The 116,486-nt window shown below is 44.9% G+C and overlaps 3 protein-coding genes and 1 pseudogene across 4 annotated transcripts; all 4 read left to right on the top strand.

Moving 5' to 3' along the window:
• Positions 1 to 8,573: 8,573 nt before the first annotated feature.
• Positions 8,574 to 9,017, top strand: LOC101596269 (ornithine decarboxylase-like). Its single transcript, XM_045139811.1, has one exon. It carries the CDS (start codon positions 8,574 to 8,576, stop codon positions 9,015 to 9,017), a length of 444 nt encoding a protein of 147 aa, XP_044995746.1.
• Positions 9,018 to 9,226: 209 nt separating this feature from the next.
• LOC123453251 (ornithine decarboxylase-like) lies at positions 9,227 to 10,049 on the top strand. The gene has a single exon (XM_045139812.1). The coding sequence runs from the start codon at positions 9,232 to 9,234 to the stop codon at positions 9,658 to 9,660; it is 429 nt and encodes a 142-aa protein (XP_044995747.1). The 5' UTR covers positions 9,227 to 9,231; the 3' UTR covers positions 9,661 to 10,049.
• An 11,623-nt stretch (positions 10,050 to 21,672) lies between these two features.
• Positions 21,673 to 108,432, top strand: Slc2a3 (solute carrier family 2 member 3). Of its 2 annotated transcripts, XM_045139727.1 has the most exons (11): positions 21,673 to 21,687; positions 22,949 to 23,019; positions 90,893 to 90,985; positions 92,955 to 93,115; positions 96,366 to 96,606; positions 100,135 to 100,297; positions 100,798 to 100,985; positions 104,150 to 104,254; positions 104,583 to 104,684; positions 104,947 to 105,150; positions 106,148 to 108,432. In XM_045139727.1, the coding sequence occupies exons 2-11, from the start codon at positions 22,999 to 23,001 to the stop codon at positions 106,343 to 106,345; spliced, it is 1,476 nt and encodes a 491-aa protein (XP_044995662.1). In that variant the 5' UTR covers positions 21,673 to 21,687; positions 22,949 to 22,998; the 3' UTR covers positions 106,346 to 108,432. The 2 variants fall into 2 exon arrangements, with proteins under 2 accessions (XP_044995662.1, XP_012806652.2); XM_012951198.2 differs by lacking the exons at positions 21,673 to 21,687; positions 22,949 to 23,019 and adding an exon at positions 87,746 to 88,022.
• LOC123456462 lies at positions 57,263 to 57,575 on the top strand (annotated as a pseudogene).
• Positions 108,433 to 116,486: the final 8,054 nt, after the last annotated feature.

Genomic DNA, 116,486 nt, shown 5'->3' with positions numbered 1-116,486 from the left:
CCCCCGGGGGAGGGTGCTCCGGCGCCCCGCCCCGCCCCGGGGCGCCCCGGAGGGTGGGGCCCGTGCTCGCGCGCGCTCGCCGGCCGGCCTGGGCGGCGGGGTCCGGAGACCGCGGCCCCCGACTCCGTCCTCCGGCCGCCCGCCGGCGCGCGTGGGACTCGCTGCGCTGCCACCCCGGGCCGCGGCCGGCCGGGGCTCCCGGGACCCCGCGGGCGGGACGGACCGCGGCGGCGTCGGCGCTCGGCTGGGGCTCGGCTCGGCTGGGCCCCGACGCAGGCCCGGCTCCTCCCCGGCCGCCGCGCCCCTCCCCCGCCCCCGCCCGCCGGGCCGCCGCCGCCGCCGCCCGAGCGGGTTAAGGAGGCGCGGGCGAGCGGGCGGAAACGGCGCGGCCGCCCCGGGACAGCCTCCGCTCGAGTCGGGAGGGCGAGCCTCGCGCACGCCGTCGGCCACCCTCAGTTTGCGCCCGGATGCCGGTGCCCGGACCGCCGCTCGTTTCGCGGCGCTGTCTGCACGGATGACCGTCCCAGGTTTTCTCACAAATGCCCTCGATGCCCTGGAACCTTCCTCGCTAGCCCAGGCGGCCTACCGAACGTTTGTGGAGCTCAGCGGGAAGCTAGAGTTACTCTGCTACCATCCCCGGGGTCCGTGAATGCTCCCTGACCCAATGCAAACGGGAGAGGATACTTGAGGGCACCGGGGGAATCATCAGAGCTGTCTTGTGCTGGTTCCAGCTTTGCCAACTTGTGCAAGGACCTTTCTGGAATCTTGGTCCTTGAAGACGGGACCTGGCTACTCTGGCCTGTCTACTCAATGAAGTGTTGCAGTCAAATAAAACAATTTATGTGGAATGCTGTGTGTGTGTGTGGGGGGGTGTTTCAAAGTAGGGTCTTGCTCTAGGCCAGGGTGACCTAGAATTCACTATGTAGTCCCAATGTGGCCGCAAGCACACAGTGATCCTTCTACCTCCTCTTCCTGTACTGGGATTAAAGGCGTGCACCACCACGCCCTGCTGGAAATGATACTTTATTTTGGGAGAAAAAGAAAAGAACTCCAGATACATGCGCCACTTTGTGCAGCTGGTTTACATGGGGACTGAGGAATTGAACCCCGGTCCTTAAGCTCACACCACAGACAAACGCCTTAATCACTAACCCACTCTCCAACCCTGGAATGCTTTTTGGGTGTACAATATACAAAGGGTTCAAAATATGATTGTTGGGGCCTAGAGAGGGGACTCAGCAGCTAAGGCGCTTGCCTGCAAAGCCTATCAACTTGAGTTCAATACCTCACTTAAAGCCAGATGCAAAGTGGCGCATGAATCTGGAGTTTGTTCGTGTGTGTGTGTGTGTGTGTGTGTGTGTGTGTGTGTATCTACTTGCAAATAAATACTTTTTAAAAATATGTGATTGGGGATGGAGAGATGGCTTAGCCGTTAAGTGCTTGCCTGTGAAGCCTAAGGACCCCAGTTCGAGGCTCGATTCCCCAGGACCCACATTAGCCAGATGCACAAGGAGGCGCACGCGTCTGGAGTTCGTTTGCAGTGGTTTAGAGGCCCTGGCGCGCCCATTCTCTCTCTGTTGCTCTCAAATACATAAATAAAATAAAATAAATATGTGATTGGGGCTGGAGAGATGGCTCGACTGTTAAGGTGCTTGCCTGTAAAGCCTAAGGATCCAGGTTTGAGTCCCCAGTACCCATGTAAACCAGAGGAACAAGGTGGTGCATGTGCCTGGAATTCCTTTGCAGTGGCTCTATAGAGGCCCTAGCGCTCCCATTGTCTCCCTCTCTCTCATATAAATAAATAATTTTTTTTATATGTGAGGAGCTGGAGAGATGGATTAGTTAAAGCACTTGCCTGCAAAGCCTGATGACCCATGTTCAGTTCCCCAAAACCCACATAAAGCCAGATGCACAAGGTTGTATAATGCTTCTGGAGTTGGCAGTGTCTAGAGGCCCTGGCACGCCCATTTCTGACTCTGTCTCTGCTTGAAAATAAATAAAATTTTTAGCCCAGTGTGGTGTCGCATGCCTTTAATCCCCTTGGGAAGCTGAGATAGGAGGATCACTGTGAATCTGAGGTCACGCTGAGACTACAGAGTGCATTCAGGTCAACCTGGGCTAGAATGAGACCCTATCTTAAAACCTGCCCCACCAAAATAAATAAATATATATATATATATATATATATACACACATACATACATACATGCATGTGATTGTTGTTCATTCCACTTCCCATTCCTATAAAACATATTGCACAACCAATTGGCTAATGGATCAAGAGACATTACTAAAAACTACCTTATACTGTCATGAAGTTTTAAATGTTCTCTTCTTTAAAAAAAAAAGTTTTCTTTAATTTTTTAAAAAATGTTTATGTATGAGCGAGAGAATGGATGTGCCAGGGCCTCTAGCCACTGCAAACAACAGATGCATGTGCCACCATTTGTGGCTGGCTTATGTGGGTTCTGGGGAATGGAACCTGGGTCCTTAGGCTTTGAAAGCACGTGCCTTAACTACTAAGCCATTTCTCCAGTCCTGTTTTGGTTTTTTGAGGTAGGGTCTCCCTGTAGCCTAGGCTGATTTGGAATTCACTCTGTAGTCTCAGGTTAACTTCAAACTCTTGGTGATCCTCCTACCTATGCCACCTGAGTGTTGGATTCAAAGGTGTGTGCCACTACACCCTTCCTTAAATTTTGTTGTTTTTTCAAGGAAGGGTCTTGCTGTAGCCCAGGCTGACCTGGAACTCACTATGTAGTCTCAGTGTGGCCTTGAACTCTCAGTGATCCTGCCTCTGCCCCCAAGTCCTGGGATTAAAGGCGTGTGCCACCATGCACAGCTCATGTAATTTTTTTTTTTTTTTTGAGGTAGGGTCTCACTGTAGCTCAGGCTGACCTGGAATTTCACTCTGTAGTCTCAGGGTGGCCTCAAACTCATGGCGATCCTCCTACCTCTGCCTCCCAAGTGCTGGGATTGAAAGTGTGTGCCACCATGCCTGGCCCATCATGTAATTTTTTTAACATGGGTTTGGGGTATCAAGTTCATGTCCTTACACTTGCAAACTCTTTACCAACTAACCTATCTCTCCAGCCCCTCTTATGGAATTTTTAAAAATATTTTTACTTACTTACTGGCAAGCAGAGAGAGAGGAGTGAGAGAGAATGGGTGAGAACTCCAGACACATGTGCCACCTTGTGCATCGGGCTTTGCCAGGGTACTAGGAATCAAACCCATGTCATTAGGCTTTGTAGGAAAGCGCCTTATCCGCTGAGATGTCCCTTCAACCCCTCCCCCGCATTTTTTTTTTTTTTTTGAGGTAAGGTTTCCTTCCAGCCCAGGTTGACCTGGAGTTCACAAAGTACTCTCTCAGGCTGGCCTCCTGAGTGCTGGTACTAAGGGCATGTGCCACTATGCCCAGCCTCAGAATTTTGTAAAATTATTTGTTTTGGGCTGAAGAAATGGCTTAGCAGTTAAGGCATTTGTCTGCAAAGCCAAAAGACCTAGGTTTGATTCCCCAGCACCCACATAAACCAGGTGCACATCCATCTGTAGTTCCTTTACAGCAGCTTAAGACCCTGGTACGTCCAGTCTCTCCATCTACATCTTTTTGTCCCTCGCCCTCATTAAATAAGATACATTTTTTAAAAAATTAATTATTTATTTGCAAGGGGTACGCACGTCTGGAGTTCATTTGCAGTGGCTGGAGACGCTGGAGTGCCCATTCTCTCTCTCTCTTCCTCTTTCTCTGTCAAATAAATAAATAAAATATTTTTTAAAAATTGTTTATTTGCCAGGCATGGTGGCACACACCTTTAATCCCAGGACTCAGAAGGCAGAAGTAGGAGGATTGCTATGAGTTCGAGGCCAACCTGAGGCTACATAATGAATTTCATTCAGGTCAGCCTTAGCTAGAGTGAGACTATACCTGCAAAAAATAAAATTAATTAAAATTAATTTTTTTAAAAGACTCAACCAATTTAATGATATGGACCAAGAGACATCCATCAAATACAATATGTGAAGGAAGCCGGACGTGGTGGCAGCCACTTTTAATCCCAGTACTCAGGAGGCAGAGGTAGTAGGATCTCATGAGTTCAAGACCACCCTGAGACTACATAGTGAATTCCAGGTCAGCCTGAGCTAGAATGAGACCCTACCTCAAAAAACAAAACAACAATATGTGAAGGAATTATCATGGTTTATTGTCTATAACTATGTAAGTTGTCAGAAATGCACTATGTAGACCTCTGGGAGAAATCCTTATTAGAAAAAGACAACTAGGCCAGGCGTAGTGGTACAGACTCTTATTCTCAACATTCAGGCGGCTGATGGTGGTTCAGGAGAATCTCCATGAGTTTGAGACCAACCTGGGGTACAGAGTGAGTTCCAGATCAATCTGGGCTATAGAGAGACCCTCCTTCCAAAGCAAAAACAATTAATTAAGGCAGGACTGGAGAGATGGCTTAGGAGTTAAGGCGCTTGCCTGCAAACCAAAAGGACCTAGGTTTGATTGCCCAGGATCCAGATGTACAAGGTGGCACATGCATCTGGAGCTCCTTTGCAGTGGCTCGAGATCCTGGAGCGCCCATTCTCTCTCTTTCTGTCTGCCTCTTTCTCTCAAATACATTAAAAAATAAAACATATTGTTAAAAATTAATAAGGTATCTGGAAAAAATCTGAAATGAAACCAGGCATAGTGGTGCACACCTTTAATCCCAGCACTCGGGAGGCAGAGGTAGGAGATCACTGTGAGTTCAAGGCCACCCTGAGACTGGACTAGAGTGAGACCCTACCTTGAAAAACAAAACAAAACAAAAAAACAGGGTTAAGGTCACTTGCTTGCAAAGCCTGATGACTCAGGCTTCAATTCCCTAGCACTCACATGAAGCTAGATACAAAGGGGTGTGTACTTTGAAAATGTTCTTTGACCTCTACATATACACAAATTAATTTTAATGTTTTGATGAAACTTTTTGAGGTAGAGTCTCACTCTGGCCCAGGCTGACCTGGATCTCATTCTGTAGTCACAGGAAAGCCTCAAACTCACAGCAGTCCTCCTACCTCTGCCTCCCAAGTGCTGTGAATAAGGCATGTACCACCATACATAACCATTTTATGAAATTGTTCTTAAAGATATGTATAATGTACACTTAAGTACTTGGGCACGAAATGTTTGAAATTTGTCTCAAAGTAATCAAGCTGTGGAAAAGTATAGATAACAAATACATTTTTTCAAATTATTTTTTTGAGAGAGGGGAAGAGGCAGATAGAGAACATGTGTGCTAGGGCCTCCAGCCAATGCACACGAACTCCAGATGTATGTGCCACCATGTACATCTGGCTTATATGAGGAATCAAACCTAGGTCCTTAGGCTTTGAAGGCAAGCGCCCTAACCGCTCAGCCATCTCTCCAGCCCCAATAAGTACATTTTTTAGGGTTGGAGAGATGCTCAGTGGTAGAAAAAGAAAGCTATGCTAAGTAGTTAAAAGTAGTTAAAGACTTTGTTCACAAAATCTGATGATTTGGGTTAAATTTCCCAAATACACATAGAAAAGCAGAACACAAAGTGGCTCATGCATCTGGAGTTCATTGCAGTGGCAAGAAACTGGTGTGCCATACCCACACACGCAATAAATATTTTTGTTTGTTTGTTTGCTTTCGAGGTAGGGTCTCGCTGTAGCCCAGGCTGACCTGAAATTCACTGTGCAGTCTCAGGGTGGCCTCGAACTCACAGTGAGCGATCCTCCTACCTCTGCCTCCACAGTGCTGGGATTAAACGCGTGCGCCACCACGCCCGGCTAGGTTTATGCCTTTTTATAACCTCTTCTCAATCTGATTAACTTCCCCCAAAATAGGACTAGAATCAAGCTCGGAAGCCTCGTGGGAAGCGGGGTGGGAGGCGGCCCGCGGAGCGCTCACCCCCGGCAGGTCTGTTCCACCTTAAGAAGCTTCGGCTCGCGGCTCCGCCCACCCGGCTGGGCTCCGGCCGACCGCGGGGAGGCGCCGGCGGCCCGCGGCTTCCCGGGCTGCCCGCGGGGAGCGCGTGCGGAGCGCCGGCCGGAGGAGCGGACGAGGGCTACTCAAGGCGGGACGGATGTGAGCCCCGGGCCCGCTCGGGGGTGGTGGCAGAAAAGGAACAAAAAACCTGTGACCCCCACCGCACCCCAGAGACACAGGGGGCCAGCCACGCTGGGTGCCAGACAGTTGTCACCTCACAGGTGCCACACTCGCCTCTGCAGGTTCTTTCCAAGGGAGGGGGCGTGTCCCATGCTGCTCTTCGTCTTCATTGGTTGCGCTGAGGGTGGGCTGGGCCCGGCTGCTTGCTGATTGGCTGGGCGGGACGTCCATCAGCGGATGACGCAGGCTGCCGTGTGGAGCGGAAGGAGCGTCCCCTGAGGGCCGCCTGCGCGAGTGCCGATTGGCCGCGGCGTGCAGCTGGTCACCGGGACGTCGCAGGCCGCGGCCGGCTGCGGCCCAGGGACGCCTGCGGGGGTGGCCGTGGAAGCCCGGGATGCGCTCGCAGAGGGACGGGCCTAGGGGCTGGCACCCGGAAATGCGCGAGAGGGAAGCCGGGGACTCCGCCGCACCTTCTGCCCTCGCTCGAGGTCACTTCCTGCGTGGGACCGGTACTTTCCTGTTGACTCTCGCCGAGGCCGGTTGCTCACTGGCTTCCCGGACGTACGTGACGTCCTGTCAACTTGTGGCTCAGACTTGTCGGAATGACAGAGGGAGGAAAAAGCGGAAAGATAGGACAACTGAAGCAAAAGTGGACTCGGGTCGGACAAACCCACGTACTTAAGTGTACATTAAAAAAAATCTTTGCCGGGCGTGGTGGCGCACGCCTTTAATCCCAGCACTCGGGAGGCAGAAGTAGGAGGATTGCCATGAGTTCAAGGCCACCCTGAGATGACAGAGTTAATTCCAGGTTAGCCTGGACCAGAGTGAGACCCTACCTCGAAAAACCAAAAAAAAGAAGAAAAAAAAATCTTTAAGAACAGTTCATAAGCTGGTTACGTATGGCGGTACGTGCCTTATTCCCAGCACTTGCGAGGCAGAGGTGGGATTGCTGTGAGTTTAAGGCTTGCCTGGGACTACAGAATGCCGCAGGTACAGGGCGGGGAATGGCCCAGGACGCTTAGGCCTGTAATCCCAGCAAGCGCGAAGGAGGCTGAGGCAGGAGGATAGCCCTGAGTAGGAGACTAGCCTGGGCTGCAGAGTGAGAGGTGGTCTCCCAAGAACAAAACCAGGGGCGGGGAAGATGGCTTGGCTGTTACAGGCTTGCAAGGCCTCCTGACTGCTTGGGTCACATAAAGCACTTGTTTGCAGCCACAAAAGACCCTAGTGTGACCTTAACCCCCCCCCCCCCACAAGCCTTTCTGCACAAATATACAAACAACATTTGCGCCCTCGGCCAGCAGCTGGGCGCCACCAGCAGGCGGGAGCGATAGGACTGACGGGCACGGTGGCAGGCGGCCGGCTCTGGCTCCAGCACAGGCATGGATAGCATCTCCGTGGGGTGGGCCAGCGGCATGCCATCCTTCTGAGAACGCTTCCACCGCTGCTCCAAGGACACGAAGTTTGGAATTTCTGTATGATTGCCTTTGAGAAGCTAGAAATAATTTCCTTAATACCATCTCTTAGTTTCCCATAGGCACATTGAGAAACCATGAACAACTTTAATAAGGAAGAGATTGACTGCTTTATTGTCAAAGGACATTCTGGATTAAAAAATTAATGATGTTTCTTTTGATTATAAGGATTCTTTTTATTGGGCTGGAGAGATGGCTTAGCGGTTAAGCACTTGCCTGTGAAGCGTAAAGACCCCGGTTCGAGGCTCGATTCTCCAGGACCCACGTTAGCCAGATGCACAAGGGGGTGCACGCGTCTGGAGTTCGGTTTGCAGTGGCTGGAAGCCCTGGCGCGCCCATTCTCTCTCTCTCTCTCTGCCTATTTCTCTCTCAATCTCTGTTGCTCTCAAATAAGTAAAAATAAGCAAAAAAAAAAAAAAAAAAAAAAAAAAAGAAAGAAAGAAAAAGGATTCTTTTTATGTTGCAGGCCATGGAAACATTTTATTGATTGATTGATTTGAGAGTGAAAGAGGGCGGGGGGGAGGGAGGGAGGGCAAGAGAATAGGCGCACCAGGGCCTCCAGCCACTGCAAACGAACTCCAGACGTGTGCGCCCCCTTGTGCATCTGGCTAACGTGGGTCCTGGGGAATCGCACCTCGAACCAGGGTCCTTAGGCTTCCCAGGCAAGCGCTTAACCGCTAAGCCATCTTTCCAGTCCATGGAGACATTTTAAAGAAACATCTAAGGTGGTTAAGAGCTCTTGCTCGTGTCCATTTTATGCAGTCAAATGTAATGACAGCAAAACCACAGTGAACACCCTAGCTGCCAATGGGACAGGATTCAACTGTGCTAGCATAACTGAAATACAGTTGGTTCAGAGTCTTAGTGTACCTCCAGAGAGGATTATCTATGCAAATCCCTGTAAACAAATGTCTCAAATTAATTATGCTGCCAGTAATGGAGTCCAGATGATGGCTTGATAGTGGAGTTCATGAGTTGCCAGAATGCACCCAAAGGCAAAGTTGGTTTTGAGAATTGCCACTGGTTACAAAGCAGTCTGTTGTCTCAGTGTGAAATTTGCTGCCACACATAAAACCAGCAGACTTCTCTTGGAACACGCAAAAGAGCTAAATACAAATGTCATTGGTGTCAGCTTCCGTGTAGGGAATGACTGTATGGTCTTCTTCGTGCAAGCAGCATCTGATGCCTGCTGTGTCTTTGACACGGGAGCGGAGTTTGGTTTCCACATGTGTTTGCCTGACATTGGTGGATCTGAGGATGTGAAGCTTAAATTCGAAGAGATCACCAGTGCAATCAACCCAGCACTAGACAGGTACATTCCATCAGATTGTGGCGTGAGAATCACAGGGTTAGCTGAGCCAGGCAGATACTACATTGCATCAGCTTTCACAGTTGCAGTCAATATCATTGACAAAAAATTGTGCTGAAGGAGCAGACTGGCTGCAGTGATGAGGACGAATTGAATGGCTCAACCTCTGTGTATTACGTGAATGGGGGAGTACATGGATCATTCAGTTGCATCCTTTCTGATCATGCACATGCAGAGGCCCTGCTGCAGAGAAGACCCAAACCAGATGAAAGGTAACACTCCTCCAGCACTGGGGACCGAACTGAATGACCCAACCTCTGTGTATTACGTGAATGGTGGAGCACATGGATGGTTCAGTTGCATCCTTTATGATCACGCACATGCAGAGCACCTGCTGCAGAGGAGACCCAAACCAGACCAGAAGTAGCTCTCCTCCAGCACTGGGGACCTACAGTGATGGCCTTGATTGGATCTTTGAGCGCCGTAACCTGCCTGAAATGCATGTGGGAGATGGGATGCTCTTTGAACACCCGAGTGCCTACACTGCTTCTCCTCTCAGTGGATCTCAGAGACTATATCTATCACGTGATGTCACCACCAGCGTGGCAACTCAGGAAGCAAGTTCAGAAGCAGGCTTCCCGCCCGACGTGGAGGAGCAGGCTGGCAGCGCTCCGCTTGTGTCGTGTGCCCAGGAGAGGGGGACGGACGGTCACCTGGCAGCTGTGCTTCCACTCGCATCAGTGCGAAGATACTATTGCTGAGGCTGTCAACTACAAGTGTAGCTTGAGTTACGGGGCTTGGGGGCCGTTTAACTTAATGACTGCTGGTTGTGAAATGTCGTAAGAGCAGGGCTGGTATATGTGCAGCAGTGCCAAAGGCTAGGCGATAGGGTCACACGAAACTGTATTCAAATGGAAACTATTTGAATATTTGCTTTATATAGATTTTTATTCACTATTCAAACATACTAAAGTGTGCCCCTCAGCTGCTGAGCAAGCATTTGTAGCTTGTACAGTGGCAGAATGGACCTAAGGCTTAGTGTTGTAACCCATTTTGAAAATAAAGCATCTTAGCCGGGCGTGGTGGTGCACACCTTTAATCCCAGCACTCAGGAGGCAGAGGTAGAAGGATCACTGTGAGTTCAAGGCCACCCTGAGACTTCATAGTGAATTCCAGGTCAGCCGGGGCTAGAGTGAGACCCTACCTTGAAAAACGAAAAAAAAAAACCACCCAAAAAAGAAAATAAAGCATCTTGGAGCTGGAGAAATGGCTCAGTGGTTAAAGCACTTGCCTGCAAAGCCAAAGGACCAAAGGTTCAATTCCCCAGGACCCACATAGGCTAGATGCACAAGGTGGTGCATGCATGTGGAGTTACTTTGCAGTGGCTGGAGGCCCTGGTGCGCCCATTCTCTCCCTCTCTCTCATAAATAAAACTAAAATAAAATATTAAAGAAAATAAAGTATCTTGAAATAAATAAATTTTTTAAGAAAATAAAAAGAACATCCCCCTCCCTCACAGGGATAGACATGCATTCATAACCTGATGGTGAATATCAACAACTCATTGCGGAGGACCCTCAGTGGAATAGAGTCAGGGAGGGGGGGGGACATAGAATAACAGGAGGGGAACAGGACCAACACACAATTTGTTCATACTGTAAAGATCACTATTTGAAAAAAAAAAAAATTTTAAGGGCTGGAGAGATGGCTTAACAGTTAACATGCTTGCTTGCAAAGCCAAAGCACCCAGGTTTGATTCCTCAGGACCCATATAAGCCAGATGCACAAAATGGCACATGCATCTGCAGTTCGTTTGCAGTGGCTAGATGTCCTGGCGTGTCCTCTCTCTCTCTCTTTCTCTTCCTCTTTTTCTCTCAAGTAAAAAATAAAATATTTAAAACAAGAAAGAGAAAAATCTACTTTAATAAAAAATTTAGCTGGGTGTGGTGGCTCATGCCTTTAATCCCAACACTTGGGAGGCAGAAGTAGAACTGTCCTGAGTTCCAGGCCACCCTGAGGATACAGAGTGAATTCTAGGTCAGCCTGGGCTAGAGTGAGACACCTTCTCGAAAAAAAACAAGCAAAAAAAAAAAATATTTTAAAGAACAAAACCAAGAGCCAGGCGTGGTGCTGCACGCCTTTAATTCCAGCACTCAGGAGGCAGAGGTAGGTGGATCACTGTGAGTTTGAGGCACCCTGCAACTACAGAGTGAATTCCAGGTCAGCCTGGGCTAAAGTGAGACCCTACCTCGAAAAATAAAAAAACAAATTGGAGGTGAGGTTGGTATGAAGAATAAGTGTTACAGTTTTCCCGGGATAGGACTTCATTTTGCTATTCTTTATCAAGGCCACATAGTGGGATACAAAATAGGTGGAACTGCTGGACTGAACCAAACAAGAGTAAGGCAAATCCTAAATATGCCAGGCTTAGAATGTTAATTATTTATTTACAACTTCCATAATTGTAAACAATATCCCATGGTAATTCCCTCCCTCCTCCCACTTTCCCCTTTGAAATCCCACTCTTCATTATATTAGAATTTTTTTTAAGGTTCCTTTGCTGACTTAAAAAGCCTAAAAAAGGACAGGTGTGGTGGCGCACACCTTGAATCCCAGCACTTTGGAGGCAGAGGTAGGTGGATCAAGGCCACCCTGGGACTACATAGTGAATTCCAAGTCAGCCTGGACTAGAGTGAGACCCTACCTTGAAAAACAAAAACAAAAAGCCTAAAAAAGTATCACTTAAGTACTTGGGAGGAAAAATTTAAAAAAGCTGGGGAGATGGCTCAGCAATTAGGTTAAAGGCACTTGCTTAAACATTTGGATTAATTCAGCAGGAAATCAAAATGAATCTGCATCCCAAACTGGGAAGCTGTACACCTAGGAAAATGCTGGGGGGGGATTAATTTTAATTTTTTTAAAGATTTTAATTTATTTGAGAGTGACAGAGAGAGAAAGAGGCAGATAGAGAGGGAGAGAGAATGGGTGAGCCAGGGCTTCCAGCCACTGTAAATGAATTCCAGACGTGTGTGCTCCCTTGTGCATCTGGCTAGTGTGGGTCCTGGGTAATTGAGCCTCAAACCGGGGTTCTTAAGCTTCATAGGCAAGCACTTAACTGCTAAGCCATCTCTCCTGCCCTTATTTTGATTTTTCAATGTAGAGTCTCTATCCCAGGCTGACCTGGAACTCATTGTATAGTCTCAGGGTAGCCTCAAACTCATGGTGATCCTCCTACCCCCAAGTGCTGATATTAAAGGCCTGTGCCACCATGCCCAGCAATTTTTTTGTTTATTTTTATTTATTTATTTGACAGCGACAAACAGAGGAAGAGACAGCGAGAAAGAGAGGGGAAGAGAGAGAGGGAGAAAGAGAATGGGCATACCAGGGCCTCCAGCCACTGCAAACGAACTCCAGACGTGTGCGCCCCCTTGTGCATCTGGCTAATGTGGGTCCTGGGGAATTGAGCCTCAAACCAGGGTCCTTAGGCTTCACAGGCAAGTGCTTAACCGCTAAGCCATCTCTTCAGCCCTATTTTTATTTTTGAGATAGGGTCTCATGTAGTCCAAGCTGGTGTTGAGCTTGCTATGTAGTCAAGGATGATGGATTCTCATCCTCCTGCCTCTACTTGCCAAGTCCTTGGTTCACAGGCATGCACCACCATGCTAGGTTTATTCCATGCTGGGTACGAAACTCAAGACTTTTTATAAGCTAGGCAAGCACTGTACCAACTAAGTTACATCCCCAACCCCTACTTCTTTTTTTAATGATTGCAGGGTTCTTTTTAAAAAATATTTATTTATTTATTTATTTGAGAGAGATACAGAAATAGGTAGAGAGAATGGGTGTGCCAGGGCCTCCAGCCACTGCAAACCAACTCCTGATGCATGCACCCCCTTGTGCATCTGGCTTATGTGGGTTCTGGGGGGTCAAACCTGGGTCCTTTGGCTTCGCAGGCAAGTGCCTTAGTCCCTAAGCCATCTCTCCAGCCCCCTGCTTTTTTTTTTTTTTTTTTAAACACAGTAAGACTAAACAAAAAGCAAATTGCCCCTTGTGGTGGTTTGATTCAGGTGCCCCCCATAAACTTATGTGTTCTGAATGCTAGGTCCCCAGCAATTTGGGAATTGGATCCTCCTAGAGGCAGTGTATTGTGTGTGTGTGTGGGGGGGGGCTCATGGGTATTATAGCCAGATCCCCCTTGCCAGTGTTTGGCATACTCTCCCACTGCAATTGTCCACCCATTGCTTATTGCTTATGTCATCATTTTCCCATCATCAAGGAGCTTCCCCTTGACTGTAAGCCAAAATAAACCCTTCCCTACCACAAGCTGCTCTGCAAAGCTGACTGCAAAACCCTCAAAGTTACTTTCTTGGAATAATGGAAGTGACAGGGTGTGGTGGTTTGATTCAGGTGTCCCCCATAAAGTAAGGTTATCTGGATGTTAGGTTCCCCAGCTGATGGCCCCTGGAAATTAAAGCTTCCTGGAGGCGGTATGCTGTTGGGGGTAGGCTTGTGGGTATTATAGCCAGTTTCCCCATGCCAGTGTTTGGCACACTCTCCTGTTTCTGTTGTCCACCTGGTATTGGCCAGGAGGTGATGTCCACCCTCTGCTCATGCCATCATTTTCACCTGCTATCATGGAGCTTCCCCCTGAATCTCTAAACCAAAATAAATCTTTTTTCCCCAAAAGCTGCTCTTGGTGATTTATGCCGGCAATGTGAACCTGACTATAACAGTAATGTTGGTACCAGAGGAGTGGGATTGCTTCTAGACACCTGACTGTGTGGCTTTGGCCTTTTGGAGCTGATTTTCAAGAGGAATGTGGAAGGATTTGAAACCTTGGCCTAAGAGATACCTTGCAGTGCTGTAAGTACAGCTTGATGGACTATTCTGGTCAGAGTTGAAAGACCTTAATGCAGTAAGAACTATGGACTGTAAAGTTTGGCTTGTGAGGGTGAGAAAGAGCTTTGCCTGGACTGGGCTGGCAATTTGTGTGAGGCTTGCTGTTATGCCTGTGTCAGAACTTGTGCAGGGTTGCTTTGCGTAGAAATGGACTGCTGTGAGCAGAGGGATATGGCACAGAAAGAAATGAAATCTTTGTGCCTAAAATGCTGCCTGTTCACTTGCAGTTGTTTGAGAGATTACAGCCTTTGAGATTGGGGCAGCTGACCTGCACTGGGACAACAGGAGAATATAGACTCTTGATGGGGCCTGTCCTGTTTTTCAAAGTCTGCTTTATTCCCCCCACACCCCCCTGGATTAACAAATTGGCATCGTACCTGGTATTGTAGAGTTTAAGAAATGCAGGAAAGAGAGGGTCACTGAATTTGAAACAGTCTTGTGTTTTGGAAATAGCTATAGGCAGTGAGGCAGGTTTGCTGAATGCCTGCATGGAGACCCAGTGGGGATGCCAGGACCACGAGATGGCTGCTAAGGAAAGCTGCTGGACCCAGATGGAGTTTTCCAGGACTGTGAGTAGCCCAGCTGGAGGGGCAGAATTGGAATTCCAGAGACTTGCTGCTGGTTAGAATTATCGGACTTGGAGACTTGTCACTGACTAGTTGTTGGACTTGGAGCTACAGTTTGATGCTTACCCTACTTAAATCTTGAATTGGTTGAATATCCCTCTGCTATGCTCAGTGCAATCTTTTGCAATGAGTTTATTCTGTACCATCATGGTTTTGGGGGTGGGGATTTTTTGGTATTATGGCTCAGTTAAAATGTTTTCGACTATGGGGACTTTTAAAGTTGGATGCATGCATTGCATTTTGCATCATGTATATCTACCAGTTTATGGGGGCCAAGGGTGGAATGTGGTAGCTTGATTCAGGTGTCCCCCATAAACTTAGGTGTTCTGGTTCCCCATGTGGTGGCAATTGGAAATTAAAGCCTCCTGGAGGCAGTGTATTGTTGGGGTGGGTTTATGGATGTTATAGCCAGTTTCCCTATGACAGTGTTTGGCACACTTTCCTGTTCCTGTTGTTCACCTGATGGCCAGGCAGTGATGTCCACCCTCTGCTCATACCATCATTTTCTCCTGCCATCATGGAGCTTCCCCTTGAGTCTGTAAGCCAAAATAAATCCTTTTTACCCAAAAGCTGCTCTTGGTTGGGTGATTTATGCCAGCAATGTGAACCTGACTGCAATACAGGGCTAATTAAAAGAGGTCCTTGTATGGTGTGGTGGCATACATCTTTAATCCCAACACTACAGAGGCAGTGGTAGGTGGTTACACATGAGTGAGACTATACAGTGAATTCTAGGTTAGCCTGGGCTAAAATGAAACCCTACCTCGAACCAAAAAAGGGCTGGAGAGATGGGCTCAGCAGTTAAGACTCTTGCCAGCAAAGCCTAACAACCAAGGGTTGATTCCCCAGAATCCCCATAAAGCCAGATGCATAAAGTGGCACATGCTACTGGAGTTCATTCGCAGTGGTTAGAGGCTCTGGCATGCCTATGCTGTTTTCTTTCTCTGCCTGTAAATAAATAAATAAAAATTGAAAACAGAAGCCTTTAAAATTTTTAATTTTTTCTTATTTTAGAGTGAGTGAGTGAGAAAGAGAGAGAGAGAGAGAGAGAGAGAGAATTGGTATGCCAGGACCTCAGCCACTTCACTCAAACTCCAAGTGCTTGCACCATCTAGTGGGAATATGCAACCTTGCAATTGCCTCATGACTGTGGGTCTGGCTTACCTGGGATCTGGAGAGAACATGCATCCTTAGGCTTCCCAGGCAAGCGCCTTAACCACTAAACCATCTCTCCAGCCCTAAAAGTATTTTTAAAATATTTTATTTATTTGAAAGAGGAAGAGTAGGCACCCATCCACTGCAAACGAACTCCAGACGCATGTGCTGCCTTGTGCATCTGGCTTACGTGGGTCATGGGAATTAAACCTGGTCCTTTGGCTGTGTAGGCAAGTGCCCTAACTACTAAGTCATCTCTCCAGCCCTAAAAGAATTCTTTAAAAAAGAAAAAGAGAGGCCAGGTGTGGTGGTGCACACCTTTAATCTCAGCACTCTGGAGGCAGAGGTAGGATTGCAGCGAGTTCAAGACCTCCCTGAGACTACGTAGTGAATTCCAAGATAGCCTGGGCTAAAGCAAAACCCTACCTCAAAATACCAAAAAGAAAAAGAAAAAAATTAAAAAAAAAAAAGACAGCCTCAGGGCAGGAGAGATGCCTTAGTGGTTAAAGAACTTTCCTGAGAAGCCTAAGGACCCAGGTTCAATTCCCTAGGACCCATGTGAGCCAGATACACAAGGTGGCACATGTGTCTGAAGTTCGTTTGCAGTGGCTAGAGGTCCTGGCATGCCCATTCTCTCATCCTCTCTATCTGCCTCCCTCTGTCTCAAATGAAAAGTAAAAATAAAATAATAAATAAATAATAATAAAAAGATGGCCTCAGCTTGGTGTGGTGGCACATACCTTTAATTTGAGCACATGGGAAGCAGAGGTAGGAGCATCATCATGAGTTTGAGGCCATCCTGAGACTACACAGTGAATCCAGGTCAGCCTGGGCTATAGACTCTACCTTGAAAATAAAAAATGTATTCTACATCCAGTGAGTGAAAAATAAACCTGTCACACCTATGCCTGGTTATCCTAGGGAATGTGTTTTGTCGACACAATGGAGAAATCACCTATGCTGTGTTAATTATGAAATAATTGCTTCCCAGCATAAACACACACTTGGGCTCGAGATGAAGCTCAGTTGGTACAGAGCTTGCCTAGCATTCATGAAGCACTGCTTTTGTAGTTATCTTCTTGGTGCTACCTTAAACACCTGACCAAAAGCAGCATAGAGGAGGGATATAATTATTTTGGCTTACACTTTCAAGAGGCAGAGGTAGGAGGATCATCATGAGTTCAAGGCCACCCTGAGACTACATAGTGAATTTCAGGTCAGCGTGGACTACAGTGAGACCCTATTTGGAAAAACCAAGCCAAATAAATGAAGTATCCAGGGCTGGAGATATGGTGCAGCGGTTAAGGCACTGGCCTGAAAATCTGAACAACCAAAGGTCAATTCCCCTCTAGCTGTCTCCAGAACATATAAGCTTAAGGAGGACATCTGATTCAAACCACCATATCAGTAAAACTAGCTAGCCAGCAAATCCCGGAGATCCTCCTGTCTTGCCTTCCCAAAGCCTGACTGTTACGTGGGGACCTTTCCATGAGTGCCAAGGATCTGAACGCGGGTCCCCATGCTTACAGAGCAGGCATTTCATTAACTGAGCTATCTACCCAACCCAACACTCTTTTCCCTAACTCTCTTCCAAAGAAAGTACTTTGCATAAATTTTTTAAATATTTTATTTATTTCCAAGGAGATAGAGAGCAGAGAATAGGCATACCAGGGCATCTAGCCACTGAAAAAGAACTCCAGGTGAATGCACCACTTTGTGCATCTGGCTTTTACGTGCATACTGGGGAATCAAACCCAGGTTGCTAGGATTTACAGACAAATGCCCTACCTGCTGTGCTATCTCTCCAGCCCCTAATTTTTTTTTTTTTTTCCTTTGGTTTTTTTGAGGTAGGGTCTCCCTCTAACCCAGGCTCACTGCAATTCACTATGTAGCCTCAGAGTGGCCTTGAACTCATGGCAATACTCCTACCTCTGCTTCCCAAGTGCTGATATTAAAGGTTGGTGCCACTATGCCCAGCCTAAAAAAAATTATTATTAAAGAAACTACTTAGGGGCTGGAAAGGTGGCTTAACAATTAAGGCACTTGCCTGCAAAGCCTAAGGACCCAGGTTCGATTCCCCAGTACCCACATTAGCCAGATGCACAATATGGAACATGCATCTGGACTTCTTCTGCAGTGGCTAGATGCCCATTCTGTATCTCCCTTTTTGTTTGTTTGTTTGTTTTTCAAGGTAGGGTCTCATTCTAGGCCAGGCTGACCTGGAATTCACTATGTAGTCTCAGGGTGGCCTCCTACCTCTGCTGGGATTAAAGATGTGCGCCACCACACCCGGCCAAATAAAGTTTTTGTTTTTCAAGGTGGGGTCTCATTCTAGCTCAGGCTGACCTGAGTAGTAGTTTCACAGCGGCCCCGAACTCACAGCAATCCTACCTCTGCCTCCCTAATGCTGAGTTAAAAGTGTGTGCCACCAAGCCTAGCTCAAATAAAGTATTTTTTTTCCTGATTTTTTTCCAAGTTTATTTATTTATTTTATCTTTTCACAATTTTTATTAACATTTTCCATGATTATAAAAAATCATGGAAAATGTTAATAAAAACTAAAAAATAAAAAATAAATTTAGAAAAAGGGGGAAAAAAAGATTTTAAGAGAAAAAAAAATCCCATGGTAATACCCTCCCCATCCCTGCACTTTCCCCTTTGAAATTCCATTCTCCATCATATTACCTCCCCATCTCAATCATTCTACTTATATATATACAATACCAACCTATTAAGTTCCCTCCTCCCTTCCTTTATCTTCCCTTTATATTTCCTTTTTAACTTACTGGCCTCTGCTACTAAGTATTTTCCTTCTCACGCAGAAGCCCAATCATCTGTAGCTAGGATCCACATATGAGGGAGAACATTGGCGCCTGGCTTTCTGGGCCTGGGTTACCTCACTTAGTATAATCCTTTCCAGATCCATCCATTTTTCTGCAAATCTGAAAATTTAATTATTTATTAGAGACAGAGAAAAGGAGAGAGAGAGAGAGAATGGTATGCCAGGGCCTCTAGCCACTGCAAACGAACTCCAGACAGATGCGCCACCATATGCATCTGTCTTACTTGGGACCTGAAGAATCGAACCGAGGTCCTTAGGCTTCACAGGCATGTGCCTTAACTGCTAAGCCATCTCTCCAGCCCTAGAATGTAATTTTTTGATAGCATACATGTAATTTCTGTTGACTATATACTTAAGAGCAGAATTGTTGGGTAACATAGGGTAGGCCTGTGTTCTGTTTTGGTGCATACTGCCAGGTTTCCTAGTGTGTTGTTATTGAAACAGGGTCTCCTATAATCTAGGCTGTTTTCCAACTGGATTCATAGCCCAAGGATGGCCTTGAACTTCAGATGCTCCTCCCTCTAGCTCCTGAGTCCTAGGGTTATAGGCCTGTGGCATTACACTGGATTTATGCAGTGCTGGAGATGGAACCCAGGGCTTGGTGCATGCCATACAAGCACTGTACCAACTGAGCTACATCATCAGCCCTCCACAGGGGCTTTAACAGGTTGTCACTTTATACATCCATTAACAAATGTATGAACCTGGAACGACGTCTCATGCCTGTAATCCCAACATTTGGGAGGCTGAGGCAGCAGGACCACTGCAAGTTCTAGACCAGCCTAGGCTTCAGAGAAAGACACTGTTTCAAAAAGAAAACAAAAATGGGGGGGAGGGGTGAGCTGGAGAGATGGCTCAGCAGTTAACAGCACTTATTTGCAAAGCCTGACAACCTAGGTTAAATTTCCCAGTACCTATTTAAAGTGGTGCAGGCATCTGAAGTTCGATTGCAGTGGCAAGAAACCCTGGTGCACCCCTAGTCTCTCTCTGCCTGATTGTTCTCTTGTTCACTCTTAAAAAATCTTAAAAAGCCAAAAAACAAGCTGGGCATGGTGGCCCCTGCTTCTAATCCCAGCATCCAGGAGGCTGAAATAGGAGGATGGCTGTGAGTTCGAGACCAGCCAGGTACTACAGAATGGGTTCCAGGTCAGCCTGAGCTAGAGTGAGCCCCTCACTGAAAAACAAACCAACACCACCACCACCACCAGCAGCAGCAACAAACGACAAAAGACAATATATGAGGGTTCTTAGTATTTCCCCTTTCTTATTGTTTGACATTTCTTTTCCCTCCCTGACTCCCTCTTTCTTTTTCCAGCCATTCTGGTGGGTGGAGCCTACTAGTGTCTCATGAGGTTTTAATTTGAAGTTCTCTTGTGATTTGCTCTCAATTGCACACCTCTGTTTACTAGGACAGACTTTTGCGACATGTGATGCAGAGTTTTATTTAAAAAACAAAAAACGACCAGGGCGTGGTGGTGCACTCTTTAATCTCAGCACTCCATGAAGCAGAGGTCGGTGGATCACTGTGTGTTTGAGACCACCCTGAGACTACATAGTAAATTCCAGATCAGCCTGGGCTAGACAGGCCATACCTCAAAAAAACAAGCAAGCAAACAACAATACACACACATATACATATACACCAAAAAACGAAAATGGGGCTGGAGATGTGGCTTAGCGGGTAAGGCACTTCCCTGTGAAACCTAAGTACCCAGGTTCAGTTCACCAGGACCCACATAAGCCAGATGCACAAGGAGGTTTAGAGTTCGTTTGCAGTGGCTGGAGTGTTTGGTGCACCCATTCTCTCTATCTCAAGTTAAAAAAAAATTAAATTAAAAAAAAAAAAAGGAACAGGCTGGACAGATGGCTGTGCAGAGCCTAATGAGCAGAGACTGATTCCCCAGTAACCATGTAAACCCAGATGCACAAAGCGGCACATACATACGACGTCCTCTGCAGTGGCTGGAGGTCCTGGAGCGTCCATTCTCTCTGTCCATCTCTCTGCTTGCAATTAAATTAAATTTAAAAAAAAACCAAAACAACACCACCCTGCAAGCCTTTAATGCTAGCACTCAGGAGATAAGAGGTAGGGGCAACACCATGAGTTCGAGGCCAGCCTGACACTACATAGTGAATTACAGGTCAGCCTGGGCTAGAGTGAGACCCTACCTGAAAAAAAAAAAAAAAAAAAAAGGAAGCAGGAAAGGGGAAAGAGGAAAGGAAAGGAAAAAGGAAAAAGGAAAGGAAAGGAAGAGAGGGAAAGGGAGGGGAAGGGGAAGGGAGGAGAGGAGGAAAGAGGAGAGGAGAGGGACAGGAGAAGAGAAAAGAGGAGAGGAGAGGAGGGGAGAGGAGGAGAGGAGAGGAGAGGAGGGGAGGGGAGGGGAGGGGAAAGGAGAGGAGAGGAGGGGAGAGGAGGAGAGGAGAGAAGAGGGAGAGGAGAGGACAGGAGGAGAGGAGAGGAGAGGGGAGAGAGGAGAGGAGGAGAGGAGAGGGGAGGAGAGAGGAGAGGAGAGGAGAGGGAGAGGAGAAGAGAGGAGAGGGGGGGAGGGGAGGTGGAGAGGAGAGGGTGAGAAGAGGAAGGGAGAGGAGAGAAAAGGAGGAGAGGGGAGAGGAGAGGAGGAGAGCAAAGAGCAGAGATGCGAAGTGATGCGGTTCTAGCTATCAACTCCGGGCGGGCCGTGTTACCCCGCGGAGGCTCCCGGGCAGGCGTCCAGTGTCAGGTTTCGGTCAGACGCAGCCAGGAGGCGGCGGGCCTCGGTCAGGGCCGTGCGGGCGGCAGAGGCGGACCCGCGCCCTGCGCGCGAGGCACCTCGGGCGGCCCCGGCAGCGCTCGAGGCGGACGCGGGCGGCAGCGGCGGCGCGGCGCGGTGGTCGCGGGCGGCGGCCTGGGCGCCCGGAGGAGCGGCGGCCGGCGCGCAGGGCGAGGAGGCGGCCGCGCCGGGGCCACTCGCGACAGCGGCGGGGGCGTGCGTGGCTGCGTGCGGGGGCGTGCGTGGCTGTGTGCGGGGGCGTGCGTGGCTGCGTGCGGGGGCGTGCGAGGCTGCGTGCGTGGGCGTGCGTGGCTGCGTGCGGGGGCGTGCGGGCCGGCGGGGGGCGCCGCGGACGCCCGTCGCGTCCGGCCTGTCAACGGCCCCTTCGGAACGGCCCGCGGCGCCCAACGGCAGCGCTGCGGTCGCTGCGGCGCGGCGCGGCCCGGCGCACGGCGCGGGCGTGGGAGGTGGGCGGTTGGGCCGAGCGGGAGACGGCGGCCGCGGCCGGGACGCGCGGTGAGCGGCGCGGCGCGGCGGGGCGGACGGGCGCGGCGGGGCGGACGGGCGCGGCCGGACGTGCGCGCTGGGCACCGCGGCGGGCGCCCGGGGTCCCGCAGGGCGCCGGCCAGAGTCGGGCCCAGCCCTGGCCGGGTGCGAGGAGCATGCCCCGCCCCTCTGCACCTCAAGTTCCAGGGCCCAGGCGGACGGGGAAAAAGTAAATTTAAAATAGGGCGTGCACAGCAATCTTTCCGCAGTGGGAATGAGATCGTGCTAGACAGGAATGTCACAGCGCTGCATCCCCGGACCTTTTTTTTTTTGTCGTTGTGTTTTGTTTTTCCAGGTAGGGTCTCTCTCTAGCCCAGGCTGACCTGGAATTCACTGTGTAGTCTCAGGCTGGCATTGAACTTGCAGCAGTTCTCCTACCTCTGTCCCCCGAGTGCTGGAACTAAAGGCGTGTGCCACCATGCCAGGCTGAGTCACAATTTTGTGACAGCAAGTTCACTTAATTCAATCTGCTTATTTTGCAGATGAGAAGCTGCTAGTTGGTGACAAAGCAGTGACTGGATGCTATTCAACTGTCTCTCTTTTTTCTCCCCCAAATCCTTTATTTATTTATTTTTTTCCCCAAGATAGATTCTCACTGTAGCTCAGGCTGACCTGGAATTCACTATGTAGTCTCAGGGTAGCCTCGAACTCAGGGGGATTCTCCTACCTCTACCTCCCAAGTGCTGGGATTAAAGGCATGTGGCAACTTTTTTAATAATTAAGTATTTTTTTTTAATTTTTATTAACATTTTCCATGATTATAAAAATTATCCCATGGTAATCCTCTCCCTCCCCCCCACTTTCCCCTTTGAAATTCCATTCTCCATCATATTACCTCCCCATTTCAATCATTGTTAATTATTTGTTTGCAAGCACAGAGAGAATGGGTACACCGAGTCCTTTCGCCACTGCAAACAAATTCTAGATGCATATGTCTCTTTATGCATATGGCTTCATGTGGTTACTGGGGAATTGAACATGGACTATCAGGCTTTGCAAGCAAGTGTCTTTAACCACTGAGCCATCTCTTCCACCCAAAATTCTTAGCTTTAAAGTTCTTCTCCCAGCTGTTGATCAAGGATCCCAGAATTGAGTCAATGTAAGATACCATTAGAATTGTGTGAGTTCATCTTTCACTAGTAGAGTGGCCAAGTGGCTAAGTCACAGCCTCTTTTCCCAGGGAACTTACCTGAACAGAATGGATAACTAACACACTAATTACAACTTACAGGAAGCTGTCAATTGAATACTTGAAGAGTCATTTCTTAATACAATATAGAAATGGAGACCAGCAAGCAGAATGTGAGTACTAAGGATTGATGTAAGATTAATATCATATTGATTTGTCATTGTTATGTTGATAATCACAGTATTTAACATCTTTTCAAACTTTCTTGTCTAAGTAGTATAGGACAGATGTAAATAATAGTGGGAGAAGCTGTAACAGCCAATAAACTTAGTACATTTTCCCACATAAAGTAGTATGAAAGTACACAATAATTTTTTTCCTTTTTAAACACTTTTATTGACCATTCTTATACATTTACATAATGTACTTAGATCATAACCCCTTCAATTACTTTCTTTTGTCCCCTCCCCACCCTCTTCCACTGAACCTTTTTCTCCAACTAGAACTACTTCTATTTTGATGTTTTGTATTTTTTGTCCTTCTACATCAATGGTGACATGTTAATGGGCCCAGTGTTGTACAGGTATTAATGCTGTGAGGTTATAAACGTAACAGCCGTCTCCATCCAGAAGACAGCATTCCACAGCACTGTGTCCCATCCTTTGGCTCTTACATTCTTAACCCCCACCTCTTTTCCACTGTTCCCTAAACATTGGAGGGTATGATAAGAGATGTCTTATTTGGTGCTGAACATTCCTTGTCATATGGCAGCACATTGATCAGTTTTGAGTCTCCCGGGGAGTCCCCATCTGCAAAAAGAAGTTTCTTGATGTAAACTGACAGTGGCACTAGTCTGTGTGGATAAACATAGATATTTAGCAGGAAACGGATGGGTACAATGTCTCCATTTAGCCAAACAATAGGAGTAGCTTCCTCCCTAGGGCCCCTTGACCTGCCCAGTCATAAGCTTTTGACTAGGTTTTTGGTACCAGGCATGAATTCCCTCCCATAGAGGGGGACTCAAATTCAGAGACCAGTCACCCCCACCACAGTCATCCCATTATTGTACCAGGGGTCACATCTTGCCTCGCTGGTTCGCTGGGCAGCTCGCAGCATCCACAGCTGGTTAGGGCTTGTTGGTGACTTTTCCCCCTAGCAGCCTGTATAGCTCTTTCCAACACTGTAACAGCTAGTAAGTGGGAGAGGCTTAGTGCTAGCTTGATTTCTCAGTGTCCTACAGCAGAAGTATGTGGTGTCTTCAGCAATAGAGTTTTACCATTTAGTTTTGGTGGGCAACCAAGAACCTTGGCAATGTCCTTTATTGCTTTGGGAAGCTCAGGACCTCCTTGTGTAACCAGCGTTTTATGTGAGTGAGTCTAGGGATCTGAACTGGAGTACTTGGCAAGTGCTTCATTTCACTGTGCCACATCTCCAGCCCTCACAACAGTAATTTTTTATATTGTAGATCAGACTCTAGCGTGGAACTTGCAAAGCATTGTGGAAGAAAAGGTGCACAAAAGATAACTGAGTCATATTTAAGTCTTTAGTGGGGGTAGGATAGACACCCCCTAATGGTTAAATTACATGTTGCCACAAGTGAAGGGAATGATTTGAGTTTATATCTGCTCAGAATTTTCATATATTTCTTCTCTGGGAATTTACTGGTGTCTTGAGGGGCTTGCATCTTAGACTCTCAAATTTTTTCCTAAACATTTTAGCGGTCATGTTTAGGGAGGCAGTTCTAAAAGAAGAGTAACTGTTTTTACCACATTTTCTAAAAGATAGAACATTCATATGGAGATTGTTAGAGTGATTTTCCAGGGTTTCAAGATGTAGTTTATTTCATAGAGTGCTTGCATGAAGGCCTGGATTTTATCCTGAGCACTATAATCAGATGTGGTGGCACATTAGAGGCAAAAGGATCAGAAGTTGAAGGACATCTTGGGCTACATAGGGAGCTTGAATCCATCCTGGGTTACATGATGATGTTGGGGGCTGAGAAGATGGCTCAGCAATAAAGGTGCTTCCTTGCAAAGCCTCCTTATCCAGCTTGGATTTCGCGTGCCCATACACAAAAGTGCACATGTGTTTGGGGGTTGGAGAGATGGCTTAAAGGTTAAGTGCTTGCCTATGAAGCCTAAGGACCCTGGTTCAAGGCGCAATTCCCCAGGACTCACGTTTGCCAGATGCACAAGGGGGCGCATGCGTCTGGAGTTTGTTTACAGTGGCTGGAGGCTGTGGAGCACCATTCTCTCTCTGTTTTGCCCTCTCTCTCTGCCTCTTTCCCTCTCTCAATAAATAAATAAAAATAAAATATTTTTCTTAGCCAGGCGTGGTGGTGCATGTCTTTGATCCCAGGCAGAGGTAGGAGGATCGCCGTGAGTTCGAGGCCACCCTGAGACTCCATAGAGAATTCTAGGTCAGCCTGGGCCAGAGTGAGACCCTACCTCGAAAAACCAAAAAAAAAAAAGTGCACATGTGTCTGGAGTTCTTTTATAGTGGCAGATCCTGGTGTGCCCATCCTCTCTGTCTGACTCTCTCACAAGTAAATAAAAGAAAAAAATTTTCCCCCAGGCAGGGTCTCAGTCTAATATAGGCTGATCTTGAACTCATGACAATCTTCCTACCTCTGCCTCCCAAGTGTTGGGATTCAAGACATGCACCACCATGCCTGGCAATAAATAAATATATAATTTATATTGACAACTTCCATAATTGTGAACAATATCCCATGGTAATTTCCTCCCTCCCCTAAATAAATATATTTTTAAGGTGAGGCTGGATGTGGTGGTGCCCAGCACTGGGGAGGCAGAGGTAGGAGGGTCTCCTTGAATTTTAGGCTAGCCTGGGACTAAGTAGTGAGTTCCAGGTCAGTCTGGACTACAGTGACACCCTACCTTGAAACTCCCCCTCCCCCCAAAAAAAGAGCATTGGAAGGCTGGAGGATGGCTCAGTGGCTAAGGTGCTTGCCTGCAAAGCCAAAGGACCCAGGTTTGATTCCTCAAGACCCAGGTGCACAAGGGGGCGCACGCGCGGCTGGAATTCATTTGCAGTGGCTGGAGGCCCTGGCACGCCCATTCTCATTCATTTATTCTCTCTCTCACTCTCTCTCCCTCTTTCTCTGTCAAATAAATAAATAAATAAAAATAAAATATTTTTAAAAGGAAGAGCATTGGAGAGATGGCTCAGCAGTTAAGGCACTGGCCTGCAAAGCCTAAGGACCCAGGTTTGATTCCCCAGGACACACATAAAGCCAAATGCACAGTAGCATATCCATTTGAAGTTCTTTTGCACAGGCTGGAGCCCCAACACACTCATTTTCTCTTTCTCTCTTTGATATAAGACTGTCTCTCTCTCTCTCTCTCTCTCTCTACTTGCAAATAAATAAACAAAAAGAGAAAGAAAGCTGGGCATGGTGGCACATGCTGTTTATCCCAGCACTCAGGGGGCAGAGATAAGAGGCAGGAGGATTCCCCGCCCCCCCCATTTCAAATAAATAAAGTAAATCTTTTTTTTTTTTTTTTTTTAAAAAAAAAGAGGGTCTGGAGAGATGGCTTAGCAGTTAAGGCACTTGCCTGCAAAGCCTAAGGACCCAAGTTTGATTCTCTAGGTTCCATGTAAACCAGGTGCATATGGTGGCTCATGAGTCTGGAGTTAGTTTGCAATGGTGGCTAGAGCCCTAGCACACCCATTCTCTCTCTCCCCCCCCCCCGCTCCCTGCTGTCTGTAACAAATAAATATATAAAAATAAATAAATCTTTATCTTAAAAAAAAAAGAGCCCCATGAATTCAAGGCCACTCTGTGATTACGTAGCGAATTCCAGGTCAGCCTGGACTAGAATAAGACCTTACCTCAAAAAAAAAAAAAAAAAGAAAAAACGGAGTGACAGGCTAGATATGGTGGTGTCCACATTTAGTTACAATTCTCTGGAGGTTGAGGTACAAAGATCATTGTGAGTTCGAGGTTAGTCCAAGGCTAGAGTGAGTTCTAGGTCAGAACTGGACTTAGGGTGAGACTCAAAAAAAGAAAGAGACAGGAAGGGAGGGGAAAGGAAATGAGGGAGAGATATAGGTTTTGTAAGCCAGCATCTTTTAAAAAATATTTATTTGAGAGAAAGAGGAAGAGAGAGAGAGACAATGGGCACACTGTAAATGAACTCTAGATGCATGCACCACCTTGTGCATCTGGCTTACATGGGTCCTGGGGAATCAAACCAAGGTGCTTTGGCTTTGCATGCAAGTGCCTTAACCACTAAGCCAGCATCTTTAGCCTCTGAGCTGTCTCCCCAGCTTCAGATGGTGGGCATTAAAATATTTACTTTTTTTAAGTATTTATTTATTTATTGTGTGTGAGAGAGGGGGAGGAGGAGGGAATGTGGGCTAGAGGACAGTTTTTGGGTCAGTTTTGCCTTTCTACCTTGTTTGAAGAGAATCTCTGTTGTTCATTGCTCCCTTTATGAGCTTTGGGAAATTTTTCTATCTCAGTTTCCCTTGATTATTGAGATTATATGTAGTCTCAGGGTGGCCTTGAACTCACAGTGATCCACCTACCTCTGGTTTCTGAGTGCTGGAATTAAAGGCGAGCACCACTATGCCTGACTTGCCTTAGTTTCTTGAATGTTAGGATTGCAAGCATGAGTTATCATGCCTGACTTCCTTACTGTTTTTGTTTTCTTTCCAAGGCAGGATCTCACTGTAGCCCAGGTTTTCAGAGAACTCTCTGTAGCTCCAGGACTGGGGAGGGGCTGGTTTAGTTGGAGCAGGAGACAGTTAGCCTATCTTGTTTTTATAATTTTTTAATTTTTGGGTTTTGCAAGGTAGGGTCTCACTCTAGCTCAGGCTGACCTGGAATTCACTATGTAGTTTCAGGGTGGCCTCAAACTCACGGTGATCCTCCTATCTCTGCCTCCTTAGTGCTGGGATTAAAGGGGTGCACCACCACACCCGGCTTAAGTATTTTTATTTATTTGACAGAGAAAGAGGGAGAGCGAGCGAGTGAGAGAATGGGCATGCCAGGGCCTCCAGCTACTGCAGACAAACTCCAGACACATGTGACCCCTTGTGCATCTAGCTAACCTGGGTCCTGGGGAATCAAACCTGGGTCCTTTGGCTTTGCAGGCAAATGATTTAACTGCTAAACCATCCCTCCAGCCCAGTTAACCTATCTTAACCAGAGTGACACTGAGCTTGTACATATAGCAAATATGGCTGAGCTAGATTTGAAAAGTAGGAAAATGAAGAATTTCTATTGGTTTGCTTCTATTTTCTCAAAATAATAAATGAGACTATAGCTGGACATGGTGGCACATGCCTTTAATCCCAGCACTTGGGAGGCAGGGGTAGGAGGATCACAGAGAGTTCCAGGCCACCCTGAGACTACATAGTGAATTCCAGGTCAGCCTAGGCTACAGTGAAACCCTACCTCAAAAAATCAAATAAATAAATAAATAAAATTAGATTGTTATCTAAGAATGAAAATGGAAGACTCTGGAAGGGGACCAGGGATATAATTTAGTTGGTAGAGTACTTGCCTAATATGAACAAAAGCCCTGGTTGGAACCCCAGCACTCTGTAAGTGGGTGTGGTAGTGCATATCAGTGCTTTGGAGGTGGAGACAGGAGGATCAGAACTTCAGGGGCATCCTGGGACAGCCTGGAATACATGAGACCCTTCATCAAAACATGATGAAGCCTGGTATGGTGGCACACTTAGGATGCAGAGATAGGATTGCTGAGTTTGAGGCAAGCCTTAGAACTACAGGGTGAGTTCCAAAACACACACACACACACAGAGCCAGATGTGGTGGAGCGCACCTTTAATTCCAGCACTCGAGAGGTGGAGGTAGGAGGATTGCCATGAGTTTGAGGCCACTCTGAGACTATAGTGAATTCCAGGTTAGCCTGGGCTAGAGTGAAAACCTACCTCGAAAAACAAAAACAAAAACAAACAAACAAACAAAAATTCCAAGGGAAATAAACATGAAAAGACAGGCTGGGAAAGCGTTTCCCAAAGAGTTTGTTCTGCTGTGCCCAAGATCAGTTCTTTTGCCAAAATGCCTCCAAGGCCCCTTGCAAAATAGTATCCTTGGTGTTGCAAGACCTACCTGACAGCAGGCGGCACTGCATTCTTGAGGTTCACCTCTTAGAATGCTTATATGGCCTGGCAGGGAATTAGCCCTCGGATGGCTGAGGTATGACCAGTGTCATTTAGATTCCCTAGTCTTAGGAGGCAGAGCCCTAGGGTGAAGAGAACACCAGGAGAACTGATGGGGAGCGGTAAAAGGAAAAGCAGCTGCCCCAGAGTGAGGTATGGACTAGTGAGTTGTAGAATTAAAGACACCAAAAAGATACTATAAAACCAGAGATGGCTTCAGTGTCAAATCCTAGAATCCCAGATGTGTGCTGACTTGATCAGAGGTACAAAAGAAAAGAACTTCAGAGTGAAGGAATGCTTAAGATAGAAAATTTAGGAAAAAGGGGAAAATATCTTGTAGTGGGCACTTGGATCGTTTACAGATGAGAATCCACAAATGACTCACTGACCAGCGCAGTCCTCCTGAGCTTGTTAAACATATTAGTTCTCACTGAAGTGAGCCACAAATTGAAGCCAAAATCATATCACAGATGCTGTATTAGTCACCCTTTTGTCACTGACAAATGTCAGAAAATAACTTAAGAGAGGAAGGACTTAGTCTCATGATTCAGGGGCTTTAGTCCTTATCACTTGGCTCTTCTTTCTTTCTTTTTTTTTTTTCCTTGGCTTTTAAAGGTAGGGTCTTGCTTTAGCCCAGATTGAACTGGAAATTCACTGTGTAGTCTCAGGGTGGTCTTGAACTCATGGCAATCTTCCTACCTCTATCTCCTAAATGCTGCGATTAAAGGTGTGTGCCACCATGCCTGACTTTTTATTTATTGACAACATCCATAATTGTAGACAATAAACCATGATATTCCCTCTCCCCACCGCCACTTGCCCCGTCACAAATCCACTCTCCATCATATCCCATTCCCCTTTCAATTAGTCTCTCGCTTTTTGGGGGGAGGTCAGTTGAGGTAGGGTCTTGCTCTAGCTCAGGCTGACTTGGAAATCACTATGTAATCTCAGGCTGGTCTTGAGCTCACAGCGATCCTCGATCCTCCTATCTCTGCCTCCCAAATGCTGGGACTAAAGGTGTGTGCCACCACACTCGGCTTAATCTCTCTTTTATTTTGATATCATCATCTTCTCCTATTATGAGGGTCCTGTGTACCAGGCACTGGAAAATCATGGTTATCCAGGCCATTTTGTGTCTGGAAAACTGCATTGTAAGCAGTCCTACCCTTGTTTTGGCTCTTATATTCTTTCCCCCACCTCTTCAGCGATGGCCTTGGTGGGTGTGATGGAGATGATTGCATATTGAACAGCTCTCTGTCACTCTTCTCAGCACTGTGGTGCTTTTTGAGTCATCCCAGAGGTCACCACCATCTGAAAATAGAAGCTTCTCTATCCAAAAGTGAGAGTAAAGCCGGGCGTGGTGGCACATGCCTTTAATCCCAGCACTTGGGAGGCAGAGGTAGGAGGACCACTGTGAGTTCAAGGCCTCCCTGACACTACCTAGTTAATTCCAGGGCAGCCTGGGCTAGAGCTAGAACCTACCTCAAAAAAAAAAAAAAAAGTTAGAGTAGCATTAATACATGAGTATGAATATTAAGAGAAGCACTTACTGGACAGTTTGTTGAGCATAATATATGTATTTAGCCAGATACCAGCAGGTGTTACACCCCTAGGGCTCATGACCTACCATGGGTTTTCAGTACCAGGCATGTATTCCCTCCTGTGGAGCAGGCCTCCAGTCCAATTAGAGAGTGGTTGTTTTCCCCAAAACAGACATGCCACCACTGTGCCTGTAAGCTGGCTGGCCAAACTTAAGGCTTGCAGTGTTCACTGATGTTTATCTCCATTGATGATATTTGTCTCCCATAGTGCTGCATGCAGTGTATCTGTTTCCAGCTTTCTGTCAGCTGGTGTATAGGAAGGAGGTTTTCAGCTCAGCTCCAACTTGATTTCTCAGTGATCTTGCAGCCCAAGCATGTGCTTGCTCTACTCTTTCTAAACCAGGGTGTGGTGAGGCTGATTGTTACGGCTGGAAGCATGTGATGGAGAAAGGTGACTTACCTCATGGTGGACAGGAGGCAGAGACAGAAGAAGGGCCCAAAGACAGCACATATTCCTTCAAGGAATGCCTCCAAGTAGTCCCCAGCTCCTAGTCATTCCCCTAAAAGCCCCTAAGCTACTTAAGTCTTTAAAAACCTGAGCCTTTTGGGGAATACTTCATAACCAAAGTACAATAGGTACTTAAATAAGCTATTTTAATTAGTACCTGTGTTTGAAAAGAAGCTAAAGCAGCAGAGGAAAGGAGGAACCATGGAAAGGCAGACACTTACAGACTTGTGGCATTGGGTGAGGAAAAGAAGCCCTCAGGCAGCACAGAAAGAATAAGGGGAGGTGCAGTGGTCTTTGACACTCTGAGAATTTTTTTTTACTTTTTTCCCAAAATTATTTTCTAGAATTACGTAGCCCCCTCACACTTTGTGTGTGTGTGTGTGTGTGTGTGTATGTGTGTATGTGTGTGTGTGTGTGGAAGGGGAGTTGTTTTTTTCTTTTTCTTTTCCTTTTTCATTTTTTACAGTTTCCACTCTAGTTCAGGTGGGCCTGGAAGTCACTTTGTAGGCTACACTCAGCCAGATTTATTGGGTTAGATTTCTTCTTCCAGCATTGCAGATCCAGCCATAAGGGAAGCATTTATCAGAAAAGAAATAACTGAAACAGGCATAATTATCTGAAAATCCATGTTGAGATAGACTGCCTGGTATATAGGCTAAGAGGTACTGGAGTTCCCCAGGGAAAGGAAGGAAGACTCCTTCTGGGCAAATGGTGCTTCTTGGTTTCCTAAAGTAGGTGTGAAGAGGAGTGCTTGAAGGAAGGCCTGCCCTGGGGGTAGATACACGGCTGTGTGACCTCTGTGACTTTCCATACTGCTTTAGACTCAGTAGTGACCACTCCTACTTTACCACTGCACAGAGCTCTGCTGTGTATTAATCTTCACATTAATGCAACCCCTACTGGCATTTCATAGATATAAAGCCCTATTAAAGCACACCTTGGCCAAGGTCACACAGTTTGTGATTGGCCTTCCACCATAGTTTGAGTTCTTTTTAACATTTTATTTATTTGAAAGGGAGAAAGAAGCAGATAGAGAGAGGAAAAAATGGACACCTCAGGGCCTCTAAGCCTGCAAACAAACTCCAGATGCATATACCACCTTATGCATCTGGCTTACATGGGTACTGGGGAATCGAACCTGAGTCCTTTGGCTTTGCAGGCAAGTGCCTTAACCACTAAGCCATCTCTCCAGCCCCCTATTTTATTTATTTATTTATTTATTTGGTTTTTCGAGGTAGGGTCTCATTCTGCCTTAGACTGACCTGGAATTCACTCTGTATTCTCAGGGTGTCCTTGAAGTCTCAGCAATCCTTCTACCTCTGCCTCCCAAGTTCTGGGATGAAAGGTATGCACTACCACACCTGGATCTCCTCTAACTTTTTTTGTTTATTTGTTTTTTGTGGTAGGGCCTTTCTTTAGCCCAGACTTACCTGCAATTCACTATGTAGTCTTAGGGCTGCCTCAAACTTAGGGCAATCCACCTACCTGTGCCTCCCAAGTGCTGGTTAAAGGTACGTGCCATGATGCCCAGCCACAGTAATTTATTACTCTTGACTATTACTAGCAGATTTCCTTTAGTCATGCTTAATCCAGAATTAAGTATTTTTTCAGTGCTAAGACAGATGGACAGGGAGAAATAAACTAGGAATATGCTGAGTGACTAGACTTTTCACTCTAACCCAGGCTCACTTGAAACTCACTGTGTAGTCCAAACTGGCCTCAAACTCATAGAGTCATCTTACATTAGCCTCCCAAGTGCTGGGATAATAGGCATTAGCCATGATGCCCAGGGAGACTCTTTTTTTTTTATTTAGGATGTGGGTGGGGGGTGCTGGTGGTCAGAGGATAACTTTTAGCTCTCAGGTCTTCCCTTTCCACCTCACTGAGGCAGGATCTCCTTTACCACCGTGTTGACCAGAATATCTGATTTGTGAACTTCCTAGAAATTCTTCTCCAGGCTCTACCTCCTGAGATTACAGTAGCTGACCACAGCTTCTGGCTCTTTTATGTGGGATCTGGGAATCCAAACTCAGGTATTCAAGAGTTATGTAACGTTGCTCATCCTCTGAGCCATCTCCCCAGAATTAGGTTATGGGTAGTTTGTGTCTTCCTCAGGCTAAGCCTCATATTAGGTGCCTCCTTCATTTTGATTTCACTCATTCTTCTAAAATCTGTGTGGTGGAATCAAACATTAGCTACCTCTGTTTAAGATTGACAGATGGCTTAGTGGTTAAGGTGCTTGCTTACAAATCCTAAGTAACCCAGGTTTGATTCCTCAGTACCCATGTAAGCCAGATGAAAAGGTGGCACATGCCTCTGGAGTTCATTTGTGGTGGCTAGAGGCCCTGATGTACCTATTCTCTCCTCTGTCTCTTCTATCTCTGCTTGCAAATAAATAAATAAAAATATTTTTTTAAAGTTGGGCATGAAAAAAAAAAAATCTTTAATCCCAGCACTTGGGAGGCAGAAGTAGGAGGATTGCCATGAGTTCAAGGCCACCCTGAGATTCCATAGTGTATTCCGGGTCAGTCTGGGCTAGTGGAATTCTACCTTAGAGTCAGTCCCCAGCACTGAAAAAATACAGTAAAATAAGGTCTTTGGGGCTGGAGACATGGCTTAGTGGTTAAGGTGCATGTCTGTGAAGCCTAAAGACCAGGTTTGATTCTCCAGGTCCCATGTAAGCCAGATGCATATGATGGCACATGCATCTTGAGTTCACTTGCAGTGGCTAGAGGCCCTGGCATGTCCATTCTCACTATCTCTCTCTCCCTCTCTCTGTCTGTAATAAATAAATAAATAAATAAATAAATAAATAATGGCTGGACATGGTAGCACACACCTTTAATTACAGCACTTGGGAGGCAGAGGTAGGAGGATTGCTGTGAGTTTGAGGCCACCCTGAGACTACATAGTGAATTCCAGGTCAGCCTGGGCTAGAGTGAGACCCTACCTTGGAAAACCAAAATAAAATAAATCTTTTAAAAAGTTGACAAAAAATATATATATATATTAAAAAAAGGCCTTTTGGTGTAAGTATGTCTGAATAGTGTGTGGAACATATTTATACCCTTAAAAAAGGGGGTGAGGGCTGGAGAGATGGTTTAGCGGTTAAGGCATTTACCTGCAAAGCCCAAGGACCTTGGTTCGATTCCCCAGAACCTACATAAGCCAGCTACACAAGTTGGGGCACATGCATCAAGTTAATTTGCAGTGGCTGAAGCCCCTGGTGTACCCATTCTCCCTCTCCCTCTCTCTGCCTCTCTCTGTCTCTCTCAAATAAATAAAAATAAAAAAAAAAGCAAAACCAAAATGGGGTGAGGGAGCATGGTGGCGCACACCTTTAATCCCAGCACTCGGGAGGCAGAGGTAGGAGGATCTCCATGAGTTCAAGGCCACCCTGAGATAATATAGTGAAGTCCAGGTCAGCCTTGGCTAGAGTGAGACCCTACCTGGGGGGAGGGGGAGAGAGAAGGGGAGTGAGAGAGCCAGGGGTGGTGGTGTACGCTTTTAATCCCAGTACTCTGGGAGTAGAGGTAGGGGGAGGGGCTGGAGAAATGGCTCAGTGGTTAAAGATGGAAGGCTGATGATGGCCTAAATTCTATTTCCTAGTACCTACATAAAACCGGATATACAAAGTGACTCATGTGTCTGGAGTTCATTTACAGTAGCAAGATACTCTGGTACAACCATTCCCTCTCTCTCATCGTCCCTCCCTCCCCCCCACTTTCTCTGCTTGCAAATACATAAATAAAATATTTTTAAAAAAAGGCTTCATATGGTGGTGCACACCTTTAATCCCAGCATTTGAGAGGCAGAGGTAGGAGGGATTGCCTTGAGTTTGAGGCTAGCCTGAGACTACATAGTGAATTCCAGATCAGCCTGGGTTAGAAGGAGAACCTACCTCAAAAAACAAAATAGGGCTGGAGAGATGGTTTAGCAGTTAAGGTACTCGCCTGTGAAGCCTAAGGACCCAGGTTCATTCTCTAGGCCCCACGTAAGCCAGACGCACATGGCGGTACATGTGTCTGGAGTTCATTTGCAGTGGCTAGAGGCCCTGGCATGGCCATTCTCTCTCTCTCTCTCTCTCCCTGTCTAATAAATAAATAAATAAATAAGTCATTTTAAAAAAAAAGCCGGGGCCAGGCATGGTGGCTCATGCCTTTAATCCCAGCACTTGGGAGACAGAGGTAAGTGTTAGTAGCATGAGTTTGAGGCCACCCTAAGATTACTACACAGTGAATTCCAGGTCAGCCTGAGCTAGAGTGAGACCCTACCTCAAAAAAACCAAAATAATAATAAAATTTAAAAATTGGCTGGAAGAAAGCTCAGCAGTTAAATCTGTCATCCCAGGTTCAATCCCCAGTGCCAGTTGCAGAAGGCAGCACATACATTTGTAGTTCATTTGCAGTAGCAAGAGGCCCTGGCATGCCCAATCTCTCTCTCTCTCTCTTTCTCAAACAAAATAAAATAAATTTTTGCATGTGTGTATATGTGATGTGTGTACATGCATGTGGGCAGCTGTAGGTGGAGACTAGAGGTCCATGTTGGGTGCTGGGATCAAAACCCAGGCAAGCACTTTACTGGCTGTGCGTCTTTCTCCTGAGCTGCTGTCATCCAGCCATACAAGGACTTTTTGTTACTATTATTTGCAAGAAGAGAGAGACAGAGAGAATGAGCACACCAGAGTCTCCAGCTGCTGCAAATGAACCCCAGATGCATGTGCCACTTTGTGCATCTGGCTTTAGGTGGATACTGGGAAGTTGAACCTGGATGTCAGGCTTTGTAGGCAAGCACTTTAACTGCTGAGCCATTTCTCCAGCCCCTGCTAGGACTTTATGTGCAAGGACTTCTTGTACCTGAGGTCAGGAGATTGTCCACTTGCCTTGCTTTTCTCTCTCTCTCTCTTTTCTTTCTTTTTTGTTTTTTGGTTTTTCGAGGTAGGGTGTCACTCTAGGCCAGGCTGACCTAGAGTTCACTATGTAGTCTCAGGGTGGCCTCAAACTCTCAGTGATCCTCCTACCTCTGCTCCGGAGTGCTGGGATTAAAGGCTTGAGCACTACCTCGGGCTGCTTTTCTTTTCTTGCCCATGCTCTCCCAAACACTTACCTTTGTGTGAGTAGCAACCTTCCAAACATCTTTTGTTCTTAGGTTTTAAAGTCTTATCTGTGGCTCCAAAGTGGCTGTGATAAAAGCTCAGCAGGAGTGGAAAAGTGATGTGGACTGACTGGAGATGAATATAAGCAAAGGAGATTAGCTGAAGCATTTTCTAAAGACCTGCCCCACAAGAAGGGTCACTCCTAGCAAGGCTGTATTTTTCTCATGAACAAACAGCACATGTTAGAAATTTAGATATCAGGATTATATTTATCGCTTCCCCCTTTCCTCTCCCCTTTCTTCTCATGCTCCCTCTCTCCCACCTCTCTCCCACAGAGAGTGTCAAAAGGGATACGCATACAATAGTTAATCAACAGATGTCTGTTGGTTGGCCGAGGAAATGGCTCAGCAGTTAAAGATGATTGCCTGCAAAGCCTGACCCCAGCTTTAGCTCCCCAGGACCCGCTGAGAACCAGATGCACAAAGTGGCTGTTGCAGTCCAGTTCGCACTGCTGGTAGAAATCACCCACCCAAGAACAGCTTGTGGGAAAAAGAGGTTAATTTTGGCTTACTGGATCGAGGGGAAGCTCCACGGTGGTAGGGAAAACGATGGCATGTGCAGAGGGTGGACAAGGGGACACTGGCTATAACACTCACAAGCCCGCCCCCAACAATACACCGCCTCCAGGAGGCGTTAATTCCCAAATCTCCATCAGCTGGGAACCTAGCATTCAGAACATCTAAGTTTATGGGGGACACCTGCATCAAACCTCCACAGTGGCCCCATGTGTCTGTAGTTTATTTGCAGCAGGCAGAGGCACTGCTATTCCCATTCTCTCTCTCTCTCTCATAAATAAGTGAAGGGTCTCACTCTAGGCATAATTTTTTTTTTTAATTTTCTGGCAAGCCAGGCACGGTAGCACTTACCTTTAATCCCAGTACTCGGGAGGCAGAGGCAGGATGATTATCATGAGTTTGAGGCCACCCTGGGACTACATAGTGAATTCCGGGTCAGCCTGGGCTAGATTGAAACTCTACCTTGAAAAACCGAAAAAAAAAAAAAAAATACCAGACATAGAACCCCAGTGTCAGGTTCTTTGTTACTTTCCTGTTTTGTCACAACTCTTTTTTTTTTTTTTGGTTGGGGGGAGTTTAAGGTAGGGTCTTGCTCTAGCCCAGGCTGACCTAGAATTCACTATGGAGTCTCAGGCTGGCCTTGAACTCACAGCAATCCTCCTACCTTTGCCTCCTGAATAAGTAGTAGGGTCATGCACGCTTTTTTTTTTTTTTTTTTTGGTGTTTTGAGGTAGGGTCTCACTCTGGTCCAGGCTGATGTGGAATTCACTATGCAGTCTCAGGGTGGCCTTGGACTCACAGCAATCCTACCTCTGTCTCCTGAACGCTGAGATTAAAGGCGTGGTCCACCACTCGCCTGGCTTTTTTCTTTTTCTATTTTTTTTTTATTTTTTATGAAGTATGGTCTTACCCAGACTGGCCTCAGGCTCACTATGTAACCCAGGCTGTCCTAAGGCCTCCTGCCTTAACCTCCCAAGTGCTGGAATTACAGTCCAGTGCTGCCATGTCCTACTAGTGAGTTTGCTTGTTTTTTTAAATTAATTTAATTTATTTATTATTGTAAGCAGAGAGAGACAGAGGATGGGCATGCCAGTGCTTCTAGCTACTGCAAATTAACTCTAGATGCATGCACCACTTTGTGCATTTGGCTTTACATGGGTACTGGGAATTGAACCTGGGTCCTTAGGCTTTGCAATAAGGTACCTTAACCACTGAGCCATCTCTCCAGCCCTAGTTTTACTTTTTTTTTTTTTTTTTTGAAGTAGGGCCTCACTCTGGCTCAGACTGACCTGGAATTCACTATGTAGTTTCAGGGTGGCCTTGAACTCTTGGCAATCCTACCTCTGCCTCCTGAGTGCTGGGATTAAAGGTGTGTGCCACCACGCCCGGCTCCTAGCTTCACTTCTGAAATCCAAATCTGATCCCATTCTTCCCGTGCATATCTACTAGTTATCTGTAGTGTAGTACCCAGACCAAAGCTCAAGTCATTTGTCATAAATCCTCCTTGGTCTTTTATGTTGCAACCATGTTTGAATTCTTGCAAGAACAGGAGCACAAACCAGGCATGGTGGCCTTTAATCTCAACTCTCTGGAGGCTGAGGTAAAATCACCATGTGGTCAAAGCCAGCCTGGAGCTACAGAGTGAGTTTGAAGTTAGCCTGGGTAAGAGTGAGACCCTACCTTGAAGCAACATTAATAAAACCAAAACCATCAATCAAAAAACCCCAGAAACATATCATATAACCTCTTCTTCAAGTTTTTGTTCTCACTATACTGCAACCTAGAATATTCTCTTCATCTTCCTTACTTTGTCAAAGCAACTATAGCTTAGTGCAGGGCTTTCGCAATCTGCTTTACTTGAAGAGCTAGTCTTGGAACACTCTACACTGCCTGCCTCCTTCTTGTTTGAATCACATCTTTCCTATACATGCTGGATTCTGGGAGTCAGGATCTGTCCAGGTCCAAGGGCCACTGTACACACATGCACTGATGTGTTCACAAGCACACACAACCTATAGTCTTAGGCAATATCCCCATAGTAGTTTATATATCTCCTAACCAACCAAACAAAAAATATTTAGTTTTTTTTTTTTTTTTTTTGGTGGGGGTATATTTGAGATAGGTCTCAGTGTCGCCTAGGCTGACCTGGAACTCACACTGTAATTACAGGCTGGCCTCAAACTCACAACGATCCTCCTCCTTCTGCCTCCCCAGTGCTGGGATTAAAGGTGTGCACCACCACACCCAGCTAGTTTTATATTTTGTTTTTAATATTTTTCATTTATTTTAAGCTTTATTTTTATTTATTTGAAGGGTGGGAGGGAGAGAATGGGTACGCCAGAGCCTTTAGACACTGAAAACAAACTCCAGAGCATGCAACACCTTGTACATATGGCTTATTTAGGTCCTGGGAAATCAAACCTGGATCATTGGCTTTGCAAGCAAGCATCGTAACTGCTAAGCCATCCCTCCAGCCCTAGTTTTGTATTTTTTATAGTAAAAATGATACTTAGTAAAATATATGTTAAATGTAGATTAGATTGTGTTACTGTTGTGCTCAAAATTCCATGGCTTGCTGCCAGTGGAATACAATTCATACTGATTAGTGTAGCATTCAAGGTGACACCAGAGTGTCTCTGTCCTCTTTCTTGTGTGTTTCCCTCTGCTTAAAATATATTTACCTATTTCCATTTTGTGTCTTGTACACACTCTCAAGCAGCCCAGGCTGACTTCAAGCTCACTTTGTAGCTGGTTTGAATGCCTGATACACCTGGCTCCACCTTCCACACCTGGGCAGCTACATCCACTGTTGTTTGCATTTTGTACCGTTGACATACTCTGGGAGACCTAGCACAAATGTTCCTGCCCTTGTGTTCTTTGCAACTCTCCGAAACAATGATGTTTTCCCGAAGTGTTTATACTTTTTTTTTTTTTTTTTTTTTGGTAATAGTTCTATTAGAGGACTAACTGTAATCCTTTGGTACACATATTGATTCCTTTTGTTTCTGTTTTCTCCCAGCATCCAGTAGAGCACCTAGAATTATAAAGGTTCCAATGTCACTATAAAGTACTAGTATAATTATTATACTATATTTTAAAATACATATGTTTTCAAAATACATAGTGAAGAAATATGAATCTAGATGTGTTCTTCAATCAATATATGTAGTTAAATTTCATTTTTTTTCATAGCTCCATGGCATTTCATTGCACGAATACCTCATTTATTCATTCTGTAAGTTTCTTCTCTCTGTGTCTCTGTTTTTTTTTTTGTTTTTCGTTTTTTCGAGGTAGGGTCTCACTGTAGCCCAGACCTGGACTTCAGTCAGGGTGGCCTCAAACTCACTATCCAGGTGGGTGCCACCAGGCTTTCCTTCTGTAAATTCTAAGAGGTGCTTTGTAGCAGACACCATGACTATTGAAGGAAAAATAACCACTTAAAGCCACAGACACCTTAGCCTGGGTGGATGGGGAAGGCCTTTCTCCATGATGACTTTGAAGCTGGGTACTAGCCATAGGAGTAAAGAGCTTTTTGGGCAGAGGAAACAAACAGGACCCTAGAGAACAAATGAGCTTGGGAGCCTAAGAAATTGAAAAAACTATCACTGTAAGAATGGGGATGTAACATAAAAGGGAAGTGTCCGGTTGTGGTGGTGTACTCCTTTAATCACAGTATTTGGGAGGCAGAGTTAGGAGGATCATTGTGAGTTCGAGGCCAGCCTAAGAAACAGAGTGAATTCCAGGTCAGCCTGGGCTAGAGTGAGACCCTACCTTGAAAAAAATTTTAATTTATGGGCTGGAGAGATGGCTTAGCAATTGAGGTCCTTGCCTGCAAAGCCAAAGGACCCAGGTTTGATTTCCAGTACCCACATAAGCCAGATGCACCACGTGGCATGTGTGTGGAGTGCTTTTGCAGTGGTTGGAGGTTCTGGCATGCCCATCCTCTCCCCGTACTTCATTTCTAAAGTAAATAAAAAGTAAGCCAGGCATGGTGGTGCATGCCTTTAATCCCAGCACTTGGGAGGCAGAGGAAGGAGGATCACCTTGTGCATCTGCTTTATGTGGGATCTGGAGAACCAAACCTCAGTCCTTAGGCTTCCTAGGTAAGCGCCTTTACCACTAAGTTATCTTTCTAGCCCTGTGACACATGCCTGTTAATCCCAGTACTCAGGAGGCAGAGGTAGGAATAGCACTATGAGTTTGAGGCCATCCTGAGACTACATAGTGAATTCCAGGTTAGCATGAGCTAGAGGGTGACCCTACCTCAAAAAAAAAAAAAAAAAAAAAAAAGCCAGGCGTGGTGGTGCACACCTTTAATCCCAGCATTCAAAATAAAACAAAATAAAAGAAAAACTAAATTTTAAATATTAACAATTTTAATTTTCTTGTTGGCTCCTTTAGTATTAGTAGCGCCATTATTTTCACATACAAAAGCAAAATTAGGGAGCTGGAGAGATGGCTTAGTGGCTAAGGCATTTATCTCCAAAGCCAAAGGACCCAGGTTTGATTCTCCAGTACACACATAAGCCAGATGTACTAGGTGGTGCATGGGCATGGAGTTCATTTGCAGCAGCTGGAGACCCTGGCACACCCATTCTCTCTGTCTCTTTCTTTCTCTCTCTCTCTCTCTCTCTCTCTCTCTCTCTCTCTCTGCGTCTTTATCTCAAATAAATAAAGTAGAAGCAAAATTAGGGCTGGAGAGATGGCTTAGCAGTTACAGCGTTTGCTTGCAAAGCCAAAGGACCTTGGTTCGATTCCCCAGGACCCACGTTAACCAGATACACAAGGGGGCGGACTCATCTGGAGTTCATTTGCAGAGGCTGGAGGCCTTGGCGCACCCATTCACTCATTGTCTGTCAAATGTCTGTTCTTTCTCTGTCAAATAAGTAAATAAATAAATGAAAATAAAATAAAAGCAAAACTAGCCTGGTGTGGTGTTGCATTCCCTTAACCCCAGTACTTGAGAGGCAAAGGTAGGAGTTTCACCATGAGTTCAAGCCCACCTGTGGCTACATAGTGAATTCTTTAGTCTGCCTGGGCTAGAGTGAGACCTAGCTCTAGCAAGACCTACCTCAAGGGAAAAAAAAGAAAGAAAGGAGAGAAAGAAAGAAAGAAAGAAAGAAAGAAAGAAATAAAGAAAGAAAGAAAGAAAGAAAGAAAAAGGAAGAAAGAAAGAAAGAAAGAAAGAAAGAAAGAAAGAAAGAAAGAAAGAAAGAAAAGCAAATTATATATAGTCATTTATCTCCTTTCTTTCCTGGCTTACTCATTCTTTCCAAGTGAAAGGTCACTTTTTTGTTTTGAGGAGGTAAATAAACCTATTTTTCTTTTGTCCTCTCTTAGTAATAGGTAAATACAACTTAAACCTAGAGCACTGTTCTCCTTATCTTTGAGGAGCTCCAGTGAGGCGTGCAGCTATTTTAGAATGTGTGTGTACCAGTAATGTTGACTGGTTAGTCATTGGTGAGATAGGTGGGGCAGAAGTCACTGTCCTGATGCTGATGGCGGGAGGTAGAGCATATGAAGCACGCTGTTCCCTGCACGTCCTCCTTGGAAGGAATGTGCCAGTCTTTTCCTGGGGCTGTTTTATTTCTCTGAGTTGACTACAGCTGTCAGGATCAAAGAGTAACCAACAGACAAGTAAATAGCCTTTTCAGGCTTAGGGTACCTACAAGGAGCAAGGTCTGATGAAGATTAAAAGGTGAGAGAGGAGAAGTAAATTCTTTTCAGTCATCCTCAGAAACAACTAGGTAGCTCTTTTTAAATGCCTCCAGTTTTCCAAATTCCAATTATATTACCAGAGTGTAATGACAAGAAAATCATATGTCACAGCATCTTTTTCATCCGAATATCTATTGAAAGCTGGACAATTTGGGAGGATGTGGAATCACCATGAGCTTTAAAAAGCCAGTCTGGGCTGGAGTGAGACCCTGAATTATTCATATATGTGATTTTCACTACTTGATTAGTAATGGAAATATTTATACAATTTATCTTGTCTTCCAGGATGCATTGCTTCTTGCATAAATCACTATTTGTATAGACGGTGTCTTTGCAAGAACTTGAGATTGCAAAGAATCTCTAGTTTTTTCCCTTTAGCCATGGAATAGGTCTAAGAATGAGAGAGCTGGCTAGGCATGGTGGTGCACGCCTTTAATCCTGCCACTTAGGAGGCAGAGGTAGGAGGATCAAAATGAGTACAAGGCCAGTCTGAGACCACATGGTGAATTCTAGATCAGCCGGGACTAGAGTGAGACCTATCTCAAAGCAACAACAACAAAACTATACTGTGTAAATAATACACACGTATATGTAAATAGTTTGAAAGTTAGGCAGAGGTAAGAGGATCAAAGTGAGTTTAAGGCCAGTCTGAGTCTACATAGTGAATTCCACGTCAGCCTGGGCTAGAGTGACACCCTACCTTGAAAAGAAGAATAATTGGAAATTTTGGAAACTTTAGCTGTGCTATCCACTTTGGAAAAAAACAAACCCTGTTTATACAGATATTAACAGCCATACTGGTCTAGAAATGTTCATTTGTTTCCCATTTTTACAGGGATACTAAAAAAACCTATATGAAATATGTAAGGTCTGAGGGTGGGTGTGGTGGCACACATCTTTAATTCCAGCACTTGGGAGGCAGAGGTAGGAGAATTACTGTGAGTTTGAGGCCACCCTGAGAATACATAATGAATTCCAGGTCAGCCTGAGCCAGACTGAGACCCTGCCTCAAAAAACAAAAACAAAAACAAAAACAAAACAAACAAAAAAAAGTAAGGTCTTATCTGAGTAGTTTTGGTTATAGAACCTAATAAAAAGAGCCAGGTATGGGCTGGAGAGATGGTTTAGCGGTTAAGCGCTTGCCTGTGAAGCCTAAGGACCCCGGTTCGAGGCTCGGTTCCCCAGGTCCCACGTTAGCCAGATGCACAAGGGGGCGCACGCGTCTGGAGTTCGTTTGCAGAGGCTGGAAGCCCTGGCGCGCCCGTTCTCTCTCTCTCCCTCTATCTGTCTTTCTCTCTGTGTCTGTCACTCTCAAATAAATAAATAAATAAATTAAAAAAAAAAAAAAAGAGCCAGGTATGGTGACACATGCCTTTAATCCCAGCACTCCAGTTGAATCCCTCTGAATTCTAGGACAGCCTGAGCTAGAGCTAGACTGTACCCCAAAGAAACACACACATACGCATGCGCGTGCGCGCACGCGCGTGCGCGCGCGCACACACACACACACACACACACACACACACACACACACAAAGGCTAAGAGAGAGAGCTGAGTGGTTAAGGCACTTGCCTGCAGAGCCTGATGATCTGGGTTTGATTCCCCAGTACCCCCATAGAGCACAAAGTGGCGCATGTCTCTGGAGTTTGTTTGCATCAGGTGGAGCCCCTTGTGTGTCCAGTCTCTCTCTCTCTCTCTTTGCTTGCAAATAAATAAATAAATATATTTTTTGTTTGTTTGTTTTTGAGGTAGGGTCTCCCTCTAGCCCAGGCTGAGAGAGCTGAGATTTAGCATAGTCTATGATCTCTGAGTTTTCAGTCTTTGTTTTAAAAATATGAGTGAAGCTGATCTTGGCAGCACATGTCTTTAATCCCAGCTCTCAGGAGGCAGAGGTAGAAGGATCACAGTGAGTTCAAGGCCACCCTGAGACTACATTGTGAATTTCAGGTCAGCCTGGACTAGAGTGAAACTCTACCTCAAAAAACCAAAATAATAAATAAATTTAAAAAGATAGGGGGCCAAGCATGGTGGTGCATACCTTTAATCCTAGCACTCGGGAGGCAAAGGTAAGACAATCACTGTGAGCTCAAGGCCACCCTTAGACTACATAGTGAATTCCAGGTCAGCCTGAGGTAGAGTGAGACCCTACCTCAAAAAAACAAAAGAAAAAAATAGAAGTGAGAGCCAACTATTTGTAGAAAACCCAAGTTGAGGGCTATAGAGATGGCTCAGTGGTTAATACACTTTCCTATAAAGCCTGACTGACCATTCAATTCCCCATACCCACATAAAGCCTGTTGTACAGGGCTGAAGGCCCTGGTAAGCACATACTATGTCTCTCTTCTTTCTCTGCTTGCAAATTAATAAATAAAAACATTTTTTAAGCCTGATGTGGTGGGACATGCCTTTAATTCCAGCACTTGAGAGGCAGAGGTAGGAAGATCGCCCTGAGTTCAAGGCCACCCTGATATTACATTATGAATTCCAGGTCAGCCTAGGCTTGAAAAAACAATACAAAAGAAAATTTTTTTGTTTTGTTTTTCAAGGTAGGGTTTTACTGTAGCCCAGGATGGCCTAGAATGTACTACAGAATCTCAGGGTGGCCTTGAACTCACAGCGATCCTCCTACCTCTGCCTCCCCAGTGCTGGGATTAAAGGCATGCACCACCACACCTGGCTAAGTTTTTTTTTTTTTTTTTTTAAAGAAAAGAAAACCCAAGTTGATTTCTACTCAGAGAACCTTGGGCTAGAAATAATGTGCAGATTACGAAGTGAAACAACCAAGTTAGGGTGCAGGTTTGGGTAAGGGAAAGTAACGGGAAGGCAAGATTAGAAAGAGTAGAGACTGGGGACTAGCTCAGTGGTAGAGCACACTAGCCTGTCCCTGGCCCTGGGCTCCATGTCAGAATTAAAAGGAAACAACACAAAACAAAACACAGAGAAGTGTTTAGCATGACCTTTTGTGTGGGTAGCTTGGGAATAGAACCCCAGGCCAGCAAGGTTGTAATCAAGTGCTTTTAACTGCTGAGCCATCTTCCCAGTCCCCAGAGAAGCATTTTAGTTTGGGTAAAGCACATAAAATAGGTGACACATTTGACATCTGGTATGAGTGCTATGTGGTCTTGTGAAAAGGGGGAAAACACAGTGAAATCTTACTACATTACCTGAGGGCTTACGTTTAAAGTAGCACAGTGGTGTTGGAAGACTGCTGCCGCTAGTCCAGGCTTGCTTTTCCAGGCTGGCCTCTTACTAGACAGCTTTGCTGAAGTGCTTGGCCTGTTCCCCAGACATCCTGCCAGCACACAAGAAGTCATTCCCCCCTTCTCAAATACCTGCCCTCTTTTCTCCCTGTCTCTCATCTCATGTAGCCCAGCCATAGCCTTGAACTACTGATGACAGGCATGCACCACTGTGCCCAACTGTAAAATGGCATTCTTTAATCTCTGCCTCTTCTTTTTAAATTTTATTTTATTTTATTTACTTATTTGCAAGCAGAGAGAGAAGCGAGACACATAGAGAATGGGCACACTGGGGCCTCTAGCCACTGCATATAAACTCCAGATGCATGTGCCCCTTGTGCATCTGGCTTATGTGGGTCCTGAGGAACTGAACCTGGGTCCTTTGGCTTCGCAGGCAAACGCCTTAACTGCTAAGCCATCTCTCCTGCCTCTCTGCCTCTTTCTTCTGTATTAATTTTACCATTACAGTCCCAGATTCATTCCAAATATAACAGTCCCCGCCCCTTTGTTTTTTGAGGTAGGGTCTCACTGTAGTCCAGGCTGACCTAGAATTCACTGTATAGTCTCAGGATGGCCTCCAATTCACTGTGATCCTCCTACCTCTGCCTCCCAGATGCTGGGGTTAGAGGCATGCACCACCATGCCTGGTGTTTTTATTTTTATTTTTGGCTTTTTGAGGTCAGGTCTCATTCTGTCCCAGGCTGACCTGGAATTTACTATGTAGTCTCAGTGTTTTGTTTTTTTTTTAAAGACTCATTTTTATTTACTTATTATTACAGATGTGAGGGAGAGAGAGAGGGAGAGAGAATGGGTGTGCCAGGGCCTCCAGCCACTGCAAATGAACTTCAGATGAATGTGCCATCATGTGCATCTGGCTTACGTGGGACCTGGAGAATCAAACCTGGGTTCTTAGGCTTTGCAGTCATGAATCTTAACCTCTAAGCCATCTCTCCAGCCCCTCAGTGTTTTTAGTATTAGGAAAGTCCAGAAATCATTCTCAAACTCTCTCTTCTGGGCATGCAGCATGGTGAGTCTCCCATTCCCTCACTCTGTCCCTGTGAACTCTGCTGTGGGCACTGTGTGTGTCTCCATTACCAGATCTGACGGTCACCACAGTGTTTGTGTTCAAGTGACCTTTACTAGTTAATGTCCCTGTGAACTCTGCTGTGGGCACTGTGTGTGTGTCTCCATTACCAGATCTGATGGTCACCACAGTGTTTGTGTTCAAGTGACCTTTACTAGTTAATGTCCCTGTGAACTCTGCTGTGGGCACTGTGTGTGTCTCCATTACCAGATCTGACGGTCACCACAGTGTTTGTGTTCAAGTGACCTTTACTAGTTAATGTCCCTGTGAACTCTGCTGTGGGCACTGTGTGTATGTCTCCATTACCAGATCTGATGGTCACCACAGTGTTTGTGTTCAAGTGACCTTTACTAGTTAATGTCCCTGTGAACTCTGCTGTGGGCGCTGTGTGTGTCTCCATTACCAGATCTGATGGTCACCACAGTGTTTGTGTTCAAGTGACCTTTACTAGTTAATGGTAGTTATATGTCAGAGAGAGCCCACAAAGTTCTGTTTTGCAGTGGAAAGGTGAAAGTTTATCAGGTGTATTTATACAGTAGAAAACAACTTGCACTTATTAGAGCTATATCACTGCCTTCCTTTAGCACTTTCTTATCTTATCCTTTCCATGACAGAATTATGACTTGAAGTCATAATTAGTCATTCAGCAAATGTAAGATATCATGGCACAAATTTGTATAATCCCAGAATGAAGGAGGCTGAGGCAGGAGTATAGTGAGATCGAGGGTAGCCTGACCTACATAGAGGTGTGTTGGCACATGCCTTTAATCTCAGCACTCAGGAGGCAGAGGTAGGAAGTTGCCATGATTTCAAGGCCACCTTGAGACGACATAGTGAATTCCAGGTCAGCCTGGGCCAGAGTGGGACCCTACCTCGAAAAACAAAAACAAAAAAAGTGGGGGGACTAGAGATATGGCTAAGTGGTTAAGGTGTTTGCCTGAAATGCCTAATGACCTGGATTAGATTCCCCAGTAACCCAGTACCTACAAAGCCTGATGCACAAAATGGCACATGCATCTGGAATTAGGTTTCAGAGGTTGGAGACCCTGTCACATGCACATTCTGTCTGTCTCTCTTCTCTTTAATTCCCTCTGCTTTCAAATAAATAAATAAAATTATTCTAGCCAGGCCTGTTGGCACACACCTTTAATCCCAGCATTTGGGAGGCAGAGGTAGGAGGATCTCTGTGAGTTCGAGGACAGCCTGAGACTACATAGTAAATTCCAGGTCAGCCTGGACTAGAGTGAGACCCTACCTCAAAAAAACAAAAAACAAAATTAAAACCTTCATTCTGGGTTTAAAACTGTTTATATATATGCATATATATATATATATATATATATATATATATATATATAAAAGATGTGATTTTTGTCCAAAGAGAGTTCCAAGTACAAACTCAACTACTGGTGAGAAGAGAATAGAATTGGAAGAAGCAAAATTTCTGGCTAAAATAGTGGCACAAAAGTAACTTATGGAAGAGACATGGAATAGAGTGACTGGGAGCCTGGGGAAATAGAAAGGGGCTAAAATGTAGAGAAGGAAGAGAGAGAGGAGTTGAGACATAAGAGCTGAGACTGAGGGTATGGCTCAGTGGTAAGAGTGTTTGTCTAGCATACTTAAGGCCTGGGATAATCCTCACCAATATAGTCCCCCCGCCCACGCAAAAAAAGACAAGGGTTCTGGGCATAGCCGCTCAAGCCTGTAATCAACAGCAGATGGATCTCTGTGAGTTTGTAGCCATCCTGGTCTACACAGACAAATTCCAGGCCAATTAGAGTTATATAATGAGGTCTTGTTTAAAAAAAAAAAAAAAAGGCTGGAGAGATGGCTTAGCACTTAAGGCTCTTGCCTGCAAAGCCAAAGGACCCAGATTCAACTCCCCAGGACCCACATAAGCCAGATGCACAAGGGGGCTCATGCATCTGAAGTTCATTTGCAATGGCTGGAGGCCCTGGTGTGCCCATTCTCTTTCTCTCACTACCTGGCTATTTATTTATCTCTCTTTCTCTCTCTCAAATAAATAAATAAATAAAAATATTTAAAAAATAATAACTAGCTGGAGGCCAGGTGTGGTGACTCATGCCTTTAATCCCAGTGCTTGGGAGGTAGACGTAGGAGGATGGCCTTGAGTTCGAGGCCACCCTGAGAGAACATAGTGAATTCCAGGTCAGCCTGGGATAGAGTGAGACCCTACCTTGAAAAAACAAAAACAAACAAAACAAACAAAAAGAACAAAAAATGACACAGGATATTCATTTATTTATTTTTAGGTTTCTTTTTTCTTTCTTTCTTTTTTTTTTTTTTTTTTTTTTTTGGTTTTTCAAGGTAGGGTCTCACTCCAGATCAGACTGACCTGGAATTCACTCTGTAGTCTCAGGGTGGCCTCGAACTCACAGTGATCCTCCTACCTCTGCCTCCCAAGTGCTGAGAATAAAGGCGTGCACCACCACACCTGGCCTGACAGTGTATTTCTGAGGAGAATATTTCTTGCCTTAGGTTGTGTTAGGGAGATTTTTTTCTGTGCACATTGGGAGACCACAGGCAAGAAATGGAAGTAGAAAACAAAATAGAAAGGAAGGTGACCCTCTATAAACTCCCACCTTTCCCTTCCTTGGAAATAGGAATGAGTCAGGCTGAGATGATCAGGACACATCCACACTTCCTAGGAGCTGTCTGTGTCCACAGCCAGGAACTGTCTCTATCACGTTCTACAGCATCCAGCAGAATCTGGGTCTTAATTGGAATGCCTCTGCTGTCCTAACCCACCCGTGTCTATAGGTTTGAGGACCAGAGTCTGCTTATGTCTATTGTCTCATTTCCTCTAGTCTGTTCTAGTTCTAACTGTGGGCAGTGCCTCCACCCAGTTCTGTAAATTAATTTTGTAATGGCATTTTGTCAGTTCTGTGGTTCTCCTGAGTGTCTCAATTCTCTTTGTCACTTTGTATTCCTTTCATTTTTCTTCCTATTCTTTTGTCACTCTTCTTGTCTGCTAGCTGGTTTACTATGACGATACTATTCCTATGACAACTCCTTTCTAGGGAAATGAGAGGAAGGAAAAGGAAAAGTGGCTAGAATAGATAGGCAGAGAGAGGCTAAGTGCGGTTTGGAGGGTGACAGTTTGGTTACTCAAAGGCTCACCTAAAGCAAAGTTAAAACTACAGCAGTCAGGGTTGGAATGACGGTCTGTTAAGGGGGTTGATTGCAAGGCTGGACGTGCAGGTTAGACTCTCCAGTCCCCACACAAAGGCAGTAGTACAAACTGGCTCATGTACCTGGGGTTCGTTTACAGTTAGCAGGAGGCTCTGGTTTGCTCATGCTAGATTCTCCCCGCCCCGCCTCTTTCTCTCTCTGTCCAAATATTTTTTTTTTTTCATTTGTTTTTCTTGTTTCATGGTAGGGTCTCACTCTAGCTCAGGCTGACGTGGAATTCACTATGTAGTCTCAGGCGGGCCTCCAATTCATGGCGATCCTCCTACCAGTGCTGGAGCTAAAGGCTGTGTAGCACTACCTGGCCGTTTTTGTTGTTGTTGTTTGTTTTAAGTTTTATTTATTTGTTTATGGGGCAGGAGAGAATGGGCACACCAGGGCCTCCAGCCACTGCAAATGAACTCCAGATGCATGTGCCACCATGTGCATCTGGCTTATGTGAGTAGTGGGGAATCAAACTTGGATCCTTAGTCTTCACAGGCAAGTCCCCTAACAGCTAAGCCATCTCTCCAGTTTCCATTTTGGTTTGTAATTGCAAAGTTTGTTACTCATTTGACTGCTTTCCTTGCATAGAGTAACTATGCATCCAGTTTGCCTAGAACTAGGATAATGCTGAATAATCAGAATGGATGGTTCACCTGCTAGTTCACTTGAGGTCAGTGAAATAGAATGTACTGGGAGACATGAGCTCCAGCAAGCTCTTTCAGAGTATAGTTTCCAGTCCCAAATCACAGTTTCCTAATTTTGTGACTTTCAATTAGATATTTAAATTCTCTGGATTTGTTTGTACTCCCCTGAAAAATGTTGATTAGTGTCACTCACTTCACCTACTTGGTGTTTGGAGATAAGTGCAACCATATACATAGATTTTACTTATTTATTTATTTATAAGAGAGAGAGAGAGGAAGAGATAGAGAAAATGGATGTACAAGGGTCTCTATCCACTGTAAACAAACTCCAGATGCATGCACCACCTTGTTCATCTGGCTTACATAGATACTGGGAAATCAAACCTGGGTCCTTAGGCTTTGCAGGCAAGCACCTTAACTGCTAAGTTATCTCTAGAGCCCCAGGAGATTTTATTAAAGACTAAAGACACTGGGCACATAGGGTCTAGATCTGTAGTTTGCCTTAAAAAGTTTTTTTTTTTTTTTTTTTTTTTTTCAAGCTGAAAGAGAGAGGAGACAGACACACAGAGAATGGGTACGCCAGGGCCTCTAGCCACTGCAAACGAACTCCAGATGCATGCACCCCCTTGTGCATCTGGTTTACGTAGGTCCTGGGGAACCTAGGTCCTTTGGCTTCACAGGCCAGCACCTTAACTGCTAAACCATCTCTCCAGCCCCCCCCCCCCTTTTAAAAATTGAGGCAGCATCTTGAATTCCAGGTCAGTCTGGGCCACAGTGAGACCCTACCTTGAAAAATCAAAAAAAGAAAGAAAAAGAAAAAAAAGTCATATATATGACAGTTGGCAAGAATATCCATTGTTCAGAAGTAGAAGCAATAGTATATCCATCAAGATCAGGGACCTGTTGTCTTTCTCTCTCTCTTTCCCTGTTTTCCTCTCTCTTTGCAAATAAATAAAAATATTTAAAAAAATATTAGGGACTAGAGAGATGGCTTAATGGTTAAGGTGCTTGCCTGCAAAGCTTAAAGACCTAGGTTTGATTCCCCAGTACCCATGTAAGCCAGCTGCACACATGTGTTTGGAGTTCATTTGCAGTGGCTGGAGGCCCTAGCCTGCCCATGTTCTGTTTTATCTGTCTCTTCCTCTCTGTTTCTCAAATAAATAAATAAATAAAAATATTTATAAAAACTTGTTTTAAAAAGATTAGGGCTGGGCGTGGTGGTGCAAGTATTTAATTCCAGCATTTGTCTATAACCCCAGGGATGAGAGGGACAGAGACTGGAGAATCGCTGGGGCCTCCTGGTGACCAGCCATTGTAACCTGGGGTGCTCCAGGTTCAGTGAGAAACTCCATCTTAGGGAAAATGGGCAAATGAGTGATAAAGGGGTTCACTTAGCATCTTCCTGTGGTCTCTGTAATGGGTCAGTATGGGATAGTCATTCCCATCTGCATGCACCACACACGCAGTACTTTTGTTCAGGATCCAGTGAGCGGCTCTAGAGGCTGCTCCTTATTCTGAGTTGGTGGCTAGAAATTTGAGCAACATGATAGAGAAAGGAAGTGGAAACCCAGTGTCATTGGTGCAGGAAGAGGGAGGATTGCGTTCAAATTGCAACAAGTTTGGTGGGTTTTTTGGTTGGTGTTCTTTCCTTTCCTTTCCCCTTCTCCATCCCTCTAGCTGAGCTGTCTTAGGTCAGCTTTGTTTAACTCTTCTCAGTAGCCTTCTTTCCCATTTTTCCATTAAATTCAGTAGCCCACACTGACCTTTTATGATGTATTCCAGAGACTCCACTTTGCCCAAGGGGAGCCCTCTAGTAGCTTTTACTGCTCCACTGTCACACTCTATCCCCTTGTTTTTGAAACAGGGCTGGTGACATTCTCCCCTTGTTAGGGCTTGCACCTCCCAGGCCTCCAGGAAATTCTTCATTCCCACGTGGCCTTCTCCTCAGCTGTAATGTTGAGCCTTCAAGTGTTTCTTTTGCACTAGCCTTCCTCAGGAAGAAGGAAAAAAAGTCAACAGTGTATTTCTCAGGAAGGATTAGTCAGCAGATAAATTGTCCAAGGGTCTAAAAATGCTGTGGGGGGGAAGGAAGTATCCCAAAATATTGTATATAGATGAAGGGACAGTAAAAGTCTCCACTTTTTATTTCGTTTTTTTTTCGAGGTAGGGTCTCACTCTAGCTCAGGCTGACCTGGAATTCATTATGTAGTCTCAGGGTGGCCTCAAACTCAGGTGATCTTCCCACCTCTGCCTCTCAAGTGCTGGGATGAAAGGCGTGCGCCACCACACCCAGCTTGAGTCTTCACTTTTAAAATGTGTTTACTAATTCCTTATTTATGTCTCTATTTCTAGTGTTTGATTCTTAGCAAAAATTTACTAGCATAAAAAAAAAATTACTAGCATATGTAAAAAGGGAATACATGAGAGAAAATGTGACAGGAGGGCATGTAGAATAAGCCTGGCACTTTATTATTATTATTTACCAGTTTTCAAGGTGGGGGCAGTGGGGAGGAGAATGGTCCCACCAAGGGCCTTTTGCCCCTGCAAACGAACTCAGAACACATAAGACAATTTGTGTACCTGACTTTACATGGCACTGGGAAATTGAACCCAGGCTGTCAGGCTTTGCAAGCAAGTGCCTTCCACTGCTGAACCATTTCTCCAGCCTCCTGGCACACCTTAAATGAAAGGAAAATGAATTTATTTGTAGCTTGGCTCAGCCAGGTAGTAGTTTTTCTCCTTTTCTCTAACAGCATCCAGTTTTATGAAAAGGATGAAATAAAAACCAGGAAATAAGTATCTGTTAAAAGTTGCAGCCAAGCCATGGTGGCACACACCTTTCATCCCAGCACTTGGGAGGCAGGGGATCACTGTGAATTGCAGGCCACCCTGAGACTACTGTAGTGAATTTCAGGTCAGCCTGAGCAAGAACAAAGACCCTACTTGGAAAAGACAAAACAACAAAAAACCTAGTTATTTTAAGTGTCCAGGGGCAGGGAGGGAATTACCATGGGATTTTTTTTATAATCATGGATAATGTTAATAAAAATTAAAAATTAAAAAAAAAAACTAGTAATTTTTGTCAGAAGTCTTTTCCATTTCCCGAAATCTCCTCTGTTGTTTAGAAACATTTCATCCTGCTTCTAGGCTCTATTTCTCCTAAATATAATTTAATATATTTTAGTTGGTTGTTCTTTTTAAAATTTTTACTTATTTACTTGCAAGCAGAGAGAAACAGAGAGAATGGGCATGTCAGGGCCTCTAGTCAATGCAAATGAACTCCAGATGCACGTACCACTTTTGGCATCTTTTCTATGTGGGTTCTGGGGAATTGAACCCTGGTCTTTTTTTTTTATTATTTCATTTTATTAACAACTTCCATGATTATAAAAAATATCCCATGGTAATACCCTCCCTCCCCCCACGTTCCCCTTTGAAACTCCATTCTCCATCATATCCCCTCCCCATCTCAATCAGTCTCTTTTTTATTTTGATGTCATCATCTTTTCCTCCTATTATGATGGTCTTGTGTAGGTAGTGTCAGGCACTATGAGGTCATGGATATCCAGGCCATTTTGTGTCTGGAGGGAGCACGTTGTAGGGAGTCCAACACTTCCTTTGGCTCTTACATTCTTTCTGCCACCTCTTCCGCATTAGACCCTGAGCCTTGGAAGGTGTGATAGAGATATTGCAGTGCTGAACACTCCTGTCACTTCTTGCTAGCACCATGATGCCTTCTCAGTCATCCCAAGGTCACTGCCATCTGAAAAGAGAAGATTGTCTACCAAAAGTGAGAGTAGCATTAATATAAGGGTATGAACATTAAGAGAAGTGCTTACTGGGCAGTTTAATAAGCATAGTATATACATTTAGCCAGACAACAGCAGATGTTACACACCTAGGGCTCATGACTACACCTGTTTTTTAAGTTTTCAGTATCAAGGATGTATTTCCTCCCATGGAGCAGGCCTCCATTCCAATTAGAGGGCAGTTGGTTTCCACCATGACAGATGTGTCACCATTGCACCCATTGGCTCACTTGGCCTGGCTGGCCAAATACAAGGCTTGCAGTGTCCACTGTTGAGTATCTTCATTGGTGATTTCTCTCTCTCCCATTGAACTGCATGCAGAATGGCTTCTTCCAGCTTTCTGTCAACTGGTCTACATGAAGAAGGTTATCAGCTTAGTTCCAGCAGGATTTCTCAGTGGCCTTGCAGCCCAAGTATGTGGAGTCTTCAGCAGTAGAGTCTTACCATCTATTCCTGGTGGGAAACTAAGGGCCTTGGCAATGGCCTGTAATGTTTTTGGGGCATTAGGGACCTTCCTGGCCAACAACTTACTGGAAGTTATCCCATCCCTGGCACTGAAAATTTTCTAGCAACAATCTATGGCTCCTGAGTGTTCCATTGTCCGAAAAAGTAGGATTCCATATGATTTATTTATATCCTCTTAGATTTTGGTAAGCTCTCCCTCCACCTTTCCTTTACTCAGTCTCTTCCCCTGACCTCACTTGGGCCTTTTCACCCCCTTTAATCTCTTCTTCTACTTACATATATACAATATCATCCTATAAAGTACCACCTTCCCTTCCTTTCTCTTCCCTTTATATATCTTTTCTAGTTTACTGGCCTTTGGTACTGAGTTTTCTTCCTACTCACACAGAAGTTCAATCATCTGTAGCTAGGATCAACATATAAGAGAGAACATGCAACGTTTGGTTTTCTGGGCCTGGGCTACCTCACTTAGTATAATCCTTTCCAGATCCATCCATTTTCCTGCAAATTTCATAACTTCATTTTTCTTTACCACTGAGTAGAACTCCATTGTATAAATGTGCCGTGTCTTCATTATTCACTCATCAGTTGAGACATCTAGGCTGGTTCCATTTCCCAGCTATTGTGAACAGAATGGCAATAAACATGGTTGAGCAATTATCTCTACGGTAGTGAGATGAGTCCTTAGGATGTATGCGTAGAAGTACTATAGCTGGGTCATATGGTAGATCTATTTTTAGCTGTCTCAGGAACCTCCACTCTGATTTCCACAATGGCTGGACCAGATTGCATTCCCACCAACAGTGTAGAAAGGTTCCTCTTTTTTGCATCCTCGCCAGCATTTATGGTCATTTGTTTTCATGATGGTAGCCAATCTGACAGGAGTGAGATGGAATCTCAGTGTAGTTTTAATCTGCATTTTCCTGATGACTAGGGATGTAGAACATTTTTAGATGCTTATATGCCATCTGTATTTCTTCTTTTGAGAACTCTCTAGTTCCATAGCCCATTTTTAATTGGGTTGTTTGATTTCTTATTACTTAATTTTTTGAGGTCTTTGTATATCCTAGATATTAATCCTTGATCAGATGTATAGCTGGCGAAGATTTTGTCCCATTCTGTAGGTTGCCTCTTGGCTTTATTCACAGTGTCCTTTGCCTACAAAGCTTTGTAATTTCATGAGGTCCCAGTGGCTAATCTGTGGCTTTATTGCCTGAGTAATTGGGGTTATATTCAGAAAGTCTTTGCCAAGACCAATATGTTGAAGGGTTTCCTCTTCTCTAGTGAACAACAGAAGAGGAAACAGAGGCACTATAAATCGGGAAGCAACAAATGACAAGCCCCAGATATAGCTTATTTAAAAATGGCAAATCTGACCATCCATCAGATTTAACACATAATTTATCCTGACATGGAAGGTACAATTAGCACTTCCTATTCAAGCCTACACACCAGGCTTATTTAGTAGGTACTGACCTGGTGTAATCGCAGTTACCTTTTGGGATTGTTTTGATCTCAGTTATGCTGCGCTCCTGCTTGAGTCCTTCTTTGTTGCACTGTGCTCAGGTAGGCTGGCTGGGTTATTGGATTGCTGCTCTGGGCACCTGTGCTGGGTGTTGTGAGCCCCTTCCCCTAGTCTCTGGTGCTTGTTGGTGCCTGCCCTGGTGGTGGAGAAGGGGAGGCTGTGGTTGGTGGCTCTGGTTCTCCTGCTGGTCTACGTGATCCTCTTCCTCACTAGCTCCTCCTCCGTTCTTCCCTGCAGTCCTCCCTTCATGTTTCTTGAGTTTGCACCAAGGTCGGTGTGAGTGGAGAATCCCCTCACCTGGCTTTTCCTGTGGCTCAAGCCGAGCCTTGCAGCTGTGGCCCTGCGGGCCTGGTGCCTGGTGCCGCCTCTCCTGGAGCCGCTTCTGCCTGCCTGTGAGAGCTCTAGAAGCCCTAGGTCTCTTCTACTTCTCTGCTGCCATTGATAATGTCTTATACACCTCACTTGTTAGTAGAAGAGTGTATTTTGCTGGGTTTTTTTTTTTGTTTGTTTGTTTGTTTGTTTGTTTTTTGAGGCAGGGTCTCACTCTAGGCCAGGCTGACCTGGAACTCACTGTGTAGTCTCAGGGTGGCCTCGAACTCACAGCGATTTTCCTATCTCTGCCTCCCAAGAGCTGGGATTAAAGGCGTGCACCATTCCTGGTTTACGCTGCCATCTTAACCAGAAGATTGGCGCACGCCTTTAATCCTAGCTCTTGGGAGGCAGAGGTAAGAGGATCTCTGTGAGTTAGAGGCCACCCTGAGACTACACAGTGAGTTCCAGGTCAGCCTGGCCTGGAGTGAGACCCTGCCTGGAAAAACAAAAGAAAAAATAACAATGGAACACTTTCTGGCTCCAACTTCCAAGATGACAAAGAAGCAAAGAAACAATGGTCGAGCCAAGAAAGGCCACTGCACTAACTGTGCCTAGTGCATGCCCAGGGTCAAGGCTATCAAGAAGTTCATCATTTGGAACATAATGGAGGCCGCTGCCGTCAGGGACATTTCCAAAGCAAGTGTCTTTGATGCTTATGTTCTCTCCATGCTCCATGTGAAACTGTGTTACTATGTGACCTGTGCAGTTCACAGCAAGGTGGTCAGGAATCTCGGGAAGCTGGGAAGGACTGAACAAGTTTAGACCGGCTGGTGCTGCTCCACAACCGCCACCAAAGCCCATGTAAAGAGTGGACTTCTGGGCTGGAGAGATGGCTTAGCGGTTAAGCACTTGCCTGTGAAGCCTAAGGACCCCAGTTCAAGGCTTGATTCCCCAGGACCCATGTTAGCCAGATGCACAAGGGGGCGCACGCGTCTGGAGTTCGTTTGCAGTGGCTGGAGGCCCTGTTGTGCCCATTCTCTCTCTATCTGCCTCTTTCTCTCTCAGATAAATTAAAAAAAAAAAAAAAAAGAGTGGACTTCTTAGGGACTAAAGAAAAACTGTCTTCTGAGGAAACAAAATAAAGTGGAAATTATACTTTGAGGCAAAAAAAAAAAAAAAAAAAAAAGGTGACCAGGCATGGTGGTGCACACCTTTAATCCCAGCAATCAGGAGAGGCAGAGGGAGGAGGATCAGTGTGAGTTCCAGGCCAACCTGGGACTACAGAGTGAGTTCCAGGTCAGCCTGGGCTAGAATGAGACCCTACCTCAGGAAAAAAAAAAAAAAAAATCACACACACACACACACACACACACACACACACCTGATGGAAAGGAAGTGGATATCTAGGGGCTTTACCCCCTCTCACCTCTCTCATGGAGGGGCTCTGTACTTCCTCCTCTTTTCTTTTTCTTTTTTTTAAGGCAAAATAATCCATTTCTATTAATACATTTATTTATGAGAGAGGCAGATAGAGAGACAGAGATAATGGGCATGCCAGGGCCTCCAACTATTGCAAATGAACTCCAGATGCATGTGCCACCTTGTGCATCTGGCTTACGTGGGTTCTGGGGAATTGAACCTGGGTCCTTTGACTTTGCAGGCAAATGCCTTAACCGCTGAGCCATTTCTCCAGCCCCTATTTTCTTTCTTTTCTTTTTTTGGTTTTTCGAGGTAGGGTCTTGCTGTAGCCCAGGCTCTATGTAGTCAGGCTGGCTTCAAACTCACAGTGATCCTCCTACCTCTACTGCCTAAGTGCTGGGATTAAAAGCGTGTGCCACCATGCCCAGCCACCCATTTTATTTGTCTACATATTTACAATAATAAAAATCTTCATGCATTATAATTTAGAGATGCTCTACTTTCACATTTACTCAAAATTAAGAATGTTAGGAAAGTCTAGTTCAGTCATTTATAAAGAAATAAATGGTTAATTAGAATAAAAGTTTACTAGCAAGTGCCTTACCCACTAAATCATCTCTCTAGTCTTCATTTTTTTTTTTTTTTTTTTACTTTTGGTTTTTCAAGGTAGGGTCTCACTCTAACCCAGGCATATCTGGAATTCAGTATATAGTTTCAAGGTGGCCTTAAACTCAGAGCAATCCACCAACCTCTGGCTCTTGAGCACTGGGATTAAAAGCATGCATCACCATACTTGGCAAGTTTTTAGTTATTTATATATTTGCTCTGTTGGCAAATAAATGTATATGGGCTCACCAGGGCCTCTAGCCACTACAAACAAACTCCAGATGCATGTGCCGCTTTGCATCTAGCTTTCCATAAGTACTGGGGAATTGAACCCAGGTTGTAAGCTTTGATGTAAAATGACTTAACCACTGAATCAACACTCCAGCCCTCAATTTTTTTTTTTTTTTGTTTTGTTTTTTGTTTTTTAAGGTAAGGCCTCACTCTAGCACAGGCTGACCTGGAAATCATATGTAGTCTCAGAGTGATCTTTAACTCACAGTGATCTGAGTAATGGGATCAAAGGCATGTGCCACCATTCTTGGCTCAGCCCTCAGTTTTGTTTCTTTTTTCTTTTAATTATTTGTACATGTGTGTGTATGGGCCTACTAAGGTCTCTTGCTACTGAAAACAGAATACCAGACACTTTTGCCACTTTTTATTTGCCCCAGTTTATTTATTTCTTTTTTTATTGACAACTTCCATAACTGTAAACAATATTCCATGGTAATTCCTTTCCTCCCCCCATTTTCCCCTTTGAAATTCCTCTCTCCATCATATCCCCTCTCCCTCTTCAATCAGTCTCTCTTTTATTTTGATATCATGATCTTTTCCTCCTATTACAATGGTCTTGGGTAGGTAGTGTCAGGCACTGTGAGGTCATGGATATCTAGGCCATTTTGTGTCTAAAAGAGCACGTTATAAGGAGTCCTACCCTTCCTTTGGCTCTTATATTCTTTCTAAAACCTCTTCCGCAATGGACCCTGAGCCTTGGAAGATGTGATAGAGATATTGTAGTGCTGAGCACTGCTCTGTCACTTCTCAGCACTATGGTACCTTCTGAGTCATCCCAAGGTCACTGCCATATGAAAAGAGAAGTTTCTGTACCAAAAGTCAGAGTAGCATTAATACATGGTTATGAACATCAAGAGAAGTGCTTACTAGACAGTTTGGTGAGCATAGTATATACACTTAGCCAGACAGCAGCAGACGTTACACCCCTAGGGCTCATGACTACCTCTGTTATAGGTTTTCAGTATCAGGGATGTATTCCCTCCCATGGAGCAGGCCTCCAGTCCAATTAGAAGGACGTTGGTTTCCCCCATAACAGGCATGCCACTATTGTACCCATTGGCTCATTTGGCCTGGCTGGCCAAATATAAGACTTGCAGTGTCCACTGCTGACTGTCTTCAGTGGTGATTTCTCTCTCTCCCACTGAACTGCATGCAGCATGGCCTTTTCCAGCTTTCTGTCAGCTGGTCTACATGGAGGAGGTTATCAGCTCAGTTCCAGCAGGATTTCTCAGTGGCCTTGCAGCCCAAGTATGTGGAGTCTTCAGCGATAGGGTCTTACTATCTATTCCTGGTGTGAAACTAAGGGCCTCAGCAATGGCCTATGATGATTAGGGGAATCAGGGATCTCTCTGGTTAACAACTCACTGGAAGGTACCTTATCCCTGACTTTTGCCACTTTTTGCATTACCTGGCTTTATGTGGGTGGCTGGAGAGTTGAACTCAAGTAAGTGCCTTTAGTCACTAAGCTATCTTCCCAGCCTTTTTTATAACAGTTCTTATGAATATGACTCTTATTATTCTTATAGATTAAGAAAGAGAGACAAGGTATGGGCTTAATGGCTTTTGAAAGAGTAATGTACTTGGCATAGCTAAGATTAAACCCCAGTATAGCCAACACCAGAATCTGTGCTTGTAGCTACACTTATTTCAAAGTGATTCTTTTTTTTTTTTTTTTTTTCCCCTTTGGTATTTTGAGGTAGAGTCTCACTCTAGCCCAGGCTGACCTGGAATTCACTCTGTATTCTCAGGATGGCTTTGAACTCATGGCAATTCTCCTACCTCTGCCTCCCGAGTGCTGGGATTAAAGGCGTGCACCACCACACACATCCGGCTTCAAAGTGATTCTTGCAGGTTGTTTTGTATACTTGTAATCCCAACATTCAGGAGCCTGAGGTAGGAGGATGTTGAGTTGAAGGCCATAAAACGGTTTCAAAATTCATACACAATATTTAATTTTTTTTTGTTTGTTTTTCAAGGTAGGTTTTTACTCTAGCCCAGGCTGACCTGGAATTCACTACTAAGTCTCAGGGTGACCTTGACCTTGAACTCACAGCGGTCCTCCTACCTTTGCCTCCCCAGTGCTGGGATTAAAGGTGTGTGCCAGTACATCTGGCTGTTTTTGTTTTTTTTGAGGTAGGGTCTCGCTGTAGTCCAGGCTGACCTGGAATTCACTATGTAGTCTCAGGCTGGCCTTGAACTCACAAGGATCATCCTACCTTTGCCTCCTGAGTACTGGGATTAAGGTACGCACCACCACGCCCAGCTCAGTTTTTACTTATTTGCCAACAGAGAGAGAGAGAGAGAGAGAAAGAGAGAAAGAGAAAAATGGGCATACTGGGGCTTCTTGCCGCAACAAATGAAGTCCAGATGCATATGCCACTTGGTGTATCTGGCTTTATGTGGTTCCTGGGGAATCGAACTCTGGCCATCAGGCTTTGTAGGCAAATGCCTTTTAAGTGCTCAGCTATTTCTCAGCTCCTTTTTGTTATTATTTTTTGGCCTGGAGTTTACAGTGCAGTCCAATATAGCCTCAAATTTGCTCATCTGCCTCTGCTCCTAAAGTGCTGAGCAGACACCTGTCTGTACCAGCATGGTGGGAACATTTTAACTTTCTGTTTCTTTCTTCCCCATCTACTTTCCTAATTCACTTCTAATTTTTTCCTTAAAAAAAAATTGGCAGAGCAGCTTCTGGCTCAGAGTTTACAGGTCTGTGCCACTCATTGATGAGCACCTTGCCGTTTGTGAGCAGACATCAGCCTGGAAAATAAAACTGACCTTCAGAAATGAACCTGTGTGTCACTGGCAAGTCTTCCATGCAGGTTGTGCTGCAGGAGAATGGAGATGGAGTCCTCAGTCCTTTCTCTATAGGGCATTTGGGCATTTGGCAACCATCCACCTTTCCAGTGGGTCAGTCTCCATTGCCTGTCCCTGCTCACCAGTGGCCTGGATTTCCAGTTTATCATCAAACACCATAGTCATTTTCTTCTAATAGCTTTGAAAGAAAGGAAACAAACAAGACTCATCCTGCACGGGCTGAAAACATGACCAGAGAACAAGCCATCCACTCACAAGCTCCTGCTATCAATGCTGCAGACAGTCCCTGGCCGGGTGATGGGGTTTCATGTGTGTTTGAGAAGAGCCAGTTCTGTGGAGGGAGACCTCCCACTAACCCTCTGTTTAGAAGCCCACCTCCCAGAAGTTCTGGTGTTGCTGACAAAGTGGGAGGAGGAAAGGGCAGTACATCTCCTGGAGCCTTCTGGAAGACTTCTGAGAAAAACATCCATGTGTTTGGGGAAGTTATGCCCGAGCACATGGCTCAGCCTCGTGTGCTTTACCAAGGATTCCATGAGGTTCCAGGTGGGATGCATGGACCCCCTAACCAGGAAAGCGGGGGGCTGCAATATGGACATTCTTACTGTGAAGACATTAAAGATGAGCAGAGAGCCAAAGTTTTATGGTATCAGAATGTTGGAGTTGTAGGAAACAAAGATATAAAGTCAAGCACTGGTCTAGAGTTGACCATGGGATGATCATGTTAAGTCTGAGAAGTGGTCCCGTGTAACCTGAGTAGAGAAGTCACCCCTGACAGGCCCTGTGCCTCCAGGGTGTGACTCTCAGTCTGACAGAGGCTTGAAGCACCGAGAAAATCAGTAGAGAAGTGCAGTGTGATGTCCCTGAGAAAGGGCTTCTAGTAGCAGGTCAGGGGTCTCCCCTCCATAAAAAGCCAATGTCAGACAGGCCAGCCACTGTGCAGACACCACAAGGAAGGGGACTCAGATGAGATCGGGAGCACAGGTGAAGAACTGGAGATGTGAGATGACTGTTAAGAGGCCAGGGAGTAACACTTGAAAGAGAGCTCAAATGGCTCGGAGCCAGAAGCCTCTGTTGTGTCTCCAAGTGGAGAGATGATCTGTGTTGAGGAGGAATTTTAGCTGAAACGCTGTGCTTCCTGGTGGTGAAGAAGGTCACAGGGATGGTGACGCTGAAGGTGTTGTGCATGAGATAGAGCATTTCCAGAAGTTAGAGGACAATGCCGGCTGAGTGTCCACGAGGGCGGGCTTTACCGAGAGGTGGGCAGGGTGATAAGCTGGGAGTCGGAGCACTTTCTCCCTCCCCAGTTGTCAGTCAGTCATGCTGTGAGGAGGAGCAAACTGGAGTGTGGCCCACATGCGAGCCCCCCTGTGGCCTCCAGAGTAAGGGGAAGGAGGGCTGTGCTGGCATATGTGGCCGGTTCCAGAAGAAATCGACCATGGCCAAGCAGGATGACCTGCAGTCCACAGTTGACAAAGCAACTCATTGTGATGTGAGCTTTTCTGAGGAGACACCTCTGACCAGATGTGAGCCTGTGGTGCTGATCTGAAGCCTGAGGTGGACCCTGAGTTGAACCCAGGGGAGCATGTGTCAGATGTACGGAGCAAATTGGAACTGCCACGTGCTGAAGGCCCTTGTGGATCACTTGAATGGTGTCCCCTGCAAATGGAAGAGCTGACTAAGGCATTTTCCTTTTGACATAACAACTCGGCTATGCAACAAGCAAGTGAAGAATGTAAAACAGGTGGGCACAGTGGTGCATGCCTATACACTGAGCTACCAGAAAGACTGAGTTGGCAGAGTCACTTGAGGCTAGGAGTTTGAGATCAGATCCATCTTGAAGAACAAACCCCATTTTGTAAAAGAAGAGAGCAATAACTTTTTTAAACTAAAAAAAAATTAAGCAGGGTGTGGTGGTGGCGCACGCCTTTAATCCAAGCATTTAGAAGGTAGAAGTAGGGAGATCACCATGAATTCAAGGCCACCCTGAGACTACATAGTGAATTCTAGGTCAGCCTAGGCTACAGCGAGACCCTACCTTGAAAAACCGAAAAAAAATTATTTATTTGCAAGCAGAGAAGGAGCGATCATGGATGGTGGTGGGGTGGTGCCCCTCCCACCCCCCCCTCGGGCCTCCAGCCACTGCAAAGGAACTCCAGATGCATGTGCCACTGGAGACTCAAACCTAGGTCATTAGGCTTTGCAGGCAAGTACCTTAACCACTAAGCCATTTCTCTAGCCCCACTCCTTTCTCTCAAATAATTTTTTTTTGAGGTACAGTCTTGCTCTAGCCCAGGCTGACCTGAGAGTTCACTATGTAGTCTCAAGGTGGCCTTGAACTCATGGCAATCCTCCTACCTCTGCCTCCAACAGGCCTGGCTACACATAAATAAATATTTTTTTACAATGGGCATTCCTGAGGCAGGGGTGGAGGTAGGAAGATTGCTGTGAATACAATTTAACCCCTCTAGAATTTAAGCTCCAAGGAAGCAGATAATAAGCTTCCCCAACCACTTTCTCCATAGCACCTAAGTCGCACACAGTGTTGATGCATAGTGATGGATCCAGGTGTATGTATATATTGTTGTAGATTTTTCAGGTCATTTGTCTCTTGCTGTCAGTATGTGAATCTGTGCATACTAATAAATAGTATTGAGGCTAGGTAGATGGCTTAGCAGTTAAGGGCACTTGCTTGCAAAGCCTTCTGTCGCAGGGTTTGATTCTTCAGTATCCTCAGAGCCAAGATGCGCAATGTGGCCCAGAATCTGGGGCTCATTTGCAGTACTAAGAGTTCTTGGTGTGCCCATTCTCTCCTCCCTCTCTCTTTCAAATAAACAAAATCATATATTAAAAAATAGGTCGGGGGCTGGAGAGATGGCTTAGCGGTTAAGCACTTGCCTGTGAAGCCTAAGGACCCCGGTTCGAGGCTCGGTTCCCCAGGTCCCACTTTAGCCATATGCACAAGGGGGCGCACGTGTCTAGAGTTCGTTTGCAGAGGCTGAAAGCCCTGGCGCGCCCATTCTCCCTCTCTCCCTCTATCTGTCTTTCTCTTTGTGTCTGTCGCTCTCAAATGATTTGCAGAGATATTTATCATACCAATAACTGGGGGCTAACTCCACAATGCACGACCCAGTTTCATTAACAAGGAGGGTCTAATGGGAAGGGGTAGATCACAGATGAGCCTAAATAATGGTACCAAACTGCCTGTATTTACTGAAAAGAAAACTAATAAATTAAATTAAAAAAATAAACTGCGCGCCGGGCGTGGTGGCGCACGCCTTTAATCCCAGCACTCGGGAGGCAGAGGTAGGAGGATTGCCATGAGTTCAAAGCCACCCTGAGATGACAGAGTTAATTTCAGGTCAGCCTGGTCCCAGAGTGAGACCCTACCTCGAAAAAAAACCAAAAAAAAAAAAAAAAAAAGTGCACAGATCCACAATAAAAAAAAAATTAAAAAATAAATAAATAAATAAATAATTAAAAAAAAAATAGGTCGGACATGGTGGTGCACGCCTTCAATCCCAGCATTGGGAGGCAGAGGTAGGAGGATCGCAATGAGTTTGAGGACACCCTGAGACTACATAGTGAATTTCAGGTCAACCTGGGCTAGAGTGAGACCCTACTTCGAACTCCTCCCCCAAAAAAGGGGGACCTGGAGTGATGGCTTAGTGGTTAAGATGCTTGCCTGCCAAGCTGTAAAGAACAGATTCAACTCCCCAGGACCCACATAAGCCAGATGCACAAGGTGGCCCATGTATCTGTAGTACATACAAAAAAATAAAATAAAATAAACTGGATGTGGTGGTGCATGCCTTCAATCCCAGCACTTGATAGGCAGTGTGAATTTGAGGCCAGCCTGGGTCTACAGAGTGATTGCGATGTCAGCCTGGGCTAGAATAAGACCCTACCTCAAAAAATTAAGAAAGAATAATTATATAATAATAATAATAATGACAAGAAGACGGGCATGGTGGCACATGCTTTTAATCCCATCACTCAGGAGGCTGAGGTAAGAGGATGAGTGTGAGTCCAAATCCAGCCTGAGATTATTTCCAGGTGAGCCTGGGCTAGAGCAAGATTTCACATTGGAGAAAAAACCTCCCACACACTGAAAAAAAAAAAAAAAAAAGAAAAGAAATCGCTTCTCGGCCTTTTGGCTAAGATCAAGTGTAAAAAAAAAAAAAAAAAAAAAAAAATTCCTGGAAATGCCCTCAGAAATTCACCTAATAGGTGTGTTTCTTATCCCCAGTCTGAGCACATTGACAACAGAATTTAACCATTATATACACTGTTAGGGTGAAGCCTAATCCATTATAACAAATGCACTTACAGAAGATGCCAGATGAGGGCTGCACAGAGAAAAGCCAAATGAAAGGCTTATTAGTTAATTGCCTGCTGGGATTTTTTTCTTTTTTTGAGGTAGGGTCTCACTTTTAATCCAGGCTGATCTGGAATTCACTATGTAGTCTCAGGGTGGTCTCAAACTCAAGGTGATCCTCCTGTCTTTGCCTCCTTAGTGCTGGGATTCAAGGTGTGTGCCACCAAGCCCAGTTTACCTTATGGATATTTTTTCCTTTTCAATTTTTTTATTAACAATTTCCATGATTATAAAAAATATCACATGGTTAGACCCTTCCTCCCCCCTTCTTTCCCCTTTGAAACTCCATTCCCCATCATACCCTCTCCCCATCTTAACCAGTCTCTCTTTTATTTTGATGTCATGCTTTTTTCCTCCTATTATGATGGTCTTGTGTAGGTAGAGTCAGGCTCTGTGAGGTCATGGATATCCAGGCCATTTTGGGTCTGTGGGGAGCACGTTGTAAGGAATCCTACCCTTCCCTTGGCTCTTACATTTTTTCAACCACCTCTTCCACAATAGACCCTAAGCCTTGGAAGGTGTTTTATGGATTTTTTAAAAAATATATTTTATTTTTATCTATTTATTTATTTGACAGAGAAAGAGGGGAAGAGAGAGAGAGAATGGGCATGCCACTGCAAACGAGCTCCAGACGCAAGCACCCCCTTGTGCATCTGGCTAACATGGGTCCTGGGGAATCTAACCTGGGTCCTTTGGCCTTGCAGGCAAATGTCCTTAACTGCTAAGCCATCCCTCCAGTCCCTGGATTTTTTTAAAAAGAAAACAAATTAATTTTATTTATTAGAAAGAGACATAGAGAGAGATAATGAGTGCACCAGGGCATTTGGCCACTGCAAACAAACTCCAGATGCGCATCACAACTTGTGCGTCTGGCTTATGTTGCTCCTGAGGAATCAAATATGGGTGTTTTGGTTTTGCAGGTTAGCGCCTTAACCTCTAAGCCACCTTGCCAGCCTTTATGGGGTTTTGAAGCTTGTATAAAGCACCGCTTCTCCTTCCACCATTGAGAAAGCATGTGTTGGCACCTGTGCTGTGTTGATTGAGGTGTTCCTCATAAACTTACGTGTTCTGAATGCTAGGTCCTCAGCTAATGGCAGTTTGGGACCTGGGGCTTCCTGAAGGCAGTGTGTGGTTGGAGGTGGGTTTGTGGTGGTTATAGCCAGCTTCCCCTTGCCAGTGCTTGGCACATTCTCCTCTTGCCCACCTGATATTGGCCAGGTGGTGATGCCCACCCTCTGCTCATGCCATCATTTTCCCCTGCCATTGTGGAGCTTCCCCTCGAGTCTGTAAGCTGAAGTAAACCTCTCCTCTCACAAGCTGCTCCTGGTTGGGTGTTTTCTGCCAGCAGCACGAAGCTGGCTGCAACAGCACCTCTCAGACATGAAAAAGCACACAGAATACCTCAGGACTCTCAATGTTTCTCTTGAGAATCAACCTTGTAGTGAAATTGCTGAATTAAAGTGTATGCCCACCCTCAAACAAACAGGAAAATAAATAAATAGATAGTAGGGGCTGGAGAGATGGCTCAGCAGTTAAAGGTGCTTGCTGGCAAAACCTAACTATTTGGATTCAATTCCCTAGTACCCATGTAAAGCCAGATGTACAAAGTGCCCCATGCATCTGGAGTTGGTTTACAGTGGCAAGAGGCCCTGGTATGTCTACACACTCTCTCTCCTTACAAATAAATAATAAAAGGTATTTAAAAAAATAGTACTGGGCTGGAGGGATGGCTTAGAGGTTAAGGTGTTTACCTGCAAAGCCAAAGGATCCAGGTTCGATTCATCAGAACCCATGTAAGCCAGATGCACAAGGTGGCACATACGTCTGGAGTTCATTTGCAGAGGCTGAAGGCCATGGCATGATCATTCTGTCAGTCCATCTATTTGTCTCTCTCAAATAAATAAAATAAATTTAAAAATTGTATTAAAAATCGTATTGAAAAAAAATAGTATTGAAGCAAGGCATAGTAGTTGTAGTCTAGGACTACATAGTGATTCTAGGTCACCCTGGCCTAAAGTGAGACCTTACTTTGAAACAAAGAAAAAATTATATTGAATGGGAGCTGACTGTAGAGTATCAGGGTAAGGCCCAAAGGCCCTTAATGGACCACTTCTCAGGGAATAAGATTATTTCTCTCCATTGAATTGATTCCCCAGGACCCTCATAAGCCAGATGCACAAGGTGGTGCCTGCATCTGGGGTTTGTTTGCAGTGGCTGAAGGCCCTGGGATGCCCATTCTCTCACTCTGCCTCTTTCTCAAATAAATAAAAATTTTAAAAGGGGCTGGAGAGATGGTTCAGAGATTAGGGTACTTGCTTACAAAACCTAACGACCTAAGTTCGATTCCCAGGATCCACATAAAGCCACAAAGTGGCACATGCGTCTGGAGTGTTTGCAATGGCTAGACACCCTGGCACACCCATTCTCTTTCTGTCTCTTCTCTGTCTCTCACTGTTTGCAAATAAATACACAAAATAAAATAAAATTTTAAAAAGAGTCAGGCTTGGTGGTGCATGCCTTTAATCCTAGCACTCTGGAGACAGAAAGTAGGAGGATTGCCATGAGTTTGAGGCCACCCTGAGACTACATAGTGAATTCCAGGTCAGCTTCAGCTTGAGTGAGACCCTACCTCAAAAAAAAAAAAAAAAAAAGTCTGGAGAGCTGGCTTAGCAGTTAAGAGCTTGCCTGTGAAGCCTAAGGACCCTGGTTCGAGGTTCAATTCCCCAGGACCCACGTTAGCCAGATGCACAAGGGGGCGCGCACACATCTGGAGTTTGTTTGCAGTGGCTGGAGGCCCTAGCGTGCCAATTCTCTCTCTATCTGCCTCTTTGTGTCTATGTCTGTTGCTCTCAAATAAATAAGGAGGCTTTGATTTAAAAAGGAAAAAAATATATATATGAACAACAGTAACAAAAATGGATGATTAGTCATTTCAACAAATTTGCATGAACCATATTGAAGATATTCACTCTCATGTCATTTTACAGATCTGTGCTAAACAGAGACCTAGAACCAAAAGGGCTGAATGAAAATTGGGGAAGATACTGGCTTCATCCCCAGGCAGCATCATTAGGAAAATAAATACCATAGAAGAAAATAGAATACAGGAGGGATAGATCAGTCCCCTTGGAGTGATGGAGGGGAGGGGTCTCTTCAGAGATTCAGCTGACTAGCTGAACAGCCTATGTGGCACACATGTCTGTGCTTTTTTACTATTCAGCCTCCTTTTAAACAAGCAGGCGTGGCAAACCTGGGGGTGGAGATGGGGGTACACAATCCAGAAGAGGTCTTTGGTTTCTGGGCCCGCTTCATTCAAATGTTTTTGGGACCAGTTCATACAGTTGGAGACTGTAAGTAAAACTATTCACAGCACTCAGGAGGCAGAGGTAGGCATATTACTGTGAATTCAAGGCCACCCTGAGAATACATACTGAATTCCCCGACATCCTGGGCTACAGTGAAGCCCTTCCTTGAAAAGCGCCCCCCCCCCCCAAGAGAAACCCAGAGGCTCACTCTTTCATGTGATGCATGCTCTGTTTACTTCTCTGACTTGAACCTAAACTATGCTGCTGTAATCCTTCTATCTTCCAACATTAAAACACATGTATTTATTTGTGTGTGGGCACACATGTGCATTCCACAGCACACGTGTGGAAGTCACAGAAAACCTATATTTGTGTGTGTGTGTGTGTGTATTATACATATTATAAAGAAGACTCCACATACTTGGGCTGCAAGTCACTGAGAAGTCCTGTTGGAACTGAGCTGAAAACCTCCTCCATGTAGACCAACTAATAGAAAGCTGGAAAAGGCCATGCTGCATGCAGTTCAATATATATATATATATTATATTATGTGTTTATATACATATATAATATGTATAATTTATTTGTTTATTTGAGAGAGAGGGAGAGGAAGAGGCAGATAGAGCAAGACTGGGTATGCCAGGGCATCCAGCAAACGAACTCCAGTCACATGAGCCACCTTGTGCATCTGGCTTTAAGTGGGTGCTGGAAAATAGAACCTGGACTGGTAGGCTTTGTAAGCAATCACCTTAAATAGCTGACCATTTTGTTAGATGCTTTATTCCATCAAGGAGAAGGTAACTACAACAGTCTGTCTGTCTGTTTTAAAATATTTTTATTTATTTATTTTTTTAGAAGGAAAGAAAGACTATGGGCATCCTAGGGCCTCTTGATGCTGCACATGGATTGTAGATGCACATGCCACTTTGTGCATCTGGCTTTACTTCGGTATTGAGGCAGTCTTACACTAGCCCAGGCTGGTCTTGAACTTATTATGACCCTTCTACCTCAGCTTCCTATACCCAGCATAGTATATATACATTTATTTGGGAGCAGAGAGAAAAGGGGAGTAATGGGTATGTCAGGGCTTTTTGTCACTACAAATAAACTATATATAGATGCATATGCCACTTTATGTGTCTGCTTTACATTGTTAATGAGGAATCAAACCTGGGCCACCAGGCTTTGCAAGCAAGTGTCTTTAACCACTGAATAGTCCCTCTAGCCACTTATATATATATTTTTTTTTTAATTTAAATTTAATTTTGTTCTTGCTGTTATTGTTTTGAGGTGGGGTCTCACTCTAGCTCGGACTGACCTGGAATTCACTCTGTAGTCTCAGGGTAGTCTTGAACTCATGGCAATCCTCCTACCTCTGCCTCACAAGTGCTGGGATTAAAGGCGTGCGACACCATGCCCGGCCCTAATTTTATTTTATCTTTTTATTTTTTCAGGTGGGGTCTCACTCTAGCCCAGGCTGACCTGGAATTCACTATGTAGTCTCAGGATGTTCTCCAACCCATGGCAATCCTCCTACCTCTGCATCCTGAGTGCTGGGATTAAAGGTGTGCACCACCATGCCTGGCATCCTAATTTTTCTTTTCTTCTTTTCAAATTTAGTTAATTTAAATTTAATTAATGTGTGTGTGTATGGGCCCACTAAAGTCTCTTGCTACTGAAAACAGAATACAGATACTTTTGTCACTTTTTTTTCTAGTTTAATTATTATTTTATTTTTATTTTTTTATTTTTATTTTTTAATTTTTATTTATTTATTTGAGAGTGACAGACACAGAGAGAAAGACAGAGAGAGGGAGAAAGAGAGAATGGACGCACCAGGGCTTCCAGCCTCTGCAAACGAACTCCAGACACGTGCGCCCCCTTGTGCATCTGGCTAACGTGGGACCTGGGGAACCGAGCCTCGAACCGGGGTCCTTAGGCTTCACAAGCAAGCGCTTAACCGCTAAGCCATCTCTCCAGCCCTTTATTTTTATTTTTTTATTATTTGTTTGAGAGCGACAGACACAGAGAGAAAGACAGATAGAGGGAGAGAGAGAGAATGGGCGTGCCAGGGCTTCCAGCCTCTGCAAACGAACTCCAGACACATGCGCCCCTTGTGCATCTGGCTAACGTGGGACCTAGGGAGCCAAGCCTCGAACTGGGGTCCTTAGGCTTCACAGGCAAGCGCTTAACCGCTAAGCCATCTCTCCAGCCCAATTTGGTTTTTTTTTTATTGACAACTTCCATAACTGTAAACAATATTCCATGGTAATTCCCTTCCTCCACCCATTTTCCTCTTTGAAACTCTACTTTCCATCATATCCCCTCCCCCTCTCAATCAGTCTCTCTTTTATTTTGATGTCCTGATCTTTTCCTCCTTTTATAATGGTCTTGTGTAAGTAGTGTCAGGCACTGTGAGGTCATGGATATCCAGGGCATTTTGTGTCTAGAGGAGCACATTGTATGGAGTCCTACCCTTTCTTTGGCTCTTACCTTCTTTCTGCCACCTCTTCAATGGACCCTGAGCCTTGGAAGGTATGGTAGAGATATTGCAGTGCTGAGCACTCCTGTCACTTCTTCCCAGCACCTTGATGCCTTCTGAGTCATCCCAAGGTCACTGTGATCTGAAAAGAGGAGGTTCTCTACCAAAAGTTAGAGTAGCATTAATATATAGGTATGAACATTAAGAGAAGTGCTTACTCAGTAGTTTGATGAACATAGTATATACATTTAGCCAGACAGCAGCAGATGTTGCACCCCTGGAGCTCATAACTACCCCTGTTTTAGGTTTTCAGTATCTGGATGTATTCCCTCCCATAGAGCAGGCCTCCAGTCCAATTAGAGGGCAGTTGGTTTCCACCATGACAGGTGTGCCACTATTGCACCTGATGGCTCATTTGGCCTGGCTGGCAAAATACAAGGCTTGCAGTGTCCACTGTTGAGTATCTTCATTGGTGATTTCTCTCTCTCCCATTGAACTGCATGCAGCATGGCCTTTTCCAGCTTTCTGTTAGTTGGTCTACATGGAGGAGGTTTTTAGCTCAGTTCCAGCAGGATTTCTCAGTGACTTGCAGCCCAAGTATGTGTTGTCTTCAGCAGTAGGGTCTTACCATCTATTCCTGGTGGGAAACTAAGGGCCTTGGCAATGGCCTGTAATGTTTTGGGGGCATCAGGGACCTCCCTAGCCAACAGCTCACTGGAAGATATCCCATCCCTGACATTGAAAATTTTCTAGCAACAATCTATGGCTCCTGAGTGTTTCATTGTCCAAAAAAGTAGGTTTCCATATTTATATCCTCTTAGATTTTGTTTTTGTTTGTTTGTTTTTGTTTTTCGAGGTAGGGTCTCACTCTAGCTCAGACTGACCTGGGATTCACTATGGAGTCTCAGGGTGGCCTCGAACTCACGGCGATCCTCCCACCTCTGCCTCCTGAGTGCTGGGATTAAAGGCGTGCGCCACCACGCCCGGCACCTCTTAGATTTTGGTAAGCCCTCCCTCCACCTTTCCTTTACTCAGTCTCTTCCCCTGATCTCACTTAGGCCCTTTCGCCCCATTAATCTATTCTTCTGGCCTCCTGATTTTATTTTTTATTGACAAATTCCATAATTCTAGACCGTAAACCATGGTATTTCCTCCCCCCCCATTCCCCTTTGCAACTCCCCTCTCCATAATATCCCTTCCCCCCTCAGTCTTTCTTTCTTGCTTGCTTTTTATTTCTTTTTTGGTTTTTCTTTTATTTTTTATTTTTTATTTTTACTTATTTGAGAGCAACGGGCGGGGGTGGGGGGGGAGAGAATGGCCGTGGCAGGGCCTCCAGCCACTGCAAATGAACGCCAGATGCATGCACCCCCTTGTGCATCTGGCAAACGTGGGTCTGGGGAATCGAACCTCGAACCAGAGTCCTTAGGCTTCACAGGCAAGGGCTTAACCGCTAAGCCATGTCTCCAGCCCCTATTTTTTGGTTTTTCAAGGTAGGGTCTTACTCTAACACAGGCTGATCTTGAATTTACTCTGTATTGTCAGCATGGGCTTGAACTGACAGCAATCCTCCTACCTCTGCCTCCCAGGTGCTAGAATTAGAGGCGTGCATCACCATGTCTGGCCCTCAGTTTTTCTTCTCTTCTCTTTTTTATTTATTAGAGACAGAGAGAAGGAGAGAGAGAGAGTGAGAATGGGCATGCCAGGGCTTCTAGCCACTGCAGACAAACTCCAGACGCATGTGCCACCATGTGTGTCTGGCTTACGTGGGACCTGTAGAATTGGACCGGGCCCTTAGGCTTCACAGGCATGCTCCTTAACCACTAAGCTGTCTCTACAGCCCTTATTTTTGATTTTATCATTTTTTCCTCCTATCATGATGGTTTTATGTAAGTAATATCAGGCACTTCAAAGTCATGGATATTTAGACCATTTTATGTCTGGAATAGAGTGCATTGTAAGGAATCCTACCCTTCGTTTGGCTCTTACATTCTTCCCACCACCTCTTCCAAAATGGACCCTGAGACTTGGAAGGTGTAATACAGATGTTTCAGTGCTGAGCACTCCTCTGTCACTTCTTTTCAGCGCTGTGGTGCCTTCTGAGTCATCCCAAGGTCCCTGACATATAAAAAGAAAAACTTTTCTAGCCAAAAATGACAGCAGGGCTGGAAAGATGGCTTGGTGGTTAAGGTGCTTGTCTGTGAAGCCTAAAAGACCTAGGTTCAATTCCCCAGTGCCCATGTAGGCCAGATGTACAAGGTGGCACATGCATCTGGAGTTTGTTCATAGTGCCTACAGGCCTTGGTGCACCCATTCTTTCTCTCTCTTCCTCTTTTTCTCTCTCTCTCAAATAAATAAGTAAATAAAAATTTTGAAAAAAAAAGTGAGGGTAGCATTAATGTATGGGTATGAACATTAAGGGAAGTGCTTACTGGGCAGTTTGGTGAGCATAGTATATGCATCTAGCCAGACAGCAGCAGACATTACAAAGCTGCATGCAACATAATTTTTTTCAGCTTTCTGTCAGCTGGTGTACATGAAGGAGGTTTTCACCTCAGCTCTAGCAGTATCTCTCTTTTTTTTTTTTTTTTTTTGAGTTAAGGTCTCACTCTAGTCCGGGCTTATTTAAATTCACTATGTAGTCTCAGGGTGGCCTTGGACTCACTGTGATCCTGGTACCTTAGCCTCCCTAATCTGCTGGGATGCTGGGATTAACTTTTCAATTCTTTTTTATTTTTATTTATTTATTTGACAAAGAAAGAGGAAAAGAGAAAGAGAGAATGGGCATGCCAGGGCTTCCAGCCATTGCAAATGAACTCCAGACATGTGTGCCCCCTTGTGCATCTGGCTAGTGTGGGTCCTGGGGAATCAAACCTGGGTCCTTTGGCTTTGCAGGCAAATGCCTTAATAGCTAAGGCATCTCTCCAGCCATAACTATTCTATTCATATATATACATACATACATACATACATACATACATACACATATATATATATATATATATATATATATATATATATATATATATATATATATATTATTTTTTTTCTCCACGTAAGCCAGACACAGAGAAGTCCTTACTGAGCAGTTTGGTGAGGATAGTATATACTTTTAGCCAGACAGCAGCAGACATTACACTTCTAGGGCTTATGACTACCCTTGTTGTAGGTTTTCAGTATCAGTGATATATTCCCTCCTGTGGAGTGGGCCTCCAATCAGATTAGAGAGTGGTTGGTTTCCCCCATACAGACGTGCCAGTATTGCACCTATTGGCTCATATGGCCCGGCTGGCCAAATATAAGGCTTGCAGTGTCCACTGTTGGGTATCTGCACTGGTGATTTCTCTCTCTCCCATTTAACTGTATGCAGTATGGCTTCTTCCAGCTTTCTGTCAGCTGGTCTACTTGGAGGAGGTTTTCAGCTCAGTTCCAGCAGGATTTCTCAGTGGCCTTGCAGCCCAAGTATGTGGAGTCTTCAGCAGTAGGTCTTATCTATGTGTATTCTGTAGGTGAAATGAATGAAATCTATGGGTGAAATGTCCTGTATATATCTGTTAGGTCCATTTGTTCTATGACCTCATTTATTCCAGCTGTATTTGTGTTTATTTTTTGTTGGGATGACTTATCAATTGATGAGAGTGGGGTGTTGAAGTCACCCACTACAACTGTGTTTAGTTTTATCTGTGACCTTAGTTCTAATAGCATTTGTTTGATGAAGTTGGGAACTCCCATGTTAGGTGAATATGTTTAGAACTGTAATGTCCACCTGTTGGAGTGTGCCTTTAATCAATATAAAGTGACCTTCTTTATCTTTCCTAACTAATGTTGGTCTGAAGTCTGCTTTGTCAGATATTAGGATAGCAAGCCCTGCTTGTTTTCTAGGCCCATTTGCTTAAAACGCCATTTTCTAACCTTTCACCCTAAGATAGTGTCCATCTTTTGTAGAAAGGTGAGTTCCTTGGAGGCAACAAATTGAAGAACCCTGCTTTTCAACCCAGTATGCAAACCTGGTTTGGTTGGGGTATTGAGGTCCTTGATATTAAGAGTTATTATTGAGGGCTGGAGAGATGGCTTAGCGGTTAAGCGCTTGCCTGTGAAGCCTAAGGACCCCAGTTCGAGGCTCGGTTCCCCAGGTCCCACGTTAGCCAGATGCACAAGGGGGCGCACGCGTCTGGAGTTCGTTTGCAGAGGCTGGAAACCCTGGCGCGCCCATTCTCTCTCTCTCCCTCTCTCTGTCTTTCTCTCTGTGTCTGTCGCTCTCAAATAAATAAATTAAAAATTAAAAAAAAAAGTTATTATTGAAAGGTGTGTAATTATTTTTACCATTTTTTTTTTCAAGGTAGGGTTTCACTCGAGTCCAGGCTGACCTGGAATTCACTATGTAATCTCAGGGTGGCCTTGAACTCACAGCAATCCTCCTACCTCTGCCTCCAGAGTGCTAAGATTAATGGCGTCTGCCACCACTCCTGTCTCTATTTTTCTTGTTTTATAGTTCTCTAGTTTTACCTTTGCTCTCTTTTATTGACTAGTATTTGAGTATGGTTTCTTTTTTTCCAGGTTCCTTATATGTGTGCCTTTCTCTAGCCTGCGTTTGTTGTAGAATGTCCTTATTTCTCCTATTTAATTACTTTTTTTTTTTTTTTTTCGAGATAGGCTCTTGCCCTTGCCCCAGCTGACCTTTCACTATGTAGTTTCAGGTGGCCCCGAACTCACAGTGATCCTCCTGCCTCTGCCTCCCCAGTGCTGGGATTAAAAGCATGTGCCACCATGCCCGGCTCTCCATCTATTTAAATGGAAAGCTTTGCAGGATAAAGTAACCTTGGTTGACAGTTGTTATCTTTCAGAACTTGGAATATGTCATTCCAAGTTCTTCTGGCTTTTAAAGTTTGTGTTGAGTAATCTGCTGTTTTCTTGATGGGCTTGCCTTTGTATATGACTTGATTTTTTTCTCTAACTGCTTTCAATATTTTTTATTTGGTTTGTATGTTTGGTAGTTTAATTATAATATGGCGAGGAGAGGTTCTTTCCAGGTTTTGTCTCTTTGATGTTCTAAAGGCTTCCTGTAACTGCATTGGCATCTCTTTCTCAACTTGGGAGAAGTTTACTTCTATGATTTTGTTGAAAACACCTACTATGCCTTTGGAGTGAAATTCTTCTTCTGATACTATACCCTGAATTCTTACATTTTCTTTTCATAGTGTCCTGAATATCTTGAAATTACCATTCATGCCTTCCTATTGTCTTTCTCTTTGTTGGACTGTATTAGGTCTGCCACCTGGTCTTCTAGTTTAGATATTCTCTTCTGTTATTCTACTGGTGAGACTTTCTACAGTTTTTTTTTTTTTTTTTTTTTGACTTACTGTTTTTCATTGCTAGTATTTTGGACTGATTTTTCTATATTATTTCTATTTTCTTATTCATGTCTTATATTGACTTCCTTATTTCATTAAGTTGGTTTCCTGTGTTTTCTTTGATTTTCTATTTGATTTCTTTCTTTCTTTTTTTGTTTTTTCAAGGTAGGCTGTTACTTTAGCCCAGGCTGACCTTGATTTCACTTTCACTATGTAGTCTCAGGGTGGCCTTGAATTCATGGCAGTCCTCCTTCTGCCTCCCGAGTGCTGGGATTAAAGGTGTGTGACACTATGCCTGGCCTTTCTTTCTTTTTATAAATAATTTATTTACTTTTTTGAGAGAGAGAGAGATAGAAATTGAGTGGGTGAGAGAAAGAGAGAGAATCAGCACTCTAAGGCCTCTAGCTACTGAAAACAACTCCAGACGTATGTGCCACTTTGTGCTTCAGGCTTACATGGGTAGTGGGGAATTGAACCTGAATCCTTAGGCTTTAAAGGCAAGCACTTTAACCACTAAACCATCTCTCCAGCCCTCTATTTGATTTCTTTGACCATATTTTTTTTTTAATTTTTTTGGTTTATTTTTATTTATTTATTCATTTGAGAGCGACAGACAGAGAAAGAAGCAGGGAGAGAGAGAGAGAGAGAGGGAGAGAATGGGTGTGCCAGGGCTTCCAGCCACTGCATACTAATTCCAGATGCATGCACCCCCTTGTGCATCTGGCTAACGTGGGTCCTGGGGAATCGAGCCTTGAACCGGGGTCCTTAGGCTTCACAGGCAAGCGCTTAATCACTAAGCCATCTCTCCAGCCCTCTTTGAGCATATTTATAATCATTCTTTTGAAATCTTTCTCAGGCATTTCCTCTAAATCAGTCTTCTTAGAGGTCATTTCTGGTTTTTTTTTTTTTTTTTTTTTTTTGAGGTAGGGTCTCACTCTAGCTCAGGCTGACCTGGAATTCACTGTGTAGTCTCAGGGGGGCCTCAAACTCATGGCAATCCTCCTACCTCTGCCTCCCAAGTGCTGGGATTAGAGGCGTGCACCACCATGCCCAGCCACGGAGGTCATTTCTGATGGATTTATAATTTTTGGTGGATTTATATTGCTTTGACTTTTTTTGTTTGTTTGTTTTGTTTTTCGAGGTAAGGTCTCACTCTGGCTCATGCTGACCTGGAATTCACTATGTAGTCTCATGGTGGCCTTGAACTCATGGCAATCCTCCTACCTCTGCCTCCCAAGTGCTGGGATTAAAGGCATGTGCCACCATGCTTGGCTGTGTTTTGATTTTTTGTGTTTCTTGTATTATAACAGTGATTTTTGTATCTTGGATTAAGTTAATGCTTGGATTTTCTAATTATCTGCAGTATTATTAGATGTATCAGTAAATCTGACATATATATATATATATATAATCTTCAGGTTTGGAGCTTAAATTGCTAGATGATGCTCTTAAAAGACTCTCAGAGGAACCACAAAAGTGACCCTAGGTGTTGGGTTTGCCTGCTATGAGTATATTCTAGTAGGCATGGTAGAACAAAATATAGGCAGCTTCTAAAACTTAACTAAACAATGTACACATTCAATGACAAACAGCACAGAGTATTTATGCAAGAGTAGGTCTTATGACAAACAAATCTTCTAATAAAGTTGAAGTCCTTAAGGATGTGTTGCCCCACACCCTTAACCCTGTCAACTGGGAGGCTGAGATGCCTGGCGGCTGACCTGGTGCCGCTGCTGCTGGAGCCACTTCTGCCTGCCTATGTGGGCTCTGGACGCTCTGGGTCTCCTACTTCTCTGCTGCCATTGGTAATGTCTTATGTTCCTCACTTTTTAGTAGAAGAGTGTATTTCGCTGGTTTCTTTCTTTCTCTTCTTGTATTTTTTTCTTTTTCTCCCCTCGGCTGCTTTGGTGTGGTTCCTACACCACCATGTTAACCGGAAGTCTCTCCAACTTTTATCTATTTATTTATTTTTGAGGTAGGGTCTCTAGTCCAGGCTGACCTGGAATTAAGTCATGGTGATCCTCCTACTTCTGCCTCCCAAGTGCTGGGATTAAAGGCATGTGCCACCACACCCAGCTTTTTAAATTTTTTTATTTATTGTTTACTTATATTTGAGAGGGGAGGGGAATGAGCGTGACAGGGCCTCTAGCCAGTGCAAACGAACTGCAGACGTAAGCACTGTGCATCAGGCATTATGTGGGTATTAGGGAATCAAACCAGTATCTTTAGGCTTTGGAGGCAAGTGCCTTAACTGCTGAGCCATCTCTCCAGTTTAGTAACATTTTATTTAAGCCAGGCGTGGTGGCACGTGCCTTTAATCCCAGCACTTGGGAGGCAGAGGTAGGAGGATTGCCATGAGTTCAAGGCCACCGTGAGACTACATAGTGAATTCCAGGTCAGCCTGGGCTAGAGTGAGATCCTCCTTTGAAAAACCAAAAAAAAGGGCTGGAGAGATGGCTTAGCGGTTAAGCGCTTGCCTGGGAAGCCTAAGGACCCTGGTTCAAGGCTCGATTCCCCAGGACCCACGTTAGCCAGATGCACAAGGGGATGCCGCGTCTGGAGTTCGTTTGCAGTGGCTGGATGGCCTGGCGCGCCCATTCATTCTCTCTCTCTCTCTGTCTCTGTCTCTGTCTCCCCCTCTTTCTCTCTCTGTTTCTCTCAAAGAAATAAAAAAATAAATAATTTGGGCTGGAGAGATGGCTTAGCGGTTAAGCGCTTGCCTGAGAAGCCTAAAGACCCCGGTTCGAGGCTCGGTTCCCCAGGTCCCACGTTATCCAGATGCACAAGAGGGCGCACGCGTCTGGAGTTCGTTTGCAGAGGCTGGAAGCCCTGGCGCGCCCATTCTCTCTCTCCCCTCTATCTGTCTTTCTCTCTGTGTCTGTCGCTCTCAAATAAATAAATAAAAACTTTAAAAAAAAAAAAAAAAGAATATTGTTAAAAAAAATAAATAAATAAATAAATAATTTAAAAAAAAAAGAAAAACCAAAAAAAAAATTTTTTTTTCATTTTTTTTATTTAGCTGGATGTGGTGGTATACACCTTTCCCACCAGCATTTGTGAGGCTGAGGTAGAGATCACCTAGTCTACATAGTGAATTCCAGGTCAGCCTAGACTATAATGAGACACTACCATGATAAAAGAATTATTTATTTCTGAGAGAGAGAATGGACACACCAGGACCTCTAGCCACTACAAATGCTAACTCCTGATGTATGTGCCTCAGGCTTATATGGGTTTTGGGGAATCGAACCTGGATCCTTAGACTTCACAGGTAAGTACCTTAACTTCTAAGCCATCTCTCCAGCCCAATTTTATCTTTTTTTTTTTTTTTTTTTTTTTTCAGTTTTTCAAGGTAGGGTCTCACTCTGGTCCAGGCTGACCTGCAATTAACTGTGTATTCTCAGGGTGGCCTCAGACTCACAGTAATCCTCCTACCTCTGCCTCCCAAGTGCTAGGATTAAAGGTGTGTGCCACCATGGCTTTTATTTTTATTTTATTTTATTTTTTTTGGTTTTTTGAGGTAGGGTTTCACTCTAGCCCAGGCTGACCTGGAATTCACTATGGAGTCTCAGGGTGGCCTCGAATTCATGGCGATCCTCCTACCTCTGCCTCCCGAGTGCTGGGATTAAAGGTGCCAGGCTCGGCTTTTATTTTTTTAAGAGAGAGACAGAGAGAAAGTAGCAGAGCACGGGCATACAGGGTCCTCCTGCAACTGCAAATGAACTCCAGACACATGCACCACTTTGTGCAACTGGCTTTATATAGGTACTTGAATTGAACTCAGGCCATCAGGCTTTGAAAGCAGGTGCCTTTCCAGTGAGGTGTCTCTCCAGCCCTAAATATTTAAATTATATATGCAGCTCACATGTGTTCTATTCAACTGTGCTGGTCTTGTGTTTATTCAATAACCACTTAAGATATTTGAGTAGATATGACTCAAATTTTAAATAGATCTAGCATTACTTTGGAATGTGTCCCACTCCTCCCCCACCCCAGGTCAGATTTCACTGTAGCTCAGACAGACCTGGAATTCACTATTCTCAGGGTGGCCTCTTCTACTTCTGCCTCCTGAATGCTGGATGTTGGGATCAAAGGTGTGAGCCCCCACACCCGGCTGGAATGTTTTTGAAGAAGTGATTAGGTGGAGATCTGCAAAGGTGGTGAGGGCCTGGGAGGTGGAATCAGGTCCTTCAGGATCAATGGGTGTAATTAATGGTTTAAACGCCAAGTAGACAGGAAAATCAGCATTTCTCAAATTTTTCTTTTTTCACTTGAGGTTTATTTTCTAGTGTTTTCAGATGCAAAAGACTCTACAGTTAAAAGGAAGAAAGATTAAAGGTGGAAGATAAGGATTAAAATAGAATCTTTAGCCCTAAAATGAAGAAAGATTAAAGGTTAAAAAGGAACTAGTAAAACCATGTGGACTGCAAGTTGTTAGTGAGGAGCCTATGAGTGCACAGCAGAGTGGAAGTGGGGCAGTTTTACTGCAGTCTCCATGCATTTGGAGAGCCGCTGATGACGCCAGGTGAGAGACCATGTCTCTCTCTATCCTCAGGTTGTTAGTGAGGAGCCTATGAGCGCACAGCAGAGTGGAAGTGGGGCAGTTTTACTGCAGTCTCCATGTGTCCTGGAGAGGCCGCTGATGACGCCGGGTGAGGGAGACCATGTCTCTCTGTACCCTCAGGTTGGGTTCTCTGATTCTAGGACTGTTTGTCTACTTGCATGAAGTAACAGGTTTACTGGTGTATGTTAGGAGCCAAGATTTCAGACCATTGTTTCTATTGTTCTCTTTCTTCTAAACAAACCTACTTACTATAAACTCCTGATGAGGTACATTTGGAAATGGCCCCTTTCCACTTCCTCCTTTATTTATTTATTTGTTTATTTTTGGTTTTTCGAGGTAGGGTCTTGCTCTGGCCCAGGCTGGCCTGAAATTCACTGTGCAGTCTCAGGGTGGCCTCTAACTCAGTGAGCGATCCTCCTAGCTCTGCCTCCACAGTGCTGGGATTAAACGTGTGCGCCACCACACCCGGCTCCTCCTTTATTTTTATTTATTTATTTATTTGTTTGTTTGTTACCTTGTTTCTTTTGAGATAGAGTCTCACTGTAGCCAAGGCTAACCTGGAACTCCCTGTGCAGACACAGGTCTTGATCCTCTTTCCTCTGCTTCACTAGTACTGGGACTATAGCACTGGTCACTATGCCTGGTTTACCTCCTCTTCATTCAATGTCCAGCTAAGCACAAGCCCTCACCAGGAGTAAGGTGACCTGGGACAGGTGCTGCAAGGGCATCTAGATACTGCAGTCCACGTATTCACACTCCCTTCAATGGTGTGAGGAGTGTCCAGTCCTCTAATACCACCTCCCATAGTGCACTGAGGACTCCAAGGCAACCAGTCAGTCTCCCCAAATCCATCCACAGTACTTGTTGCCCAAGGTGAGTATATTCTAAGTTGGTCTCTGCACTGGGGCCAAGGACAATACTGATTTTTTTTTTTTTTCTGAGTTAGGGTTTCACACTAACCCAGGCTGACTTGTAATTCATTGTGCAGTCTTAGGGTGGCCTGGAACTTGGGGTGGCCTGGGACTCGGGGTGGCCTGGGACTCAGAGTTCCAGGCCACCCCGAGAATGCACAATGAATTCCAGGTCAGTCTGGCTGGAGTGAGACTCTTCCTCAGAAAACAAAAAACAACAAAAACAAACAAACAAAAAAAATGTAGTAGAGGGTCAGAAAGATTGTTGAGTGGTTAAGGTACTTGCCTATAAAGCCTAACAACTTGTGTTCATTTCCCCAGTGTCCATGTAAAGCCAGATGCACAAAGTACTTGTATCTAGAGGCCCTGGGACAACCAAACTCACTCTCTTGTCTCTTTCCTCTCTCTCTCAATCTCCCTGCTTGTAAATAAATAAATGAAAAAAAAAAAGTAAATGAAAACATAAAAAATAAAAGGAGCCAGGCGTGGTGGTGCATGCCTTTAATCCCAGCACTCGGGAGGCAGAGGTAGGAGGATCACCGTGAGTTCGAGGCCACCCTGAGACTCCATAGTGAATTCCAGGTCAGCCTGGGCTAGAGTGAAACCTTACCTCGAAAACCAAAAAAAAAAAAAAAAAAACCAAAAAAAAAAAAGGAAATGTAGTACATAGACAAAAGAAAGTAAACTATCTTTTTTTTTTTTTGGTTTTCTATGATAGGGTAACCCAGGCTAAACTGAAATTCAGTATGTAGTCTCAGGGTGGCCTTGAACTCACTGTGCTCCCCCTACCTCCCAACTGCTGGGATTAAAGACATGTGCCACCATGCCCAGCAATAATAATAATAATTATTATTTTTTTTTGAGATAAGTTTTACTTTATTCCCTCTAGCTCAGGCTGATCTGGAATTCACTCTGTAGTCTCAGGGTGGCCTTGAACTCGTGGCAGTCCTCCTACCTCTGCCTCCCAAGTGCTGAGATTCAAGGCATATGCCACCATGTCTGGCTCCAGCAATAATTTTTTAAGCATTTTATTTATTTATTTATTTGAGAGAGAGAGAATGGGCACACCAGGGCCTCCAGCTGCTGCAAACGAACTCCAGACACATGTGCATCCAGTTTACATGGGTCCTGGGAAGTGAACCTAGGTCCTTTGGCTTTGCAAGCAAATGCCTTAACATCTAAGCCATCTCTCCAGCCCTCAATACTTTTTAAGTTTATTTGTGTCTCTTGAATGCTACAGACTAAATTCGGACTCGTGCCATTTTTGTCTGGCTTTATCTGGATACTGGGGAATTGAACCTGGCCTTGGCAGTCTTTATAAGCAAGTGCCTTTAACTGCTAAACCTTTATCCCAGTTCTGACAGGTTTTTTTTTTAAATTTTTATTTCTTTGAGAGCAGGGGGGGGGGGGAGGGCACGCCAGGGCCTCCAGCCACTGCAAACAAACTTCAGATGCGTGCACCCCCTTGTGCATCTGGCTTATGTGGGTCCTGGGGAATTGAGCCTTGAACTGGGGTCCTTAGGCTTCACAGGCAGGCGCTTAACCACTAAGCCATCTCTCCAGCCCAGGGTTATTTTTTTTATAGCTTTATTCTTTCATTTGTTTTTATTTATTTGAGAGAGAGACAGAGAAAGAGAATGGGCACATCAGGGCCTCTTGCCACTGCAAACAAACTCCAGACACATGCACCACCTTGTGCATATGGCTTATTGGTTACTGGGGAATTGAATCTGGGTCCTTAGGCTTCTCAAACAAGTGCCTTAACCGCTAAGCCATTTCTCCAGCCTGTTTTTTTAATTGATTACATATTACAATAATAATATTTTAAATATTACAGTAAGTAATTATTATAATTAATGCATTTTTTAAAATAATTTTTAATTGCGGCTAATGGAAAATGTAGTATTATTCAAATGGCTTTCATTGTATTTCTTTTGGCTGCCACAGCCCTTTAGGATATTGTTTTTCCTTTGGCTGCTAAATTCAGTTGCTGTGATAATTAATGGGGCCTTTGGCTTAGGGTTTCCTGGAAAGGCAGGATGAAGTGGGGGAGGCGTAGGTGTGATCTTGAGGAAGGTTTTCTTGAATGTCAGTTCTCTCAGCTAAGCATCAGGTTTAGAAAATGTTCACGTTCAAGAAAAGGAGAGGACACAGAATGCCGCTTGCTTCAGGCCCAGTCATCAGTTTGGGCGCTGGGTCCCAGCCACCAGCCACTCTCCCAGCTACCCCAGCAGGTCTCCACTCATTTACGGGCTGCTGATTCCCACCATTCCTCACGGGGACAACAGGGCAGGGCAGTCTGAGCACCGATGTTCCAGCTGAGAAGCTGAGCTGCTTATGCGCTGACTGTCACCATGGAGCCCCTCCACCCTCCCTTCATTATCCCACATATCTACTGTTCTCCCATTTACCTTTCAGTTTACTTGTACAGCACATTAGTCACACATATATCCACACCCATCCATCCATCCACACGCATACATACAAACATATGCTTTTGAGGTAGGGTCTCACTGGAACCCAGGCTAGGACTCAACTCTAGACCCAGCCTGGCCTCCAATTCAAGATAATCCTCCTACCTCAGTCCACTCAGTGCTGCAATTAAAGGCATGTGCTATCAGAAGCCAGTTGTGGCTCATACCTTTAATCCCTGCCCTGGAGAGGCTGAGGTAGGAGGATCACCGTTCCTGGGCTAGAGTAAGTTCTAGGTCAGCCTAGACTTTGCCTTAAAACAAACATCCCACCAAAAGAAAAATTCACTGTGGTGGTGCACACCTTTAATCCCAGCACTCAGGAGGCAGAGGTAGGAGGATCACTATGAGTTCGAGGCCACCCTGAGACTACAGAGTGAATACCAGGTCATCCTGAGCTAAAGTGAAACCGTACCTTGCAAAACAAAAACAAACAAAATAAAATTATTTATTTATTTGAAAGAGAGAGAGAGAGAGAGAGAGAGAGAGAGAGAGAGAGAGAGAGAGAAAGGGAGAGAATGGGAACACCAGGGCCTTTAGCACTGCAAACAAACTCCAGACACATGCACCACCTTGTGCTTCTGGCTTTTCATGGGTCCTGGGGAATCAAGCCTATGTCCTTAGGCTTTTCAGGCAAGTGCCTTAACTGCTGAGCCATCTCTTAAGCTTTGGATATTAATAATTTTTATTGATTTTTTTTTTTAGTAAAAAGGTATACTTTTTTTGTTTGCTTTTGTTTTTCTGAGGTAGGGTCTCACTCTAGCTCAGGCTGACCTGGAATTCACTATGTAGCCTCAGATGACCTCGAATTCACCAAGATCCTCCTACCCAGGCATCATGCGCACGCGCGCCACCTTGCAGCTTGTCCTTTTTGTTTGTTTGTTTGTTTGAGGTAGAGTCTCACACCATTCCAGGCTGATCTGGACTTCACTATGTAGTCTCAGGCTGGCCTCAAACTCACCAAGATCTCCTACCTCTGCCTCTCAGTTAAAGGCATGCACTACCATGCCTGGCTGATTTTTTAAATTTTAATCTTTTTTGTTTATTTATTTATATTTTTTTGCCTTTTTTTTTTTTGAGGTAGGGTCTCACTCTAGCCCAGGCTGACCTGGAATTCACTATGGAGTCTCAGGGTGGCCTTGAATTCATGGCAATCCTCCTACCTCTGCCTCCCAAGTGCTGGGATTAAAGGTGTGTGCCACCACGCCCAGCTATCTTTTTTTTGTTTTGTTTGTTTTTTTGAGGTAGGGTCTTGCTGTAGTCCAGGCTGACCTGGAATTAGGATCAGGCTGTCAGCTAACTCACAGCAATCCTCCTACATCCCCTCCCAAGCTCAGATTAAATGTGTGCACCACAATGCCCAGCTGGTATTGCATTTGTAAGTCTGAGACCAGAGGTGAAGGTCACAGAATTCACAATGGTGATGTGGTAAACTCCAAATCAAGGAATTTGGGTTGTATCCCTGAGCTGATTCTTTCCTTCCTGTAGTCCAGAAGAGTTAGTGTGGATTCTAGAAACTAAGGCTTTTTTCACCTCAGAATATTATAAAATATTAAAATACTTTTATTTATTTGTATGGAGAAAGACAGAGGAGAGAGGATGGGAGAATGGGCATGCCAGGGCCTCTAACCACTGCAAAGGAACTCCAGATATATGTGTCACTTTGTGCATACTGGGGAATCAAACCCAGGTTGTGAGGCTTTGCAGGCAAGCACCTTAACCACTGGGCCATCTCTCCAGTCCACTTCACGTTATTTTAATAATAGTGAGGTAGGGCAGGGGAGATGGCTCATTGGTTAAAGGTAGTTGCTTCCAAAGCCTGACAATCCAGGTTCAATTCCCCAGTACCCACATAAAGCCAGATGCTAAACTGGTACATGAAGTTTCTTTGCAGTGGCAGGGGCCCCTGGTGCACCCATACTCTGTCTCTTTCTCTCTCTGTGTCTCTGAAATAAAAAAGACCAGTAGAGCTGGCCATGGAGGCAAGCCCTTAATCTCAGCACTTGGCAGGGAGAGGTAAGAGGGTCTCCCTGAGTTTGAGGCCAGCCTGAGTCTACATAGTGAATTCCAGGTCAGCCTGGGCTAGAGTAAGAACCTACCTTGAAAACAAAACAACACAATAACAAAAAGATTGCATACAATCTATTAAAAAAAAGCAAATGCCTGTAGCATCAATTAAACCTGCTGTAAACAGATTTGATCTCCTCTTTCCCTGGATTGATTCCATCCCAAACACATTCATTTGAAAGCAAAAAGTAATAATGCCCTCCCTCCAGGCTTTTCTAGTAGTAGTTTATCTGTGAAACTAAAAGGTTGTCTGTCCTTTCTATTCAAAGAGGGAAGGAATTTGTATGAGCTCAAAAAAAGAAGAAGGGAGTGGGGGGTGGAGAGTGACAGGATGTGGTTTTCTAAAGAAGGGAGGGAGGGATTGATTGCCTGAAGGGGGAAGGGGCTGCACGGAGGAGTTGTGAAGTTCTGATAACAGAGGTCACCAAATTCCTGAGGTCGTGGTTCTGAGTGGGGGAGGGTTATAGGCTCCTCCCTTTGCAAAGATTATAAATGGAGACTCAGCTAGCGATGCTTGTGTGCTGAGTGATGGTCCTCGTGATTGCTAAAGGCTGCTGGGAACCCTGCGAGAACTTGCTGCTGAGGACATTTTGTGTGCTAGGAACGTTGTCTCCGTAATCTTACTGGAGAATTCAATTAGGATCATGGGAACAGCAAAGGTAAGGATGATCCAGGTACTGGCTAATTTTGCTCCTTTGAGGTCCACTCAGAAATGCAGGTCTTGGTGCGTACATACATCCTCGGTTTTCTCTAAGTCACCACGCCATTTCCCCGCAAGTCTAGACTGCTGTGTTGCCTGTGTCACCAATCCTCTCGCCTGTCTCAGTCACCTTCTAAAGGAAGTCGCTGGAGAAGCTGTTTGCTTTGCTCTTGGTGACACTGCCGAAAGCTCAGAGGATGGCAGCTTGCGGGGTTGAAGCTGTAGGGCGCAGAGCCAGCATGAAACGGGCTTACTAGACCTGGAGAGGACCTGGGCTTAGCCTAGGAGGACAGGTCAATCCCGTATCCAGTCCTGTAGGGTTCCCCAGAAACTGAGGGGGACTTCTTACGTTTTCTGTTTCTGTTGTGAATGTAGGGCACTTAAGTTGTTGCTGTGTGCTGTGTATGAAGTAAGGGAAGAGCATTTCCATTAAGATATTTAAAAAAAAAATAAAGGAAATTAGGAGTAGGGATAAAAAAAAATGTGGCACAGAAGAAAAGCCCCCTCAAGGATGGTGAGAGGAGAATTTTTTTTTTCCCCCAAGGTAGGGTCTCACTGTAGCCCAGGCTGACCTGGAATTCACTATGGAGTCTCAGGGTGGCCTGGAACTCACGGGCGATCCTCCTACCTCTGACTCCCGAGTGCTGGGATTAAAGGCGTGTGCCACCATGCCCGGCAAGAATTTTTTTTTTTTTTTTTTTGGCTGCGGTGGGGGTCACACTGTAACCCAGGCTGGCTTTGAACCTACAGCAATCCTCCTACCTCTATTTCCAACTTCTAGGATTAAAGGTGTGCGCCACCACATAGGCTAAGGTTTTTTTTTTTTTTTTACTATGAAGAAAAGCACTTAACCTAGAGTGGAAAGTAGGGCCCACAGGTACTGGAGCAGAGTTGGGATTGAGACATTTGAAAGGCTGCTCAGTATCGGAAACTCTTCTGTGCTCCCTCTTACCTGAGAGTGACGACCTTTAAAACCAAAGGTCAAGAGATTGTGGCTGAGGTGAAGGTGGCTTCGAGACTACAAATTTGAACTGCCTATTTGGCTGACTCCCAGCCAGGTGGGCATGGCTGGCTGGTTTCTTGGCTAAAATGGCTTCTGATATGTTGGAAGTGAGCAGTTGCTCTCCCATGCTGGGTGGGTGCCAGCGACTGTAGATGGGAAGAGAGCAGGTGCTATCCCGCACTGAGGTTGGGAAAGGGGCTCAGCAGGAAGCTGGGAGGTTACATGGTTAGATATAAGGGCAGCCCAGACCTAAGTGCCCATCAACAAATAAATAGATGTAAATTAATGGAGCATTATTCAGGGCTAAAGAGGGAAATTGTCATTTTCAGAAAGATGAGTGGAAGTGGAGGGTAATCATGTTAAGTGTGAAATAAGACAGACACAGAAAGACAAATACCATGCATTTTCTCTGACATGTATTAGTTTACCCCTCCCCCTGCAAAAAAAAAAAAAAAGCCAGGCGTGGTGGTGCACACCTTTAATTCCAGCCAGCACTTGGGAAGCAGAGGTAGATAGCTGTGAGTTTGAGATCATCCCTTAGACTGCATAGTATGAATTCCAGGTCAGCCTGGGCTAGGGCGAGACCCTACCTCAAAAAAGAAAAAAAAAAAAAAAAAAAAAAGGAAAAAGAGGGAATGCCTTGTAAGGCAAGTTAGAAGAGTTTGTTGGAAGAGCAAAGAGCTAGGGGTGGGAGCAAAGAGACCTGGGAAACCAATACTACTTGTATGAAATGTCTCAGTAAAGTCTTTTTTTTCCCCCTTGAGGAAAGGTCTCACTGAAGCCCAGCTGATTTGGAATTTACTCTGTAATCCAGGCTGGTCTTGAACTCACAGTGATCCTCCTACCTCTCCCCCAAGGCAGGCACCACTACACCTGGCTTTTTTCTCCTGGTTTTTCGAGGTATAGGGTCTCACTCTAGCCCAGGCTGACCTGGAATTCACTCTGTATTCTCAGGGTGGCCTTGAACTCATGGCGATCCATCCTCCTACCTCTGCCTCCCGAGTGCTGGGATTAAAGGTGTGTGCCACCACACCCGGCTTAATTTTTTTTTACTATCGGATTAATTTTAACAAAAGCAGCACAATGATCTGCCTTAACTGATCTGGCCTCTGGAGTCTAGGGGAAGGGCTAAGACTATCCAGGATCCTTCTGTTTGTAGGATCATCAGTTCTTGAGAATAATTATAGTTTGCTTTTTGTCCCACCTTTTGGGAGATTTGGAGTTCAAAGTTTTATTTTGTTTTCTGGTGTGTGTGTGTTTTTTAAAATATTTATTTATCTGAGAGTGACAGACAGACAGAGGCATAGAGGATGGGCGAATGAGCGTGCCTGGGCCTCCAGCCACTGCCGATGAACTCCAGCCAATTCCAGACACATGCGCCCCCTTGTGCATCTGGCTTATGTGGGTCCAGGGGAATCCTTGAACCGGGGTCCTAAGGCTTCACAGGCAAGCGCTTAACTGCTAAGCAATCTCTCCAGCCCTCTTTTCTTTTTATGAGGTAGGGTCTCACTCTTGCTCAGGCTGACCTGGAACCCACTCTGTAGTCCCGTGTTGGCTTTGACCTCATGACAATCTTCTACCTCCCAAGTGCTAGGATAAAAGGCGTGTGCTACCATGTCTGGCTTTTTTTTTTTTGCTTTGTTTTTTGTTTTATTTTTTGAGGTAGGGTCTGGCTGTAGCTCAGGCTGACCTGAAATTGACTGTGTAGTCTCAGGGTAGGCTCAAGCTCACAGCGATCCAGTGCTGGCATTAAAGGCATGTGCCACCACACCTGACCTAAAAATCAAGTTTTAAGACTATTTCTCCATGTCCTCTCTACCCTTCAGGTAACCCCGTCTCTGATCTTTGCCATAACTGTTGCCACAATTGGCTCTTTCCAGTTCGGCTACAACACTGGAGTCATCAATGCTCCCGAGGCGGTGAGTGTAAAGTACCAAGAAAATAATTTGGGATATTGAAATAGTAAAGTTATTTATTTTAACTTTTAAAATTTTTTGAATTTTTTTTTATCAACAGCTTCCAGTTATAGACAATAAACCATGGTAAATAAACCTCCCCTCACTTTCTTTTGCAACTCCACTCTCCATCCTATTCCCTCCCCCTCTTTTCCTCCTCTTATGAAGGTCTTGTGTAGGTAGTGCCAGGCACTGTGTGGTCATGGATATCCAGGCCATTTTGTGTCTGGGGGGAGCACATTGTAAGGAGTCCTACCCTTCCTTTGGCTCTTACATTCTTTCCACTGCCTCTTCCGCAATGGACCCTTAGCCTTGGAAGGTGTGATAGAGGTATTTCTCAGCACTATGGTGCATTTTGAGGTCGCTGCCATCTGAAAAGAGAAGCTTCTCTAACCTAGAGTGTGAGCATTAATATATGGATATGAACATTCTTGAAGTGTTTACCAGGCAGGTTGGTGACATAATATATACATTTAGCTAGATACCAGCAGACGTTACACCCCTAGGGCTCATGACTACCCCTGTTGTAGGTTTTCAACATCAGGGATGTATTCCCTCCCATGGAGCAGGCCTCCTGTCCAATTAGTGGTTGTTTTCCCCCATAACAGAAATGCCCCTATTGAGCCCGTTGGCTCATTTGGCCTGGCTGGACAAATTTAAGGCTTGCAATGTCCACTGTTGAGTGTCTCCACTGGTGATTTCTCTCTCCCCCATTGAACTGCATGCAGTGAGGCTTTTTCCAGCTTTCTGTCAGCTGGTTTATTTTCAGCGGAGCTTCAGCAGGATTTCTCAGTGGCCTTGCAGCCCAAGTATGTAGAGTCTTCAGCAATAGGGTCTTACCGTTTCTTTCTGGTGGGAAACTGAGGGCCTCATCAATGGCCTGTAATGTTTTGGGGGCATCGGGGACCTCCCTTGGCCAACAACTTACTGGAAGATATCCCATCCCTGGCACTGAAAATTTTCTAGTAACAATCTGGCTTCTAGGTGTGTTACATTGTCCAAAAAAGCAAGTTTCCATGTGACGTATTCATACCCTCTTAGATTTTGCTTAGCACTCCCCCACCTTTCCTTTACTCAGTCTCTTTCCCTGACCTCACTAAGGTCTCTCCATCCCGATATTTCTTTATTTTTAAATATGATTTCAAGGATTCAGTTTTTATCTTGACAGTTGGAGGAGGAGGGATTAGTATACTATGGAAAAAAGTCTAATTTAGGCCTTTATAATGAAAGCACAGTCTGGTTGCTTCCCATATCCTGGTTTGTACCATTCATTCTTCTTGTCCTCTTACCAAATGATGATACATTCTTCTTTTTGGTTTTTCAAGGTAGGGTTTCACTGTAGCCCAGGCTAAGCTAGAATTTACTCTATGTAGTCTCAGGGTGGCCTCGAACTCATAGAGATACTCCTACCTCTGCCTTCCGAGTGCTGGGATTAAAGGCATGCACTACCACACCCAGCTCTCCTTTTTTAAATATTTATTTTAAAAATACTTTTATTTGAGAGGGAGAGAGGGAAATGGCACACAAGGGCCTTTAGCCACTGCAAACAAGCATACGTGTTCCACCATGTACATCTGGCTTACATGGGTTCTGGCGAGTCAAACCTAGGTCCTCAGGCTTCATAGTCAGGCACTTTAACTACCAAGCCATCTCTGCAGCCTTATACATTTCTGATAATATTCCTTAGGGGATGTTCTTGAGAAAGTTGGGTTCACGGTGAACATTAGTGCTGCCACCTACTGGCGTGTTTAGGACTAAGTTTTAGAATTTCCTTTTCATAGCCTGTAGCCTTTCTTCATTCAGTGTGGTCTCTGCCATTCCCATGTTTGTGCTCTTTAGTCCATTCTGGCCAGAGGAAACCATTGAGTTTTGTCTTCTGTTGTCATCATCCAATATGCCAGTTTGTCCTTTCACCATCCATTTTTTATTGCAGATCATAAAGGACTTTCTCAACTACACAATGGAAGAGAGGTTAGAAGACCGTCCCAGTGATGGGCTGGTCACAGGCCTCTGGGCCTTGTGTGTGGCCATCTTTTCTGTTGGTGGCATGATTGGATCCTTTTCTGTTGGACTCTTTGTGAATCGCTTTGGCAGGTATTTACCAGAAAGTGGGCAAGGAACAGGCTATTAATTACAATGAGGGTGACTAGAAAAGTTGGCCTATCTGGGCATTGTAGTGCACACCTATCCCAGTATTTTGAGGCAGGAGGATCACTGTGAGTTCGAAGCCAGCAGGTCAGTCTGGGCTAGAGGAAGACCCTACCTTGAAAAACCAAGAGAGAGAAAGTTGACTCAAGGTGGTGATCATATACACAAATAAGAATATGGCAAAATCTTACTAAGGAAACCCAGACAACCTGGCCCAGAATAGTACTGCTTAAAAAAATATGTATATAATGTAGTTTATTTATTTGCAGGGAGAGAGAACTGCAAATGAACTATAGATGCATATGCCACTTTGCATCTGGCTGGCTTTTTTATTTATTTACTTGAGAGAGAAAGAATGAATGAATAGGCGTGCCAGGCCTCTAGCCGCTGCAAGCAAACTCCAGACACATGCTCCACCTTGTTAATCTGGCTTGTGTGATTCCTGGGGAATCGAACCTGGCTCCTAAGGCTTTGCAGGCAAGTGCCTGTTAAAACTTGATTCAGGAAGACAGACAGAGAGAGTGGGCATGCCAGGGCCTTCACCCACTCCAGACACATGTGCCACCTTGTGCATCTTATGTGGGTTCTGGGGAATCAAACATGGGTCCTTAGGCTTCACAGGCAAGTGCCTAAACTGCTATGCTCTCCAGCTCTAACACACTATTTAAAAGATCAGAAGTTATTTGCTTTTCTGAAAATTGGGGGTTTTAGAACTGGGCATGGTGGTGTAAGCCTTTAATCCTAGCATTGGGGAAGTAGAGATAGGAGGATTGCTGTAAGTATAAGGCCAGACTAGAAGTACAAATTGAGATCTGGGTCAGCCTGGGCTAGATCCTACCTCAAAAAGATGCCTTTCTACTATCATTTTTTGGTTAATATTTCTATTTATTTGAGAGAAAGTAGAGGCAGACAGAGGAAGAGAAAGGGTGCGCTAGGGCCTCCAAACTCCAGATGCATACACCACCTTGTGTATCTGGCTTATGTGGGTCCTGGGGAATCACATCAGGGTCCTTAGGCTTCGCAGGCATGCCTTAACTGCTAAGCCATTTCCCCAGCCACCTTTCTACTATCTTACATAGGAAATTTTTGGAAACCTTTGGTTTGTGGCAAATGTGGACATTAGTCAATTTTTTCCTCAAAGGATAGTTAAACCTCACCCAATAGTAGCTTTAAAAAAATGCATTAAGGCATGTGTAGGGGCACATTCCTTTAATCCCAACACTTGGAAGTCTTGAGGTAGGAGGATCACCATGTGAGTTCAAGCCAACCTGTGACTACATAGTGAATTGGAATCAGCCTGGGCTAAAACTTGATTTTTCAGGCTGGAAAGATGGCTCAGTAGCTAAAGGCATTTGTTGAAAAGCCTGGTGGCCAGGATTTGATTCCCCAGTGCCTACATAAATTCAGATGTACAAATTGGCACATGCATTAAAAAAAAAGCAATCCAGGCACGATGGTGCATGCCTTTAAATCTCAGCACTTGGGAGGCAGAGGTAGGAGGATTGCTGTGAGTTGGAGGCCACCCTGAGACTACTTAGTAAATTCCCAAATCAGCCTGGGGTAGAACAAGACACTACTCAAAAATCAGTTAAGGCACTTGTCTGTGAAGCCTAAGGATCCAGATTCAGTTTCCCAGTGCCCATGTTAGCTAAATGTGCAAGGTAGTACATGTGTCTGGAGTGCCCATTCTCTGTATCTGTCTCTTCTCTTTCTCTCTCTCTCAAACAAATATTTAAAAATATTAATGGGTTGGAGAGGTAACTCATTGGCAGTTGATTGTAAAACTTGGCAGCTTCAGTTCCCCAGTGCCCACATAGGGCCAGATTCACAAACTGAAGCATGTTGTGTGGAGTTGCCTGCAGTGGCAAGAGACATTGGCACATGCATTCTCTCTGTCCTTGAAAATAAATAGTCATTTTAAAGAATAAAAATAAACAAGGTAGATATTCTAGATGTGCTGCTGAAGTTTAAGCTGAATAATGAACAAGGCAACATTTTATTGGATACTGTTAACTTTTACTATTATTTACTTTATTTACTACTTTTGGTTATTTATTTTGTTTAGTATTATTAGTTTTGGGTTTTCAAGGTAAGGTCTCACTCTAGGCCAGGCTGACCTGGAATTCACTATGTATGTAGTCTCAGGGTGGCCTTGAACTTATTATCTCTGCCTCCCCAGTGCTGGGATCAAAAGCATGCACCACTACCCCTGGCTTCCTTGCCTTTTTTTTTTTTTAAACTTCAAATATTGCTCTGTTTGTTTATTTATTTGAGAGAGAGAGGGGACTGGCCTAATAAGAGAGCAGGAGGGCTGCAGAGATGTTTGGCTGTTAAGTAAGGCCCTTGCCTGTAAAGCCTGACAGCCCAGGTTTGATTCTCCAGTACCCACAGAAAGCCAGATGGTTAGAGTGGCATATTTTTCAATGTAGGGTCTCGTTCTAACCCAATATGACTTAAAACACCCTCTGTAGCCCAAGGCTGGCTTTGAACTCCTACTGATCAGTGCCAGGATTATATACCCCACTCTTAAATTTTTTTTTTTAATCTGTGTGTAGTGATTGGAAGGTTTGAATCCTAGGCATTCATTATGCATGTTAGGGCAAGCACTTTGCACTGAGTGACACCCTCCAGCTCCTTTTTATGCTTTTTCCTGAATTACATGCAGTGCAGTTGCATCGGTATCAGTAATAACTGTATAATGCTATAATAGTGAATTCCAGGTCAGCCTGGGCTAGAGTGAACAAAGGAGGCCAGGCGTGGTGGCGCACGCCTTTAATCCCAGCATTGGGAGGCAGAGGTAGGACGATCACTGAGTTTGAGGCCACCCTGAGAATAGAGAGTGAATTCTAGATCAGCCTGGCCTAGAGTGAGACCTTACCTTGAAAAACAAAAATAAAAACCAAAGGGAAAAAAAAGGTAAAAGGAAAGAACTTAAACCGAAAGATGAGAACAAAATGACCTTGGAATAAAGCAGACCAAAAGAACTGACGAGTGTGGCGCACACCTTTAATCCCAGCACTTGAGAGGCAGAGGTAGCAGGATCACGGAATTTGAGGCCACCCTGAGACTATATTGTGAATTCCAGGTCAGCCTTGGCTAGAGCAAGTCCCTAACTGAAAACAAAGGAAGGAATTGGAAGGGAGCGATTAGGAGTTCCTCACGTGGCTAACATCTCTGTTTTTGACTAACCTTGCAGGCGCAATTCAATGCTCATGGTCAACCTGCTGGCCCTTGCTGGGGGCTGCCTTATGGGGTTTGCCAAAAGAGCAGCAGCAGTTGAGATGCTGATTCTGGGCCGCCTGATCACTGGCATCTTCTGTGGACTCTGCACAGGTTTTGTGCCCATGTACATTGGAGAGGTATCTCCTACTGCCTTGCGGGGTGCCTTTGGCACACTAAACCAGCTGGGTATCGTCGTTGGAATTCTGGTGGCTCAGGTACTCTAGGAGAATTTCATACATAATGACTGATAGCCTCATGCTCAATGAATGACTAAACATAAGTGCAGCGCTCAAGAATGAGTATCTGGAACCTGTTCAATTAGGTAGCTGTGTAGGCCACGTTTTGTTACTATAGCCCATGGATGGCTAATGAAGCAAAGCAGGAGAAATGAAGAGAAAACAATTTTCTAATTATTATTATTATTTTTTTGTTTTTTTGAGGTAGGGTCTCATTCTAGCCCAGGCTGACCTAGAATTCACTATGGAGTCTCAGGGTAGCCACCATGCCTGGCAAATTTTTATTTTTAAAATATTTATTTTTGGTTTTTTGATGTAGGGTCTTATTGAGGCTGACCTGGAAATCACTGTTTCTCAGGGAGCCTCAAACTCACAGCGATCCTCCTACCTCTGCCTCCCAAGTGCTGGGATTAAAGGAATGTGCCACCATGCCAGCAATAGATATTAAAAATAATAATAATAAGGGCTGAAGGGCCTGGTAGTTAAAGGGCTTGCTGGCAAAGTCAAAGGACCCAGGTTTGATTCTTCAGTACCCATGCAAAGCCAGTTGGCTAAGGGGGCGTATGTGTCTGGAATTTGGTTGCAGTGGCCAGAGACCCTGGCGTGCTCATTCTTCTCTGCCTCTTCTCACACACCACTGGACCCTTCCCGGGCTAGTGTGAGACCCTACGTCAAACCAAAAGTGTATACAAATATATTTAGTTACTTGCAAGCAGAGAGAGTGTGTGTGTAGGTCTGCCGAGGCCTTCTGCAGCTGCAAATGAACTCCAGATGCATGGGACACTTTGTACATCTGAATTTACATGGATACTGCAGAATTGAACCCAGGCTGATGGAGCTTTGCAAGCAAGTGCCTGGAACCCTGTTTATCTTTTTTAAAATTTATTTTATATATAACAGGTTATACTCTTTTATCAGCTATATTACCCTGTAGTCCCTCCTCAGTGGGGTCATGGTATCCACTGTGAGGTCATGAAGGCCTTAGTCCCTGTGGAGTAAGTAGCAGGATAATACCATGTCTCAGGGTATCTCTGGGTAATCCTACCTACTTCGGCTCCTTACACCCCCCTCTTCCACAGTGTTCCCTGAGCCATGGCAAGCCTGTTGGCACTCATTTACTGTTGAGTTTGGCTTTGATGAGGATTTTTTCTTCTTTTGTTTTTAAGATTTATTTTTATTTTTTTATTAGAGACAGATGGGTGGAAGGGCGAGAGAGTGAATGGGTGTACCAGGGCCTCTAACCCCTGCAAACGAACTCCAGATGCATGTGCCACCATGTGCATGTGGCTTACGTGGGACCTGGAGAATCGAACCTGGATCCTTAGTCTTCTCAGGCAAGCACCTTAGCCACTAAGCAATTTCTCCAGCCTGAGTTTTTTTTTTAAGACTTTTATTTTTGTTTACTTGAGAGAGAGATAGGGTGCTCCAAGGCCTCCAGCCACTGCAAACGAACTGCAGATGCATTGCACCACCTCGTGTATCTGGCTTATGTGGGTGGGTCCTGGGGAATCAAAGCGAGGTCCTTTGGATTTGCAGGCAGGTGCTTTAACTGCTAAGATGAGTAGCCCTGGGGCTCACTGTCAGGCCAGCAGTTAGAACAGTATTCACCTTGCCACCTCTGCTGCAGCTTTTCCTGGGCTTCAGGCAGGTGTGTTAGAGTTGGCATGCTCATGGTAGGGAGTCAGTTATCTTCTTGTCTTTAAAAAATATATACCTACCAAGCGCCACATGTTCTCTCTCATATGTGGATCCTAGCTATAGATGATTGGGCTTTTGCGTGAGAATGAAAATACTTAGTAGCAGAGGCCAGTAAGTTAAAAAGGAGACATAAAGGGAAGAGAAAGGAAGGGAGGAGGATACTTAATAGGTTGATATTGTATATATGTAATTACAATGATTGTAATGGGGAGGTAATATGATGGAGAATAGAATTTCAAATGGGAAAGTGTAGGGGTGGGGAGGGAGGGGATTACCATGGGATATATTTTATAATCATGGAAAATGTTAATAAAAATTAATACATATATATATATATATATATATATATATATACACACACACACACACACACACACACATATATTATTTTATTTATTTATTTGAAAAAGAATGGGCAGGCCAGGGCTATAAATAAACTCCGGATGCATGCACCACCTTGTACATCTGTCTTTACAGGGGTACTGGGAATTGAACCTGGGTCCTTTGTCATTGCCAGCAAATATCTTAACCACTAAGCCATCTCTCCAGCCCTCTTTCTTGTCTTACTGATGTATCTTGGTTCTTTTTTTGTGGGGGGTCTACATGATTTGATGCACTTATTAGAATAAATTGACTAAAAATAATCTACTGGGGCTGGAGAGATGACTTAGTGGTTAGTGTGCTTACCTGTGAAGCCTAAGGACCCAGGTTCAATTCCCCAGGACCCACATAAGCCAATTGAATATACAGTGGCACTTGCATCTGGAGTTTGTTTGCATTGGTTGGAGGACCTGGCGTGCCCATTCATTCTCGCAATCTCTTTCTCTGGCAATAAATAAATAAAAATAAATTGTTAAAAAATAATCTACTGGTCCTAAAATTGCCATATTATTTATAGTAGTACAATCTGTGAACAAATGAATTGTAAAAAGAAAAATAGCCAGGCATAGTGGCTCACTCCTTTAATCCTAGTACTCTGGAAGCAGAGGTAGGAGGATCGCCAGGAGTTCAAGGCTACCCTGAGACTCCATAGTGAATTCTAGGTCAGCCTGGGCTAGAAAACCAATATATATATATATATATAAAAGTGAAAGATAAGAAAACAGAAATTAAAAATCATGACTGTAATGGTTACTCTTTAATGTCCCCCTCTATTTTACCCAGGGTCCTTATATTATTAGGCAGGCTCCTTAACTGCTAAGCCATCTTTTCAGCCTTTTTTTTTTTTTTTTTTCTTTTTCTCAAAGTAGTCTCACTCTAGCCCAGGCTGACCTGGAATTCAACACGTAGTCTCAGGGTAGCCTTGAACTCCTGGCGATCCTCCTATCCCTGCCTTTTTTTTTTTTTTTTTTTTTTGAGGCAGTGTATCACTGTAGCCCAGAATTCCAGGTTGATCTGGAACTCACGCAGATAATCCTACCTCAGCATCCCAAATACTGGGAGTAAAGTTGTGTCCTACTATGCCCAGCTAATTTTCAAAATTAAAAAATTAAATTTTTCTATTTTTTGAGGTAGTGTCTCACTTTAGCCCAAGCTGAACTGGATAATTTTCTAAACTTTTGAACAATAAACTTGGGCTGGAGTGATGGCTTATGGTGAAAGCACTTTCCTGTGAAGCCCAAGGACCCAGGTTTGAATCCCCAGTACCCATGTAATCCAGATGCAGAAGGTGGCACATACATCCTGATCACACATTCTCTTTGCCTCATTCTCTCTCTCAAATAAATAAAATTAAACACAATAAGACTAAAAAATAAACTTGTGGCCTGGAAAGCATGAGGGTTAACATTATGTTTGTCTGGTTTCTAGATTTTTGGACTAGAATTCATTTTGGGGTCTGAAGAGCTGTGGCCTGGGCTCTTGGCCTTCACCATCATTCCAGCGCTTTTACAGAGCGCAGTCCTTCCATTTTGTCCTGAAAGTCCTCGATTCTTGCTGATTAACAGAAAGGAGGAGGAGCGGGCCAGGGAGAGTGAGTACTACACTCATCCTACACTTAGTTTTATGATTGCCTGTGTGTGGTGGGGGGTTCTTGGATTTATTTGTGTCCTGCCTTCCCAGCCTTAGAACTCACAGGAAGATCTTTCTTTCTTTTTTAAAAAAAAATTTTATTTATTGGAGGGAAAGGGAGAAAGAGGCAGATATATAGAGAGAAGGAGCGTACCAGAGCCTCCAGCCACTGCAAACAAATTCCAGATGCATGCACCACCTTTTGCATCTGCCTTACATAGGTACTGGGAAATCAAACTTGGGTTCTTGGGCTTTGTAGGCAAGCGTCTTAACTGCTATGCCATCTCTCCAGGCCCAGGAAGTTTTGATTAGTTCAATCCTAAGGGGTGGGAAGGCAGATAAGGGACAGATGTTGTTTATATCCTCATCTCATGTGGCTTTTTCCTGCTGTCTTACAGGCCAATGACTTCAGGATAGCGTAAAAGTACATTAATGTCCTTTTGTCTTGGTTCTCTTCCCCAGTCCTCCAGCGGTTGTGGGGCACTCAGGATGTGGCCCAAGATATCCAAGAAATGAAAGACGAGAGTGTCAGGATGGCACAGGAGAAGCAAGTGACCCTGCTCGAGCTCTTCCGTTCCTCCAACTACCACCAGCCCCTCCTCATTGCCATCGTGCTTCAGCTCTCCCAGCAGCTCTCTGGGATCAATGCAGTGAGTGTCTGCTGTGGGGCCAACGGCGCTCAGCCATACTGCCTCAAACACAGCCAGTTTAGCAGGATGGCATATACCTGTAATCCTAGTCACTACTCTAGAAGCTGAGACATGATCACTAGAATCCAGGAGCTCAAGGCCAGCAATAGAGCAAGAGCCCATCCCACAAAAAGATAGCACAGGTTGGGCATGGTGCCTTTAATCCCAGGACTCGAGTGAGAGTCAGGAGAGTAGTTGTGAGGTCGAGGCCAGCCTGAGACTGCAGTGTAAGATCCAGGTCACCCTGGACTAGAGGGAGATGTTACCTCAAAACAAAACAAACAAAAATATATATATTGCCCAGCCTCGTGGCTCACATCTCTAAGTCTGAGGTAGGAGAATCCCAGTGAGTTCAAGGCTTCCTGCTGTACAGAGTGAGCTCCAGATGAGCCTGGAAAATAGTGAGACTCTGCCTCAAAAAATGTGGAGAGTGATTGAGGTATACAAAGGAAATGGGGTGCAAATTCACAACCAGACTAAGGTTGCTCCCAGATTTGTCACTGGTTTTAACCCAGTTTTAACCCAGCCTGTTGAACCAGCATTACTGACTCAAAATTTTTTCCCTGTAGGAGCCTTAGACTCCCTTCCACTCCCCAGGTTCTTGGGCTTGCTGGGTAAATGGCTGTCATTGAGCTAAGTCCCCACCCTGGACTTCATTTCTAAAAAGTAAATCTGCAAGTTTGAGCCCTTATGCCCAGCTCAGAAAGGTAGTTTTCAATGAAGATAAGACTATATAAATAGTCTTTGCTTCAAGAAGTACAACTTCAGGTATAGTGGTATGGGCCACTCTACTTCAAGTACTCAGGAGGCTGAGGTGGAAAGATGACTGAATTCCAGGTCAGCCTAGGCTAAAGGAAGACCCTAGCCTCCCTTCCCCCCCAAAATAGTAAAAGCTAATATAACTGATACCTGATTTTAGAAGATGTAAGCATACAGGGTCTATCTGGGCATATGGAAAGTTATTTGCGAAGAAGCTGGGTGTGGTGGTTCTCCTGCCTATAATGCCAGTACTCCCAGAGGCTTGGGCTACAGAGTGAATGAAAACCTGCCTTAAAAAGGGAGGAGGCTGTATTGGTTGCTCAGTAAAGTGTTCACACTTCAAGATGAGTACCTGAGTTCAATTCCCACACCCTACACAAAAAACTGAAACCTGCTCACACATGCTGCCTATTAAGATGGGGAGCCGGAGACAGAATTTTTCCCAGAAGCTTGTGGCGGGCAAAGAACTAACTGCAGAATGAGATCCAGAGAAAGAAATATTGCCTCAAATGAGGTGAGAGGGTGAGGACCAACCTAAAAATTTCTGATCTCAACATGATTAAGCCAGGTGTGGTAGCATTCACCTTTAATCCCAGCAGGAGGTGAGATAGCAGGATCACTGGGAGTTCAAGGCCAACCTAAGGCTACATTCTGAATTCCAGGTCAGAATGGGCTGGAGCAAGACCCTACCTCAAACACAAAAAAATGATTAAGAAATCTTGTCAAATTAGGACATAGTGATACTCACCCGTAATCTCACTTGGCAGAGTGAGGCAGGCGTATTACTGTATGTTTAAGGAAGCCTCGGCCACATACAGCGTACCAGGGCAGTTGGCTACATAGCATGAGCCCATCTATCTGCTTCTTTCTCCTCTTTTCAAATATTTTTTTTTTTTTTTCCTCGAGCTAGGTCTCACTCTGGCCCAGGCTGACCTGGAATTAACTATGTAGTCTCAGAGTGATCCTCCTACCTTTGCCTCCTGAGTTCTGGGATTAAAGGTGTGTGCTGCCACACCCGGCAAAGAATTTTACTTTTGAAGGGACTTTGGTGCAAGATGTAGTGGCATACGTTTTTAGTCCAGCAGAGGTAGGAGAATTGCTGTGAGTTCGAGTCCAGCCTGGGCTACAAAAGTGACCCCAGGTCAATGAGGGGTAGAGTGAGACCCTGTTTTAGAAAACACAAGACAAGACAAAAGCCGGGCATGGTGGTGCACGCCTTTAATCCTGGAACTCAGGAGGCAGAGGTAGGAGGATTACCTTGAGTTCAAGACTACCCTGAGACTACATAGTGAATTCCAAGTCAGCCTGAGCTAGAGTGAGACCCTACCTCACACACAAAAGAAAAAAAGAAAGAAAGAAAAAAAAAATTGGGGGCCAGAGAAATTGCTCAGTAATTAAAGGTACTTGCTTGCAAAACGTTCTGGCCTGGCCTCTTCCTCAGTACCCATGTAAAGCAACACACAGAAAGCTCTTTTAAGGCAGAGGCAGGAAGATGGAGAGTTGGATGCTAGCCTGGGCTACATAGTGAGACAGAAAAATGGAACGGTGGGAATAAGTATTGTAAGAAAGTGGAAATGAGAAGCCACATAGACAGTGCTGAAGTTTATTTTTTTTGAGAGGGAGGGAGGGAGGGAGAGTGTTTACGCCAGGGCCTTCAGCCTTTGCATACGAACTCCAGGTGCAGGTGCCACTTTGTATATCTGGCTTACGTGGACAATTTAATGTGGGTCCTGTGGTGGGTTTGTAGGCAAGTGCCTGAACCAATAAGCCATCTCTCCAGCCTTTTTTTTTTTTTTTTAGTTTTTTGAGGTAGGGTCTCACTAGCCCAGGCTGACCTAGAATTTACTGTGCAGTTTCAGGATGGCCTTGAACTTGGCAGTGATCCTCCTACTTCTGCCTCATGAGTTCTGGAATTAAAGGCGTACCCCACCACGCCCGGCTTTTGTTTTGTCTTTTCCAAGGTAGGGTCTCACTTTAGCCTAGGCTGACTTGTACTCACTCTGTAGTCCGGGGCCGGATTTGAACTCACAACAGTCCTTCTTTCTCTGCCTCTTAAGTGCTGGGATTAAAGGCATGTGTCACCATGCCCAGCCTTTATTTTTTTCTTTGGTCACTGGGGAGTCTACATTTGCAGGCAAACACCTTAACCACTGAGCCATCTCTCCAGCTCCTTCTTAGGATTTTTGAGGGTGTTTTTTTTTGTTCTTGATTTATTATTTTGAGGCAGAACCTGACATAGAAACTCAGTGTGGTTCTTTAGCCTTAGCCTCCTGAGTGGAGTACCTGATTAGAGTGTGGGCCACCAGACATCTGGACTCTGGAGAGTGTTGTATCTAATCAAAAAACACATCTTTTCTTCCTGCTAGGTGTTCTATTACTCAACAGGAATCTTCAAAGACGCAGGTGTTGGTGAGCCAATTTATGCCACCATTGGAGCTGGCGTGGTCAATACCGTCTTCACGATAGTTTCTGTAAGTGGAACACTGGGATTATTTCAGGAGGTGGGAAAGCAGGAGTTGTTCAAATGTGGACCACATGTTTTTCAACTTCATCCTTTCATAAACCATTTCGTCCGAGTCCTTTTTGGGGAAAAAGAGAACATTCAGTGATAGTTACAAGTAGTCTTCATTCTTCAGGCAAATAGGGGACCTGTAGAAAAGCGTACCTCTGGGACTGGAGCAGGGGTGATAGGAATAACAATATCTTGCCATTGTCAAGGCAGATTTCACGGAGCTCGCTCAGGATATTCATTTACGAAAGGGAAATCAGAAGGATCATGTTCTGTTGTTTGTCTTTTAGGTGTTTCTGGTAGAAAGGGCAGGAAGGAGAACTCTGCACATGACGGGCCTTGGAGGCATGGCTGTTTGTTCTGTCCTCATGACCGTCTCTATGTTGTTGAAGGTGAGTAGTAGAAAAGCTGGGAGGTGAAGAGAGGTTACTGTTGGCATCAAAGTTGGCACACCTTTAGTCCCAGCACTGAAGTAGAAGGAGCACTGTCCGCTCCAGGCCAGTCTAGGCTAAAGTGAGACCCACCTGGGGGAGGGAGGAGGACAATTGCATTTCTTTTGATTTGTGATCTCATTAAACCATGGGTCTGAAGGAGACGGGATCATCATGCTGTCTTTAATACAGAATCTCCTTTGCTCTGCTCTCTTTCCTATAGGATGATTATGAAGCCATGAGCTTTGTCTGTATTGTGTCTGTTTTGACCTATGTGGCCTTCTTTGAGATTGGACCAGGCCCCATTCCCTGGTTTATTGTGGCTGAGCTCTTCAGCCAGGGCCCCCGCCCAGCAGCCATGGCAGTGGCTGGCTGTTCTAATTGGACCTCCAATTTTTTGGTTGGACTGCTCTTCCCCTCAGCTGCAGTAAGTAGATTGAAGCCATATTCATTCAGCCTGTCCTGAACCAACACACTTAAGTCAACCTATGTAAGATGCCTTAGGTAGTTGTTCACTCGCTAAGGTTCTCGATGAGATACAGAAAAAGGGAGCAGCAGGTGCACCGAGCATGGTCTCCTGTCATTCAGCATTCAGGAGGTTTAGGCAGAGGGATCTTGGACATCGAGGCCATCCTGTCTTGGACTCCAGCGAGAACCCAGTCTCAGGCAGTGCCTTAACTACTGAGCTATCTCTCTAGCTGAGAACCCAGTCTTAAAAAAGGCATAACCAAGCTGGGCATGGTGGCGCACACCTTTAATCCTAGCACTTGGGATGCAGAGGTAGGAGGATCGCCATGAGTTTGAGGCTACCATGAGACTATATAGTAAATTCCAGGTCATGCTGGGCTAGAGTGAGACCCCACCTTGAAAAAACAAAAGGAAAAAAAAATGAGCTGAAGAGAAGGCTTAGCAGTTAAGGTGCTTGCCTGCAAAGCCAAAGGACTCAGATTTAATTCCCCACTACCCACATATGGCACATGTATCTGAAGTTCGGTTGCAGGGAGGCTGAAGATGTGGTGCACTCATTCTATCTGTCTCTCCCTTTTTAAAACATTTATTTATGAGAGAAAGAATGAGAGAATGGGAACGTCAGGACCCCCAGCCATTGCAGCTGAACTCCAGATGCATGCGCCCCCTTGTGCATTAGGCTTATGTGGGTCCTGGAGAATTGAACTGTGGTCCTTGGCTTTCTTTGCAGGCAAACTCAACAGGCTAAGCCATCTCTCCAGCCCTCAAATAAATATTTTTTTAAAAAATTAAAAGAAAAAGGACAAGAGAAATGTAGAAAGCTAGTGGCAACATAAGTCTTGAGTTCCAATTTGATTAGTATGGAGGAGTCGTAGCTTGAAGCCTGTGAGAAGTAGAACTGTGGGGAATGAACTTGAGCAATGACCAGATTTTTACATCTCCCCTTTTTTTGTTAGGCCCTTTTAGGACCCTACGTATTTATTGTCTTCGCCTCTTTCCTCATTATCTTCTTGGTCTTCACCTTCTTCAAAGTCCCTGAGACCCGGGGCAGGACCTTTGAGGATATTGCCCGGGCCTTTGAGGGGCAGGCTCAGTCTGGAAAAGGTATAGAGATGAGCATGCAGCCCACCAAGGAGCACTCTGCCAATGCTTGAGGCCGACCTCCACCTCCCTCTCAACACAGAGAGCAACCTCCCCCCACAATGGGAGACTTCATCAGTGCGATGCTGCTGCTTGGTCTTTTCTCACCCCACGCACTCCAAGACCCTCAGATGGACCCACTGCTGGGGTTAGGTGGATCACCAATGACTGCTTAAATATTTCATTGTTTGGACAGACATTCTCTTCTCATTTGGAGAGATCCACTGAACCTACCTTCATTTCAGGAGGGATTGGCGGCATAGTGTATGACCACTCTGCCAGCTCTTCTTCCTTTAATTTTTGAGTCCCTCACCAGGACAGGAGGGTGCAGTCCAATCTTAGCTTGCCAGGAAGCAAACAGATATCTATATGGTTTGGAGGCTCACAGGGAATTCAACAAAAACATCTTCCTCACTTCCGTACAGCTAGCTCTGCACAGCAAAGTAACTTGACTATTATTTATTTATCTTCAGGTTTTATTACATAAATATTTATTTTTTTAAGTGTAATTTTACAAAATAATGAAAGCATAAGGAAATTGAGGTTGGAGGGAGGTGTTTAAGAGGTGTTATAGGATACAGAACGTTCGATACTGGAAAGGTTATAGCGCAACTAAAAGGGAGAATTAACTGAATTGAGAAATAGCATCTGTTACTGGTAGACTTGGGAGCTGCTGCCTGGCGCCTGGCGTTTGCATGTGGCCTCTTCCCAGTTTGCTGTGTTCCAGATACAAACTCTTCACTGGCATTTCTCAGAAGAGTTGTGTGCCTATATAAAAATGCTCCTGGTTTCATATGGAACTTTTAAAGATAGTTTTCACATAGTGTTGCTAAAATCTTGCCATTAAAGCAGGCCTCGTAGTTAGTGGTGTTGATAGATGTTCACGTGGCTGGAGTCCAGAGAAGGGAGGCTCTTTGCAGGAAGCATCCCACTTTCCCTGGACCCATCAGCTCCTTCCCTTATAGTGGACTCACTTTTCTAAAATAAGTAATCTCACTACCCATCTGGTGGAAGAACCATTCCAATTACAAACCTAAAAACAATGGTTCTTGGTAGAGGGTTGTTATTTTTCCATTTTGTTCTTTAAAAGATTTTCTGTTGATTTTTGTTTTAATTTGTTGCTTGAAAGGAATGTAGATGAGAATGTTCAAAGCTAACTTGGAATTTGCAATCTCCACTCTGGGAGGAATTTTTTCCTGAAAAATTATTCAGTTGAAGTATATTGTTGCCCTAGGGTAATGGCATGCCTTCTGTGTCTGTCAAGCTCCTCTTGTTGGCATGTTACTGTGATGTTTGCCGAATGCTCTGAGGGGCCTTGACACTGGTGGACACACAGGGGACAGTGTAAGTGGCCCATGCCGAATGACAGGAGTGGTGTGCACTGTCGCTCAGCTCGGGTGACTTTCTTCTTTGTACCTGTACCTCTTTCTGGATGGAGTATGCTGACTCATCCCTGCGCACATAAGCAACACTGCCTCCCTCCCCTGGCTGGAGTTTGTTCCCAGCATCTAGATCCAACTCACGTGGCTGCATTTCCCTGTTGGCAAAAGGATAGTTCTTCGTGCCAATGAAGTACGAAGGACTGAGGTCAGAACAAGTGGCTCCTGGGGATCTGCTTGCAAGGAGAGGGGGGCTTTGAACTATCTTTTTTAAGGGAGTGAGGAACAACTTTCAAGTGTGTTAGAATAATGGGAATGGTTACTGCTACCACAGGGCATATACACCTTCCATGACCACTCCCTCACTCCCCAGTTCTTCTTAAGTGAAGATGACCCGTCTCCATAGGTTGCCAGGTCCAGCTGTCCCTCCTTGGTGCTTACACATTTCATACCCTGTAGTCAGACCCTTGCACATAACAGTATTTCAGTCCTTGGTGATCCTTGTTGGTCATTGAGCTTTTGGCATCAACTCACATGGCTGTGCAGAGGGCTCTGTTGGAAAGGTGGCTTTGCTCTCACTATAGCTCTCTGCTCCAGGGGGAGTTGGTAATGTGAGCTGGAGGATTTTTCCAATTCTCAGTGACCAGGTTGTGAATATTTCCCAGTGGACATTCTATTAAAGTTACTGAAGTTCTTGTTTTGAAATAAAAATTCTTAAAGGATATGTGGTGTCTGTCATGAGGCTTATTTTCTTTTTTCCACTGGGCTTGCTTATTAAACAATAACTAGCTGGGAGTGATGGTGCATGCCTTGAGTCCCAGTACTCCGGAAACAAGAGGTAGGAGGATCACCATGAGGCCAACCTGAGACCACATGAGTTCCAGGCCAGCTTGGGCTAGAGCAATAAAAACAATAGTTTTTTTTTGTTTGTTTTTCGAGGTAGGGTCTCACTCTGGTCCAGGCTGACCTGGAATTAACTCTGTAGTCTCAGGGTGGCCTTGAACTCAAGGCGATCCTCCTACCTCTGCCTCCTGAGTGCTGGGATTAAAGGCGTGCGCCACCACGCCCGGCTCTAGTTTTTTTTTTTTTTTTATTAACAACTTCTATGATTATAAAAAATACTCCATGGTAATACCCTCCCTCCCCACTTACCCCTTGGAAACTCCACTCTCCCATCATATCCCCTCCCCATCTCACAGTCTCTCTTTGGATGTCTTGATCTTTTCCTCCTCTTATGATGGTCTTATGCAGGTAATGTGAGGCCATGGATATCCAAGCCATTTTGTGTCTGGAGGGAGCATGTTGTATGGAGTCCTGCCCTTCCTTTGGCTCTTACATTCTTTCCGCCACCTCTTCCACATTAGACCCTCAGCCTTGGAAGGTGTGATACAGATATTGCGGTACTGAGCACTGCGGTTTAAGTTTTCAGTATCGGGGATGTATTCCCTTCCCATGGTGTGGGCCTCCAGTCCAATTAGAGGGCAGTTGGTTTCCCCCATAACAGATGTGCCACTATTGCACCCGTTGGCTCATTTGGCCTGGCTACAATTATAAGGCTTGCAGTGTCCATTGATGACTATCTTCACTGGTAATTTCTCTTTCTCCCATTGAACTGCATGCAGAATGGCTTCTTCCAGCTTTGTCAGCTGGTCTACATGGAGGAGATTATCAGCTCAGATCAAAAACAATAGTTTTTAAGCTGGGTATGGTGGTGTGTGGTTTTAATCTCTACACTGAGTTGGAGGCCAGCTTGGGCTAGACAGACTTTACCACGAAAAAACAACAGTAAAGAAAAAATAAACTAAATCTTGGCTTTGCTTCTCAACATACCTGTTGTAACACTTAGTTTCCTAGTCCCATACATACAAAATAGCAAATTATTGTTTTTCTGAATTCACAGCAATCCTATACCTTCCGGAGTTCTGGAATTAAAGGCTTGCTACGCTATACCCAGCTATATTATTATTATTTTTTTTAAAATTATTTATTTATTTATTTATTTATTTGAGAGTGACAGACACAGAGAGAAAGACAGATAGAGGGAGAGAGAGAGAATGGGCGCGCCAGGGCTTCTAGCCTCTGCAAACGAACTCCAGACGCGTGCGCCCCCTTGTGCATCTGGCTAACGTGGGACCTGGGGAACCGAGCCTCGAACCGGGGTCCTTAGGCTTCACAGGCAAGCGCTTAACCGCTAAGCCATCTCTCCAGCCCCCAGCTATATTATGTATGTATGTATGTATATATATTTCCTAAGGTAGGGTTTCACTCTAGCCCAGACTAACCTTGAATTTACAGCAATCCTACACCTTCTAAGTGCTGGGATTAAAGGTGTGTACCACCACAACACCTGACCTCTTTTTTGTTTTTTTGTTTGTTTATTTGAGAGCAACAGACAGAGGGGGAGAGAGAGAGAATGGGCACGCCAGGGCCTCCAGCCACTGCAAACTCCAGATGCATGTGCCAACTTGTGCATCTGGCTTACATGGGTCCTGGGGAATACAGCCTCCAATCGGGGTCCTTAGGCTTCACAGGCAAGTGCTTAACGGCTAAGCCATCTCTTCAGCCCTTTTATTTGGTTTTTTGAAGGTTACGGTTTCACTTTTTGCCAGGCTGACCAGGAATTCACTATGTAGTCTCAAGGTGGCCTCACCTTTGATCCTCCTACCTCTCTCCTGATTGCTGGGATTAAAGGCAAACATCACCACACCTGTCTTCCATTTTCTCTTAACGTTCCTCCACCAGTGTTTGCTCTGAAACATTCCAGGTAGCACACTAGTACTACCCAAGTGGCTAAAGGTGCTTGCTTGCAAAGCCTGCTGCTGTCTGGGGTTCCAATGCCCCAGTGCTCACAGATCAGCAGGCGCACAAAGCGGTGTCTGCAGTGCTGCACCCAGTGTCAAATAAAATAAGCTGGGCTGGAAGCAGAATCCCAGCACTCAAAGCCGAGCGGGGGGTGGAGGGGGTCACCAAGCCCAAGGCCTGCTGTGAGCCCAGGACAGCCTGGGCCAGCGAGTTCCTACCTAGGCTCTGCTGCCTCTACCTCACTATCCTAGGAGCCAAGCTTCTAGGACTTGAGCCTGGGGACAAACCATATCCAAACAAGAATGCCATTGTTACATCACATCTGGATCTTGTCAAAGGGGGACATCATAGTTTACAATCAGTTCATTGGCCAGTCATGATGTCACATGTTTTTAATTCCAGCACTTGGGAGGCAGACGTAGGAGGATCACTGTGTGAGTTCTGCCTTGGGCTAATGGTGTATACCACCATTCCCAGTTGTCCTATGTCTCATAAAATGCCATCACTATTGCCAGATGTTTCTAAATTTTCTGCAGAAACACATTCAGATAAGCAAGTTAATTGGATGGACTCCTGCCATTTCTCAGGGCATAATATAGAAGCCACATCAGGCATCTTGAGCTCCTACCCTGAAGATACAATTTCTGATTTACACATCTATGAATACATCTGACAACTAGGAAACCCAAGCATTAAAATAACTTGAGATGCAAAAATCTCTATGTAATAAGAAACACAAAAAATCAGGAGAATATAATTACTCCAAAAATTATAAATCCAATAGTAATGACCTCTGGTGAGACTGTATTAGATGAAATGCCAGGCAGAGGATTCAAAAGAATAATTTTAAATATGCTCAAAGAGCCAGGTGTGGTGATGCACTCCTTTAATCTCAGCGCTCAGGAGACAGGGTGGCTGTGAGTTTGAGGACAGTCTGGACTACAGCAAGACTACCTTGAAAACACCAAAATAAGCAACCAGTTATGCCCAAGGAAGAAAACAAGCTCCTGAAAGGATCCTGAGAATATAGGAAATCAGTTTAATAAAATAAGGTGTCTTTATGAGATATGAGTAAGGAAACATACTGAAGAATTGCCAATCTGAAATACTAGAAATGAAAACCAAAAATAAGAAAGTCACTAGAGGGCTGTAGAGCTGGGTTAGTGGTTAAGAAACTTGCCTGCAAAGCCCAAAGACCCATGTTTGACTGCAGATCCCACATAAATCAGATGCACAAGATGGCATATGGGTCTGGAGTTGATGGCAGTGGCTGGAGGCTCTGGCGTGCCAATTCTCTCACTCTCATAAAAATATATTTTAAAAAACTTACTAGAGGGGCTGGAGAGATGGATCAGTGGTTAAGGCACTTGCCTGCAAAGATTAAAATCTCAGGTTCAATCCCGTAGTACCCATGGAAACAAGATGCATTAGGTGGCACATGTGTCTGGAGTTTATTTGCAGTGACTAGAGGATCGAACATGCCCATTCTGTGTGTGTGTGTCTCTCTCTTAAATAAAATATATTTTTTAAACTCACTAGAAAGTCTCACCAATAGAATGGATCAAGGATGGGATAGAACATCAGACCTTGAAGACAAGGTGACAGAACTAGAACTTTTCAACAAAGAGAAAAACAAACTAATAATGTGTGACTGAGAATTTCATGACACGAAGAGAAATCAGGGCATAGAAGAAGGTGAAGAATTTCACTCTAAAGGCTTAAATTGTGTGTTTTTTGGTTTTGTCTTGTTTTTCAAGGTAGGGTATTGCTCTATCCTAGGCTGACCTGGCATTTACTCTAGTGTCAGTTGAACTCATGGCCATCCTCCTACTTCTGCCTCTCGAGTGCCACTATGCCTGCCTCATTAACAAGTTTTTGTTTAAATTTTTATTTATTTATTTATTTGAGAGTGACAGACACAGGCAGAAAGACAGATAGAGGGAGAGAGAGTCATTAACAAGTATTTTTAAAAAAACATAAAAGAAAATTTCTCCAAATAGGGAAAGATGTGCCAATATAGATACAGGAGGAGGCAGCAGGGTGTAGTGGCACACACCTTTAATGCCAGCACTTGGAAGGCAGAGGTAGGAGGACTGCTGTGAGTTGGAGGCCAGCCTGGGACTTCAGAGTTCCAGGTCAGCCTGTGCTAGAGTGAAACCCTACCTCAGAAAAAAACAAAAAAGCAATTCCAGGTCAGCCTGTGCCAGAGTGAGACCCTACCTCAAAAAAAAAACCAAAAAAAAAAAAAAAAAGAAAAAGAAAAAAACAAAAAAGCAAGCAAGTAAACATATACAGATACAGAGACAGGACACATTTAGAACACCAAACAGAAAATACCAGAGAAGAATCTCTCCTCACCATGTTATAAACTTAAGACACAGACCAAAGGAAATGTGAGAGAAATGCATCTACTCACTGATAAGGGCAAGCCAACCTGCAATAACTGAAGAAACAGAAGTTCCCATGATGAAAACAGGGTAAAGGGACACATGACTAGGAAGCCAGCTTTACAAAAAATCCTTGAAGGGATGCTTCCGTTTGAAGAGAAGGAAAAAGCACGCACATGAGGCCACAGGGAAGAATAAATGGTGCTTGAATAGTACTCACTGCAAGAGAGTAGTAGAAAATGGCAACTGGCACAAATCAAGAACGGCAGGAATGGGCCTGGAGAGATTAGCGTGGTGGATAAGGTGCTTGCCTGTAGGTCTGGAGGACTCAGGTTTGATTTCCCAGGACGTAAGCCAGTGGCACATGCTCTGGAGTTCGTTTGCAGTGAAATAAAATATTCTTAAAAGAATGGCAGAAATAAATGCATGCCTTTCCGTAATAACTTTAAAAAATGGGTTCTTTTCTATTTTTATTTTTATTTTTTTTTGGTTTTTCAAGGTAGGGTCTCACTCTAGCCCAGGCTGACCTGGAATTCATTATGGAGTCTCTGGGTGGCGTCGAACTCACGGCAATCCTCCTACCTCTGCCTCCCGAATGCTGGGATTAAAGGTGCGCACCACCACGCCTGGCTTAAAAAAAAAATGTTTTTTTATCTTTCAAGGTAGCGTCTCTCTGTAGCCCAGGCTCACTCTGTAGTTCTAGGTTAGCCTGAAACTCACAGTAATCCTACCTGTGCCTCCCAAGTGCTGACACTAGATGTACGCACCACCACGTTCAAGAATAACCCTTAATGTCAGGGGGTCTCACTGCGGAGTCCGTGGAGCGCTGCCTGCTCGGCTGCCTCTGCTCCTGCTGAGCTGCAGAACGCGAGCTTTTCTCTGCCACCCTCTGCAGAAGAACTGAACAGCAGCAGCTCTTGTGGAGAAAATGCTTCTGAATCCGTCCTCACAATTGGTTTTGGAAAAGGATATTCCCTGACTTTCAGCTTTGCCGTGTCAAGGTTATGAGGTTTACTTACACCTTGTCAGACTCACAACTTTCCCCAATGCAAGTTCCAAGGACATTGAGGTGGAGGATTCTGTAACTGACATCCAAAAATACAAATATAGACCAAAAAAAAAAAAAAAAAAAAAGCCGACGCATCAGTGCTGCGCATGTGAACGGCTCCGCGATATCACCCACCATCCAGGCCCACTTGTCAAACCGCACCTTCAGCAAGGGAGCAGCTTGCTGCGAGCAGGACGAGCCGTCCCCAACCACTGCACCTCCCGGCCCTCACCACCACCCGTGCCCACACACCCTTCAGTAGCTGGTAACCTCGGAACCCACTTGCTGGCCAGTAAGGCACTGCAGCTGAATAGCTCCTACTTGCACCAGGACGACACGGCTGTGACCAGAGGGCTCAGCATCAACCCAGGTGAGACTTTGCTTTATGGAAGCACAGCGCCCAGGTGGTAGCCCTGAGCGTGAGGAGCCAGAGCCAGAAGGGCAATGGCCTGGCGGTCCAGTTTGGGAAGGACACAAGTTCCCTGGACTTCCTACAGGGAACCCAGGTGAACGCGACGCTTCCTGATGCCAGCCAGCCCGCGTTCAGAGCTGGCAACAGCAGACCACCGTTGGGAACTCGAACAAACGCAGCGTAGAGGCGCACGTCCCTGTTCCAAGGAGTTTTCCCTCCACGCCTTCAGCATTTGGGGGCACGCTTTCAAGGCTGAAGCGTCAGGTTTAGGGGTGTGGAAGTGCGCGCAGGCTGGGACCCACTGCTGTGGGTGGCGCCTGGCAGTGCTGGGCCTCACTGCCTGCCTCTGGCTCCCAGACCCTCTTGGCTGGTGCGCGTGTGCGCCACAGACACACAGGGCCTGTCCTGGTGTCCCCGAGCTTGGATGGGTGTGCCGGGGAAGCACACTTTCTGGCAAACTCTTTTGGAATCTGCTTTATCAAATGTGAAGTTCGTCTTGCACCGCTTACTATGCACAGAGGAGTAACTATCGAAATGATGGTGTTCATTTTGCTAATTACGTTCAGTATTTTGCTAACTGGTTAAATGTTAGTAACACCAAAGTGAAGCTCTAAGGAGGGCAAGACTGCACTTCTGAACCGGCATGAGCTCCACTCATTCAACGTTTTAAGATTTGGTGTTTGGAGCGGGACTTGGTGGTGCACGCCTTTGATCCCAGCACTCGGGAGGCAGAGGTAGGAGGAGGATTGCCTGTGAGTTCAAGGCCACCCTGAGACTACATAGTTAACTCCAGGTCATCCTGAGCTAGAGTGAGAGCCTACCTTGAAAAACCAAAAAAAAAAAAAAAAAAAAAAAAAACAAAAACAAAACAAAAAACAGATTTGGTGTTTGGTTTCTTCATTCTTTACTCAGTTTTAAGCCTTACAAGAGGGAATCTCTGACCAGACCACACTTGGGACTGATGCAGGGCAGCTGATCACTATGAGGAGAGTGGGGTGTTCCCACATGAGCACACAGGGGAGACCCTCTGGGTACTCAGGGTGGCCTGCTTGCTTGGGGTCTTGCCCACCTTAGGGCCACTGCCCAGCTGGGGCCTGGCCACCAGTGCTTCTGATACTCTGCCGCTCAAGAGCTGGCACTTTCCTAGACAGAAAAAGGCATTATTTTTATTTACTTTTGGTAAAGTGAATTCTAGTCTTCTGCTGGCACTCAGGGTGGCCCTGTTTCTGCCCTGTGTACAGTGAGAGATTCACTCTGCTGGCCTGTCCTCTGCAGGGTGGGTGGGTTGTACGCTGAGGATTAGCTCATGTAATGCATCGCCTGTAAGTCTCCTTCTTAAAAAACAAACTGAAAACCAACAACTTGCCCATTCTCTTTCTCTCTCCCTCTTCCTCTCTCTCAAATAAAATAAAATAAAATAAAAAATTAAAAAAAATCATTTTCTAACACTTCTCAAACATTTCTTAATTCCTGTGCTTAATTTCAAATGTAGAAGTATATCACTAGGATTTCATTGCAATTCTCAATACTGAATTGGTATTACATAGAAATTGCATATAAAGAAAACTTAGAAAAAAAGAAAAAAAAGGTAAGGTGATGCTGACCAGCCATGCCCTGCATCACCTGGCTGCTCTGCTGTAAGCCCGCTGTTGAACTCAGAGTTCTGTGTATCTGTGCTCCATGTTGGCCCCTGTTTTTTTTATTTTTATTTATTTATTTGAGAGTGGCACAGAGAGAGAGAGGAAGAGGAGGGGGGAGGGAGAGAGAGAGAGAGGGAGAGAATGGGCGCGCCAGGGCCTCCAACCACTGCCAACGAACTCCAGACGCGTGCGCCCCCTTGTGCATCTGGCTAACGTGGGTCCTGGGGAATCGAGCCTCGAGCCGGGGTCCTTAGGCTTCACAGGCAAGCACTTAACCGCTAAGCCATCTCTCCAGCCCAGGCCCCGACTTTTGACATGGCTGCCACAGCTTCTTCAGGGGTGGCAAACTCAACATCAGCTTCGCCAGTCCCTCCTCCATCAGGGCCAATTTCGTTATGGGCTCTCACAGGGTTGAGTGGACAGAAGTTAGAAATGCCGTTTTCGGTTGCTTGGTAGGGCAGCCGTCTCACGTGGGCACAGCGCTTCG

This window comes from Jaculus jaculus, chromosome 23, assembly GCF_020740685.1.
Source record: "Jaculus jaculus isolate mJacJac1 chromosome 23, mJacJac1.mat.Y.cur, whole genome shotgun sequence".
NCBI classification, from domain to species: Eukaryota; Metazoa; Chordata; class Mammalia; order Rodentia; family Dipodidae; genus Jaculus; species Jaculus jaculus.
Note: the sequence above shows the minus strand (reverse complement) of the source record. Positions and strands in the feature narration are given on the sequence as shown.

Coding starts and splice junctions, on each gene's coding strand:
- Slc2a3 (XM_045139727.1), top strand. CDS start 22,999: ATGGAGACCAGCAAGCAGAAT. Junction 100,986..104,149: donor AGCTCTCTGGGATCAATGCA/GTGAGTGTCTGC, acceptor TCTTCCTGCTAG/GTGTTCTATTACTCAACAGG. Junction 105,151..106,147: donor TGCTCTTCCCCTCAGCTGCA/GTAAGTAGATTG, acceptor TTTTTTTGTTAG/GCCCTTTTAGGACCCTACGT.
- LOC101596269 (XM_045139811.1), top strand. CDS start 8,574: ATGCACCCAAAGGCAAAGTTGGTTTTGAGAATTGCCACTGGTTACAAA.
- LOC123453251 (XM_045139812.1), top strand. CDS start 9,232: ATGGTGGAGCACATGGATGGTTCAGTTGCATCCTTTATGATCACGCAC.